The 131371-nt window shown below is 34.7% G+C and overlaps 11 protein-coding genes and 1 non-coding gene across 15 annotated transcripts; 5 read left to right on the top strand and 7 right to left on the bottom strand.

Annotated features, from left to right (window-relative positions):
- Positions 1-10593: 10593 nt before the first annotated feature.
- On the top strand, positions 10594-16785 carry ROT3 (Cytochrome P450 superfamily protein). Of its 2 annotated transcripts, XM_086423105.1 has the most exons (9): positions 10602-11259; positions 11786-12110; positions 12218-12367; positions 12475-12750; positions 14348-14437; positions 14691-14769; positions 14896-15002; positions 16309-16439; positions 16552-16785. In XM_086423105.1, exons 1-9 carry the CDS (start codon positions 11042-11044, stop codon positions 16640-16642), a joined length of 1467 nt encoding a protein of 488 aa, XP_086279231.1. In that variant the 5' UTR covers positions 10602-11041; the 3' UTR covers positions 16643-16785. The 2 variants fall into 2 exon arrangements, with proteins under 2 accessions (XP_086279236.1, XP_086279231.1); XM_086423110.1 differs by lacking the exon at positions 14348-14437 and having other exon boundaries at positions 10594-11259.
- Positions 16786-18516: 1731 nt separating this feature from the next.
- Positions 18517-23161, bottom strand: LOC147408872 (protein translocase subunit). Its single transcript, XM_086423119.1, has 3 exons — positions 22869-23161; positions 22390-22511; positions 18517-18944 (listed from the first exon to the last, which is right to left on the bottom strand). Exons 1-3 carry the CDS (start codon positions 23131-23133, stop codon positions 18783-18785), a joined length of 549 nt encoding a protein of 182 aa, XP_086279245.1. The 5' UTR covers positions 23134-23161; the 3' UTR covers positions 18517-18782.
- Positions 23162-26998: 3837 nt separating this feature from the next.
- On the bottom strand, positions 26999-29225 carry LOC147408871 (thioredoxin H-type-like). The gene is made up of 3 exons (XM_086423092.1): positions 29068-29225; positions 27556-27678; positions 26999-27320 (listed from the first exon to the last, which is right to left on the bottom strand). Exons 1-3 carry the CDS (start codon positions 29152-29154, stop codon positions 27183-27185), a joined length of 348 nt encoding a protein of 115 aa, XP_086279218.1. The 5' UTR covers positions 29155-29225; the 3' UTR covers positions 26999-27182.
- Positions 29226-37512: 8287 nt separating this feature from the next.
- Positions 37513-40246, bottom strand: RTH (RTE1-homolog). Its single transcript, XM_086423082.1, has 2 exons — positions 38179-40246; positions 37513-38097 (listed from the first exon to the last, which is right to left on the bottom strand). Exons 1-2 carry the CDS (start codon positions 38488-38490, stop codon positions 37690-37692), a joined length of 720 nt encoding a protein of 239 aa, XP_086279208.1. The 5' UTR covers positions 38491-40246; the 3' UTR covers positions 37513-37689.
- Positions 40247-43560: 3314 nt separating this feature from the next.
- On the top strand, positions 43561-51643 carry LOC147408869 (chromatin remodeling protein EBS-like). 2 transcript variants are annotated; one of them, XR_015171847.1, is made up of 6 exons: positions 43561-43716; positions 43818-44160; positions 45169-45237; positions 48891-49023; positions 50589-50714; positions 51313-51643. XR_015171847.1 is itself a non-coding variant. In XM_086423067.1 (5 exons), the coding sequence occupies exons 1-5, from the start codon at positions 43647-43649 to the stop codon at positions 51337-51339; spliced, it is 642 nt and encodes a 213-aa protein (XP_086279193.1). In that variant the 5' UTR covers positions 43561-43646; the 3' UTR covers positions 51340-51643. The 2 variants fall into 2 exon arrangements, 1 of the variants encoding a protein (XP_086279193.1); XM_086423067.1 differs by lacking the exon at positions 50589-50714.
- A 6230-nt stretch (positions 51644-57873) lies between these two features.
- TRNAE-CUC (transfer RNA glutamic acid (anticodon CUC)) lies at positions 57874-57946 on the bottom strand. The gene has a single exon. It is a non-coding gene; the product is annotated as a tRNA-Glu (tRNA).
- Positions 57947-60530: 2584 nt separating this feature from the next.
- Positions 60531-67569, top strand: LOC147408867 (putative GTP-binding protein OBGC2). 2 transcript variants are annotated; one of them, XR_015171845.1, is made up of 11 exons: positions 60531-60736; positions 61563-62035; positions 62174-62265; positions 62644-62727; positions 63779-63856; positions 64698-64898; positions 64981-65088; positions 65831-65905; positions 66040-66260; positions 66738-66881; positions 66997-67569. XR_015171845.1 is itself a non-coding variant. In XM_086423024.1 (10 exons), exons 1-10 carry the CDS (start codon positions 60630-60632, stop codon positions 67061-67063), a joined length of 1506 nt encoding a protein of 501 aa, XP_086279150.1. In that variant the 5' UTR covers positions 60534-60629; the 3' UTR covers positions 67064-67569. The 2 variants fall into 2 exon arrangements, 1 of the variants encoding a protein (XP_086279150.1); XM_086423024.1 differs by lacking the exon at positions 66738-66881 and having other exon boundaries at positions 60534-60736.
- A 956-nt stretch (positions 67570-68525) lies between these two features.
- On the bottom strand, positions 68526-75473 carry LOC147408866 (Transducin/WD40 repeat-like superfamily protein). The gene is made up of 12 exons (XM_086423039.1): positions 74970-75473; positions 73946-74055; positions 73498-73567; positions 72585-72729; positions 72309-72446; positions 70663-70802; positions 70169-70216; positions 69902-70012; positions 69632-69813; positions 69407-69528; positions 69120-69196; positions 68526-69037 (listed from the first exon to the last, which is right to left on the bottom strand). Exons 1-12 carry the CDS (start codon positions 75144-75146, stop codon positions 68927-68929), a joined length of 1431 nt encoding a protein of 476 aa, XP_086279165.1. The 5' UTR covers positions 75147-75473; the 3' UTR covers positions 68526-68926.
- A 2431-nt stretch (positions 75474-77904) lies between these two features.
- Positions 77905-83409, top strand: LOC147408865 (purple acid phosphatase 2-like). The gene is made up of 8 exons (XM_086423010.1): positions 77905-78337; positions 80254-80457; positions 81553-81664; positions 81753-81979; positions 82208-82346; positions 82464-82684; positions 82761-82882; positions 82969-83409. Exons 1-8 carry the CDS (start codon positions 78164-78166, stop codon positions 83171-83173), a joined length of 1404 nt encoding a protein of 467 aa, XP_086279136.1. The 5' UTR covers positions 77905-78163; the 3' UTR covers positions 83174-83409.
- Positions 83410-84915: 1506 nt separating this feature from the next.
- LOC147408864 (protein WALLS ARE THIN 1-like) lies at positions 84916-87948 on the bottom strand. Its single transcript, XM_086422997.1, has 6 exons — positions 87643-87948; positions 87487-87549; positions 87265-87381; positions 86210-86642; positions 85464-85615; positions 84916-85361 (listed from the first exon to the last, which is right to left on the bottom strand). Exons 1-6 carry the CDS (start codon positions 87858-87860, stop codon positions 85172-85174), a joined length of 1173 nt encoding a protein of 390 aa, XP_086279123.1. The 5' UTR covers positions 87861-87948; the 3' UTR covers positions 84916-85171.
- Positions 87949-103385: 15437 nt separating this feature from the next.
- LOC147408863 (Transcription initiation factor IIF, beta subunit) lies at positions 103386-111549 on the bottom strand. The gene is made up of 6 exons (XM_086422984.1): positions 111251-111549; positions 106786-106894; positions 105669-105799; positions 105473-105547; positions 104991-105140; positions 103386-103800 (listed from the first exon to the last, which is right to left on the bottom strand). Exons 1-6 carry the CDS (start codon positions 111437-111439, stop codon positions 103684-103686), a joined length of 771 nt encoding a protein of 256 aa, XP_086279110.1. The 5' UTR covers positions 111440-111549; the 3' UTR covers positions 103386-103683.
- Positions 111550-113059: 1510 nt separating this feature from the next.
- On the top strand, positions 113060-126453 carry LOC147408862 (FG-GAP repeat-containing protein). The gene is made up of 13 exons (XM_086422974.1): positions 113060-113405; positions 113689-113847; positions 114946-115197; positions 115311-115430; positions 116091-116171; positions 117053-117148; positions 118783-118878; positions 121968-122021; positions 122111-122314; positions 123199-123324; positions 124539-124604; positions 125291-125590; positions 125706-126453. Exons 1-13 carry the CDS (start codon positions 113343-113345, stop codon positions 126180-126182), a joined length of 2094 nt encoding a protein of 697 aa, XP_086279100.1. The 5' UTR covers positions 113060-113342; the 3' UTR covers positions 126183-126453.
- Positions 126454-131371: the final 4918 nt, after the last annotated feature.

Genomic DNA, 131371 nt, shown 5'->3' with positions numbered 1-131371 from the left:
TTTTTTTTTACTTTTTAAAATTACTTATTAATATTGATGCATGCATGAAATTGTAGCCTGTAAAGGTACGTTAACTAAAAAAAAAAGGTTGGAGAAGATGAATGTGTTATGAAAAACACTTTCCTTACTAAGTTAGTAACGAAATCTCCTAACCCCATCATCTTGTGGTATCCAACAACATGATTTGATGCTACATTGTTGCACATAATAGAATTCTAAGAACTTTAAAAAGAAAAAAAAAATCTTATTTTTCACCATAAATTTTAATTTTAAATTTGGAAGGTCGATGGCAAACTACTTTCAACATCATTAATCAGTCAAAAAAGATCAATTTTTTAGTTATATATTTTTTTTAATCAAATTTTTTCCATGAAATCTAGAGTGTTGTGGTGTTGGAAGGCCAATGTGGTGATTCACATGAACCCAACAACCCTTGGTAAGCTTTGAACTCTTACTAAGTAGTCATGTTAGCCTACATTACCATCTTTGTGTTTTAATTGTATTTATGTTCAAACAGAAACTTAGTTTATGTTTAAAAAAAAAAATTGTTGTGGTAGTCTAGCATAGGATGGTCCTACGTCAACTACCTTAATTGAAATGACAATTATAAAGCATCCCCACAAATCAATAAGGGCAACCCACACCATAACCGAATTGTTTTGTCTTATATATATTAAAAATTTTATAATAAGATGATTTTTGGTAAGGATAATCTCCAAACCATAGAAATTATCCTCACTAAAAATAAGCTCATTCATAAACTTTTGGATATGGTGTGGGTTGCCCTTATTAATTCATGAGGTGCTTCTATAATTACCCTAATTGAAAATAATCATTATTTCATTTTATATTTAAGATTCTTTTAGATGCACTATGTGATGTTTCAATTATTCAATTTCTTTTAGTTGTTCTTAATTATTATAATTGACATTTTATCAATGAGGGTATTTTAGTAAATTTAAAAGACATTGATTCACAGATGAAATTAGTATGAGGTATTTCAAAGTGTGAAGATATTTAAGTCTTTTGACAAGTACTTAGGTGGTGTTTGTTTGCGCTATATTTCAGTGCTTATTGCTGAAAAAAATTAAATTCAGTACTTTTGTCAAAATAGCGCGTTTGTTTACTCATGCTTATTGCTGAAAATAAGTGAAAAAAATTCAGCATTATTTTGATGCTGAAAAAAAGTGCTGAAACGGTAAGCACTTCGCTTTTTTCAACACGGACAAGTATGTCCTTTGTTTTTTTGAACATAGACAAGTATGCCCTTATTCTTAAAAGGATATTACCTCTTATATTCTATGGTAAGTATATAAACACCTCACAAATTAATAAACCCACACCATAACTAAATTATTTTGTCTTATATGGGTTAAAATTTTTGGAATGAGTTGATTTTTGGTGAGGATCATCTCTACAATGAGGAGATCATCTTGACAAAAAATCAGCACATCTTGAAATTTCTAACCCTATCAAAACAAATTCAAGAACCGTAAATTGTCCCTTAAAAAAAAAAAAACTATTTTTAACGAGTTAGAAGTTTCAAAATAGACTGATTTTTGGTGATGATGATCTCTAGACCATATAGACCATCCTCACTAAAAATTTGTTCATTCCAAAATTTGTAACCCATATAAAACAAAACAAAAAATGACTATAATGTGGGTTGTCCTTATTAATTCATAGGGTGCTTTTATAATTACACATCCTTCATTTCCATCGAAAATTATTCATCCAAAATTAAGTTCTTTTAAAGTTGATTTCAAATTTTGGTGGCTTGTATGACATTATTATTTTTAATTTGAAATTTGTGGGTTTTTATAAATAGAAATTATTATTTATAACTTGAATATTATTTGAGTATTATTTATTATTTAAAAATAAATTGTATTTTAATTTTATAAGAAATAATATATTTTATTGTGTTTGATAATAAATAAGCATTTGAAACATGTAAACAATGTATAATATGATTGTAAGGGTAACAAAGACAATTTATCAGTTTCAGCAATGTGTAACAAACATGATTCAGCATTTAAACAAACAACTTTTTCAGCACTTAAATTTAGCGCTTATAAGTTTCAGCGCTTAATGCTATTCAACACTTATTTTTTTCAGTTTAACAAACAGCACCTTATTCACCTAAACATCATCTTTTGTTGATTTCTCATTAATGATAATGGCCAAAAGATCTATGTCATCAATTTGACAATGTAGGGATACTTCTAATATTTATCAAAATGGAGGGGGGTATGTCAAAATCACCCTATTCTTTATAGTTATTTTGTGGAATCTTCATACCGTTATAACGACCGTTATTTATCGTTTGAAATGGTTTAGTTAGATTTACCTCAATGGATTTTGCTAAAATACCTGAGATACCCTGAATTTTTAAATTGATGACATACCATTTAATTGACCGTGATCTTCTATAAGAGGCCACCACTCAACACAAAATGTCTCGCCCTCGTGAAAGTTTTTTATTCAACTGTTTTTTCTTCTTAAAGCACAAAATTTTAAGAATTCTAAAATTAAAAATAAGAAAATATTGAAGTACCATTAAAATTGACATTGTTTCACAATTTGTTGTTGGGGATATGCGTAGAGAACCATAAATAATTTTCATCAAGATAACAATGAGAAGCATCTATGATTTTGTGCACACCAATGCATGAAATAATGTCAATTTCAATGTCACTCCAGCACAACTCAGATAGATATGATGGGATGTCAAATGGTTGTAAAGCACACAATTTTAAGAACGCTAAACGATATATAAATGATTAATGATTTTTTGACTCGATTTTTTTCACTCAGTCTGTACTCAATAAACGTAGTAAGAACACTAAATTATAGATCTTTTTTCCTTGTGTATCTTAAAAAATATGATCTATGATTTTATGCCCTTGCCACTTCAGCCTAGTACAGATCGAATGACAAAAAAAATCGAATCAGAAAATCACAACTCTTTATAAATTTAAAGAAAAAAAACATTCATGAAACTTGAGTTTACAGTGGATGAAATAAATATACTGTGTGGGGCCCAATTAATATAATCCACTGAATTTGGATAAGGCCCTGAACTAGTGTGACAAGCTGGAAAGTGTTAGTTGGATTTTTGACTTTTGACATGGTCGAAAGACCAGATGCCAACATTATCCAAATAACTCATCATCTAAATTATTTTAGTTGACCTGATGTGCGCCTAGTCCCAACGATGATCTTTTATATATTTGTTTTTAAGCTTGTAAAATATATATATATATATATATATATATATATATATATTTATAGTGATAAATCCAAATTATATTTAGAAGGCGAGACAACTGACCTTTTAGAACATCATTATCTCGATCAAATCCTCCAATTACATATAACATCCCACAAATCACACATATCAAATAAGTTAAGATAAATCCTTATAGATAATCAACGAAGAGAATTGAATAAAAGTTACTTCTCACGTAAAAAATTCTAAATTTGAGAGTTTGGTGATCGCCCATTGTCAACAACCTCAATCAAACGAAAAAAGATTTTTTTTTTCTTTTTTTAATATGAGATTTTCCATGAGCGCTAAGAGGTCGTGGTGTTGGATTGCTAACCTGAAAATTCATGTGGACCCAATAACCCTTAGTAATCCACGTGAAATCTGACTAAGTCAGGCTAGTCTGACTAAAAAGAAATTCATTTGATTACGTGGACAAAGAAAAATATTTGGCGCCGACCTTGAAAAAAGTGCAAAGAATATCTATCATATTTTGAATAAATTATCCTTTTTTAAATGTTAAAAATATAATTTGTAACATTAATCTCCCCCTCTCTCTCTCTCTCTCTCAACTTTAGAGTTGAGATAAGATCTTATTGATTCTTATCTTTCCCAAGTAAGAATGTATTCGAATGACTTTCTAACCAAACATTTAAGCCTTTTTAGAGTATCAAAGCATCCATAATGAACAACTTGAGGAGGGAGGGTCTCTTTCTTGTGAAAAGGCAGGAAGTATGCATTGTATCTAAGGAGCATTCATTCCTTTGAGTTGCTTAATTTTGATGCTTAACCCATCATATAGATAACAATATACTATATTATGTGGGGCAACCTAAGGTGTTGGTCACAAATATTTATCCCCTTAGACCCCATAATGAACTTTTTAATTAAAGCCAAGACTCATCTTAGATTGATTTTTTGGATACTAGATTCGAACAATTTTCTTCAAATGACTTGAAACCTCAATGTTTTTCACAATGGATCAAGTTTACAATTGCACCAAAATCAGGAATTGAGGGAGATCGAGACGATAGAGGATCATGAGGTGATTAAAATGGGAATACTATTGTATAATAAGTTGGTTTGTACCCTCATTCTTTTTGGACCATTGACGCCCTTTGATTGGTGATTTAAGATGATTAATTTATATATATATATATTTTTTTTTTTTTTTTTTGCTTATTATGGGCCTTATGAAGCTCCAAGCCCACAATGAAAAATGTTTGAATCTCTGTCCTGCTCTCCACGGAGTTTGGATGGACTTCTCCACTTCACCATGCCTCAAATGAGTTAAAATATTAAAATCCAATTAAGTCGTATAAATTAATTATTTTATATAATTATATTTATATAAAAAGAATCCAAGCCGACTCGATTGAGTGAAATGAACTTGATTACTTCAGCTTTTGATTTATTAGGAGAAAGTTCAATGACCAAGCACATATGTTAGCTTCTCGTAGTTTTCTTTGGAACCCTATTCTGGGGAACTCATCTGCTTACGTAAGGGATTTCAATTTCACTCGTGATAGATGGTTCACATTGACTATCTAGTACAATTGCCTTTGATACCATGATGGCTTGTTGGAATTATCTGAATCTCAGATGAGTTCAGGCTGATACTTGTAGGAATTTTTCAAAATAAAATACCTTTTGTGTATCGTACACATTTTCCACCAATATTTTCCTCTTATATGTTACTATAATAATTCGCCTACCATATATTGTGCTAAAATATGCTATGCCAGAGATATTAGTATAATATCTCTTAGTCAATTTTCATAAGTAATTGGATTATAAAATTATTTATTAGTTAGACAGAATATTTTTAAGCAAATAATAATAATAATAATAATAATTTTTTAATTCAAAAATGCCTTTTTCAAACTTTTGGTCCAATGGCCTTGGGGCCTAAATGCAGAATCAACCATTTTAATGAGCCAACCTTTTCAACCACATTACTTCCAAAATTTTCCGAGACAAAATGTACTTCAAATAGTGGGATTTGGTTAAAGATGAATCAAGACCTGCACATAACAAGCCTCTTGAGACAGGACCCATTGGCAAGAGCTATGTGCAGGTTATTCAAAAGGAAGTTGTTTGGAGTCCGAGATGTTTTAAACACCAATTTAAGTGTTTCACGTAGACACCTATCCTATTTTATACGAACAAGACATCATATTGGATACTGAGTCTAATGAAAAATGTCTTGAACCAATAATGACTAGAAATTTACCAATCAAGCTAACTTTTAATTTGTTGGTCTAGCAAAGAAAGGAGTGAAATATTCATGAGTAAGTTGGCATGTGTTGTTGGGGTTTTAATCCCAAATACTTGAAGAATAATGGGATCCAAAGATCTATAATCAATAATAATAAAATTACATTAGTGGATTATCATCAAGCCAAAATAAATACTACATACCTCTTGATTGTTACAATTGATCCTCAAGCGTGACAAAGAGAATTTTTCAAATTAAATACCTAATTGTGAGAGAGAGAGAGAGTTCCACAAGCCTTGTATATGTTTAGGATCACAAGTCATGTGTATGGGAGGTCTTGTATTTTGTTGGTGCTACGCAGAGTTGTGGAGATGTGGTGGGATACGTCCCCTCCTAGGGGTGCAGGGCATAGCCCTTGGCCCAAATTTCTTAGGTTACGAAAAGGGCAATCGTGTAATATTTTCTTCGGAATTTTCTATTTTTGGGAGAAATACACAACTGAACAACTCTAGGTTTTATAAATAAGAATTTCTAGGACTGTAAATCTTGATAGAAAATAGTGATTATTCTTGTTCTAATCCGTGGATGGAGACACACTACCGAATCATGTAAATCCTTGTGTTTGTGCGATTTTGATAAAATAAAATTAATAATATTAATTATTGTCTATTATGCAACATTGTCCATTAGAATGTCAACAAATGATTCAAAAGAAGGACTTATGGAAGCATGGTTTTGAAAATTGTCTTAGAGCAAGAGTTCGAGTTATCCATTTTTTCTCATTCCAATTCTTTCTTCTTCCTCTGTTTCTTTCTAGTTCATAGATTTGCAACAATCACGTAGTCTCATCTAAGATAACTTAGATGAGTTATTTCTGCTAGAAATCTATTTTGTAACTTGAAAGAATTCAATTAAAGAAATTTTTTTAAGGATTTCAAGGCTTGAATTAAATTCAATTTATTTTAGACAAATATTCTCTCTTACTAGTTAGAACCACAATACACAAAGGTCAATGAACAAATATCTTCAGGATACAAAAAAGTTTACACTCAAATTATTAAATCGGAATATGTACAATTTGACTTAATCTATAACACTCAAAAAAATAAAAATTGACGATGCCAAGTACTTAAGCTTAAAAAAATGGAAAACACATAAATTTTCAAAAGAAAACCGATTTCTGATTAGCTTTTTATAGTCACTTTTGTATATGTTGACCAAGAGTCATGATTTAATATCTCTTAGCTCAATAACCGTTGGATTATGTATGATTTCAGATCTAACGATCCAGATCGCATCCTATTGAAGGTATGTGTCTTGTGCCTTTTAATCAACACCTATTAGTTGAATATGTGTGATCTAATGGTTTTGATTACGTCCGATCGGTTGTCACTTGATCTAACGAATCTGATTGACCCTGATCGGATACATAAATCAACACACCTGATTGAGTAATAACTTGATCAAGTACTATTTTGATTCATGGTATCCAACCGGATACTAACTTGATCATGCACCTGATCCATTACAAGTGATAATGCACCCAATCCATCACACGTGATTGATCTATCACAACCATTGAATGTTTTCGTATCCCGAAAACTTAAAGGCTCCTCGCAACAAAATGCAAAGTGCGCCTCAAAACGCCCAATCGCTTTTTTGCACAACGTGTGTGTGCGTGCATATACGCAGGTGGTGCGAAACACCACCTCAAAACACCATATCAAAACCTTAAAAGTGTGATACAGATACAACTAATTATGTTGACTTATTCTAATAAGGTATACCACTTTCTCACTTGTAAATAATATGAGACTAAATCGTATATACACAAAAATCCTCAAAATCTAATTTAAGAAAAATAAAAAAATAAACCACAAAAACTTGAATTTTATTTTAAAATTATTCAACAATTTTAGACATCATTCATGAAGGAAATGAGATGATTTTCCAATATTTAAAACCATAAGTAAGAGACTATGAGTAGTCAAGGTGTGCTATATGGGAATATAACCTGAGTTTTAAGTGGATGAGTGATGTTTAGGCCCATGGTACAAAGTGGGTGGGTAATTTAATGGGCCCAAAAGAGAGAGTGCATGAGAGTTAAGAGGAGATAAAAGTGATAAGAGGGTATATCTATGAGAACGAAGAAAGGTGAAAGTCGGTGGCTAGAAGAAGGTAAGAAAGACAGCACCATGGATTTTGTTAATCTAAAAAGTAGAAAAAGGAGAAGAGATATGAGATTTCGGCGTTGCTCTGTGTATCACAGCAGTCCATATTCATGTGGCTTCTTTATTTTTAGTAGTATGTTTTTTTTCTTCTAAAATCATATATTTTTTTTGCTCTCTTATTTGTTTAATTGAGATATATTTGATTTTAATAAAACGCCTTGACTCAATACCAAAGGTTAGTAAACATTATTATTAGAAAATAATATGCATTGCATTGAGGTGCAAGGGATACCTATCTAACAATTATTATTTACTGACTCTCACGTTTCCCATTAGTTACCCATCTAACAAATCTCAAGGGATTTGACCATGTGTATCTCCCTTACATCTAATTGATCATTTTTCAAAGGCTCTATGTACAAGTCTAACCAACTTTAGTCCGTAACTCCATATATATTGAGTTCAATTCATGTTCACATCCCATTCATTCTAAAACTTGTGTACCAAGAATTATTATTAATATATATACGGGGAATGGTAATGTCATCGAGACGTCCAACATTTTTTTTCAATAATACCCTTATTTATTTTGTCTTTTAGTAAAAAAATAGTGGTATGTTGGTCTTTTACCTAATAAATGCTTGTTTGCACTGATTATCAACTCATTTATTACAAACAAGATATTTTATTCTAAAGATTAAATGCCTTTTCCATTTATTGTGTGAGAGATAAGTATTAATTATGTAATTGAAAATTTATTATGTAAAAAGACTAATATATATTTATCATTTTTATTAAAAGACAAAACAATGGGGAATATTATTGGAAAAAAAAGTGTTGGGCGATACTAATGTCCAGTTTTGTCTTTTAGTGGTATGTTAGTATTTTACACAATAAATACTTGTTTATGCTACGAGCATTTATGTATTTTGAATTAAAAATCTTTGTTGTATTAAATGCTTTGACAATCAATACCAATATAATAAATAAATTTATTAATGACATAATAAATGTACTTATTGTATAAAAGATTAACATATTTTTGTCTTTTTCAGTAAAAAAATAAAATAATGAGGGGTATAATTGAAAAAAAGAAATGTTGGACAATGCTAACCTCTCCATGAGGACTTAAACGTTAGCATTCCCTTATATATATAGGAGAAGTTCAAATACCATTGTGGTCAAACTGACTGATTATTATAGAAAATCATGGGGTTCAAGGATAGAGATTGAAGATGATGGCAACTAAGTCATTTATGTTAGTTTCGAATTAGAAAATCTAAGTCAAGGGAGGCATGTCATTCCCTTGAAAATACAGAGGGGTTATCACAAATATAGACCAAAACATGGAGGGGCATTTCTAAATCACCTTTAGTTTTGAGATTGGGGTGTTGTAATAAAAAATGTATGTGGAAATAAAAGTTTTATTAAAAAGCCTTTTGTGTATTTAAGTAACACCCCTCTACTAAATTGGGGATATTAGGTTTACTTTCTCGATTGTTTGTCAAGGTTGATTTTTCTTGATTATTTAATAGTGAAAATTTAACTTTTTTTTTTTGTTTTCTAAATTTGAATCTAATAAAGAATCATGATAATCTAATGTTATTTTTTGTACGCTCTTTGACATTACAATTCATAGAATCATAAATCTTTGTTCTTGTGTATCCCGAGCAAAGGATCTACAGTTATATGAAGGGAGTGTACAAAGAACGTCGGATTATCACGACTTTTTAATAAATCATCAAGAAAATACAACGTCGACTTACCATCAAAGGGTAAACCTAATCTTGCATTTTGTAAGGGGTAAACCTAATATCACAAAGAGTAATGATAATTTGACCTCCCCTCACGTGACATACTCAAAATACTCTCCTGATGTGGCATGTGTTAGAACCATAGATCTTTACTTTTCGAGATACACAACTACACATATTTATGGGGATGTGCATATGTATATCCCGAGGCATAAAATTTATGAATGTAGCACATGCCACGTTAGGAGAGTATTTTGAGTATGTCACATGGGGTAGTTAGATTATCATGACTCTATCGCAAATGAGGGTATCTCTAAAGAGTAAAGATAAAATGATTCTCCCACGTGGCATACTCAATTTGACTCCCTTAACTTGACATGCATGAGAGCCCGTAGATCTATACTCATCGGGATACACAATTATACACCCCCATAAAAAGTGTAGTTGTGTGTCTCGAGCAGCAGTATAGATCTATGATTTTAACACATGTCACATTAAGGGGAGTTGATTGAGTATGCTATGTGGCTGAGTCATTTATCACATTTCATCTCTAAAATATCAAAAACTTTTGAGTCGCGATGATATGACTGGCCAGGTGACATATTCAAATGACTCCATGATGTGGATAAGTTCGTAAATCATGAGTCTATATGCCTTGGGATACACAGTTCTCTTCGGATACAATATTTTTAGGGGGGAAGTGCATTTATATATCTCGAGGCGTTCAAATCTATTATACCCGAACTTGTCACGTTATGGAGAGTATGCCACCTGGCGAGTCCTGTTATCACGATTCAAAACTTTATAGTCATGAAATGTTAGGAACGAGCCGCGCCGAAGCCATGAAACGTGCATCTTCCCCTCCCTTGTGTTTTGAAAAATGCTGGAATGACACATGCTGCGATTCTCACAATTCTGACGTGGGATGTGTACATAAACATAAATGTATTTCCTCGCGATACGATTAAAAACCATCGATGGTTATATATGCTTCTCCACGTCAGAATTGTGAGAATCACAGTAAATCCTGTGTCACCCCAGCACGATTCGTTTTTTCCAGTACTTAAGGATGCAAAATCAAAGTGAAATCTAAATGATTTATTAGGACTAGATTTGTCTGACATTTTTCCCTCTAGAGTGAAGACAAAATGAATAAGCGTGGCACTTTCCATGAGCTCAAAACAGCTCTCTCATTAATTAAGGAAATCGACCTGTAGATTTTCCGAATCTATCCCATCCATCTCCTAACCAAGAATATCTCTCCTACCTTGCTCTATCTCTTCCAAGTTTCAACCCAACAAAAAATAGAAGTTTCTTTAGGTGAGATAGATTTAGTAAATCTCTCTCTCTCTCTCTCTGTGTCTGTATAAATATATTCAAAGATAAGTTGCATGAAGTTGGTTCAATGGGTTTTTAAGAAAATTTCCCATCACTTCATGCAGTGAGACTGGAGATTTGGTTTGAGGGCTTTTAGGAAAATCTCTTTCTCATAAGTTGAATGAGACTGGGTTCATGGGTTTTTAAGAGATTTTTGTTTTCCTTTTGGGTTTCTCAATATAGTCTTGCACAAGTAGGATAAAAACTAGCGGTTTGGAGACAAGTTTTGAGTGTAGACTTCTACATAAAAGAAATGAATTGGGTTTTAGGGTTTGGGGTTTTGGTGGTGGGTTTCATTGGGTGGTATTGGTGGGGGAAGAACCAAGAAAAGGAGATGAACAGAAGAGAAATGATAAATGGTGAGATTCCTAAGGGGAGTTTAGGGTGGCCTTTAATAGGTGAGACTCTTGACTTCATTGCTTGTGGTTACACTTCAAGGCCTGTAAGCTTCATGGAGAAGAGAAAATCTCTGTAAGTCTACTTCTTTGAATTGGTATCTACTTATCTTGTTATTCTTCCAAGTTCTAATAAAGAGGGGAAACAATTATGTTCATTTGTTATTTTATTTTTATTTTTATGAAATTTGAGAAATTTTTAAAAAAAAAAAAGAAGAGAAAAATTGACTAAAGAAACCTGTCTAGACTGCACTAAGACAGTAGAGACTGGACCTCTTATTGCTTCCTCAGGCAAAAATCACAGTCTCTCACTGAAATGACCATTCTTCCTTCCCTTTATATCTCTTGTTTCTTTCCATTAAATGAAAAAAAGAAGCAATCAAGATTCAAGATAGAAAAGAAGTCATGTCAAACTCACCCACAAAAAAGATCTCTGATTCCCCTCCCTTCACCTCTTTCCATAAAAACTGCACATAAATGTTCTGTAAGATTCTCAGTTTACTTTAAATAATCAAAAACTGATTTTTGGCTTATAATTCCCATTATTCATCTAAATAGGTCTCTTCTCCTTATCAATTTTCTCTGTTTTTTTTTTTTTTCAGATATGGGAAGGTGTTCAAATCTCACATATTAGGAAGACCCATTATTATTTCTACTGATCAGGATGTAAACAAAGTTGTTTTACAAAACAATGGGAGTATTTTCATCCCATTTTATCCCAAATCCGTCACAGAATTACTTGGAAAATCTTCAATACTTCAAATGAATGGTAATCTTCAAAAGAGAGTGCATGGATTGATTGGAGGATTTCTGAGGTCTCCTCAACTCAAAGCTAGAATTACAAAAGAGATTGTGACCTGTGTGAATCTTTCAATGGATACTTGGAATGATACAAAGATTCTTTACATCCAAGAAGAAACTAGAAATGTGGGCTTATCTTCTTTGTTGTTCTTAATTCTCTTACTTTTCTTTCAAATTTTACAAATTATCAAACTTGGACTGATTGATTGAATTTTGCTCAATGGGTACTTCAGATTACATTTCAAGTGTTGGTTAGAGTGTTGATGAGTATCAGTCCAGGTGAAGAATTGCAGTTTTTAAAGAGAGAATTTGGAGAATTTATTAAAGGCTTGGTTTGCTTACCAATTAAATTACCAGGAACCAGACTTCACAAATCTCTAAAGGTAACTTTTTTAAATCTAAAATACTATATGTATAACCTTATAATCACTTCTTCCTTTCGCTTTGTCCTTAATTTTTAACATCTCTCTCTCTCTCTCTCTCTCTCTAGGCTAAGGAGAGGTTGTTGACGATGGTGAGGAGGATTGTGGAGGATAAGAAGTTGAAGATGGAGAGAACAAGAGATGAAGTGGGCCCTCCTATGGATGCAGTGGATGTTTTATTGTGTGACGCAGGTGAAGCTAATGAGACGCAACGACTACCGTTGGATTTCATCACTGGAAATATCATAGAGATGATGATTCCAGGAGAGGATTCGGTGCCAATGCTGATGACACTTGCTGTCAAATATCTCAGTGATTCTCCTGTTGCTCTAAAACAGTTGATGGTAAGTTTTTTTTAATTAATCAACGGTTAAGATTTTTTTAATTATGTTGTGGGCCCATTTGAGGATGGTGTGTCACGTGACGACTATGTTGTCTGCATGGCGTCCACATCACGACCTGGTATTTTTTTGACTTTGCCATGCCTTTCATTAAAAACACGCACGAGTGGAACGAAGTATGGTGGTGTGGACCGTAGAACGTTCCCACAGCCGTACGATCTTGATTTGAGGACCACCGACCAACAATTAAATCTTGATCCTGATGTGATGTGGGACCACTAGCTTTATGTTAAGACTGTAGGATGGCCCACTTATGGATATAGATGTAGATATAGATTGATTGATCAAAAACGATAAATTAGTGGTGATCCACCCTCGTAGTGCCACGTGGTACTTTAGATGATGAACTCTTTTTAATGGACCCAACACACATGACGTCATTGGGCCCACGTGCGGGTTTAGCGTGAAGGACAAAAAGCTTTTCTGTCTCTGAAATGACGTTTTGAGTTGTTCACATTAAATTAAAGTTATTAAATTAAGGAGCGGATCCTTCGTGATACGCTTCCCTGCATTTCTATGTAGTGGCATCTAACGGTTGAGAGAGAGCCACGTAATACATCACAAAATCTCCTTCGTCATGGACCGTCCATTTTCATAGTCTTCATCAGACTTTAAAAAAAGGTCTTTTTTTCACAAATTGTTTTTTAAGATCTGATCTACACAATGATCCTTTAAAGATCAAGTGTTTGATCTTGTTTTCAAGTTGCCAATCTCTACTACTTAAAAGGCATTACAGGGAAGTACAATGATCCATACGTACTACCCTTTATTTATTTATTTAAAGAAATTAAGGGTAATTAATGAGGGCTGATTTTGTAAAGTAGAAAGTCTTCATTCGGTCAATACTCGTGCAGTTGCATATCCCGAGGAAAATGATTTCCAGTTCCTTGTTCGTACCACGTCGGCCAAGTACTGACCTAGTGAAGACTTTCTAATTAAAAAATCATTATTGGTAATTAATAAACACACCCCCCCTCTCTCTGACATTTATCCTCTACGCCCTCGTCATAGGCACTATCTTCTTGGGCTCACTGACCCCATAAATTTGAGACCCTTGCCTTTGGTGGACCTACACACCAACAATTAACCTGATATAATTGATAAATTTTACCCATGGACCTGCCTTATAATTAGAAAGGCCCAAATCAAATGGCTAGAAAGATATTTGGTGGATAGGGGCCACTAAGGATTAAGTCATTAAAAAGGATGTTATTGTTGGTTGGATTTGCAATTGCTACTGGCGTGCTATGACTTTTCAGCCTTTCTTGTACATAATTTTCTTCGGTCTTTACTTATTGAGGCGAGAACTTTTGTTAAAGCCCTAATAATTCAAATCATAGCGCCATAATGAAATGTACAAGCAAGCAATATTTATTGAATTTGAAGAATCCGAAAACATGATTTAATCAACTTATTTCTCGGAAATTCATGAATATAGGGATCATGATGCAGGGTTGTGGGGGCATGATAACATGTTCGTATATTGGGTGTTGGTTTTGATTGAGTATTTTGGTGGTAATGTCATTTGTTATTATGGTAGGAGGAAAACATGGAATTAAAGAGACAAAAGGCCCATCATTGTGAAGATTATGCTTGGACAGATTACATGTCCTTACCATTTACTCAAAATGTGAGTTCTAAGATTAAATGTTTGAATAATGATGAGTGCACGCGATTTGGTACACGGCTGACATGGCAAGGACACAGAACCGCACATCTTATTCCTGTGTATCCCAATAAAAAGATATATGGTTCTGTGCCCTTGCCATGTCAGCTGCATATACCTAACCGCGTGCATTCATCACGACTCTAAATGTTTTAGATTTTCTGTTTTGTCTCTTACTTGGTTATCTCGTTAATTGATCATTTTTATGTAATTATAGGTGATTAATGAAACTCTTAGGATGGCAAACATCATCAATGGGGTTTGGAGAAAAGCTCTCAAAGATGTTGAAATCAAGGGTACTTATGCAATTCTTGTGATCACGGTCCTTCTTCTTCGTAGTTTTAATGATCACTGTGATGGTTTTTTGATATGGGTTCCTTTTTTTTTTCTTTTTGTGTGTGTGTGTGTGTGTGTGTGTGCAGGTTATTTGATTCCTAAGGGATGGTGTGTCTTGGCATCCTTTAGTTCTGTTCATATGGAGGAAGAGAATTATGAGAACCCTTATCAATTTGATCCATGGCGATGGCAGGTGTGTTTTATTAATGATGAAAGTACTGAGAGCTTATATTGCCACACCAACTTGTTTTATAAAAGAATGTTGGTGTGAGAATTACCTGGTTGAGTGTGCCTAGCACTCTCTCGCCTAAACTAGATTGATCACCACTTAGAACATAAGGATCATTGCATTTTCACTTCAAAATCATGATTTTGTTCCAACTTTTTTACCAAAATTTAGTTTTGATTCATAATTTGGTCTCCACAAAGCAATTATTTTCATTAAGAAATGCTTTTATGCAGATCTGTTTGAGGACACAAATGGTCAAAAGTGTCACACTCAGACACAATCGTTCACACTTTCTTGCACTACGATCATGATTAGGATTGAACCCTTGTTCTCAATGCTTATAAGGGACCCATGGGTCAGGCCGGGCCTGTTAAAAATAGAGAGCTGCTTTTGCCACATAATTCTCCTATGCAAATCACCAAAGAATTAGTAAAAGTTGGTGTGACAAAAGTAACAATCTAAAAATATCAAAAACCAATACCAGACACCGGACCCATCGACATCACTATCCCAATAATGTGAGGTGATGGGGGCAGACCAATATCTTGAACATATTTCCTCGAGATCTGCACAGTTTCCAAGGGAATATCTTTGGATGTTCGAATTTTTCTTTTTCTTTTTCAGTGAAACAGGTTTATATAGTATACACGTGTTTGTACTCGGTAAAACTTTTCCATTTATAGGAATAGATTCGGTCAAAAGTCAAGGTCAAAAGAATTAAAAGCATGAAGAGATGGTGAAAAGCTTCCCAAGGTGGAGTATGAACGTACACGCTACAAGGACAGCTAAAAAGAAAAAAGATCTGTAAACTTTACTCATCAAAATGAAGGTTGTTTTGTATCCCAATGATGTCATGCAAATTGCAGCATTCATGCCCTCCATAACCATTGTGGTTGTGGGTGGGTCGGGTTGGAGAACGACCCGGACCAACCTCAGTCCCACTTGAAACCTAATCAAATTGATTCAAATCCAAGTAGTAGGCCTCATAATTCTTAGAACCATTCTTTTATATATATATGTATATATATTTTAAAAGATTTTCATCTAAAAAAAATTCATGATTTTGATGGTGATCGAAGTTTTAATCTCTTATTTGCTTTATAATCTATAGAAAATTTGTATTGTATGGTTGGAGTTGATTTAGATGATTAGGAAAATTTTGTTGACCCTTGGAAGTTGTATTACCTCAAGGATAATATATACTTAGTCTCTTAATTTGATTTGTATCTCATTATTCTTAATTATATATAATTTGATTTGGAGTGGGCAGAGAAAAGAGGGACATGTTGCGAACAATAATAGCTTTACACCATTTGGTGGTGGGCAAAGGTTGTGCCCAGGTCTTGATCTCTCAAGGCTTGAAGTTTCAATTTTCCTCCATCATCTTGTCACCCGTTACAGGTATTTATTCTGATTCCATCAATTTTTATTGTGGACAGTTTAGATTGATTGTGTTTTTGAAAAAAAAAATAATAATAATAAAATTGATTTTATCGTGTTTGGTGGTGTGCAGATGGGTGGCTGAGGAAGATTTCATCGTTAACTTTCCAACGGTCAAGATGAAACGGAAATTACCCATCATTGTCACACCCATCTATACTTAAATTTTACCAGAGTGTACCTTTGTGCCTTCATATGTGATTATGAGGATCCTCAACTAGATGGGCTCATCAAAGGAAATCTTATTGTTTAAATTCTGAAGATTCAAAGTAATAAAATAAGATGGGTAGATCAGATTGTAGTGTTAGTTCTTGTGTCTTAATCATACTAATTGGGGGGGGGGGGGGGGGTGTGGTGGTCCTTTGCCTTGTCCTTAGATTGAATGCAAGTGGGTGGATCTAACTCTCATCTTTTTTCCATTCAATGTTCACTTAATTTGGTTGTTTATGACGATGGTTCCCCATTCTAACCACAACAACATTTCCAATACTATTAACTTCAAAATCCATGTTGGATGTTTATTCGATGGGTCTTCGCAGGAAATTTGTGACATTCATGCAACCAGCACAACTCGTTGACGAGATCATATTGGTTCTAATCTATGATCTAATTTAGTGCAAGATGTCACTGTTTAGGGTCGGCGGACCATAAAACCTTGTCGCTCTATGCTATTTCATGTGAGATGTTTTCGTTGAACCAAAAAAATGGGGACAAGTGGGTCACTCAATTAATACTACTTAAATTTGAGAAAAATTCAGTTACTACCGTAAATGTAATTGAATGGAGAGAAAGGATTTGCTCATCTGACCCCCTTATTTAGATAAGCTTCTGCTGATGATGACATCAATAAATAAAGCCATGAATTGGGTTTGTTTTCCGTCACAATTTTAATACACCAAATTACACAATAAATCTCTACTTGACCCATCCCCATCCCCATCTCTCTCTCTCTCTCTGCTTGTGATCTAAAAACTGAGCCTTTTCTTCTGAAAATCATGTGTTGTCCCAAACATCTAATACTATCGGCAGTCAGAACAAAATGAGGGAGATGCCTAACTTCGTTTTAACATTTATCTTTTAATTTATTTTTTTGTGTCGAGTCGAACATATCGTCATCATTATCTCAAATATTTGAGGTTTAATGAAGGAATCTTGTCCCCTCATTCAATTTTCTAAATCGATGAAATGTTAATTCAAATGTGTACAATCCACTATTCAATTTTCTCCTGCTCTTTTTGAGCCCCTTCAACTTGCACATTCTTCTCTAACACAGGAGCTAACTGGGACAGGGTAGCATTGTTGTGGAGAGACTCTTTGTTTTCCAAAATAAAACTCTAAAAGATTTTCAGGCTCTGCACATTGAACCGATTAGTCGAAAGGCTTAGACCCACACCTGGACAGTACTCACTCATTATGCAAAAATTTCTGATGAGTTGTGTAGTCAATTGTCCTTCGGCTGCAAATATCTGGGGAATTGGGAAGACTTGTAGAATGGTTTGTGCTGTCTCGACCTGTTCGAGAGTAGATAGTTAAGAAAATCTTGTGTCCTCATTGAGCACCATAGATCCTCTAGGGCACTGCAGATTGTGCCATGTTGTATTCATCAACCATAACACCTATGAGAATGGTTTTGATGCTGTGAGGCAAGGTACATAGCTCATCATCGGTTAGGAAAACCAACCCTCATTCTTTCAATGGTCCATAAGTGTGACTTAATCCCTCGAACTGTTAGGAGGGGATGAGTAAAGGCAGATGGGCTGTGAAATCAACAAGTCAAGGACAAGCTGATCTCCTAAATAACTAGACGGTCTAAAAGGTCTGAAGGAGAACCTCTTTGAGCAAGTATACTGGATGGATCAAGATGCAAGTGGAGGGAACAGAGTGTGCATGAAATAGAAAAAAAAATTGAACCGTCTTACTCGAACAAAGTGAGACAAATGAGGAAGACGGTACATTAAACTAGGCAATCATCTGCCCAAAGGTCATGCATTGTGCAGAAATATGGTACAAAGAACAGTTAAAACATCGCTATTTATTATTGCACGAACCATCACATGCTCATTATGGTAAAAATTTGAAGGTCTCTTCAATTTATATCATTAAAATCATTTTGAGTGGCTTTCTCACTAGGATGATAGACTTGCTAATTTAATCAGAGAAAAGAACCAAAAAGTGCAAAATTGTATCCAACCTTCAGACGAAAGAAAAGTAAATGAGACATTTCAAGGGCAAGAACACAAGATTATGCGCCATTACCTTTCACACAGATAAGGCTTTCTTGTAATCTTTACGTTGTCTGGGCCATCAAGCCATGGATTTCTTCTCTGCCTCGAGTCGTTGTAGCTCTGCCAATCTTTGAGCCCATTCTCTTTCCCTCGCTACTGCAGCCATCTTACGTTCTATTTTTTTTACATTCTTCTTCCTTTTGGCTTCTTGCACCTGAGTTTTCCGTTTCTTTGCTTCTGACTGTTCATATTCAAAACAGATTGGGTCTCATAATAAAAGAATAAAAAAGTAAAGCTATTGTGACAGAGCTTGTGGTAGATAAGAATTCAGCTACACTCAAAAAGAAAACAAAAAAAATATAATCACAATTAACAAGCCAGGCTATAAATGGAAGTCGGAAAATTCAGAATCACAAGCAACATAATCCAATATGTACAAATACAAATATAGGTAACCTAAGGCAATACAAAGAATACATTAACAAATTTGATTGATTAAAAAAGGGGAAAAAAGAAGAGGAGGAGATTGAACCAACAGCGAATAGTAAACATCGTATCCGACCCTTGTCCCAAGTCCCAACTATTGGTGGTCGTGGTCGACACCTAAAGTGGTAAATTAAAGTAAAAAAATTCCAATTTTTGTTAACTTGTAAGCCACCCATGCTTCCTAGGTGGCTGTAGGTATCTAGCTTCTCAGCCTATATTTTAAACATTGTGCTATTGGCATGCCATGGTGGTTTCCATGAGAGATTTTTCCATATTATGCCATGTGGTTAATAATAAGAAATACATTGTTCCTTGGTAAATCTGACAGGCAATAATGTTTATTACCACTGTCATCATTATTGCTTTCAATGTGCTGTTTGGCAGATGCACACATTGATGCCCAATCCATTTCAGAAAAATATCCTTATTGTTTCTTGAACCAACAAAATTGACAAAAACTTATGCATCTTTTGTAGCATTTCGTGTATAATATGAAGAAATGCGGATCTCTAATAAGTAAATATGTACCCAATAAAAAAATGTAAATTTGTCGATTAATTAGGTGTAATGCGCCACTCCAGTGTTTCAAAACTTTGACTGAACTTGGAAGTTTCCTTTATTTCTGGAGAATAGAAAAGAAAACATGTCTTGGAAACTCTTTTCTTTTCTCAAATGCTTGACATTGATCATTGTATAAAGCTTTTGAGAACACAACTGAGTTGATCACTGACTCAGCAAGTTTTTGGAGAAATATTTACTTGCTCAAAATAAGATATTTTACCAAAAAGGAGAAAGGATATTGAGAAGGCCTACCACGTACAAAGAAGAAGAAAAAAAACACAACAAAACGAATCAAAAGACTTGCTTGCTATTCAGGCCACACCCAAGCCCCAAAGCTACGAACTATCATTTTTTTTTTGAAAAGTCAAAGATCTTGATTAATAGCATGGTCAAGGTGACCATGAGACAATAACAAGGGAAAGAGAATAAAAAAAGAAGACAAGACGAAAAGACAAAAAGACACAAAATGACGCAACAAAGCGAAGCTAAACAACAATGTTACACACCCAATCCCACTTGACTAAAAAGTCTTCAAAGAAGACCCCCTTAGACTCATCAAACACTTTACTCCACAAGGAGATATTATCCATGGGCATGTCTTCAGTTAATTTAAGCATCTTCACTTTAGGAGTATTCGATCCAGACATTACTTTTAATTGGGACTCTAATTGGTCTACATTGTACAAGACCAACCATTCAATCGACTCACTTAGTTTATCACTTATTGGGGCTGTTCCTAGTTTATCATCTTTCTTAGTATTTCCACCCATCTCGACACCCTCATCTATGCTAAGTTCAGTATGTAAACATATTTTTTCTTGACTGCCCAACATTCAACTCCATAATACCCTATTACTAATTCATTTAAACTAATCAAAACATTCAGCTAGACCTATTATTTCAGTTCGCAATCTGTTGTAGTGTCAGAATACCGCCATAATACCCATACATGCGCAACACCACTTGCTCATGATACTTGGCAACCATTCATGTGTCAAATATGGAATGGACATTTCATGTAAAATATTTGTAATAGTTGATAATACAAAAGATTATATGTCGAAGTTATGTCATTACATCCCATTAATGAATTTTTTTCCAACAAGTACACAAGATTGTATTCCAATACAAGAGAAAAAAGGTACAGGGTTAGGAAGCTGAAATACCACTATGGTACCCATACACCATGCGACCATGTCAGAGTACAGGTTTAAAACAGCTAGGGAAAAATAAGGAAAAATGGAAAAAAAAAAAAAAGCAAGGGAAAATGAACATAAAAAATAATTAAATAAATTACACATAGAATTTTCAACATATTTTACCAATATTGAATATTTATACATGATAACATGTTTCCACACAAATTATACATTCTATGAAGCTAGGAATTGTAACATGGACACACGAACCCATTATATACTATCATATCTTGTTAAAACTATTTTAAAAAAAAAAGCCTGACTAATGATGGATGGTAGTCACACTTAGTAAGTACCAAAAAAGGGCTAGGAATCAACTTTAAAAAACCAGGTTTTTGTGTTTAAAATGTAAAAACACGATTATTCACGATGAATAAAATGTGTTTTAAACACAACCTTGACAAAAAATAGGACTATGCCAGCCATACATGGGTAACACCACTTACAAATGATACCTAACAATCATTGATGTATTGAAAATCACGGAACAAACATGTCAATTTGGTAGGTAGTACTTTTTGCACTAGTTAGTTCCCCCGTCCCCTCCCCAATCAGTAACTTTTACCACAGTATTTCCAAATAGGATTTCTTTGTACTATTCATGTCTAAGAACAATGTCAAATGCTATTTCACATAAATAAGAGACGCCAAGTGATTTTAATTCTGTGATTTACTTGTTTGCCTGTCTAGTTTTTAATAAAAGATTCTTCTTTTTCGTAAGCAGACTTGTAATCTTCAAAGGGTGAAGTCCAAACGATATCAAGCATAGAATCTCATAAATCCTACCCATGGTATAAAATAGCATCATGCAACAATCTGTCATTGCTTAAAAGTATCAGTTTTCTAAGATATGTATACCAAATTCAGGGGAATTATTCTTTTGATGGATTCAGATATAAAAATCAATACAACATGGGGCTGAATATCAGGGGATGGGGATCGTCGTAGAAAAGCCACTCTAACACTTATAATGCCTCGTTGCGAAAGAGATTCTATGGGTGTTGTAAAACTCTTTGGTTATTTAATGTTTAGGAGAATTATAAAATTCATGATATGGATATCCTACAATATCCTCCATTATTGGCATGTATCTTTACATATCTTTTGAGACATTCAAATACCTTGGGAATGGATACATGGGAGTTCTATATTTCCCTTGAACATTAAATAATCATAGAATGAGTTTCATGGGTTTTGTAAAATTATAAGGGCATTGTTCCCCTACGATGCATCATTTTTTTCGTTTCTCCTTGCCCTTTAAACTTTTCTATTATCATCCTTGTTAACTTAACCTTCTATATTAAACAAGAAAAATTATAAAACAGTATAACCCTGGATACTAGACTTAGAAAACTGAAAAACACCCTAGAATGCAGAGGCACCCAAATAAAGTTTACAAGTAATCGAAAACTAGATAAGTGTTGGAGAAGAAACACGTACCTTTATAAATGCCTTCCTCTGCTTTATCCTCTTCTTCTCATTCCTATTCTTTACACTTCCTTCGTTAGGTCTGCTCGCAGGTATTGGTTCCCCGGGCGTGTACTGAACCCAAGCATATGGGCCTGCATTCTTTCAATAAACCTAGATTAGGGCTAACGCACATTTCCTAGATAAAGATCATCCCAACAAGCATTCGGAAGGGAAGGTTGAGGGGGGCATTAGGGTTTTCTTTCACACACCCCCTCCCCTCTGAAAAAACGAATTTATAATTTTGCTAATAAAACTTATTAAAAAAATATATATAGATTCAGGTGGCAATCAGGACCTTAATTACTTCAAACAGAGAAAAAAAAATGAACCTTTTCAAATTGTAATTTCACCTAATTCTACAAACAATTACATTATCACATTCAGTAACTCATGAGTTCTAAACCAGATACGCAGTTCAAAAGGGAGGAAAATCGAGAAGAAAGCAAAACCTGGGGGTTTTAAGCTAGCCCGCTTTCGTCGAGATTTCAAACCAGGCCTTCTCTTGGGGAATCGAGTGTCAGTTAAGCTGTGAATCTCGCTCGATTGGAAAATCCATGATAGAGAGTGTTGTTGAAATGAACCTAAAACAGACCTGAACTCGGTGGCCGGAGATGCAGGTCTGCCAGAAATCGCTGCCGGGAAACTAACGGTACGGTAAGCTACGGCTGTTCTCGCTAGGGGTCGAATGAGGTTTCTCAAGACTCCGATCCCCATCTCTCTCCCAGAGCTGAAAAGTTGAACCACTGAGGCATGGTTTTAAATCTCGTGCGAAACTGGGATGATTCGCTCGAGTCATCTCGGTCTCGTTAATGAACGAGTGAGATAACTCGCCGACTTTACATCCTAGTTGGGGGGATCAATGCCATATCTTCCTTAAATTTTTATTTTTATTTTTTATAATGATTTTCTGACGTCACATACACCTACGCCTACGGATGTCAATGGGTACCCATTTACCCAGAATCGAACCAGAACAGAAACCGAAAACCTCGATTCCAATTCCCTTTTTATTGGAACCGATTAGAGTCGGGCCTAATATGGAACCGAACCGATAAGAACTGGATTCATTAGGTTCTATCCAATGTGTACCCACGGGTATCCGAAACCGATTTATTTTATCATTTATTTTTACATTATACATGATTCTTGGTGATCCTGTATTTTAAAATTAACATATATGATATAAAATTCTTCAAATTTCATATAAACTAAATATTTGAGTTTAAGAATAATCATTTCTTTTTAAATTTATTACTCGTAAAGGAAATACATTTTAATGTTTGAAAATAAAAGTCATTAAATCATCATTTTAGTGGAACAAATAATTATTAAGTTGATATTTTACAAATAATATGTTATTTTTTAGAAGAATTTTTTACTATAATGATTTTGAAATAATTTTTCTCATTCGATTATTGAGAACCGGAATCGATGGGTACCCATGATTTTTTATGGTTCTGATTCCGATTCCACTCATTTTAAAATCGGAACCGAAATCGATAAAATATAAAGGTTATGGTTCCAAATATCATAGGAATCGAATCGGAACTGACCCATTGACACCCCTACCTACGCCCCCATCATAAAATCGTAAATGATTTGTCTTCAGACAGGTAGAATCATTCTTTTTGTGTATTCCAAGGCAAATGATTTACCATTCTGTTACAGGGGACGTAGGTTAGATAGAAAGATGTCAAATTATCACGACTCATTTTACTTTTAAATTTTTTTATGACACTAAACAAGTAGATGAAATTTCATAATATTAGTGTAAAGTGAGATGACTCATTCAAGACGTGTTGACTCGTTTGAAATAACTCGGTCTCCTTCCCTCCTTTTGTAACTAGGTATTTTAGAAATACCCCTTCATGATTTTGACGATTATTTGAGATACTCCTTATATTTTCAAACTGATAACATACTTAGTATTTTATGAAGGACTAAAAGGGTATAAGTCACTATTCAAAATTATACCCATTGGTTTAAATCTCGTTCCGTATCAATGTAAATGATGCCAAAATATATCCGAAATATTCAAAACATACAAGACATTAAAAAATAATCTTATAGACAAAACTCAAGAGAAGGGGCATAATATCAATTGTAAAATAGAGGGGGTTCCCAAATATTTCTTAAAATGAGGAGGGCTTCCTAAATCTCTACATCGTCTTAGAGTAGACTGTGATCAAGGGCATACGTTAGTTAAAAAAAAAAAACAAAATAAAATAGAGAGAGAAGAGAGGAGAAGAAGAATAAGAAAAAATAGAAGAGGAAGAGTGAGGAAAGGAGAAGAAGAAAATCAACCTTCATAGGCCAAACTCCATCTGATGATCAAGGTAACTCTCTCTCTCTCTCTTCTTTCTAGACGAGTTACAAACAAAAGTAAATACAAAATAATAATTGTTTCGTCTCAGAAAATTAAAAAACCATTACATATAGTATGATACAAATTGAAACGGAACGAAATTTTAAACCATGCCTATAGCAACAATAGATGTCTACACATTTTGGTTTGAGATTAAATACATAAGGCTGTGTGCTATTTAGCAAAGGGCTTGATTACGAGTTGATGTATTTTAAAATTAAACCAAAATATGCCACATAGACATTCTGATTCATTTCTAAATAATGGAATCAGTTTGATAACAGTTACTTAGGTTTATTTTATCAAGTTGCAAGACATAAAATGGTGTCCCATTCCTATAGCACCATACGTCGTCTACATGACCTGTTTTTATCCGATATTAAATATATAGGACTGGGCACCATCTAGCAAATGGCTTCCTTAGAAGGGGGCATAGAATCTCTGCAGCACTTTTTTCCTGCAATACCTTGTACTGATTTTTGTAAGAGTCGTGATAAACGTATGTGCTAACACATACACAGTTTGTATACGGCTGACATGGCAAAGGCATGGAATCATATATCTTTTTGTTCAGGATACACAAAGAAAAAAGATCTATGATTCTGTGCTCTTGCCACGCCAATCGTGTATAGACCGTGTATGTGGCAATGTGTCGTTTTATCATTAGTCTTTTTCTAAAGTCTTGATTTGGTCACTTTGAACATCATTAACATTTTTAAAAATCACAAAGTAACATTTTTAAAAAGGGGAAGAAAAAAAATCACAAAGTAACATTTTTAAAACCAAAATGAAAAGTTTTGAAAACAAAAGTCAATGAACCTTTCAATCTAAACAGTATGGATTAAGTGTTCTGTTAATGTGACAATAGCAAGGAAAAAGAGTTCCCCCATATCCATCCATCTCTGTTGGGTGCTATTATAAATAAATTTATTATCATTCGAATACATGTCCTTAAGTGATGTATTTTCTCACAGTGCCAATCCCATCCCATCCCATCCCGTGGTGTAAAACAATTTGAGTATAAAAAGATATCAGGAAGACGACAGTTTTGTAAAGGAAAATTATAAAGGCACTCCAATTATTTATTAGGGCCACCCTTATACAAAGGGCACCCCTGCATTATTAGATTCACAATTAAGACAATCCAGAAGATGAAAGCAACTCAGTGTTTATCTGAAAAAATTGACATTTTTGAATGTCAACATTAAATAAGGTTTTTTTATTCTATGTTGACATTTTTGATATATGTCGACGTTGATGTTTTTTGTGGGGTGCCCTAATAACGATAAAACTTACATCAAATTTGTCACTTTTCAATTATTCAGATTACCCTCATCAATGCGTGGGGCACCTTTATAATTTCCCTTTTATAAATTCTAAATTTGAGTAATTCTTCATGAATTGAAATTTATGATTGGTTATAAAACTAGCTCAAACACAACAATAATCAAGGATACTTATGCTGCCAATGGAATTTGAAAATTAATCTTCTTCAATCTACATGCTTCTATTATTGGGAGCCCTAGAATTTGAATAAGATTTTGCTTCTTTCAGCTTCCCTAACATAGCCTATAAGAGATTTCATACTTGCAGAGGTCTCTCTACAATATTAAATAAAGAGTATTTTAGAAACACCCTCCTGTAAAATTAGTGATATTAATTTTACCCCCTTGCAAAATGCAAGATTAGGCTTATCTTATTGACCGTTGGTCAAGGTTGTGTTTTCTTGATGATTTAACTGTGAAATTTTGATTTTGATTTTTTTTTTCAAAATGCTCTTTAGATACTTGAATTACTAAATCAAAATTTCACCGTTAAGTGTTAACTCATCAAGAAAAAACAATGTTGACTTATAGTCAAAGCGGTAAACCTAATATCACCAATTTTACAGGTGGGTGTTTCTAAAATACCCTCAAGTAAATGATGATAATTTCTCAGCTGCCTACCTCTTCTCACAGGTTATACAATTCAAGAGCTTTCAGATACCAAGGAAGCATTCAAAGAAGCATGAGATCTCAAACAATTGCACAACCAACAATCAAACAAGTCATAACAAAGCCAACCTAGAATAGCTTTAGAGGATAAAATCAGCCTGATGATTTGATTTTGACCATTAAACTCTTGTCTAGATAATATACTTCTGACCATCCGATAAAAATTCACCCGGTGGTCCAACTTTCAGGCTAGAAAATTGCTACGTCAAGATCGATAAAAACGAGCAAACAATCACATGGCGTGAACCCGTAATCTCATAACATAAGTTTGGAGTGCACAACATTCCAAATTCCAAGACCTAAGAGAGAATTACCACCGAGTAAACAATCCCGATGACAAGTTCTTATTTCATGCTGCTTACATAGAGGCACACATACACAGCATAATAGGCAGGAAAGTAATCTTAAGCAGGAGTCATGTGCTTCTGAACAGTCTGCTGAAGCTCTTCTTTCTTTGCACCCACAACCTTGTCCACTATTTCCCCTTCTTTCAGGAAGAGAAAGGTGGGCATTGCTTCCACCTCCCACTTCGCAGCAACTTCCTGCAAGTAACCCGTTTCCACCAATAATTAATAAGTAGCAAGCCAGACGATATTTAAACTTATTTTTAAAAGAGAAGTTCTATTGCCAAGCCGCCAACTTTTACTAATAGCACCCCAAGTTGTGTACTTATTCTTTCTTGGTATACGTAAAAGTTGGTGTGGCAATTCAAAATCTTGCAACATTAAATCAAGGGGACACGATGGAGGTGGGGGGTGGGATCTAGATTTTGTTCACCTTGAGTTCATCAACGTCCACCTTGAGGAATAAGACATTAGTCAGCTGCCTGGCCAGTTCTCCCACAATTGGGCTAATGAAACGGCAAGGCCCACACCACGAAGCAGTGAAATCAACCACCACCTGCATTTTGAAAGATAAAAAAAACACACACACACACAAATGGGAACCAACATAAGTAAGTTGGCTATAAGGTGATAAAAAGGAACCTACTCATAAACAAAATTCCAAAGAGACCAGCTCCTCTCATTTGTACTTCTCTCGCCGCTGAGAAAAAATAAGTAATTTAAAAATCATATATACTCCAAATGGAACCTAATTAAGAAGTCGAGGCATTTCTAGAAAGACTGCAACAATGACCCAGAACGAACAGAAGTGAATTGCTCATAAACAACTGCAAAACAAATATAAATGAATTCACATTTAACCAAAATAAATACTTCTAATTTGTTTCAGGATAACTGATCCCACATATTTGGGATAGGGCTTTGTCATTTTTTATTAAGAAACGAAGAATATGGTTGACACAGGAAATTGATCACCCTCGATCCTGGTCCCTTTGAAAAGATTGATTTTCCTATCCATTTTTTCTCTTTTAATTTGTTCTGTTTGATTTAAGCCACACCCTACGACAGGATCATATCAATTTGGTATCAAAGCCAATGATTCAATGTTCATTGAGACAAGCTGGAAGAAGATTTATAAAACGAGACAAATGAACCATGATTTTAAATCTCATCCGATATGTTTGCCTTGTCTATCCGTCTCATTGGTGGACAATACCGTGACGTACCAAGATCCCATGTGAAATCATATGGGAAAGGGATGAAATTTTATTTTTATTAATGAAGATGCATTAGTCAACAATGACCCCATTTCCAAAATTTCATGGAATTATAAATTTTGGTTGAATAAAATTAGGCCAAAATTGCAATTTAAAATCTAGGTAAAACTCACATAATAATAGCCAAAAGCACAAAACTAAAATCAGATAAAACCTTTACACAATATCCCAATATAAGCCTAATTAGAAAACACATAACAACAAATAGCAAATCAAATTAAAGCAAACCCACAATTATTCTAATCCTCATAACTATATATCCCAGAAAGAAAAAACCCATCAACAGATCTCAAACAAAGCAAAAACAGAAACCTTTATGACCCTTTTTAGACTTATATCAAAAACAGATACCAAACCCATCATTCTAATAACAGGAAAACCCAATATTAGAAATCCATCAACAGAACTCACATAACCTAAAAATGGCAACTCCATAAATGTTTAAGCACAATACCTAAAACAGCAAATCAGGTCAGGAAGAAAAAAACCCAAACCCATAATCAAAAAAACAAAAATACGGAGGGACCAAAAACAAATCTCCATTATAATCAACCAAAAAAATTCAAAAAGAATAAATTAAAATAGACATGGCAAAAGTGGGATTCAAATTTCAAAATGGGTACTCGTTTATTTTAATTTATTACAAAATAATGAATTAAAATGGGTACCAGTTTTTTTGAATTCTGGCACTTTTGGTACTGTTCATTCCAGGATTCGAGAGTGTGGCAGCTGATTACTTGTCCCACTTCAGCCATTTCTTTCTCCTTGAACGATTAACTAAAACACAGAAGAAGAAAAGTTTGTGTCTACTGCTCTTCTCTGTAGCGCTTTTATAGCCCAATCTAAACTAAATACCCCCTGATTTAACTTTAATAACGGATAATGCCACAAAGGTAAAAGTCATTGGATATTAACAGGTAAACGTGGGGAGGGGGGTGATTCTTGGTCAATTGCTTTACACCTGTAAAATCCGATGGGCAAATAAATTCTAGGTCAATTGCAAAGGCCTCCCTCAAATCTAACACACTCACATATATATATATTGAGAGAGAGAGATGGGTTCGCACGTGAGAATTTTTTTTTAATCTTTAGATGGGTTTACTTTTTAATTATTTTAAGGGGTTTTAATCTCTAAAATATTTATGGGATTTTGAATCTCTAAGATTTGCACAAGAGAAAATTATTGAAATTAATTCCAATTACGTGGAGGTAATTCTCTGACTTCATCTTCTTTGATCTTTTGTTTTCTTTACCTGCCAACAAATGGTTAAGATGGGTTAGTACTATTTAGGGATTCCTCAACAGAGTGATCCCTATGAAACTTGTAATTCTCTTTAACAGGGGCGGAGTCAAGATTTTTTTGTAGTGGGGGCAAATTATGATTAGTTGTATATTGAAGATGAATGATTTTAAGGAGAAATTAAGAGATTTTTAGTTAGAAGTCGAAGAAAATGATATTTAGATCATTTCCAATTAATATACGAGAAGTCCCAATCAAAAGGCAATGTTATCAACAAAAAATTGAAGAGGTGAGGGAGTGGGGACAAATGTCATTAACAAAATCAAACCAAAGTAAGATTGGTTCGGTTTGGTTAAATTTGATTATATGAATAGTCAATATTCTATAATTTTACTTCGAAACAACATATTTTATTTAATAACTAAATAAATAATGAACATAGAATTTTATATAGGGTTAAGATCCCTTGAATAACCATAAGCATATGATTATAATAAATTATCCAAACTAGGGTTTCTCTATATATACCCTCAAGATGATGAGATTCTTTTACCATTATAGGATTTGGAGTTTTTGTGAAGAAATTAAAATTAAAACTAGCAAAAGTGGATTATTCTAAATGAAGAAGAAATTCTCGATGACAAGGCGGAACGAGAAATAAGTGTAAGAATTTATGGTCTACATAGTCGTTATTCGACTTAGCTCTTATCATAAGTTAGTCATAAATACTTATAACCTACTTTACTATTCTTTCTTTAGTCAATGTATGACTAAATTTCTTATAATGAAATACAAAAAATGAAAATCAGAAGCATCGAAATAATTTTCTTTGGATTTTCATCTTCGTTGTGCTTGTCATCGTCACTTCAATCCAAAAAATGATCAACCATTTTGTATCTCTTCGATTACAACCGCTTTCATTCCAACCGTTTTGCATCTTTTCGACTGCATCCATTTGGAGAGCACGTTGTTTCGAATCTATATACTCAAACAACCGTATCTCCTCATCAACAAACAACAATCAAATCTTTTCTCTTACCCAATCTCCTTATCAACAATCAACAAGTTTTCGATCTCTAGAGTTCGAGTGTATTACGATTACTTCATAACACTTCTACTTATTGGAGAAATCACGTAAGATTTAAAATCTCAACGTTTCAATTCTTCGATTTAGTTTTTGTTTGAACCTAATTTCTAGGGTTTGGATTTGGATTTCTGTGATCTCTATGCTTATCTTTCTCATAGTAGTTTTTTTTTTCTTGATTGGATACTAATCTGGATTTCACTCAAATGAGACCTAAATTGCAAAATTTCTCTACAAGTGTAAAAACTTCTTGGAAAATTTTAGGAATTTTCTGTTTTAGATTTTTTTTTTTTTTTTTTTTTTTGATGTGATTAGGTAGAGAAAAATGTTGATATGTTGGTTTGTGGATTCTTGTTCTCCTGATGTTACATAGAGAGTTGAAGTAGAAAAATGTTGAGATGTTGGTTTTTGAATTCTGGTTCTTTTGATGATACATAAAGAGTTAAAATCATAGATTTTGGGATCTCTATGGATTTCATTTGGGGGTTTTTGCTGATTTATTTTGTTTTCCTTTCTGATCTTTCCATGAGAATGAAAAAACAAATTAACTGATAGAAGTTTCTCTTCTTCTTCTTTTTTAATTTTAAATTAAATAAAACATGGGATTTAAAAAAAAAAAACATGCTTTGAAACCTATCAGAACATTTAGTTTTATGGCATGGTCTCTAACATAAGTCTCCTTGTCATCAATAAAAATTGAAGAGATGAGGGAGTGGAGACAAATGGGACATGTAATTAATTGAAAATATAGGGATATCTCAAAATTTTATAAGGGCAAAAATTGGAAGAAGAGGAGGGTGTGGGACCAAATGGAGAGAGAGGTGAGGGAATAGGGACAATTAGGATATGAAATTAATTGAAAATATAGGGGTGTTTCAAAATTTTATGGGGATAAATAAGGAGAGAAACAAGGGAGTGAAGATAAATGAGATATGTAATTAATTAAAAATATAAGGGTGTCTCAAAGTTCTGTGAGGGCAAGAAGTGCCCTCACCAGATCCTTACCAGCTCCGCTCCTCCTTAGAAAAGTTTGTCTGTTTGTAAAAACTGAATGTGTGAGAGAGAGAGACGAGGATTTACACATCGAACGTCCAATGTGTTATTTCTTTTTAGCACATTTTGTATTTTTTTATATAAACAAAGCTTTGTTGAAGGAGGCGTTTGCAATTGACGGAGAATTCTATGTCAACTTACAGACTGAACCGTCCACCCTCATAATATCTAACGGCTTTTGTCTTTCGTTTTCACATATGTCCGTTGAATAAGAGATTAGTCTTAGAAGTCTTTCCTTTCCATTATATTAATGGAATTAATTTTGATACTCCACGTGGCCCACGCCAAACCATGATGTCATCGTAGACCTGACAACACACAAGTGTCATACTCTTTTCTTCCTATAGATTAAAATATTGGGTCCACCTTAATCATCTATTTTTCACAAAATTGAAGAGGGTCAAAGAGGAAATTCGATTTTGTAGGAAATCCTATATATAGGAGGTAGGAACAAGAAAGAATGATTTTTTTATTATTTTATTCCCCTTGACTCGGACTAGAATCTAGTCAATTTTTTCTTCTAGAATTCTAATTTAATTATCGGAGAATTATTGACAGTTACCACTCTAGTGTCATCACGAATGAGCAAAGAGTATATTAGTGAAGCAATATAGTTGAATAACTCGAGGTAAACTCGGATCTACCTTCCAGTAAGTATTGAAGAACATTTATTTTTCTAGTAATTTTGATGTCAAAATTTGGTGAATATTAGAGATAGCCATCTGTTTTCATATTAAAGACATACTGCACTTTGAACAAAGTCTTTTTGAAAATAAAGTTATTATTGACACCCTAATTAAAAATAAAAATAATAGACCATAGGGATTTCCCCCCAAATTATATAAAAATTCCAATTTTGGTACATTGCTCGTTTTTATTCCTAAAATATGTATTTCGAGTGAATTCGTCATTTTTATAGTCAATGAATCTATTGGTACATCTACAAATTTGTAGATACTAAAAGTGACGAACTCATGAGTTCGTAGGTTATAAAAATGACGAAAGCATGTTTTGGGAATTAAAATGAACAGTGTATCAAATTCGGTATTTCGTCATATTTAGCACACGAAATAAAGATTTACCATAAGTAAATGATTAAGAATAATTAAAAGTTGGGATGCCAATAGAAATTCCCTCTCATTTTTCCCTAGATTTTTATACTTTTGTTTAAGATTTTATATGAGCCTAACCATACTCATAAACAAACTACTAAAATTGTTTGTAATGTTGAGATAATAATTTGAGTCAAATCTTTTTAATGTTTGAATGTTGTGTGTAATAAGTAAAAGTTAGGGGTGCCAATAATAGATTAAAAAAAAAAATCAATGAAAATAATCTAAAGGACCTCATCTTCGGCCTTTAACCCAAAAAAAAAGATAATTGAATTTTTCTATAAAACATAGGACATCTTGATAGATATGGGTATGCGATGAATCATCAATGATTTTTTAATTAAATGTTGAAGATGATGGTATTTAAATTAATTTTTTTTTTTATATTATTACAGGAGATGGAGGCTCCCATCACATCAAATTGAAAATTTATAGTGATATAAAAGTAAAATAATGCTGAAGTGACTTCAAGATTGTACCTCATATTCTACTTCATGATATGAAAGTTTACAGAAATCATGAATACTTTTCATTGTGTAATTCCCATATTAGAAATGTGCGATATGAGATACAATCTTGAGGCGACTCCAACAAAATCGAGGTTGGCATCACATCAATTAGTGATATAAAAGTAAAATAATGCTGAAGTGACCTCAAGATTGTACCTCATATCCTACTTCATGATATGAAAGTTTACAGAAATCATGAATACTTTTCATTGTATAATTCCCATATTAGAAATGTGCGATATGAAATACAATCTTGAGGCGACTCCAACAAAATCGAGGTTGGCATCACATCGATTAGTGATATAAAAGTAAAATAATGCTGAAGTGACCTCAAGATTGTATCTCACATTGTATAAATGCTTTTCATTGAGTGAGAAAGCACCTATACTTCTTACAAGCTCCCACTTTAGAAATGTGCGAGATATGAGATACATTCTCGAGGTGACTCCAAACAAGACTTATAAAAATATCCTCCAAAACCTGGAAAATAAGTCAAACAATCAGCCTTGAAAATTTTATAAAATAAAAAAGAACAAAAAATAACCCTAATTTTGAGGACCTGTTGAAGTTGACGTTGTCTTCTTATACATACATCCCTTCTAAAATTAGCTGTGAAGCATTTGGAGTCTTGGAGATTCCCAAAAACAGCTTTTTTGGACCACTGTAAGTGCATGATTTAAAAAATGGGATATTCTTGCGTGCAATAGAAGGTTTCATATAAGTATTTTTGTAAAATTAAAAATATCTTAATAATTTATTAAGAGATTATTTTTAAATTTTCAAAGAGATAGTGTAACTTTATAATAATAAAAAAATAACAAATAAACAATAATATTTTTATAATTTTATACTTATCTGATTCTAATTTGTATCAACAATACTCACCCTTCTCTCATTATCATATTAAGGATATAGTAATCTGTTTTGTTTAAAAAAAAATCATTGGAATCAAACTTGTCAATCTATGGAGTTTTTTTTTTTTTTTAAATAATTAAACTTATTTAGTCTAGTTTTCAATCCATCACCAGTTGAAGATTAAAGGAGATAAGAGGACATGTGGTATAATTAAAAAAGTGAAAGTGTAGGAGAGAAGTAAAGAATCTGTAAGGCTGTCACGTCAAGCTTGCCTAAAGCAACAAAACATTACCCTTGACGAGACCGACCTCCAAGGAAATCTGTCCCCATTACACAATACGACTGGTAATGTCTACCAAGACAATTGGGGTGTCTGGCTGCAAGGGGAGGGAAGCACAAGATAAAGGTAATTTTGAGGTACCCTCTAAGTTTTGGTGAAAATTGGAAATATTTCTTGATTTTACTCTTTCATGAGAGATTAAAAAAATAATAATCGAGATGACCTTGTCTTCAACTTCTTTTTAAAATCCTTTAGGGTATGTTTGATTGTATGGAAAGTAATTTTTTATGGAATAAGAAATCCATGAAAAAATAATAGTGAAAAATAGGTAGGATTGGAAAATCAAATTTCATTGTTTAGTTTTTCTTAGATAAAATCATAAAAAAATTATACGAGAAAAAATAATAAGAAGAAGGAAAAGAGGAGGAGAAAGAAGATGAGAGGAAGGGGGGAGGAAGAAGATGAAGATGAAGAAGGAGGGGTGAGGATGTGGTGGTAGCAGCGGTGGCAGTGGGGGTACATGAAGAAGAAGATGAGAGAATGTGGTGGTGGTGACGGCAGAGGTACATGAGAAAGAAAATGATGAGGAAGATGAGGGGAGAACGTGGTGGTGGTGGTGGTGGCGGCGGCAGAAGTAAGTGAGAAAGAAGATGATGAGGAAGATGAGGGAAGAACATGGTGGTGGTGGCGACGGAGGTGAGGGATGGAAAAGAAAAAGAGAGGGAGAGAGAGAAAGTGGCCGGAGATGGTGATGATGGCGATGGCGAGGTTAATGTGATGGTGGTGGTAGGGAAGAAAAAGATATGAGTGGAGAAAAATAGGGGATGAAAAATATGGGTGGATTTCACTTTCCTACCCATATGGGTGGGAAAGTGAAATCTATGTTTTAGTGGACTTTTTGATTGGGGTAGTAAATGAATTTTCATTTCCACGTGCAATCAAACGCTTTAAAAATGTCATTTTCCACCTTATTTTTCATGTGTAATCAAACATACCCTTAATTTTTCTTGTCAAAAACTGTTGATCTATGTTTTCAATCTAAGATTTTAACAACCTCAAACCATAAAAATAAGATAGGTTATTTGGGGAGGTTAAGATGATTGGCATTAAAGTAATATCAAGGGTTTAGAAAAAAAAAAAAACAAAAAGCGATTGAAGAAAAAGTTTTCACTAGAATGGTTTGGGGTGAGAATCAGTGGTGGCATAGAAGAAAACAAATTTGTTCATGGACGGTGATGCCAATGTAGTGGATCACTCAATTTGTGGGTTCCACCACTTATATCTATATGAAAGACCATGGAATTTGGGTTGAGCTTGTGATGGACTAGACCAAGTGTGAAAAAGATATAAGCCAAGCCCACGTGCACGGTAAACTTCAAAAAGTCACAACTCAGTCGACTCTCCAAAGAAATACTTCTAATTCTCATTTGCATTCATTCAATTTTTGAGTTATTACTTGCATAGTGCCCTTCTCTTTTCAAGTGATCCTTGAGAGTACAAGTTCATTTGTATGCATACACTAGGAGTGCTACCTTGTATACGTGTGGAACATTGTATCCTACGAGACAATTGTTCAAAGGCTATTAGCACATCACATGGGTGAAATTTGTCTTACGGCTACTGTGTTCAAGTCCCGCTCATTTCAATATTAAGATTCTATTTTACGGCATTTATAATTTATTTACTTATTTTATTTTACATTACTTTCTATTTATTTTCTCTAATCTTACATCACAAAAGTAACAAGTTCTACCAGAGATGTTGGAAAATTAACTTAAATAAAAGTTTTTGAATCTAACAATAATAATAAAATAAAACAAAACAAGAGATGTTAAGCTCAAGGAACGAGATCGATTTCTTTAAAATGTTATTCGCTCCCAACTCAAGTAAAACTTAATTCCAACGAGACGTTTCTAAAAGATACAATGGGCCTAATCTCTTGATCACAATCCGTTGTCTTGTAAAAACAAAGAATGACTCTATTGAATAAATACTAGAAAACTAAAGTAGGAAGAAAGAATTAAGAATTCTGTATTCTAGAGAAAAGCTAAAAAATTGTGTTTGATTTGTATCTACGGATCTCTTTTTATAGAAATAAAGTGATTATTCAAATAATCATCATGACTCTTTGTCTCAACAATCATGATTGGATGGCTTGGATCTCTTTAGATCTGAATTAATGGTCATAGGGTGAAAAGACATAACTTTTTCTAAGTTTCTAAAGAGTGATACCTCTTCATGAACCAAGAGAACACCTGTTAGAGTATGGTCAAACGTGTTTAATCCACAATCAAACCCCAATGGCTAACTATCAAGTTGTCCAATGGACATTTTTGTGGTCAAACCCGTTTGACCAACTTCTGAGAGATTAGTTTAGTCCATCCGGTTCACCAAATCAAGTCCAACACACACTTTGACCCTCCAATGGTCAAGATCAAATCTCAATGTTTGATCTAGAAAATAGAAAATATTTCTCAAGCTCCTCGCAACGATGCGTACTTGCAAAGTGCATAGCACAATGCATGTGCCTGTACATGAACAAGGCGAATTACCACTTAGCAACGAAGTGTAATTTCTAAAACACATAACTAAATTAGTTACTTGAGAAATTTCAAATAACCTCAAGAAGAGTATTTTATTTTTTCAATGTGGGACTATTCTATTTTAGGAGATAAAGTCTTAAATTTCACTCTTTCTCTAAAATACAAAATATAGAAATACCTTTCAACTAAAAAAAAAAAAAAAAGCAATTTAACCCAAAAACTTTGAAAACAAATAAACCTATTATTTTTATTGAATGTAATAAATATTTATTTTATTAAAATAATAATAAATATTAACAAGAGATGGGTTGCACGAGATCTTTGATTTCTACCCTTATTTCAATGAACCAAAAAATTATCAGATATGCATTAGTCCAGAATGATTATGTTTAGAAGTAGAAGGTTTAATATTTTTACAACTTTTTAGAGCCTTTAACTTGCAGAAATGGTGCTGTCATTGATCTTCATCTAATACATAAATGGTCCCTCGGACATGTATAATTATGATTTTTTCTTTTCTAGTCTTCACACCCCTCAATCTCAACTTCACAATTCTAGTATACATAAATTAAGTTAAGGTGTTGTTATGCTTTGAAGATAACTACCAAAACAAACTACAACTGGATGAGACTCTTGAAGCAGTACGTACCCAGAAGAAACCAGCCAACAAGCACGAAAGCAAAGGAAGCCAAGCCAATGAGGAAGGTCCAGCCACCCAACATCAGTCCTAGGCTGAGCACTATAACAAATGGTAAGAAGGATCTAGCGACAGCTGCTTTATTCACCCAACGACCCTTCAGGAATATCAATGCAGCCAGATTCACCACATTCCATCGACCAGGTCCACCGTAGCCCAACCTATTGAGATTGTTTGCAACAAAGGAGTGGCAATTGCAAGTTAACAGGTTGTAAGATCTATGTTGGAATTCTTGCGTGCTCTTCCGTATTGCATCATCCCACCTTGCAATCTCTCTTTCAGGTTCCTGACTTTCATTCTCAGCAATGCAAGGAGAAATGCAGCACTGTTACAATGGGATTCAATTTAGAATAGCTATTGAAATAAAGATAATTTGCCGTGTTGTAAAAATCAAATTAAGGATTACCTTCTCTTTGTTAATTTGGATGTAGCGTGCCACTGCGCCAAATGTGAAGTTGTCGACGCAGACAAAATTGGGCCCTGCAAAGTCCAAGATGACTCCATCCTCTTTGCAAATACCAATGTGTCCAATGAAAGGTACCAGCCATGAAAGAACAGGAAGTGGTGTCCATACGATGCAACATGGAAACCGGGCTCTTCTTGGATCAACTTGCATGACATGGGGAACGGTTCTCTCGAGCATCAGTTTGACATCCGTGTCAGCATTTGACTCCATTCGTTTTTTTTTTTCACTTTTTTTTCTTTTGGTAGCATGCATGATTCCCCAAGAGCATTAAAAGCATACCAAAGGAAAGAGACAAAACAGTAAGAATTCATCATTACTAGAGAAGTCCAATATCAATGAAAGACGGCTCCTATATGCTTGTCTTGTGTTTATATTGTTTGCTTTGAATACTGGACCACAAACTAATAATATAAAATTGTGAATCCTTAAAATTGTGATTATATAAATACAAGCCAAAATAGTATGCTTGCAGGGAATTTGCTTTCAGGGGAAAATGAATACCACCATTTCATTGCTCCTATAGAAAATGTCAAAAAGGAAGTTGGTTTTTTTAGCTTTGGGAGGGTGGGGTGGGAAAAAGGTTTGGGAGGGAAAATGAGAAGTCATACTTCTGAAAGTCATATTTTCCAGGAGAAATCATTTCCCACCCATTTTCCATGCACAATCATACAAACCCTAAACCTATCAGAGATGAGCTACACGAATTTTTTTCTCTCAAACACAATTGCCCCTAGAGGAAAACATGTTGCCTCAAGATAAGAATTAAGAACGCTTGAGGTCCAGATTTGGTGAAAAGATGAGGCCTACCCAAATTCACAAATCAATAAATTTCTCAAACCAAAATGGAAAGAGAGACCCATCACAAAAAAAATCACTTAAAACCCCACAAAAATAGGGAGATTAACACATGAGAGTAAATGCCAAGAAGCCTATAACATAGATTATCTGGGTTCACTGTGAAAATCTCAAAAATGCCAACTTCAAAGGTTACCTTGACAAAATCTATTTTAGATGGGGAAAAACCCACAAAGGACACACCGAGTGAGCCAAGAATACAGGATACATTAAGTCAATTCTTACTTATTCTATTGAATCTTCTTCCTTTGGAGATTGACCTTGGTTTGAGCACCAGAGTGTGATCGATGGATTCCCCACAGGCATAAAGATTGAGGAAGCAATGATGGGCAGGATCTCAATGATTTGTGATGCAAAATCTCAAAGTCTATGGAAACCAAAAATTCCACAACAATTATGAATGACTTTACATAAAAGATAATAGTACACAAAAGTTTCTCTTTAAGAACTCCTCCACGCATTTTGTATTTAGAAGTTAGAATCTAGTTGCATGAAGTGGAAACAAGTGCAGGAGCAAGCAAAGGACTCCAGTTCTATTTGAATAATAAGTTTACATTTTCCAACCGTTCAAGATTATGACATGAGTACTAATACTTAATAACCTAACCCATGTAAGCGTGTTGGTTTTCCACACATTTTCTGCATTTTTGTGGGCATAAAAGCTTGCAGAAGTGCAATGAAATTGGTTTACAACTATCCAAAAGAAAAAAAATTAACTTTTTTTTTTTTCATACCATAGCCTCTTCTAACAGTTTTTGGTTTGGTCAATTTGGTAGAATATCGAATTTTTAGTTCGTTGCAAGAACACGTGATCTCATCGAAAGCACTTTATGAAGATAATTAAAAATAAATAAAAATGGAAAGATCAATTAGAAGAGGTGCCCAATCAAGTTTGAATTATATTGAAACACGGAAAGGAAGTACATTTGCCTCAGAATCATAATTGTGTTCTTCATGATGGTCATGGTGACGATGATTAAGTTTCCCACATAAATAAAGATTAAGATTCGTACTGAAAACCCTAGTTCTACAATAGAATCTAGTTTTACAAACCCTAGTTCATCTTCCCCAAAGGCGTTCAGATCATGTAGTTGTTAATATAAAACTAATAATCTATAACACTACAACTCAATACGAAGGGGGCTTACAGACGGATTACCTGCGTGGAGAGGACGACCTGAAGAGCTACGAACTCGAAGTCGTTCTCGTTTAATCAAAATCATAGACGGCCGAAATCTAATGGAGTGATTTTCTTGACTACCCCTTTTACAAACTCCTCTCCCCACGTGGTTGTGCATAGAACCATAGATTTTTCCTCGATATACACAATTCACATCCTCAAAAATATGTGAAATTGCGTATCCCAAGAAAAAATCTACAATTCTATGCACAGCCACGTGGGGAGAATTTGTTAGAGCGGAGTCAAGTTATCATTATGTATAATAAATTTTTGATGCCCCCTCAGACGTAGTCCCATCCCAAAATCGTAGATCATTTGCCTTTGGATACGTAGAATCATATATCTTTCTTTTGTTTCCCAAAGCAAATAATCTATGATTATGTGATGGGCGTCAGATTATCGTGACTCATGTAACATAGGAACGATGTATGTCTACAACATTTTTGTTGGACTTAAAACACATTGGATCGATAAACAAACCGTTTTCTATATAACACGTAGTCTAATATTTTTTTTCTCCAACCACAATGTGCAATGTGGACACTATTTGTTGCTATAGGAACTAGACATCGTTTTGGATCGTGACTTGTAGGTAATTGAAGTAAAGATATGATTTTCTGACTCGAAATTTTTTACTCAGTCAACTTGACAAGGGCACAAAATCATAAATCTTTTTCTTCGAGATACATCAGAAAAAAAGATCTACGATTCTATGCACTTGTCACATCTACCGAGTGAAAAAATTTTAGTTGAAAAATCATTAGTCATTGAAGTATGTAAATTGTCACATTTTTCACTTCGTTCAAATAAGAGTTGTACTTGTATGGAATTCTTTTGTTTCTCAATATGATCTCTATCATCATCTCTATTCCCTTAGTCAATTCTCCCATCTCACCTAGGTCTATAAATTCATTGATCTGATTGGCATCAGATTAAGGTACATCTAGCCATCTAGAACCAATTAGGTTAAATTGGACCCTTGTCATTGTTAGTTACTTACTACTTAGGATATAAATCTGATTCAATAATAATAAGATAAGGTATGGTTCAGATCAAATCCGATTTGACATAAAAAATATAGGCACACCAAATTTTACTTCTAACACATCAACATGTAATTCCTTTTAAAATATAGGCCCTCCAAGGCCCAACCTTCCCTCTAGGAGCGGATTATGCCCCCACAAGAGTTTTTAAAACATAAGTTTTATATGGCTATTGCGATGGATTATGATAACAAAATCTATCACTTTTGGCCCCATCGAAAATTTTAAAATTTTTAATTATCTTATTAGCCCTCACATAGACAAAATCTTGGCTCCACCCTGATCCCCCCCATTTGAAATGGTTGTAACTGTAGGTATTCTCTTGACCATAGTATCGTTGACTAACGAAGAAATAACTACAATTTAAATTGTTCTCGAAATGATCTTCTACGAGTGAGAACTGAGATGACTTATTTTAAGGAAAAAAAAAACATTAAAAATCTATCCATTTTTTCCTTTTGTAAAAATCGCAAGTTGTCATAGACTTTTTTTTTTAAAAAAAAAATCTATAAACCTAGATCTGTCTAAAGTTTCTTCATAATTTGAAATGATTTTTATATCTTATTCATCTCTTAATGATTTATCTCACCTCTTCCCACTTTGTTCTTGTATTTATCTTCTTATTCTCTCTTTATGTGTTAAGGACACCCACACTTATACCTCCAATGAATAATTTCAACTTTATTTTGTGCAATGGATGAAGGTAAAAAATTATAAAACAAGTTAATTATAAGGTTTTTATATATTTCTATGTTCGAAAAATAAGAAAGAACTTATAATTTTTGTATTTTATGTCGACATAACACCATTTTTGATATTTACAGGAGTAATACTACTTTATTTTAGCTTCAAAACTTTCCATATGGAGATTTTTTTTTTCATCGTCTCGAAGAAAAATTAGAACATTTTGGAGATTTATGTCATAGATTTTTTGACCAATTAATTAACCAAAAGTCAATAATATTGACTTTGATAAAGGGACAAAGACCTAAAATTAAATTTGACCATTTTGTAGGTTAAGGGAATACTACTAAATTTCTCAAATAAATTAATTTTTAAACCAATTCGATTTGACTCATTTGAACACTTTTAAAGTCCTTTATTGCAATTTTTGAAATCCATTTTATATATTATTATGTGATAAAATGACAATTTTGCATTTAGGTATTGTAGATGATAAAACTTTCACGGGTTGGATCACACTTACAACAAAATAAAAATAAAATTAGAATCCACAAAAGGACTTCGAATTATACCTACGTTTGTCTCCTAACATACTTGAAGACTTTGGATTGCAGTCTCTAAAATCGACACAAATTGATATAAGTGAGATCAAATGCATGTGTTCAAAAAAATCTATCACTGCAACCTTTAAATATATATCATCTGACATGTGTTAAGACACTAAGAATCCAATCCAAAAAAGATAATGTCACACCGTGTGACTAATCAAGAGGAACTTTCAGTAAGTATAAGGCTTGATAAGTCGATAAGAATATAACATGCATACCAATATGTATAGAAACCATGCATCTAAGACATAACATCACAATCCATGGCAATCGACACACGGGTAAATCACCATTCATGCTCCGACACATGTTAAGGCATGGTGACAAGTCCCACGTGCAACCAAGAAAAGTGTTATAATTAGAAGAATGATCTATTTAACAATGGATCTCCAAACATCTATATATAAAGCCTTCATATGTTATAACATATATGAAATCTTTATTCTCTCCGTTCGAAACTTTGAACAACTTAAAAATATACTTTCATCGTTGGAACTTTTTAATCTAAAAGCATCAATCAGATCATAAAGGAGGAGATCAGATTCGAAATTGTAACTTGGCACACAATTTCTAGTTTTAACTAATGTAGACATAAAAAATTTCACACCACAAAAATTAATATTTTGAAATCAATTTATAGAAAATAGTATAGCCAAATGATATTTCTAAGAGTTTGATTCTTGTAAGCCAAAACAAAAGCTTTTCCTTTTCTCACTTCTCATTCTTACCTAACGTCTCCCAATTCCATCTTCCTACTCGTCAAAAAAATTCTAACTTGTCCTTGACGTTTGAAAATTTAAGATGGTAGGTCAAGGAGCATTTCAGGTCATTTACTCTTGTATTAGAGAAGAAGACATAGGTCAAGGGGCATGTCTTAAGTGAAAACATAGGGGTATCTCTAATATTAACCAAAATATGGAGGGGTTTATGTAAAATAACCCTAATGTTTTTTAATTGTAAAACATCCTCCACTCTTTTTCTTTTTTCTTTCCCTTTCTCTCTCTCGCTCTCTTTTGTCTGATTTTGTTTCCTGGTTCTATGGCAAAGGTTCGGACACCAAGAACTCTAGACTCTTACACCATCAAAGGCACCAACAAAACCATCAAAGGTAAGCTAAAAAAAACCGATCAAAAATCTTAAATTTCAAAACTTCCTAACTTACGCCACCACCCTCATTTCTAAATTCCACCTTATCTTCTTTCTCTACAGTTGGTGATTGCGTTCTGATGAAACCAGCAGAATCATCGAAGCTCCCTTACGTCGCTAAAGTGGAGAAAATCGAATCAGATGGTAGAGGACACGTGAGGGTACGGGTACGTTGGTACTACAGACCAGAGGAATCGATGGGGGGAAGGAGACAGTTTCATGGATTCAAAGAGGTGTTCTTGTCAGATCACTATGACGTACAAAGCGCAGACACAATCGAGGGAAAATGTGTCGTCCACGGCTTTAAAAGCTATATTAAGCTTGATGCCATCGGTAACGATGACTACTTCTGTCGATTCGAGTATAATTCAACTACAGGAGCTTTCAATCCAGATAGAGTTGCTGTGTATGTAGAAATTTATCGATCATATATGCTTATCTACCTGTTTTTTTGTTTCTTAGTTACTTAATTCAGTAGAAATTGAACAAATTTGGAATTGGTTGATCAAAATTATGTCTGAATTGGGCTTTTTTAGTGCTTAGTTTTATATGAATTTGTATAATTTGAGGCTAATTTGGTGAAACATTGGTTTATTTCTGTTTTGATTTGTGTAAGGGTTGGAATTTGATAATTTATTAGGCCAATTAAGTGGACCAATAAATTCTTTAGTTACTTAATTTAGTAGAAATTGGATGAATTTCGAATTGCTTTGATCAGAATTATGTCTGAATTGGGTTTTAGTGCTTAGTTTTATATAAATTGGTATACTTGAGGCTACTTTGGTGAAACATTGGTTTAACTTTATTTTGATTTGTGTAATATGTTGGAAATTGATAATTTATTGGGCAAATTAAGTGGACCAATGAAATTATTTCTCTTTGTTTTGTGTTTGTTAATAATTTGGCAGATTGTGAATTATGTTGTGGGCACCCAATTGATTACCCATTTGAATGGTTTTCTCTGGGCTTGGATGTTAAGATATGGGATATTATTTAGTTACTTTTTTTTTTCTCTTTTAATTCTAAATATTCAACGATTAAGAGAAATTTGAAAAAGAAGGCACTCTTTTGTAAATATGGGCATTTTTCTTTGTTAGTGTATTCTTATATGGACGCATGTCTATATTTCTTGTATGTTTATGAATGAAGCTGAATGCTGTGATGAGTGTAGGATTTGAGTGATGCGTTTTTGCTTTTGGAGAAAGGTTCTATTTTCTTATAATTATTTGGTTTCAGGTTATTTGTTAGTCTTTTTTATTGGGTCTTTTTGTGTTACAGTTTTGGTTTACTGCTTAAATTGTGTAGAAATACCATGTCTTGCTAGATTTTGGGTGATGGGTATTGGTTATTTTGAATGCCTTATTGTATTAACTTTATTTGGGTTTTATGTTTTGTGTTTGATATCATGTGGCAGATACTGCAAATGTGAGATGCCTTACAATCCCGACGACCTAATGATTCAATGTGAGGGGTGCAATGATTGGTACGCTGCAATTCCTTTGAACATCCTTTTTTTTTTCTTGTTTAATGTACCATATGAATCTTAGATGATTTTCTTTCTGGAAATTTTGAAATATATATTTTTGTAGGTAGGAAAATATATTAGATTAGGATAGGAAGAGAACAATGTAAACAGGGGCCCATTTATAGAATACATCAGTGAGGGGCTTGTCCTATTACTTCAAAAGAAGGATAACTATCCACTCATCTTAAAATGAGCATAAAATTAAATCTTCATCTTTTCTGAAATCCTCGTGGATTGTTGACCAATGAAAGTATGAAACATTTGTCTTCTTAACCACCTTCCCTCTTTATCCCTAAATGTGAATTGTTTCTTTCTTTCCATGTGCACATCCAATGGAAAAATGAATTATCCTTCACAAAAGAATTCTTCTTGTGTTGAAATCCTCCAGTCTCCTACTTTAAATGAGTTGAAGAGATCAAATAAGATGCCCCAATTGCTTTTAGTGAACTAGAAAGAGTAGATTTACAGGTTCACAACATGCTTTGCATACAAGTTGTATTGGGCGTGGTTTTTGTTATACTAATTAATATCAATTGTTAGCATCTTATCAAGCATTGCCATTCAAACAAAGAACACCAACTTCGATAAGAGCACAGCATTGTAGGACTGACGGGTACAGCTGTTACGATTCGTACTTGAAATCTGTTTCATACGAGAATAAAGGGGATTTGGGCTTAGATTTAGGGATTAGGAGTTGTACTGAATCAAGGATTTAGTTGCTTCAATTTAGGGATTGAGAGTCATCTTGTAAGCCTATATAAGGCAGTCATAGGATAGGGATTTCTCAAGCAGTTTTTGAATAAACATTATTGTAGAAGGTTTCCCCCTTGAAGAAAGACTTTGCTTAGTAAATTTTGGGTTTTTTCTTCTTGGGCATTCTCATCAACCTTTGAAGGGTTTGGGTTTCCTTAAATAGACTAAGGGCCACGGAGAAGGAGCACATTGTGAATATACCTTCCATTTTCAAACCTGTTTGTCACCTCCTAGATGGCTAAGAAGTCAGCTGGTTGTCCCTCCTCAATCATCTGGAAGTCTTCTGAATCTTAGGTTACAAGAAACCCTGTCCTTCATCATTTTACAGTACCTATTAAGGAGAACCCATTTTTTGGTCCTCCATCCTATAGAGACTTCAGAAAGCTTTATTCAGTAATTCTTTATCATGCTCATAATGTATTTCTTTCACTCAAGCCTGCCTTAAGAAGTACTCGTATACGTCTCCAAGTGGTTATTATGTAACTTGATTGGAATTTATTGGCATTCCAATCAAGATTTCTACTCGCATTTGATCACTCTTTTCTAAAAACATTTGGTTCTTTCCATTCCTCCAAAGCCACTTATTCAACCAAGTTCCATTCAATGGTGTCAAAGACCTTATGAAAGATCTCCGTCCGATTCATACTAAATTCAATTTTCAAATTGGTATTTTTCTATTTGTATCATCCACACCATTCCAAAGGATGTCTTTCCTACTCTATCCACCTGAGTATTGAAGATCATTGGAGTTTTTAGCTAGGATACCTATAGGGAAAGGTATTCTGTTTGAGTTGACATTTGAAATTAAATGGTTTAGTTTGCGGTCCTTTAATAAGTTAAAATTTCATTAATATGCATATAAAGCAATGGTGAGGACTGAGGAATTGGCACCAAGTTACTACACACCCCATATGATTTCATGTACTTATTGAAGTTTCTTATCAGTTTGCATGTCAACCTTTTGTGTTTATGTATATTATAGTATAGATTATGCCATCAATAAGGAAAGAATCACCCGATTGCCTAGTATATCTAGGAAAGAATTATCAAGGTTGATTGGGACTCAACCTTTTGTGTTTATGTATATTATTGTAGAGATTATGCCGTCGAAGCTTGCTTGCCCAATATTCTAAAAGAGATCAATTTTCGTCCTTATTGTTTTGTTTTTGTTTATTTGTTTGCTTGTTTTTTCTTTTTTTGAAGAGGGTGTGGCCAAAAAAAAATGAACAATCACATTCTCTACATCAATTTGGATGAATTGCCTTTAAACAATTTAAAATAATGTTCTTTGTGGTATAATACCTCTATTGGTAGTGCTTCTTACAAGGGATTAGGGGTGTACTTGGGCTGGGATTTAATTTGGTTGACTTGATTGGGTCTATTAAAATCTAACCAAGCACAGCCCACATCTAGCACGACCCACCTGCATTCAGGCCAATTTATGGGTCTGGTCGGGCAGGGTTGGGCTTTGGTAGTTCTCTCATTTATTTGTAACATATAAAGATGGAGCAGAGGGGGGGGGGTGTTGTACTGTTGTTGACTTTGATGGGGAGAGGGGAGAAAGAGAGAAAAAACCTAGAGAGAGAGAGAGGGTGGGCAGGGTAGTGGTCCAGGCTGCCTGATAGGCTTGATTCCTAAACCCAAGCATGTTCCTCTAATTAAATGGGTCCGACTCCAAACCCTGACGGGGCTACTCCATCGACAATCCTATTTTTCAGTGACTTTAACATGGCTCTTGCTTCTAGAATTTTCAACAATTGACAAGGATTGAAACAAATCTCCTTCTACCTATGACTATGTGTCCAGTAAAAAACTAAGTATTAGTTGCCACTTGCATCCCATATTGCTTTCGATATCTTTATCTGTCAAAGTTCTTTTCAGAGATCACATGAGCATGATAAACAATGCTAATGCTCAATTCATTGCATTGATAAACGATAGTAATGTTGGAATTGTTGCTAGAAAAACCAGAGACAAAGTCTTTTATGGAGGTTATCCATATTCTAGCTTTCTCCTATTTCTCCTGAGATGTACTGAATTTGTCTTCATAAAATGAGTGCAGTCAACTGTATTTAAAGAAAAAAAATTATGGGAGGTAATGAATTTTTGTGTGTAAAGAGGACATAACCAAGCACATCTCAGCAATTTTAACAAAATCTGCAAACTTAAGCAAGCATAGTCTGCAAAACCTCGTAGAAATTGGTAGTTATAAAAGAATGGGAAGTGGAATCACATTGCCTAGTAATTGTATGGTTCAAGCCAACTACTTCTTAAAAAAGAGTGCCACTCTTAGTTTCACCAGATGTAACTATTGACAAATAAAATTATGAGTCTTTTTAGCATGAGCTAGTTATGAGGTGTCTAACAAATTATAACCAAATCATCTATTATCCAGAGTGCCACCAAGCAACATGGAGAGTGATGTTTGATTTTTCACAAACAAGTTAAAGGAACCAACCCCTGGTCTGGTTAAATCTATAAGTTGTGACTGAATCTTTCTATTTGTTCTATTGGGCTGTCTGTCTGGTTGCAGACTGAGCTTTCTTTTTGTGGCTTGTAGTGTTCTTCCAAAGGTGCATCTCTGCACATTTGGAGTGGAAAAGTTTAGGATCCCGAAACGCTAATTGTCCAGAAACATAGTTTATAAGTCTATTTAAATAGAGTTATTGCTGCAACCCAGTACTCCCTAAATTATTTTAATAAGTTGGTAGTATAAGATTGAACTAGCCAGTACTCTCATCACTTGTTTTTCTTCATTGCTCACCGTTATATGCTTCTGGTTTGTAGAAAATGTACTTTAAATGATTGATATTTTAAACTATTGAACTCTTCAAACTCTTTTTTGTTTTTTTACCCAGGTTTCATCCTCCTTGTATAGATTTGCCTGTAGAGGAAGCCAAAAAACTAGATCACTTCTACTGTCAAAATTGTTCCTCTCAAGATGAAAAGAAGACTCTCAATCATACTGCTTCCAGAAACTCAGATACAAAGGTATGCCCACTCTTTTGAAAGACAAAGTGATTTGTCACACACATCTCCTTCCAATGTTTACTTGCGTTTGCATTACAAGATGAATCACATATAATCTTTTTCCGAGTGGTTTTATTTGGTCCTTTCATTAAAATTTAAAATATATATATATCTCCTCATCGGTCTATTATCAATCTGTTAATGGAATCGAGTAATTTTTCTCAATTTCGTAACTATATGCCCTAGTGGCAATTTTGTATTGTGCGGTTTATATATTCATGGCAAAATCATTTTAGGGTTTCTATGAGGGATTTTCAGTTTTTGTGAGAGGAAGTGAATTGTGACCTTGGTTTTCATGGAAATAGTGAAAGGATCTCATCATCACCCATGTAGGCAATCTTGCAGAACCACATAAATGTTGATATCATGTTCTCTCTTTATTTCTGATTTGCAATTTTATTTTGGTTGTTATCATTGTTTCTCGTCCAACAAAGTTGAATTAGTACAATTATCCTGTGTTGCTTTTTTCTAATGATAGAAGATTATTCTGTTGGCATTGTTCACTATTTTCATTTTTCAGATTGATGCACCCATTGACTCAGTAAGTGGTTGTTGTTACTCGTTATATTGGTTCATTTGATTGAGTATGTTAGAAAGAACCATGTGATCCGAAGTATAAATCAAACAAGAACACAAGAATCTCACACGACACAAGATATACGTGGTTCGGTCAAAGGATCGACCTGGGCGAAAACAGCGATTTCACTATATTAACCAAAGAAGAACCAAGTTACAATTACTCTTTGCCTCTCGTATATCTCTCACACCCTTTAGGGTTTCATTTCTTACCCTTTATATACTTAGAGTTACAAAGAGGTTAAACGGGTCGGATACAAAACCAAACCAAATGGGCCCAATATTTTTCCCTGGGAACGGGTCATGTGGGTCGTTAACAGATCACCAAAAGATCCGGGTTGAATCCACGACAACTCTCCATATACAAGAATAGAAGACATAACCCAATAGAGTATTTATTGCTTACTAGTATATATGAGTTCTGAGCTCCAAATGTTCATTTTTTTTCCCAAAATGTTTCAAACTACGATTAGGACGCAGACCAATGTTAGCATTACATTTTATATCTTAGAATGGCGGGCTAATGGGGAATACATGTTTACCTGATTTTCAAAGAAGATCCAAGCACTGAAATTCATCACCTTCTTTGCACGACCTTTGTAATTCTTACTGAAATCAATATTTTACAGTTTTGTTGGTCTGATGTTGTTCTTGTGAATTATGAGGTGCTCTTGATCAATGAGATGCCTTCTCGTGTGTCAGTCCAAAATCTCCCATTCAAGTTCTTAAATTTTACTATTTCTTTTTACATGTATTTGTTATGCATGCTATGTTCATAAACCTTGGATTGTCTCCTGCTACATTTAGTCGAAAGACGAAAAAATGTTAATATTTACTTGGCCTTCTGCACTTGGATTGAGATCATGTGGAACTTTGAGGCCGTGACTGCCACTTTTTTGGAAGATAACTCCACTTATTGAATATCTGAAAAACCCTTTACTCTCTTCTAGGTGAGTATGAGATTACTAAAGAGAGCTGAGATGCTCTGATATTACTGACTGCTTCCATTTGGTTGAAAAAATCATCCTTACACATGGACCTTTTCCAGGTTGCCTGCAAGTCACCACTGCCAACAGGTTGCATAAATGACTAATATCATCATATTTTTTGGGCTACATTCACGGCTTGAAAATTAACGTGCATTCGCAGGTTTATGGCCAACCTTGTAGTATTACGAAGGTGCCAGCTTGCTAAATTGTTTTTGGTATGTGAGTGTAGATACCACGACCTGGGTTAAAACCCACCTTCACCTACTAAGTCTTGTCAAATAAAAAAGCCCCTGTAGTATTATTGTGTCCTTATAATACGACCAGAGTTAAAGGGGTAAAAGAGGAAAAATACCAAATTGAAAGGGTAAAAGATGATAGATAGTAAAGTTAAGAGAGGTTATTGAAAAAGGGTAGGGGGTGGGGGCGGATGAGAGCAAAGACAATAAAATTGAAGAGGTACGAGGAAAGCAATAAATTGGGTCACTATAGCTTGGATGAAACTTTTATCCCCCACAAGTGGGACCTAGTGTTTAATTATATAGATCAGTAGAAATACATTGTTCCCCAACTTGACAGTCGTACATACATTGAATGCGTTGCATGTATCATAGTTCATGTTGATTTCTGCAATTTTTATGCATTATTGTGTGCTCGCATTAAATTTGTTTGGGATGGTGATTTTCAGGTGAACACCAAACGACGAAGGAGGTGATCTGATTGTATATGCACATGTATACACACAACATAAAATATACTAGAGTATCTTCCCCTCTCTAGGTTTGGAGCAAAAACGAGTGCCTAGAGGAGTGTCTGAAAAGCTTCGATGTATGTGAACGAGGGAACAGCGGGACTGGTTTAAACACTTTTCTTACTTATTTTGGTTTTGGGGGTATTATGTGAAACAATTCCTTTCCCATGGCCATTTCTTTCTTATGTGTTAAGGAGGTACTTCTTCTTGTTGTGTAGATAGTCTTTCTTTTAAATTTTTCTTGTTTTAAATGTGATCTTGTTGTGTAGAGTGTTTTTTCTTGTGTGTTGGATTTGCACCTACCCCATTTTTTTTTCTTTCTTTCTTTCTGATGAGTGATGCTGTTTCCCCTTGTTAAAAAGTGTCTTAACTGAAACATCACATGTGAAGATAATTTACCCTTTAATTGACATGAGTGTTGGGCCAATCAATGATCTTAAACCGTTCTTTGATGCAAAATCCCTCTCCACTGTCCACACCCCAGACGTTGTGTATGTAAGTCAAATGCCACGTGTGATGTAAGAAAAGAGATTGAAGAGATGAGGAAGAGTGAATGAGTGGTGGGAATGGGATTCAGATCACTAGTCAATGTGTGGGACCATCTGGACTTTAAAGACGATGCAAACGTTTTTGGATTTAACTTTTATGATTCATCATTTAAGTTTACCAAAACATTTGGGCTTAGATCGATCTTTACCTTTTGTACCATCATCTGTGTCAAAGATCGTGTAATTTGAGGTTTCTTGGATGTTTAGTGCCAAACTTCCGTTTAAACTTTTAAGTTCCTTTCTCTCCTTTTCTCAAAATGTTTTGGGTGATTTAGATATACCCTCAACTTTAGGTGATTATTTAGAAATACTCCTTTGACACCAGTCTTGTTTGAGAAGACTAATTTCAGATGATATAAATGCCCCCATCTTCGAATCTTATCCAAAAATCTTATGACCATTGTCTTCAACATTTAGATTAAAAAAAAAAACGCTAGTAGAAGTAAGTGAGACAACAGATCTTTGGATAGAAAAATCAAAAAGAAGTTCAACACCATGGATTTAAGCTGAGGTCCACAATATTTAAAATAATTTATTGTAGAAGTGTACGATAAAGGTATTTATGTCACTTTCTTAGGTTTTTAATAACTTGAGTACTAGAGAATATGTTATCAGCTTGAAAATGCAAGGCATCTTAAATGCGAGCCGTGTTGGAGTAACCTCAAGAACCTCATATCACACATTTGGATGTGAAAGTGTAGAGGTACCATCTTATTAAAAATCATCTATGATTCATACATACTTTCACACGTGAGAATGTGCGATATGAGGTACAATATTAATGTCACTTTAACATTATTCCTTAAATATTCACTAAAGTGTAGATTGGTATGTCTACATCACCCAAATATTTTTTTTTTTTAATTTTAAAAAAATTTATTTAAAAAGATTTGGTCCACTGGAAGATAAGCTTATGTAATGTATAATTTTTTTATTTTTCTAGTTTAAACTTGTTACCCTCTCTAATTTTTTATATTAATTTTATAAGAAAACCTATTATCTATGAAAAAAAATATATTATTATTTTTAAAATATCACGTGCATTGCACGTTCCCTTTCCAATAGACTTCTATCACAGAGGCTACCATTGGATCTCACTCTCTGATAAACTAGATTTGTGGCCACGGTGTTTCAAATTTTATGAAGAGTCCTGATTTTAAGAAACACCTGCCACGTAAGCTCAACGAAGCTAATTCTTTGCCACGTGGAAACTTCCAATCCACCTATATACGCACACCGTAACTCTCTCTCTGATTGCTACGAAATACGAATCTCTATCTTTATCCATAATATCTCTATCTCTCTCTCTTTTAAAACCACTAGATTTGGTGAAAATCTTCTCAGTATTTCACTCCTCACTCCATTATCTCTATCTCTCTCTCTTTTAAAACCACTAGATTTGGTGAAAATCTTCTCAGTATTTCCCTCCTCACTCCATAAACAAGTAAACAACACTCCTCTTCTTCATTTCTTCTTCTTTGCATCTCCTCTCTCTTATCTAAAAAACCCAACTTTTTTTTTTTTTCTTCTAGAAAGTAATCAAAATGGCTTTTATTCCTCAAATCATCCATTCTCCAACCTCCACCTTCAATTACAAACCCTCCTTAAACCCTAACTTCCCAAACCCAAACCTAAACCCTAGACCCACAATCCCACCAACAACATCACAACCACCCAAAACCCTAGATTCATCTCATCACCATCGAAGAAAACCCAATCTCCTCCGTTGCTTCGCTTCCTCTTTCCCCGAAAAACACCACACATCCGGACCACCACCTCAATCTGACGACACCGTTGAACTCCCACTCTTCCCTCTCCCTCTCGTCCTCTTCCCCGGTGCAATCCTTCCCTTACAAATCTTCGAATTCCGATACCGAATCATGATGCACACTCTCCTCCAAACCGATCTCCGTTTCGGCGTCATCTACTCCGACACCGCTACCGGCACCACAGACGTCGGATGCGTTGGCGAGGTCGTTAAGCACGAACGTCTCGTCGATGATCGATTCTTTCTTATTTGTAAAGGCCAGGAGCGATTTCGAGTCACCAATCTTGTTCGAACTAAACCTTACTTGGTTGCTAAAGTGACTTGGTTAGAGGACAGACCGTCAGGCGATGGGGATCAGGATTTGGACGCGTTAACGAATGAGGTGGAGACGTATATGAAGGATGTAATTCGATTGTCGAATCGATTGAATGGGAAACCAGAGAAAGAAGCCCAAGATTTGAGAAGGAATTTGTTTCCAACACCGTTCTCGTTCTTCGTTGGGAGTACGTTCGAAGGGGCACCAAGGGAACAGCAAGCGTTGTTAGAATTGGAGGATACGGCGACGAGATTGAAGAGGGAGAAGGAGACGTTGAGAAATACACTTAATTATTTGACCGCTGCATCCGCTGTTAAAGATGTGTTCCCATCATCTTGATATAAATATCGATGCATATTGGTAAAGTAAGGAATTTATAAGTTTGTACATTTTGAATGTGTAATTTGATTTTGACTTAATCATCTCATATCTGTTTTGCTTGTTTTATAGCCAATGAACTGTGTTTTAATAATGGTGTTTATATCTATTAACTTCCTAACTTTGATATGTACTATTTTAATGCTTTGAAGCAAGTGATTTTTTTAATAGATTCCATATTTAGCATTGTAGGGTCTAATAGGAATACTTGTTTGATCATTTGGAATATTTGATTGGGCATTTCCTATTTTTATTCAGATTTATGAATTGGGTTTGGTTTACTTTTCATCTTGTTTTTGGGTGTCGAAGTGAAATCACAGTAGGCATTGTGATGCTTTGATCCTTGTGTGCTTCTTGTTGGTTAAGGAATGCTAAGTAGATATTATAATCAGCATGGTTTAGTTTACTTTGTTTGTCAAGACATTATTGCTTAATTGAAATACTTGAATCGGAGAACAGAAGAATCAGCTAAGTACTCTCATGATCAAGTGTATAGTTTATGAGAGAATGTCCAAATTCAAGAATTGGTTCATCGTTATCTCAATTTGGTTATTTGAACATCTGTTAGATACTGAGAAGCTTTATTTTGTATCTCAGTATAGCCCATGTGAAACCTCTCTCCAAGTGAATTTTTATCTTTCGAAGTTCAAGAATTTAAACCAAGATTTTGGTATGCTAACTGGCCATCATCGAAGCAGGTATGGTTCTGTACCAATCTCGTGAGTTGTTGCAGTGCTTAATGTGAACTTCACCATGACTCGCCATTGTATTGGGATAAAAAAATTCCTCCTCTGCATGGTTTAAGCGCTTTTGCCCGATAATAATGCTAGAACAAGCAGGCCGTCCTTTAGACAGTTCCATGTGTCCGGGCAGACGGTGTGAAAACAATTCCTAGGTTGGGATGGGCAGTTCTTTACTGGTCCTGCTCAATGTTTCCGACGGCTGGTAAGCTCTAATTGTAGTAGCTGAGTTGGTTGCCAAGCCCATAGTGAATCCCCCCATCTAAGATTGCTCATTCACAATCAACACAAATATTTTCTGTTTTTTTTTTTGCACTTCACAGTAAGTCAATGAGGCATGTGTATAGGGAGAATTTTGTCTTTGGAATTCAATGTGTCGTTCATTCTGTAAAATTGGGGCTCTGTAGCATACTTGAGAGGGTAGACAACAGTGCTAAGCTGATCGATGGGGGTTTGGAGATGTTTTTGTTGACAGTTTTTTCTTTCTTTCTTCCAATAAACAGCTGCTGTTTGTCTGGTGGCGAAATGGAACCCAATTTCTGCTTGGTGGATATGATGTGTAACGTGTAGGGAAAATGTTCTTTATCACATTATCTTGGTAAAGGGCCGTGGAGGAGTGAATCTGAAACTGGGGGAGGGGGAGGGGGAGGGGGAGGGGGAGAGGGGGCTGGGTGAATAGGTTTCTACGCATTTTATTTTATTTTAAATAACCAATCTTAATATCAAGCAACATACAATCAGATCCACAAGAATAAAATGCAGAGTAAGAGTGAGAGAAAGATTTACAGTGATTTAGTGTCCGCAGTTCTTACTCCACTCTTGAAAATCTCAATAACTTGAGCTGATGTCTTTTATTCAAATATTTTTAATAATTGTATACAAAGAAAAGCGGGCACACTGTTATGACATTATGCTTCTAAATAAAAATCTTACTAGAAGAGATATAAAAGAATGATTTTCTCAAGAGTTTTTTTTGAAATATGTCCGTGTTCTACTTAATTGTCGTCTGTCAAAAATCTATTCTTTTTACAGAAGGAAGAGAGGATAAGGTTTATAGAAAAACCCTAATCTTTTAGGATAGAATCTAGAAAAAAATCAAAAACTAAATCAAACGGAGTATCTCTCACAAATAGTTGTTAGAAACGAATCAAGATTCGGTCAAAATAATATGGAAAATTAGCATTCGATCGACTAAACAAATTAGGATTGATCGAGTGAACGCGAAGTGAAGGTATTGGAGTTTTAGATTCGGTCGATCGAGTGAACCAAATGAGGAGATATGGAAGTTTTGGGTTTGGTCAATTGAAAAGATTCAGTTGCCTGAACATTTGTCGGTCAACCGACCAAGGACACTCACACACCCTTTTACCTTTGTTAGATTTTCAGCTTGAGGTGATCAAGATTAGTCATTCATTCTTCTTTCCATAATTTCAACGAATATGCCTTCAATAGTTCTTCAAGCTTTGACTTACAAAAATCCTCTTCAACTTTTTCCAATTACATTAAGAATGGAAGATTACTGGGAAATATTTAAATAACATGGATTCCGACAAATACTTCTACAAAATCAAACTTGAGGTGGTGAGGGAGGAGGCTTTGGTTTCCTTTTTAAACAAAGTTCATGGTAGTTTGGTTTTGTTCTGGCTGTGTCGTGGGGAACTGTTTTAGTCACTCATGACAAGAAGTGAGGTCAAAGAGTTGAGACATGAATGGACTTCTATCAAAATCCATTGGTGCTCAGAACACGCAAAGCAAAAACAATTTTTTTTTAATCATCAAAATATGTTTCTAGGCATCAAAGCATGTTTTAACACCTAAAATATGGATTAGTTTGTTATCTTCTTGTGTGCTTTCTAACATAGTCACCAAGTCTGGATTCAAGAATAAGTCGGCAAAGGGAAAAATTTGAAAAATATATTAAAATTAGGAAACAATTTGAAAAAAAAAAATCAAGTTAGGGTTAGAACCATGTAATTATTCCTGCCAGGTGTTAAATTACAATATATAATCAAATACCATGTTAAATTACAATAACAAATCACCAAACCGTGTGTTAAATTACAAGTAATCATAGGTCTACTATACAATCAAGGTTAATATTGCTCAAATTATAAAAAGATAACAATTAGGAGTTTAAGTTACGATTAATCAATTGATCAAAATCAATGTTTTTTTATTATTATTATCGATAAAAGTCATTTCATTAAGACAATCGAGAAGACCGACGAAAAGAAACAATACAAGAGAATCTAAAGTCAAATATTTTCAATGTTACAAACTTGGTCCCATTCAACCACAAAGTCTTCGAAGGACACACTATTAAACTTCTTAAATACCTTGCATCAAAAGAATATCAACCCCAAAATAGACATTATAATGTTGTCTTCTGAATCACATATTCCTTCAAAGATATGTTTGTTTTGCTCCAATCAAATTCCCCAATATATCGCAAAAGGAGCGATTCTCCACAAAATTCTTTTAGCGTCACAAAATGACTAACCCCATGAACCCCAAGATTCGAACGTATTAATAACTGAAAATGACACACACCCCACCCCAAAAAGCCAAAAAATCAATGTCATCTTCAATTGTATTCTCATTATCTTTTCTTACAAATGAAATCAAGGATATATTTTTTTTTATTTAATCACAAAGTTTGTGATGTTCGTAAAGTTCATAAAAGTTGAGTAAAAAAAGTTGGGATGACAATTTAATTTCTATTTCAAGCTGTTTGAAGCCAAAAGAAATTTCCGTTGCCGGGACTTGAACCCGGGTCTCTCGGGTGAGAGCCGAGTATCCTAACCAACTAGACTACAACGGAAGCGTTGCTTTATATATCATATCATACTAAATAACTAAATCAAGAAATAAAATACTCACTGCAGCAACTTTAAGTGAATCAGATTTGACCACTAATCGATTGTCTTTTCAAATTGATGTAGTTCTGGACGTAAATAAATTTAAAAAAGAAAGAAAGAAAAAGAATGATCATCATTACAATGGCCTTATCTGAGAAATTTGGTAAGGAATTCACACACAATTATAACCATTGCACCACTGTAAATGGAGAAAATGCAATACAGACCATGCGATAACTTTATTTCCGTATCACAAATTGAATAGTCACGAATGTATAACAAGGGGAATTCCATTTTGATATTCTATAATGGAACATGTGAGCATTTTGGACCACCAAAGTTTACTCTTCAAGGTGTTTGCATTCCAATCATGTCTTTCAAAATGGTGATTCATAATATTTTAATGTTTTTTATGCAATACAAAACTAAAATAAAACCAATAGGTTGAAAATCCTACCCAACTGTCTTAAAAAATTTAGAGCCAAAAAAAATGGAGCACCTACACATATCTTCCATTTTTGAGTTTGAAAACTTGAAATTCTAAAATTGAAGAGATTTTAGAAGACTGGATTGGAGACCCATTGGAGAGGATTTTGTTCTCCAAAAAAACAGTTGTGGGAAATGGAAGATGTTTTGAAAGACGCATTGGAGTTGCTCTAACAACACATGTTTGCTCACTGATCGAACAAAAAAATATATTTTCCTATTGAACTTAATTTTACAACATACTAAATAAAATAGATGATCATTAAATATCTTTATATGGTAATATTATTCTTGTAGGATTTTTTCAAAGAAAATCATATGAGACGAAGATTCCTTTTCTGCAAGAGAGAGAGAGAGTTGGTTTCCGAGAAGAGAGAGTTTTCAAAATCACATGATAAGTTTTCCACCTCCATCTTTCTTGTTGGAAGTTGGAACCTTCTCTATGATTTATGTAGAAAAATCAAGGGGGTGTTTGATTCGAATTGTAGAACTTGATTCTTGAGTTTTCTTAAAATCAGATTGTATAAACTATTTTTCAATATCGGAATCTTGTTTGGTTAATACTATTTTTGAATTTTTTTTTTATATTTTTTAATAATGGGATACAAATATGTAAGAAAAAAAGTTTGAATCTTGTAATCGAGACCCTAAACCTTATAATATATATCACCATAGAGACGATGTTGGATGACCTTGTTAGATAGAGAAGGGTTTTGATAAGGTTTTATTAGGAAAAATCATAGGGGTAGAAAGCACAATGAATACATACTGCCCTTTATGTCAGAATTAAAAATAGAAATGAACTAACACGAATGTGTCCTCATTTGATGAGTTAAGAAAATTTAGTGTTGTATTAGAGTTAGGTTATAAACCTCATTATCACTTTCTTACTCATGTAAACATGGTTAAACACAACTACTTAATCAATTTTCAAATCATATATTTTTAAATTATCCACTAAAAATAGCATTTTCAACGATAATACATATTATATGTTTGGGTAGAGGACAAAATTCTAAACTATCCAATTGAAAATAGCATCAAAAAACATGATTCAAAGCTTCAAGTTGTAGGGATGAAATTCTATGACCTTTGGAAAAAATAATTTAAAAAAAAAGTTAATTTTCAAGGTTGAATTTTAGTTTTAAGTTTGGGAGTTAAGTGGAAGTTTGGTAGTCATTCATTTTCAAAATCTTGGATTAGTCTCAAAAGATTTTTTTTAAAAATAATTTTTTCTCCTAAATCTAAATTTTTCGATAAAAATTAGAGTGTTAAGATGTTGAATTGCTAATGTGGTAATCCATTTGAGCAATTAGTAAGGCTTAAATCTTACTATGTCAATAAGAAAGTGTTTTGCCAACCAAAATGCCTTCTTTTTTATATTTATTTTTAGAATAATGATTTTCTAATGCCTCTTGACATAGCATGTTCTAGAACCATAGATATTTTTCTTGAGATGCACCACCCCACATATTTATGGGGATGTGCAATTGTGTATCTTGAGAAAAAAGATCTATGATTCTAATCATGCCATGTCAGAAAGCGTACGTCAAAGGAGACGTCAGAAAATCAAGACTCTTATTTTTATTCTTTTTGATAATAGGACTTGAACCCATGACCAAAAGATTCTTACACAATAATTGAAGACCAAAAATCCTTCTCTTTTTATTTTTTTTTCTTTTGTTATTATTATAAGTAAGGAGACTTGAACCAATCTATAAAAATCCTGCAAGCTGTTAGCACCAAAAACACGACATAACACAGTGAGACGTGTTTATGATTTTTGCTAATTTTCTCTACTGATTTTAAAAAATCGATATAACAATCCAAACCAACATCCCAAAAGATTGTAGAATCGAATCCAAAGGCCCCCCAAGTGTTGTCTATTGAGATGAAAGACGATGGATTAAAAATGAGGTTTATTTAGATCATTTTCATTTGGTCTTCGAGATTAGGTCTAGGTCAAGGGGGGCATATCTTCAGTTTGGAAACTCAGGGGATCTCAAAATATTCACAAAAACGTAGAGGTGCACCAGTTTTGTGGGCCATTTTCACTTTTCAAACTTCGAGGCATCGTTATTCGTTAATGGTTTATTAGATTTAGCTCCAAGTTTCTCACACACTCTCTCATCGTATTATTTTACTACCGAAAAGCTGAGAATGGCTTATCTGGTCAATCCGTCGTCCTCGTCTCTGAACCTGCAACTTCTTACAGATCTCTCCACCGCCTCTCTCTGCACAACTCGTCTTCTTTTCCCTATTAAGAGGTATTAATCTCTCTCTCTCTCTCTCTCTCTCTCTCTGTCTCTGTGTGTGTGTGTGTGTGTGTTTAATTTAGTTTCGAAGGTTCTCCTGTTTCAAGACAAAAGGTGTTCAAAGAGTTCAAAATACTCTTTTAGCAGAAACTAGAAAATCCCAATTCAATTTTAGGTTTAGTTTTTACTCTCTATTGGATTAAGCTGGATTTCTTTGCTAATTTCAAGCACAATGGATAAATAAAACATGTTTCTTTCTTTTTTTCCCTAATTAATTCCATGTGAGTAAATGAGAGGAACTATAAGATATTCACTGACTGTAATCGTCTTTATCATTGTTCCGATACCGATATAGTTTCCGAAAAAAAAAATTATAGTTAAACTTTAACTCCAGTTATTCCTTTTTGAGTGGTTGTTTCTCTTTTATTTTCGAGTAAAATGGGTGATTTTTTCTGTTTATCTCCTTAATTCCCATTAACCCATTAGAGAAACTAGAAGAAATTCTCAAACCCTTTTTTCATTTTGCTCTTTTTTTTTTTTTATGTACTGGAAATGATCTTCCGTGAAAAACCTATCTAAAAACTGAAAAGTTCTTGCTTTATTGAATTATTTTTTTTTCTTTGTTAATTTCATGTAGAATAATAAAAACTGTCATTTTGTCTCTTTTTCAACGCATTTCAATTCCAAAATTTATACCAATTGTCGGTGCTGTACAATTGTTCGCCTATTCTTTCATGTTGTTGTCTTACTTCAATGTTAAATAACTATGTAATTTTATTTTATTTTTGTTGGGTTTTTTTCATATTGGTAATTTGTTGGAAGGAGTTTCTATTTGCAGAGTTAATTGGGAGGGAAACCATTACAAAAACATCGGATACCGTGTTCTCAAGTGTAAACTCGCCAAGGTCAAAGAGTCACCTTCCTCTAGTCCTTACACATTGATAAAAGAACCCCACAAGTATTTCGATCAAGTTGTTATCACCGTTCGTTCAGGTGATGGAGGCCACGGTGCAATTCTTAGTATGCCCAACCAAAAAGTTCCTTCGAAGTCTAAAGGAAAGCATGATCAAGAGAAGAAGGTTAGAAGTTCATACAAAAAGGATTCAAATGGGTCGCTTATCCTGCCCATGGGTGGACATGGGGGCGATGTTGTCATTTATGCAGACGAGGGAACAGATTCATTATTGGAATTCCACAAGAAGAGTCGATACAATGCAAAGCGTGGGGGAAACGTTGATGCTATGGGTGTTTTGACTTCCAAATTGCATGATGGATTTGCTGCGCCGACATTGCGTATTCCTGTACCCGTAGGTCTGTGCGTTATATTATAAATATGGATGATATATTTCACATGAGTTTTCAGACAATCCAAAGAACATGAAAAATAGAATTGATAATGCCACCTCCGTACATTGTCTCTTACTATTGTATTTTGTGAACACGTGACAGGTACAGTTGTAAAGCGTAAGCGAGGGACTTTTCTGGCGGATCTAGCTCGTCCAGGTGCTGAATTTCTGGTTTCAAGGGGTGGTCAAGGAGGGGTATGTCATCTTTATCACTAAGAGGATTGAAGTATAATATATCTATGATTAGCATGACTGATTTCTCAATTTGAGAGTATCTCTGTGTGTGTGGGCACCTAATGTGGGTGTGGGAGTGCATGTGTGTGTGTGTGGGTTTTCTTTTTTCCTTGTTTTAATTGTCTAACTAATAAGAAGCATCTCTTAAAGTGTTGTCATTGCTGGAGGCTCCTGTAGCTAATTAGAAGTAAACTGTGAAACATGGCTTGGTTGTTGAGATTCCATTATTTTGTGTCACCTCAGTTGTATTTGTAGGAGTGCTTGCTATGTGTTTTGTTGCACTTGCGCTTTTGTGACCAAGCATGATTTACTATTCATCTTTTGATTTACTTTTGGCAGATTAGCTTGTTAGAAATGCCTGAGCACCAAAGAAAAAAATTGATGGCTTTAACTGCAAACGTTTTGAGAGATGAAAATGATAAGGTAAAGTCATTGATGCGCTTGAAAGTCAAAATTTTGTTGTTACCATATTGACTCTGATTTCTTGGATCACATTTTATGGAAATTGAACGACCATCCCTAGAAATTTGTTTCATTGCCATATTTCTCTCTCTCTCTCTCTCTCTCTCTCTATATATATATATATATATATATATCCTGCTTGTGTCCATATTCTTAAATTGTTCCTTACTGACCTGTCAGATCTGATTTCTAAGTTTACATTTCTATTGCCTTGGGAATGGAAATGTTGCTTGCAGATATATTGGTCAATGAGAAATATTGCAAATTCTATTAGAATTTAAAAAATATTATGGAACTTATTGCTAGACATTGAAAACATGGACTGGTATTGTAGGAAATGATATGGAAAAAAGCACAAAAACACACTCGTGACACATCAAGTACCTTTGGGGTAATGTAGTGGGGCTATTTTTCCTAGCTTTGGTTTTACTTTTTCTTTTCTCCTTTGTTTTCTTTGTACCTTCGGGGGCCACCTCATCCTCCATTTCTTCTCTTTCTAATAAAATTATACTTGTTAAAAATATACAACAAACCTTCCTCTAGAGGAAGAAAAATAAGATTTATGTCATTCCATAAATGCTAACAACATTGAGTATGTGAGTCAGATTTACATATTTAAATGTTTATAACCATAACTAATTTATAAAAGCATAAAACAATTACCGTATGACCTGGGGTGGTTTTTTCTGGTTTAATCAGCATGCTCGAATGGTTTAAATGATTGAACGGGTTTTAACTAAATTTTCAAGTTGATGTTCACTTGTCACTGCTTTTGGGACCGGTTATATGTGGATCATATCAGAGGCCTTGCTTTAATTTTTAATACAATATATCTAAACAAAATCTTATCAATTTTCTGGGAAGCCACAAAGGAGAAAATCTAATAACTTATTACGAACTTTAGCACAAAAGTGTAGATTTCAGTGAGAAGGCTTGTTCATGGTTACTAATATTTATGCCACTTATGCCTTTAATCATGTAAATGGAAGTAACTGTTCTCCATATATTGCAGGTTTTTGTTCTTGGTCAGCCTGGTGAGGAGGTTAGTTTGGAGTTGATATTGAGAGTAGTTGCTGATGTTGGTCTAGTGGTAAGCTCTGGTTATGCTTTAATTACCTTTTGCAATTTTTGCATTTTGAATTCCAAAACAGTAAGGTACTTTTTTATTTTTTTGGTTTTCTACGACTTTTATAAGACGATAAACCACTACTGTGGCCAATGATATTAACAGAAGTTAAACTGTCAGTAGTTGGAAGTGAAGATGGAATCTGGGCGAGAAGTCCAGGCTTCTTCTGCATCTATGAGGATATTTCTTGCACACGGTCATCAGACTACTTAGATGTTAGGTTGGCCTTTGTTGTAGCACAGAGCCAAAATTCACCCTGCTATAATCATCTGATGACAGATGAATTTGATGGCTATGATACTATTAAGATGCAGATTCTAATTTCGATAGCTAGGATCCTTTAGATGGGTGAAGGTTTTTTTTTTTTTTTTTTTGGGAATTTGTGGGTGTGGGGGTAGGGGGGATAAAGGGGTACGGATGGTCTGGTTTGACAACCATGACCAATCCCACAGTCACGTACACCGCCCCCTCAGAAAGTCCTTTGTGCAACTGGTTGAGTCATCCCTGGAGGGCCCCCAAGGAATTCATTGTTTCGTGGGGTTTCAAACACTTGACCTACCCTTCTTGAGGTGCTTATCAAGGCTCGGCTTGCCACAGGACACTAGGACAACCCCTTGGGGTTAAATCATAAAATAAATCTAAAATCTCCAGAATACCCCTTTATCAACACCCCCCCCCCCCCCCTTCTCTCTCTCTCTCTGAGAAATCAATTAATATTGAGTGGAGTGAATATTGGATCAAGATTAACTACAGTCGGACCATAGTTTTCAAGTTGTGAGCGTTTCAAATCTTCTTCTTCTTCTAGGGACTTCCAAACGCTGGAAAATCAACACTTTTGGCAGCAATCACCCTTGCAAAACCTGATATTGCTGATTATCCTTTTACGACGTTAATGCCGAACCTTGGTCGCCTTGATGGCGACCCTAGCTTGGGGGCAGGGAAGTATTCATCTGAAGCTACATTAGCAGATTTGCCTGGTCTCATTGAAGGTGCTCATCTAGGGAAGGTATTGCACGATGTTTTGTACCTTTCTCTACAATATGGTTCTAAAGTGGTTAGTGGTTAAGCTGTAGTTCCTCTAATTGCAGGGTCTTGGTCGAAATTTCTTGAGGCACCTGAGGAGGACCCAGATGTTAGTTCATGTTGTCGATGCTGCCACTGAGAACCCTGTAAAGGATTATAGAACTGTGAAAGAAGTATAATCTCATCAACCCAGAAGCATATACATCCCCTTACATATTGTTTATTATTTGCTTTATTTTCTGTTTGTTTCTCTTGCATGTATAGAATTTGTTGTGCTAAACTGAAGTTCTTCTTTGGTATAAAAAAAATCAATTTTTTTGAAAGGTTTAAAATGTGTAATATTAAAGATGATAAAAGATGATCAAAGTGACCATTGAAATACAGAGATAAGAGAGTCCATTTTTTGTCTTCTGTTATTTGTATTGTACTGCTCTAGATGGTATTTCCTATTTCATTGCTACTTGACCTGGTGTTATTTATGCCCTTTCATGTGAGGATATATTTTATGATCCTTTTTTTTCCTCTAAAAGATTCTTAATAATGAACAATTTTTTTCCCTTTAAGCAACGATCTTCTAAATGTATGTCTTTCATGCTTTAAAATATGCATCTTATTTGTAGTCCTTCCTATATTCTCATGACATTAGAGCCAGTCAAACATAGGGAAACAAAGAGAAATACAGCCTCTATGAACGTAGGGATGCTGTACAGATCTTTTAATATCTGCTTCCTGCATTTATTATTTTCTTTTAGTTGTGTTACGCCTTCTTGTATACTTTTTCTTTGGTCCAGAATCATTTCTCACTTTCATTACTTTCTTTGGGAAACAATTATTTGATGAAGTTGCACTCCCCATTTCAATTTTTTTCTTCTTTCTGTTTAATAGTAAAAATTAGAAGAACATTCTATTTTGCAGGAATTGCGGATGTACAATCCTGAATACCTTGAACGACCGTATGTTGTGGTGTTAAACAAGATTGACCTTCCACAGGTATGTGGCAGTATTTTTACTTATTTAGCTAATGATTCATTTTATTTAATTGTTTAACTTGTTTTTATGCACTTTATTTTCTATTTCTTTTATTATTTTCTAAATTGTAGGATCAATCCTGGTTTGTTCTTCAGGCAAGCGATAGGTTGCCATATTTGGCCAGAGAAATTTCAACGATTGGCTGCAGTGATGTACCTTCAAAGCCAGAAACTAGTTTTCAGGAAACGGTTCAATCATCACCAGTTGAGAGTGAGCATGAAAACCTGGTTTCTCTTGGGTCTGTTAATAGAGATAGGAAGGAGAAACAAATTGAGGACTATCCACGTCCTCTTGCGGTTGTGGGTGTTAGTGTTCTGTAAGTTCATTATCCTTTAATTGTGATATATGTACTTCCCCTTACCTTTTTGTGATTTCAGTTAGTCTCCATTGTTATTAGATAGGCTCACCTTTTTGTTTTGGGTTTTGACTCATAAATCATGTAATCTTCACTATGTTGTTCATGTTCTTGAATGCATTTTTCTGTAGTCAAGCATTCTTTTTCTTAAAGGTGGTTATAAATTGACCAATGTTCTTCACAAAAAAAAAAGGTGATTGAACCTCTAAAAGTCCAATATGACCATATGTTCATTTCGAAAGCCCTTTTGTAAGTTTTAAAACCCAAATGGGAAATGGGATCAAATTTCAAATATCACTCTATTTGAGAGAAATTGTGAGTTATTATTATTATTATTTCTCTTTGAAGCACAAGGTACTGTTGTAAAATTTTCATGTAAGTCACTATAAATCTTTATGCCACTTCACTTTCTTATTACCTATTTGGTGATGATTTCAGTAGTTAAAATGCTCGCCGTGTCATTTCACTCATGCTGGGGGTAGTATTGTATGAACCAGAAGTTAATTTATATTTGGCCATGTGAAGTATTAGCTTACGTAACTGCCTTTCCTACAGGAGCGTTTCATGTATGATAATTGTACAGTTATGGTCTCTTGATCACTGCTTGACATCGTTATTTTCCACTCAGTTCATACATACATTCCAATTAGTTTTCTTAAACTATGAAACACTAGTAACCATTTTTATGTTCTTGCAGGAAAGGCATCAAAGTCGATGAGATGTTGAAGGAGATAAGAGCAGCCTTAAGGAAGTGCCAAAATTAGAGCAAAGCATTCGAACTAAGAGTGTCATCCACATGAAAGGTTGTGTTTGATGCACGTTGTTTCGTAGTCGTCAGATGCCAAAACATGGAGTAAAGATAGGTTTCTGTGTGATGTGCAAAATGACCAACCGCAGCACTAATTCGAATAGGTACCAACTTGGCCAAGTCACTCCCATGTTTCATTAAGTGTACTGTGTGTCGAGTGGTTCATACATCGACGACCCTAAAGCTGTATGATTCTCCCTGAACCAACATGACTGTGCCGAGATGAACCATCTTGACTAAGATTTTAAACCATGTGCCAGAACCTGTAATAATATCACAGAAGATGGTAGAGCCAGCTGCCGAGACCCCACCTTCATTTGGTCTCTTGGGAAGTTATATGTCCCTAGACCTTGTAAAGTGAGATTTGGGCTTCTCAGATAAACTCTTAATTTTACTTGCATATGTAACTTGAGGGATTATTTTTGGCCTTTTGAGTTCATAGTTTTTGGGAGTTGGTGTTTATGTTAATATATCCATCCATCATGCAAACTAGAAATGTAGAATCTGAACATTTCGAGTTGAACTGGTACTTCAGGATTAGAGTGCGTGTGAGATATAGACTTTGGAATCCTAAGAATTTCATTTCAATTGGAATTTGATTATGAAATTAATATAATATTTTAAAAGATCATATGGAATTTTTATTTTTATTTTTTTTATAATGTTGAAAAAATGGGTCATTTTTGCAAAATCCATTGTAAGTGTGTTTTAGTTGATAAAAGTATTTTTAGTCAGTTATGTTAATACCGTATTCATGGCATCAAAATTTCACAGATTGACCAATCTTGTTTTTATGGTGGATAATTATTATTGATATTTAAGTTATTTTATTTTTATATCCCGATTTTAGTAATAAAAGTAAAGGGGGAATTTGTTTAGTTTAGAGTAGCATGATAGTATTTTATTTGCTAAAAAAATGTCAAATTATACTTAATATTATTGACAAATTGGCAGTTCAATGTTTGACATTGTTCATAAATTACAAAAAAGAAAAAAAAAAAGAGTATTTTGAGGCAATTTTCTTTTTATATATAAAAAAAAACCCAACGAAAGCATATAAACAAGTGAAGTTGGGATAAATAAGTTCAAGTCTGCAGGTACTGGCCTATGAAAACAAATTGCCGATCAGTGCACCACCACATGAATGAAACCTGGATTTCCTTGACTCTGCTCCATGGTTTCAAAACTCGGTTTGACATCTCGTCTTGTCTGAGTTGTCTCAAATGAGTCAACTCGCTTTGGACAAGACAAACCATTTAGGGTTAGGGGTGTCAATGAGCCGGGCTTCTGCTTGGTGTTCGATTCTTTAGGAGAAACCTAACCATACAAATCAAATTCTTATGTGGGCGGCCGGACAGTTGAGACACCAATTTGGTTTATGTTAAATGTGAACACAGATTCTTTCATAAAATCATACGTACTGGGGAACCTCAGAATTTCTTCAGCTCAAGAGAAATCACCATTTGCTTTTCATATCTTCCTCAAGTAATTAGGTCTGATACACAACAACTTACTGGGAATTTAGTGTACGGGGATGAATTATTTGGATTCAAATACAATTTGCCATGTATATATTGCTACCGACTCACAAATGATACAAGCAGCAAGAAAAAAAGTTGGAGAAAACAACATATTCTTGCTTGCAAACTAGTGGATTTAATTTTGGGTTTCCTAATCTCGACACATGTATGAAATGATGAGAAAACCAATATGGATCGTCAAATTGACGCAAAAAATGGTGAAATGGGAGTGGAAAACTGTTCCACATTTTTCTTCCTTGTATCTACTTTAAATCTTTACCTTTCTGTATACAATTGTCTTAACTCGTCTTTGCTCGCTTCCACACGATCACAGTCCCATCATTATCAGATGAAGCCAACAAATTATCCCCATGGTTCCAAGCAATCCCTATAACTGGAGAGCCATGACCCTGCAGCAACAAAGCTTTCAGTTCCATTGAAAGAATGCTTCCAAGATCCTCAAAACATAGTGTGAAAGTGAGTAACATGAACCTGTAGCTTGTTTACACAGGTGTGCTTTGGACGCGTCAAGTCATAGAAGTAGACATTTGAATCCTCGCTTCCAGCAACTTCATGTTCAAACAAACACAATGATGGTAAGCCAAAATAGTCTATTAAACAGAGCCTTAAACACCATGAATGATAAATTAGCAACAAAAAAAAAAAAACCCCTACTTCAGAAAAGCCCCTTGAGATATATAAGAATATTTCATTATAAATAAATTTATTTAGCATGTATAGTGAGAAGCACCGTAACGTTTAGATAATGGGATACTGACCTATGAATTCTCCTTTTTCAAGAGAAAGCAGGGGGCAGAAGGAAGCACGGATATTGTGCAATCGAGGAGCCAATTTGAGGGAGCATCGGAGAGTCAAATAACCTTTTATCTCCAATGCAACACTAGGGGAAACAAAATTCCACTTTTTAGAGCAAAATACTTGATCCATTAAGGTAGATATGAACAGTGTGGATAAAATACAAGTTTCAAGGCAGTAAATAAGACCTGAAGAAAGACAGACTTCCATCTCGAGCACATGCCAGTAACACAGGGCCCCGTGCCAGCAGAGAAAAGGTACGGTACTGCACAGTTGTAATTGGAGATTTGGTCTTACTGCTACTTCGATTGCGATGAGATCGGGATAGTGCTCCCGTGTGGGAGTTCATATGTACAGTGTATATGGATCCCTGCAGCATTTCACCCAATTTTAGACTTTGTCTAGATATAATGTCTTCACCGAATAAATGAGATGCAAAAAGGAATAAATTTGCACACCTGAGCATCCCCGCAAAATAAAAGCTGTCCAGTATGATCATGGTCCATGGCTGTAATCTCGTTCCCAAATATTGCTTTGTTAATGATCCTTCCAGTGCTGAAATTGATTACCTGGATCCAATTTTATCTAGCAATTAATATCAGAAATCAATAAAATTAAATGAGAGAGATAATAATTTAAAGAATCAGCCAAGTTTATTCGACTAAGCTGATTAAATCCATTTTTCCTAAGACAAGGAAAGCGAAAAAAAGGTGAGCAACAATTACAGTGATTTCTCTGTTCCCATTGCCAACTGAAAGGAAGTTGTTATTCACCTGCAACAAGAGAAAAAACACATCACTAAGAAGCTCACTAACATGCAGCTACATTACGATAAGACATACGTCCAGTACGAATATATATACTTATCATGAAATTTGCTAAGTTTCACATTAATAAATTGGTTATAAAACTAATAATTAACTTAAGAAATATACTTTTAGGTAGTTCCCCCAATTTGCAATTTTGTATGCATCTTTCTTTTTTATCTCCACCACCCCAAACATACACATGGATGGTCGACCAATGGCACACATGTAAATAAATGAATAATAATCCACAACATTTTCTTTAAAGTGGAAAATCATTGGAGAAGAAAAAAATACAAGACAAAGTTTGCTTCTGCAGACAAGCCATCAAAAATGAAAAAAATAAAGATGTTTTAGTAACACAGAGAAATGATTTTAAACACTGAAATGAGCCAATGTTAGTGCGATCTTACAGGGTGGAAACGAATGCATAATTGTGAAGAGACTCCGTATATTACTCGAATGCAGTGGCCTTTTGATATCTCCCAAACTCGCACAGTTTTATCCATTGATGACGAAGCAATGTATTGATTGTTGGATGAAAAGTCAAAATCTGTAAATATATTAGCATTTCAGAAACATACAAATAGGCAACCGAAGCACCATATTCCATTGTTACGTACTGCATTTTCCACCATGGAAATCTCACCAACCCTTTAAAAATCAGGATTCACATTGTACACTTATTTATGAGAAAAGGAAATAGGAGTTTGAAAATTTTCTTCTCTTAACTAGATACCATAACCAATTATATCTAGATACTTCGATATACCCTGCATAGCCGAATCAACATAATATAATACTAATTCTACAACTGGATTCCACATGAAGACTTCTACATACTATTTCACATTTCATGGGGTACTTATAGTTAGCTTCTTAACTCCAGTCAATTTCGTTTTTTGATTAGTCCAAAAAAAAAAAAAACAGAAAAAATAGTATTTACTATTAAATCTTATTGTAAAGGGTTTTGTAATATTACAATTTTCATTAGCGTTGTGTAAAAACGGAAAAAAGAAGTCATTTAGCTTGAAAAGATAAAAACTAAAACATGATATCAATATATTGCATGGGATACCAGTATCCATATCTGTGTCGTGGATTTTAGGAATGAAGAGTTGTACCCCAATTTCCCATATCAGTGTCCATATTAGCACCAATATCCACGTATTTTGGATCGTAACTGTTCTAGGAACAGTCATTAACCACCCCAATCAATTGAACCCAACATACTCCATCTGTCCAAAAACAGTCCACCGTTTATTTCAGTCTGGTTCTTTGTTGGTTTATCCTATCTATACAGCCCAAAATCTATCCCTAGAAACATATCCTTAACTTAGTTTTAAAGCCAATCATTCCCATCCAATCCCTACACCCAGTTTCTTTAAGGAAGGTAAACATGTTGGTCAAAGTGACCAGCATCATGTAGTTTAGTGGTGAACATTATGTCAACAAACTATTAGGGGAAACTTAGGTGACCACAAAATTCTAAAATAGCAAATGATTGAGATTATAAAATCAGCTTCAACTTTTTCCCTAAAGGGTATCCCAGAAGAACTTCAGATAGGTGGGTCCCAAGCACCCTGGAAGTGTGACATGAAAATGAAGACAGTGGCTGGAAAAGATAACTTCTACACAGAATAGCTTCTCCCCATCCTAACATCCAAATTCAACAATTTTTCTAGTAAATGGTTATCTTTTCTTACAAGCCAAAGTTGTCAGGAATCTTTTTAAGACATTGCTTATCATCAATTAAAACAGAGACTGATCAAGTTAAGTGACAACAATCATGAGTTAAACTACCACAGATATCACTACAGAAAAACACTATTAAAAGAGCCATATAAGTGTGTAGAGACCCAAGCAACTGGTTCAGAACATTTTGTAAACATAATTTTAATACCTCAAATTAATTAGTTCTGAAACATTTAGATGATAAATGGAAAAAATTATGTTTAGCAAACAAAGAATTACTACTGCAATTACTCTTATCCATACAAAATACTTCAGCATAAGATAAAAGCAAAAAAAATCCCAAACCAATACCACTTGGTCCAACCTGTGACATCTTTCGAATGACCTCTCAATTGCTTGATCACTGATGGTGGCTGTGAGACACTGCACACTGTCAAGGTTCCATCAGATGCACCATATGCAAGTAATTCTGAACTCATGTGCCCAAACTTCAAGACCGTAACTGGAATTCACAACCCATTAGTTTGTTTCCATTCAAAACATAAGTTCATCACTAAGGCGATGGTCTATCCATTAGACATAATAAATTAAAAAGTACATAGAAATTAATGAAACCACTATAAGCCAATATGAAAAGTACCTGAAGCTTTGCAATTGTCAAAGATACAATGCACTCCTACGAAAGAATATGCATGTTCAACCCTGCGAAGTGGGTGGTCAGTATCACTCATACTCGAGCTGAAACTTGTACGGTGACTAAGAGCTTGATTGAAGCCTCGAAGGTCCTGTAATGAAAGGAATACTTCTTGAAACTTGTAACCTATCCAATATAATAACATGGAAGAAGGAAAGCAAAACAGCATTTCACTGCACTTAGGGAACTATTGTCTGAGGTATTATTGATAATAAATGCACTCAACAAATGGCGCAGTTGTACAAGTTTGCTCACATTTGTGGTGGAACACTGTTCAATGGGTCACACTAGGATACCTTTCGACTCCAAATAAAACCATTTCAAGAAACCCTAGCCTATGTGAATTTAGTGAAATATATATGTGGTGCTGCATTCCTCTAACTGAAAACAAAGAAACCTACGCAATGCAACCGTAAGGGAAAATGAACGAAATAGTTTTTGTGATTCTTTGATGAGGAGCTAGGATCCTATTGTGAAACAATAATAACAAAATAAAAACTAGGAAGAAGAGAATGAGGGACAATTCATTCTATCATAAAGAAAAATGTGAGTTCATTCTGTCATACTAACTCATAATGCTTTTTGTACCATAAACACAATTTGGTCAGCACATGATCAAGAGAACCACACTGTGTCAAGAAGTGTCAAAGAATGGTCCATCACATGGTGGACACCTCACTCTTGTGACATTTACAGCCCACACTAATTAGACACAATGATCATCATTAAATTTATAAATGATGTCCATACATCTACATGATCCCCGATCCCAGTAACGATTCCTTACAGCAGCATAAAGCAATAAGTTACAAGATTTCCAGATAAAGAACAATGAAAAATCAAAAAATGCCATACATACCCTGCTCGAACTCCAGCTATCCACCTCAAACAACATGGAGAGTGGGCCTGGAGATGGAACCCATCGCCCACTGATGCATCAACCAGTAAATTAACCTGATGTCAGAATCGTATGGAAACATAAATTTGTAGAGCATTCAAAAAGAAGAAAGTCAAAATGACATAAAATTCATCACATTTAATAAATAACCAACAGGAAATTGAGTGACAGAACTTTGAAAAACTTGGCAGATTGTCAGGATTAAGTCAAAATGACATAAAATTCCAAGGCCACACAAATAATGTTCTTCATCAATTTCATGTCGCGAATTTTGATTCCAAATGTCAGTATGATCCTCACTGCAGTGGATCTAGAATATCTACAGACATAATATACAGATATAGCGGCCCACATTTAGAACAGATGCCTATAGGACATTTTTATGGTCACCAAATTCAATTTCACTAACCTCTGTCCAGGTGTGCTTGGGCCACTTGGTATATGCAAACTTTCCCAATTCCTTGGCCTGCGAATGTAATTACGATACGCTACATAACCCTTTCCATTGCATTTCCAATCCTTCAACATGAAATGAATGTGGTAAGCAATGTCTTCAGAAGAAAATAAAATCAAATAAAAATATTACAATCAACTCCCCCAGATGAATTTACTTTTGGAAAGTATGCGCAGTGGTTTCTATCCGTGAGCATGATAATACACAATACATACAGATTGTATTTTCGATATTTATTCAAAAATAATAATTTGTTTAGCAAACCCAAATCTTGGGGATAAGGTTCTAAGAAAGAATTTTTGAGAATAAAAGAGCAAAGGTTCCACTAGATTACTAGGATACCAAAGTGTGTCTTCAAGTGAAGTAACAGCTCAAACAATCATTGAAGAATAACCACCACAGAGCTAACTCAAAACCTACATTCTATAGTGAAAGTGTTCAAGAAATCCTATATTTTAATCACCGACGGAAGCAATCAACTGAGAACTTGATCTTTCTAGAATTACTTCAACTTACCTAACCAAATCTGTGAGCACCATTTACAATGCAATCTCAATTACTTGTTATCCATATTAATGACTGATCTCCAATTTCAAGGTGATGGATTATGTTTCTCTCTTAGTTTTTTAGCTGGATTAGTTTCAGATAGTGATCCATTATAATTTGTTCAAACAAGTGAAAACTTAAATTTTCTAGAATTACTTCAAGTTGCACCAAATCTATGAGCACCATTTATAATGCAAGATGTCTCAAGAACATGTTATCCATTCTAATAGACAGATCTCCAAATTCAAAGTGATGGATTGTGTTTCTTCTTTCGTTTCCACTTCGGTGCTTATCTTGGATCTTAGTTTCCTACGTAATTTAACTATGTTCTCTCAACATCTTAACTATATAATCAAAGAAAAATTGCTAATTCAAACACAATTTGAATCTATTTCTATCCAGAAAACAGTGAAAGATCTCAGAAAAAGATTACCTTTCTACGATCGATACCAGATGCAGCCTTCTTGTAGAGAAGCAAGCGGCGAATACCGATGTAATTGGGATCTGAATCGGCACTTGAAGGCTGAAGTAAACAGCTTAAAAACTCTGGATCTATGGATTTCTTTTCCTCCTCTAAAGACGAATTCTTCTCGGCCGTATCACCAGCCATTGTTTAAGCTCTCTTGAATTTTCTTCATTAACTAGTATTTTAATCGGTGGATTCCTGTAAATTCTATCTTCATTTCTCCGGATCGAATTGTTTCCGAGATCGTTTGTTCAAGCTTGATTCAGGTTCGTAGAGATTAAAAAAAAAACTCAGACATCTGTGTTTGAGATTGAGAGCGAAATGGTTCCGTACGATCTATTTGTTTTCTCCAAGGGAGGTGATGGGGAAGGGGAAATCGAGAAAGAAGTCAAAGAATTAGCATTTGAAATCAGACCCACTTCATACGTTCGATTGTAGGAAAATTTCTCTTGATTAATACACCCTAAATTAAAATAGGTTTTCCTGTTAAATTTAGGGTCTAAAAACTGGGATCTATTTGGGCCGACCATTATCAGGCCTGCTTACGAACCCAAAAGCAAGTCCGAGTCCAGACTTTCAATGTTTGATGGGTTGATGAACATGGAACCATCAACATCTATGGTGGAAAGCCGTGGAGGCTCTAGTAATGGTTACATTCATCACTAGCAACACCAAACACTTAGGATCAGTGACCGATGTCAACATCGCCGAGTCTGATTATGATATGAGTTTGGGTTTCGTGGAACAAATTCTGATTTCTTTGCAATGTAAGATGATTTTTAAGATCCTAAGGTAAATTCCCAACTTCGATTTTAAAATGTGTTTTTGGCTTCTTATAAAAGGTGCAATTATTTGGTTCAATCATCCTAAATATAGGCTTGATATTTCTGGGCTGCCTGGCCCTATTGAAGAAATAATGTCCATTCAATAGTTGATCATTGCATGAGTAGTAATAGGACTTTTATAGAGAATTACACCAACCCAAAATATAAGGAAGGTTTTAAAAATCTAATTAATTCATTAATGTTTTTGTCAGATAACCCCAAACCCATTGACTCAAAATGAGTCCACTAGAGTCTAATAGAAGCCATTACCAATGACTGAAACTTAAAAAGAGTCGGCATTGACCCCATTTGTTAGTTCATTGTAAATCATTATGTCATTTTATCAATTTTGGATTAAAATCTATCAAGTTTCCATAGCCTAAACCGATATTTGGCTCAATCTAGGCCCATTTGAGTTGAGCGCATCTCTCATCGTGTACTCTTTTTAGATAATAATCAAGAGACATTCATCTTTTTTATCAATAACATGCAATTTGCATCAAGATTCATCTACAAACAAGTTACAACATCATCAAGGGCATTGAATATACATAATGAATCGAATGTTCTTTCTTCAAAAAAAGATGCGATTGCGGGAGAGTATTGAAATAATATTATGTAGTAATATATTAAGATACATTGAAATACAACAAATCATATTAGTGTTGTTGAATGCCCATCGGAGATCAATCTAGATGGGGGTTGCAGTTTTTGTCAAAAGTTATCACTAGGTACGGAGCTAGTGGGGGCAATTGCTCCCATAGAACTTTGAGATAATCCTGTATTTTCAACTAAATACATGTCTCATTTGCCCACATTCCCTCATCTCCCTCCTTATTTTCCCATCCTTATTTGTCTTTTGATTGGGCATTCTCTCATGGATTAATTGGAAAATACTTAAAGAGTCCTTTTTTCAATTTCAATAAAAAAACTTTGAATTTCTCTTCAAAACTATTCATATTCAAGTTTTTCAATTGTACCATTAATTATAGTTTAACCCCACTATAATAAAATCCTGACTACATCCCTCCATGTCATCATTGTTATATTCTTGTGTATTGATTTCTTATGGAAAGAGAGAGAAGAAGTTGGAAAATAATTCATGATTTTTAAATTAAATGTAACAAAAAATATCACTTAAAATTAATGGTTGAGACATGCACAAAACACTGTCCTAAAATGAAATTCACCTTTGTTATGGTACCACAATTTATAGGCGTTCGTTCTCTAAGATGCAACAACTCAAGTTTTCAAGAGGGTATTCTAATTAGAACATAACTTCGAACTCAACAATGTTCTGTGCTCTCACAATAGAGAATAAAAGTATACTTATAGTCGAAAATTTGTTAAGTAAAATACCAGAAACAATTGTTTTAAATTGATTATAAATAAAAGAGGAAGTGATTGTTTAAAACAGTCGCAAACCTCTTAAAATAGTGTTGGTACGGATTTGAATATTGTTGGTATGAAACATATATAAAACCTCTTCGTATTGTATTGGTTTAGAACAATACAAAACGAATTAAAACAACCTTCGCACACACCTATGTGCATTAAGGTTTTCGGACCGATGAATCCAAATCCCAATTGAAACTTTAGATTTTTCTCTTAAACTTCTGTATGCGCGCGCGAGCCACTCACTACTTCTATCAACTTTAAAGTTATTAGAAATATAATTATTTAAGAAGTATAAATCAATTCTTCTCTTAATCGACGTGAGACTAAAATTAGACAAGACAAAATTAATACTAACAACTAAAGCTTAAAGGATAAAACATAAAAAATAAAAAAAATAAAAAATAAAAATAAAAAAATTGGGATTGATTTATCCTATAGTTTAAACTCATTAAATATTAAAGGATTTTCAAATTCAACCTTCTAAATTTCAACAATCATCACACATGATTATTTATATTCAAACTTTTCAATTACCATTAATTGTAGTTTGATCTCACTACAATAAAATCCTGGTCCCGCCCCTGGTTATCCCCCACTTAATTAAAATCAAACTTGAAATCAAAATTGATAAGACTTCTAATAGTAACCAATGCTAACCAAGAATTCAAATCATTTAAAGAGATTTTTTTTTCCTTTTTTTTAACAATTTTGATTCTGATTCTGATTCTGATTCTTATAAAACCGAATCAGAACCGACCATTGACACGGTCTGCGAGGGAGCGGGACTTACGCAAGCAAGCTCATCAGTAACTTATTTGGTATGGTATTTGTTTTTAATAGGACACTAGAAGCAAACTTATTTCTTTTAAGTACATAAATTTGCAGCATTTTTTCTCAAAAGATCGTCTAAGAGAGAGCGAGAAGGGAAGTCAGAGAAAGATGGGTTGGTTGGGTGAGAATGATCAGATATTGCTGGGTTTGGTTTTGATAGTGAGCATTACAGCATTGTGCGATGGAGCCATTACCAGCTCTTATGTTAGAAAGGTTGAAGCATCTGTGGATATACCCCTCAGCCATTTACCTCCCCCTCCTGGCTATAATGCGCCTGAGCAGGTACGCAACTCCGTCCACCTTCAAATAAGATATATTGCCACACCAATTTTTACTAAGAGCATCCCAAGATGTGTACTAAATTCTACTTGATATCACATGAATTGGAGTGCTCTTAGTAAAGTTGGTGTGGCAATAGAATGTCTCCTCATTATTGTTTTAAAATCTAAATGTTTATAATAGCTACTATTTAGTATTTACACAATTACCAACCATTACCCTGTTATATAATGGCATTATTTAAGCTTTTATACTTGGGAATATTTGGGAGGGGGTTATTGAGAAAATGGAGAAGAAATTGAGCACGTGGAAGGCAAAATATCTCTCTAAAGGTGGTAAGGTTACGTTGATCAAAAGCACATTAACGAGTATCCCAATTTACTTTTTATCCTTGTTCTCAATGCCTAAATCAGTAGAAGTTAAGATTGAAAGGCTTATGAAGAATTTTCTGTGGAATGGTAACACTGGTGGTAGAAAGTATCATTTGGTGAATTGGAAGTTAGTTTGCACTCCAAAGAAGAATGGAGGACTGGGGATTAGAGGGTTAAGACTAACGAATAAAGCCTTGTTGAGTAAGTGGCTTTGGAGATTCGGGGAAGAAAGAGACAATTTGTGGAGGAGAGTGATCCAGGCAAAATATGGAGAGAAGGGATTTGGTTGGTATAGTGGTGAGGCTAGAGGAACTTACGGGTGCAGCGTGTGGAGAGGTATCATGAAGGGAGTAGATAAGTTTGATCAGGGGGTTAGATTCAAAATTGGTTTGGGGGACAAGGTTAGATTTTGGGAGGATATTTGGTGCGGGAATTCATCTCTGTCTACCCAATTTCCATCCTTGTACGCTTGCTCTTTGAAAAAAAATAATTCGGTAAGGCAATGTCTGATCCGGGACGGGAACACAGATTCTTGGGATTTGGGTTTTAGGAGGAATTTCAATGATTGGGAATTGACGGAGGTTGCATCTCTTCTAGATCTCCTTAATTTGACCCAAGTCAGAGAGAACGAACTCGACAGAAGGGAATGGTTCAAGGCTAAGGACAAGAAGTTTTCAGTTAAGTCATTTTATCATTGTTTGCTTCCGTTGTGTGAGGTTGAGTTTTTTCCTTATGTTATTTGGTCCACTCTGGTTCCCTCTAAGGTTTCGTTCTTTTTATGGCTTGCCTCGATGGGTAGAATTCTTACCTTGGATAACTTGATTTCTCGGGGGTGGATTACACCAAATTTTTGTTATCTTTGTTCTAAGGATGGGGAGTCTGTCAATCACATCCTTATTCATTGTTCTTTTGCTCGGGCTATTTGGGTGTTCTTTTTATCTCGATTTCAAATGGATTGGGTTCTTCCTTTTTCTTGGTTTACTCTTTTAAAAGGGTGGAGTTTCAATATCTTCTCTTCGAGGAAGGGGTATCTTTGGACTATCCTTCCAGCCGCTATTGCTTGGGGTATCTGGAGAGAGCGCAACAACAGGGTGTTCCATAGCAAGGAGAATTCATCTAACAAAGTGATTTTTGAAATTTTGGGGATACTTTTTCTTTGGTCCAAGATGAGTAAGGACTTTGAGGGGGTGCGCTTTCGAGATTTGGCTTTTAATTGGGACAATATCGGAGATCCTTAGATTCTTGTAGATCGTGCTTGTTCTTCTACAATTCATTATCTGTGCTTTTTATTTGTATTTGTCGGTTTTATTTTTCGTTTTTGTTGCTTTTCTTGTTAGCTTGTTTGGGGGCTTCCTCAGCCACCAATCTTCTTCTTCTTCTCCTTTAATGAAAGTTATATTTATCAAAAAAAAAAAATGGTTTTCAAACTTGAACAAGGACTTGTAATTTAAATTGAAGGTTCAAAGTTCATTTTCCAGAAAATTTAATAATAGGGACTCACACATTTTCTAAATCAAAGCAAAAAAAAAAATTGTGCTACATTTGCAGGTTCACATAGCACAAGGAGATCATGTTGGAAGAAGGATGATTATATCATGGGTGACCCCATCCGAGCCAGGATCGAACTTTGTGACATATTGGAAGGCTAGTGAAGAGGAGAAGAAGCAAAAGGTCCAGGGCCATTTCAAGACTTACAGATACTGTAATTACAAGTCTGGCTACATTCACCATGCTACCATTGGACACTTAGAGGTATATATGTCTCTCAATGTAGGCCACTCTTCAGTAGTTGTGTAAAATTAGATGGAGAGCTATAATTTTAGACTAAAGTTTCTTTAAGAGCAAATCAAATTTATGCTACTAAATCGTCAGCAAAACACAATGGGAGATTAATGGTGTTATGTTTGTGCCTTTATTCACTTGGGTGAGATTTTCAATTGTAACCCTGTATTTCACGGAAATTGGTAATCTTGTCGAATAACGTAAATCTTGTGTTTCTTGTTTGTTTCATCACATACGTTGATTGATCTAGGATTACGCACACAAGCAATGTTATCCTGGCTCTTGGACACTCGTTATGATATGAGACTTCTATACATGTATGAAAAACCAGCATATGATATTATTGAAGTGTGTCAGACGCAGTAAAGTAATGTGTGCTTTTATGAACAACTATGTAAATTATAATGTAAAGTGTATCAATTTATAATACGAAAATTCTTGAATCTTTAACGACCATTTGTATCATATCGAATAATTTATGTTAGGTGTTGGCATACACAGATTAACTTTTCGTGTTTTTCAAGTAGTTTTATTTCAATAATATATGCTTTCATATCTAACAAATCAAATCTTATGCATTTTGTTTTCTTACATTACATTAGGTGCTCAGGTAATTACGCATTATCTCTATAATAATTTTTGGATTGTATTCATTCCACTTTTTTTTTTTTATGATGATCTACATAATTGAATTTTCAAAAGTTAGCATACCGAACACCATACACTTGGTATTTGTAACACATGTTTATGTAAAATTGGAGATACGGGTATCGTTGCATTGATGGTAAATCTTATATGATCCTTGTGGGACTTCTCAAGCAATTACTTTAGTGATGACCTCCATCACCTTAATAAAGAGATAAAGCCACAATGGATCCCCTTGCCTTAATCCCCTCCAACCCAGAAAGTTTACCTATAACTTGCTTGTGATTATGGAAGTTTTGGTACATTTGACTAGTAGGATTTTCCCTCTTCGAAGCCAAATAATTGAAGAGTGTAATCAACTACAAACAGTAGTCCCAGGGCCAATTGTCCTTAATGAATACACATATTTCGTATGTGCAGTATGACACTCAATATTTCTACGAGGTTGGGACTAGCAATACAACCCGTCGTTTCTCCTTCACAACTCCTCCCGAAGTTGGACCAGACACTCCCTACACCTTCGGCATTATAGGTTGGTGATTGGAAATTTATGGTGTATTTCACAACCTATGTATTTATGATGTATTTCTAGGTTTGTGTGTGTGTGTGTGTGGGTGCAGGGGACCTGGGACAGACATACGATTCGAATCGAACGCTTGAGCACTACAACTCCAATCCAAAAGGGCAAGCAGTGCTGTTCGTTGGTGATCTCTCCTATGCTGACCATTACCCGCTCCATGACAACAGAAGGTGGGACTCTTTTGGCCGTTTCATTGAGAAGAATGCTGCGTATCAGCCATGGATTATTGCAGCTGGAAATCATGAAATTGACTTTCTTCCTGAGAATGTAAGTCCACTTTGATTTCCCTTCTATTCATAGATGAGTCAATGGTTGATTGGTAACAGCCATAAAATTATTCCGAATAAAAATTTAGTTAGTACAAGATAATTCACTGTTTGGCCATAACACACTCATTTTTCAATTATTGTGGAATAAGATTCGTATGTAAATTTATAATTTCCTCTTTTTTTTTTTGTTGGTTCGGGTTGGGACGTCAAAATTTGTGTTACGTAGGGTGAAACAGTTCCATTCAAACCATTCATGCATCGGTACCATGTGCCTTACAAGGCATCAAAGAGTACATTTCCACTATGGTACTCTATCAAACGTGCTTCAGCACATATCATTGTCCTCTCATCCTATTCGGCGTTTGGTAAGAAACTTAGATTGATCTGCATTGTTGTATTATCGTTCATTTTTTTATACATACTTAAATTGTAACTAATTACATTTCTTCATGTTAATTTTACTACATAATGTTTCTTTTTAGTAAAATATTCCCCTCAGTATTACTGGCTTCAAGAAGAGTTCACAAGGGTGAATAGATCAGAGACACCATGGTTGATTGTTCTTCTACACTCACCATGGTATAACAGTTATAACTACCATTTTATGGAAGGGGAGAGCATGAGAGTGATGTTCGAACCATGGTTTGTTCAAAACAAAGTCGATATTGTGTTTTCAGGCCATGTTCATGCTTACGAAAGATCGGTAAGCTTTAGTCCCAATAAAACTTCCGACATTTATATTGTTCTCTTCTAATCAATTTTATTGTTACCTATCGAAGGAGCGAATTTCAAATGTAGCATATAAAGTATCGAATGGAAAGTGCACGCCTGTGAAGGACACATCTGCACCAATCTACATAACAATTGGTGATGGAGGAAACATCGAAGGCCTCGCAACTAGGTAAGTATTGATATCTACAAGCCCCTTTTAAATAGAATGAGTATGTCTCGGCTCTTTGAATGGTTTGTCTTTATGATTATGTGTAGCTTTACTGAGCCACAACCAAGTTACTCGGCTTATCGAGAAGCAAGCTTCGGACACGCGATTCTTGATATCAAGAACAGGACACACGCGTACTACTCATGGCACCGCAATCAGGATGGTGAAGCCATTGAAGGGGATTCGACATGGTTATATAACAGGCATTGGTATCCACATGAGGAGAGCAGCTCAACCCCTTCTACGGCCTAAAGGGAGACTGACCATTAGTACCATCTTTGGGACTATAGAGAAGAGAGCTAGTCTCATCTGAGACTATTAGCATTATAAGGAATTTAGTTTTTGAGTTTTATTATAACTGTGGATGTGTAGGAAGTAGATTTGTGGTTATTGAATAAATCCAAACTTCTATCTGAAAATCATTGTAATCTCAAGCTACCATATTGTGTACATGGGCTGGTCGTGTAATCTCAACCAACCAAAGTTATTTCAGTGATTGATGGGTGGTTGGTTGGTCATCCAATCAACCCGTCAAAAATTGTTCAGCCATTTAATCAGGCTAAGTCATGGTTTTAAAACTCATTTTGGCATCTCGTCCATGAACGAGACCGAGTTGTCTTAGATTAATTTTCCGATACGTTTAAGTTGTCTCATTCAACAATGAGAAAAATGAACTGTAGTTTTAAATCTTGTCTGATACATTTGACTTGTCTATCCATGTCGTTCGTAGACGATACTGAAACACATCGAGTAGTCTAGGCCTAGATTTAAGACAATGGGCAAAGTTGATGAGAGGGGGTCACTTCATTTTATAAGATTTGACTGAAGAGTGTTGATCAATAGTGTTGGTAAGGGTCAAATCCATTGATAATGATAGGTGACAAGGGCATATACATGTTGATGCCAAGAAGAAAGATACCAGTAAGTCTTCATGAGTTGGAAGTTAAAGCAGACTCTAAAAGACACTAATCATAAAAATGTTAATTGCAACATTTATGATGGCCTATTACTTAAAGGCCAAAGAGGGTCTAAAATACCAAAAGAAATGGAGAACTTTGCAATGATTTTAGATCTAATTTTATATAAAGATACGTGCTTGGGATCTGTTCATACCACTTTACCTTACTTTTGAAAACAACAACACTAATTAAAGTTTCGCTGCTCCCACACTATTATCTCACTAATCTCAAAAGTAAACAAAATTTATTAGATTAAACAAAGAATAATGTCTTTCCCCCCTAGTTCAAAAGTAATCTAATTGAGATTTACATCATCATTATCTTCAAGATTGTGTGCCAACTCTATATGAGGATTTCAACTTAGCTAAGTTGGTAAGGCTTTGGGTTAAAAACCTGTTGAACCACCACTAACCCTCGTGGTTTTAAAACTCATTTTGACGTCTCGTCTCAGACGAGTTTTCCAATACATTTGAGACAACTCGTTCAACAATGAGAAAAATGAACATGTTAAATCTAGTCCAATACATTGACCTTTCCGTCCATCTCATTGTTGGTTGATACTGAGATGACTTGGGGGATACGACTTGGTCTCGGATGAGTTTTGAAACCATGCTAACCCTTGGCCAGCTATCTAAAAAAAAAAAAAAAAGGGTATCAACCTGGTCTTTGGACACTCAAGTATGAGATGATAGACACAAATCCAACCCGAACTATTGGGTTGGATTACGGATATTTGCAACCCAAGCTGATTTATAATAAGCTTCACAATGTTGAGCCATGATCCAATTCCAAAGCCCGGCCCAATATCTAGTTGGGTCCACCGAAGTTGTACGGTGATGATGATAGGCAATAAAAATGGAGTGCCGAAAGATAACATGCTTCGCACGCTTGGAGATTAAAATAGTGTCAAGGGAAATAAATTATGGGGTCCATCCATCCATTTGAATTCAGATAAGAAAGCTTTGATTTGATTTTCATGTGATCAATCATGATCCTCGCAGTATCTTAACGTGCATCTCTTTTTAATAAAAATCAAACCATAAAAAAAGAAACATATAAACGTGGCCGTTTCTTATCAAAACAACCCTCTCTTTTTTTGGCCTTTTTAGGTGAAAAGCAGATGGGACTTTGACTTTGTGTGGGCCTACATTGTAAGGACAATGATCATTTTTAGTTTTTTTTTTTCATAGCAGATCAAGCAAACAAATTAAAGTAAAAAAAAAAAAAAAAAAAACTTGGCACAAGCACACGTTCGATTTAACTTAAGTAGTTTGCAGTGAGCAGCACTGTATCAAACATTTTCGGTAGAAGAAGGTAGCAGTGGTTGAACGAGGGTAGATTTAGCGTGGCTTGTTGTCCTGATGTTGCTATGCTCCGCGTTGGAGGGAATCACAGCCGCTGCGGCATTAAACTTTCTCTCTTCGCTCTTGCCCCATAGAACCAAGTATAATCCAACTATGATCAACACCGCTCCAATGATCCTGTACATCGCAAGTCAAAACACGTTAAGATAATAAAAATGTGATCATAGAGATTTGGAGAATCTTAAATGTAAGATCTGTTTAAGATGTGGTGGGACTCACCCTCCCAAGTAGAATTCTTCTCCTAAAGCAAAGGAAGATGTGATAGCGACAACTAAAGTTTGAACTGGTTGATATACTGCCACGAACACTGGACCACCCCTGTCGATGCACCAGATCTGTACAGCGAAGGCAATCCCCGAAGCCACGAACCCCTGAAAATAGAAACTCCACGTGTCACATCACTAAAGCACTTAGTGTGTCAGTACTTAATAATTCTTTTTCCGAAAGTAGAATCCTGTACTCCCAGGGAGTTGTATATCTATCAAACTTCAGGTCTCGCTGATCATATATAGAGATCAATAAAAGTGAGCTAAAGATGCTTCCATAAGTAGGAAAAAAAAAAAAAAAAAAAGTAAGACTAGTCTTACTAGCTTAGAATGATCTCAAATCTTAATAAGGGTACGTGGAGCTCACCTTGTGCATCCGATTCTAGAAGGATATAGAGGACAAATTTCTATAAACTCTAGAAGAAAAGAAAAAAGGGGTTAATTTTCGCTACTAAATTTTAAATTAAAAAAAAAAATTTTGAATCGTAGTTTTTCCATGAAATCTAGAGGGCTGTGGTGTTGGATTGCCAATTTGGTAATCCACTTCAGCTCAACGACCCACCCTTCATAAGATTTGAGATCTTACTAAGTTGGTAAGGAAAGTGTTTCTCGAAAAAAGAGTGCCGCAGAGAGATATGTGGAGTTGATAGCAAAGAAACTCCCAGAGTACAGGATGAGATGAAAATCAGGTCTACTCACAGCATAGAAAACACTAAAGAGCTCAGCACCAGAGTGAACAAGCCAAGCTTGAGAATCCCTCTCAAAAATGGCTGCAATGGCTAGAAACTGAAGAACACCAAAGAAACAAGTATATGAAGTGACAGAGAGGCGAGCTGGATATTTCTTGAGAACTGGAGCTTGTAAGACGAGCCAGCCGGACCAAGAGAGACAGTGGCCCACGAGATAGACACAGCCCAAGGTCCAACTCTTCCCCTTAGCGTCTCCAAGCGAGAGAAGAAATGAAGGAATAGTAGTAGTAGATGTTGTTAATGTTAGGTGTTGCAGTGGAGGAGATGGGCTGTAAATGGTGGGCCCCTTGTACAGTGTTATAACTGAAGCTCCAGCCACGCAAGAGAGTGTTCCCAGGACTTTAGCTAAGCCGTCCTTTCTGTTTATCCGGACTTGCTCTATCCTGCCAACCAAACAACAACAACAAACACAATAAAACATTACATTAGCAAGCATAATAAGTTAGGGTTTTTAACATACCTCCCTCATTAATGAGTCTAATTAGATTACATCCTTGTATTATGAAAAAAAATATAAAAAAAATTGATTCGCTTGACAATTGTCTTTGACAGACACACCCAGTTTGTGGTCTTGTCTTGGCTTTTTGATTAATATATATTTATAGAGAGCTTCAATTGCCACATCAATTTTTACTGACAGCACCCAAGATGTGTGTTAATAGAATCTCTCTATTTATATAAGCTAAACCTTATTAATAATAAGAATTATAAACATTTGAATTCTTAAAAAGAATTTCCTTATATTTATATCAGAAAAGAGTCTAGTTTTTAAAAAGCTGTCCCTGTGAAAGAGTCGTTCACATGGCCAAATGAAATTTAAAGCATTTTCATTTGGACCACCAGGGATGGTTTAGTCTTTTGGACTTGGTTCAAAGTCAAGGCTCAAGGGAGCCAAATCTAACTTTTCTGAACTTAAAAGGAGGTAAGTATAAATAATAATAATAACCAATATTATAATTTACAAGCAAGAATTTGAAAGAAAAGAAATTAAAGAGATGGGCTTGCCTTAGTGCAGCAGCCATGAGAAAGGTTAAAGCAGGAACAGAGTTCTGGATAGCAGAAGCAAAAGTGGGTGATGTGTTGTCCAAACCCAACAAATAGAATGCTTGATTTGCAGTTATTCTGTTATATATGAAGAGAAGCACATAAATACTTTAATTAGTTAATCAAACTTTAATTTCCCAAGTGTTTCAGTTAGTATTTTTAGTTTTAGTTCTTGAATTTTACCCAATAAGAGCAAGTAGGAAGAACTGAACAATAAAGGAAAAAGACATGGCTGGCCTCTCCTTCCTACATAAATTAAACAACATTGAATTATTATATATAAAGCTCTCTCATGGAAAGAAAAAAAGAAAGAAAGAGATGAAGAGGAGTGAGTATTACTTCTCTAGGAAAAAAGCAAATGGTGCGAGGAGCAGCAAAGCTATGATGTTCCTATAGACAGGGAAGACAAGTTTGCTTATGCCCATATTAAGGGCAGCTCTTGAAACAACATGAAAGCCAGCGTAACCAAACTGCAAGGCCAACATGGCCAAGTGCAGCTTGGTTCGTTCCGGTACGTTACACATTCTTCTTGCCCAGTTTGAACCGGTATCCGCCATTAAAGCAAACACCAAGATTGAAAGATAGATAGGAGAGAATTAAATTAAAGAGGAGTAAAAGATCGATGAGAAGGAATGCTAAGTGGGAAGAGTTGTGGAAGTAAATATAGTTGAGAGGGAAGAGACTTGATAGTGTGGAGAGTGGCCCACAAGGGTCCCTAAAAAGACGTTATGTCAAGACCATTGCTACCCTTCAATTTTTATTTTTATTTTTTTGGGTTGTCTCCCACATTCTTCTCTTCCCCACCTCCTTTGGCTGACAAATACTGTAGGTACTGTGCTCCCTGAAGTTGGGTTACTTTCCTACTCCCAGTCTCCTTTGCATGCCACGTGGAAACTTAGTTACCCATGAATGTTTTGCCCCTCTTTCCTTAACCCTGATACCCAAATCAAGCTGATGGGGCATCTGATTTGAGCGTTTCCTTATGGACCTGTTGATAAAGCTCATGACAAAAAACTCATTTTCAATAAAATGAGCTTTTCGGTGTGTAGGCTATAGTCACAAAATTCTCTGAATTGTTCAAAAAATTTGTAAATTTCTCCAAATTAGAGGTTAGCCGATTAATTTTGTGAATTGATGAATAAATCGACAATCCTTCAATTAATCATAGAATATGGTACTATTTGTACCCTTGACCCCTAAACTTTTAATTTTTCAACATTCAAACATAAAAAAGAAGATAGGATTTAGAAAGTGGTTGAATGTGATAGGTTTTGAGAAGAAATCCGATAAAATATTTTGTATAATCTTGGAAAATTTTCTAAATTTTTTATGAAAATTTTCCGAATTGAACCCTTGCTGAATAATTGCCAGTCCAAATTTTATTGCTACGATGTAGATAAATCAAAGTGTAGTATAGGCCAAATAGTCACGCGAGTGTGGGTATGTTCTTAAAGCCCATCAAATATGTTCTCGGTATTTAACATTTACAAATTACTAATGGTGATGATTTTTAGTGTTTATTTATACCCATAGTAACCAAGTTTGGATTCGGCAACTATTCAACGGTGTCAGTTCAATAAATTCGAGAAAATTTTGAAGAAAAAAAAAAAGAATTAATAAAGTCATGTTTTGGCCTTTCTTTCTAAAAATTCATTACCTTCAACCTCCCTAAAAATCCTTTTTCTTGTTTTTAAGATCTTAAGGTTGGAAGAAGAAGATACAATCCAAGAGATATTGAAGACAATGGATTTTTTGAGGAAAAAAAAAAAAAGTTCTTATTTCGGTAGTAAAATAAATTTTAATAAGATTTTAAAAAATAAAAGTAGAAAAAGAATGCAAATGTTAGATGACGGTATCACCAATTAATTTATTGATTTAATCAATTGATCTCTCATTCAGTGAAAATTTCAGAATTTAGAGACGAAGAATGATAAATTTGCCTCTCCTCTCTAACAAATTCCCCCAAAACTCTCCTCATGCGTCAGGCATAGAATCATAGATTTCCTCGAGATAAACAATTGCATAAATTTATGAAGATATGCACTTATGTATCCCAAGAAAAAAAAAATATGATCCTATGCACAGCCACATGGGAGAGCTTGTCCGAGGGGGAGTTAGAAAATCATGACTCTTAAGAGAATTTTGTGACTGTGAGTCGATCCAGGTACGCCCGAACAGCGACAAATATGTGGTCCAGATGAAAAGTGAGCCACACGATGTAGAATTGAAATAGGAATCTTACTTCCGGAAGTACAAGATAAGCAAGAAAACCTGACCTAAGTTTCTATTTTGGTTCTATGCGATTAATGATGATAATTGAGGAGGCGCAGAAGAATCGTAATTGATAAAGAGATGACACACTAAGAGTGTGGGTGTACGGTGCACCATGCACCATGCGTCCCATAACCCGACCCTACAGCCCCTTCCACTTCCTATGTCTCTCCACGCGTATTATTATATGTTTTGCATGTGTGATTTTGCATAAAATTATCTTGCACTACCGTACAACCATTACAGGAGACCACTTAATTATCAAGGAATTTTATTCTACAAAAAAGTTAAAAGAACTTAGATCATGTACGCTAGGGAGTTGCGTATCTATCTAGTTCCAGCTTTCCTTTATGGGCACGTGCCACAATCTTTTGGATCTAATGTCACTTTAATGTTTAGCCCATCGTTGGACTTATTTCTAGTTGTGGATCTGAGAATTTCATCATGGGCTTGGAACTTATGGCTCTATTAAAAAAAATGGGTCATGTTAACATGAGCCTTAAGGGCAAATGTTAAAGTGCAATAAATACACTTTGAAAATTAAAATTTGAGGGCATTTTAATATAAATAAATAAAAAAATTAAAGGGCATTTTTATATGAGACTTGGGATGCAAAAAATTATAGTGAACCCATCTTCCAACCAAAAAAATGTAGCGTAAGATTAGATGTAGTGTGACAATATAAGAGCATGTGAGCATCATGTAAGAAAAATTAAATGTAAAGTCTTAAAGAAAATATGTGTTAATATCTTCAAACATGATATGAATAGATTGTTATATAATACGAATGTGAAAAATTATAAACGATAATAAATGAAAGTTAACATATATAATTACATTTAAAAATATTTTATATAATATGTAAAAATTAAGATTAACTTGATTATTAGAATGTAATCATAGGATTTTCAAAAGTAAGAAATTGAAATCACGTTTCTTCAATAAGAGGAGCTAGAGAGTCAAATGTCACCTAGAATTGAGAATGAACAACAAGTGTGATATAAAAAAAAATGTTGATATCCAATCAACTTGATCTTTTATTGTGTTAGTTCATCTAAAAAAATGGGCCAAAGATTTATGGGTTAGCAAGAGCCATTAGATTTGAATCGATAAGATTTTCATGATGAATATCCGATCATACTAAGTTTAGATCAAGTAGATTAGTCTTCTCTATGGATCCCAATGGTTAATAATTTGAATGAACGATAAAGTACAGCACATTTGTGGTTTGGGTTGTCAATAGATCAGATCAATCATAATACTTGACCCAAAAACTTATGATATGGATCAAAGATTTGAGATTTAACAAGGACTTGATCCGATAAGAAAATATTCGATAGTTCATCAGATTAGTTCTAGATAACCATGTCCCAATCTAGTAGGGATGTGATACAATAATTTTTGAGTAAATACAAAAATTATGTTAGATCTTTTACAAAATTATTATTTATTGAATCGAATAAAACTCGATTTGGACCTTATCGGATTGTTAATGGATCACATACAAATCTAAATTTTTTAAATGGATAAGGAGCTGATAAGATCATGACCCAATCCAATAAGTTTTTAGATTATACACAAATCAAATCTAATTCTTATCATATTGACTCCATATGCCCAAGAAATGATAGAGTAAGAGATCTCCTATTCAAGAGTGCTCGATCGATGAGCTAAAATACGCACTCTTAATGATGGCGATCCTCTTGTCTGTCTCAGCAGACAGTTTCCCTCTCTCCGAATCATTTCTTTTGGTTGAGTGGGAATAATAAGAGCCCATTTAACACATTATTATGAACTTGTGATCATCTAATAAGACTATTTCGGATCTACGAGAGAAAATATTCTACATTAGTGGTCCCATTCATTTGACTTTGTAGATTTCAATTGATCTAACCGTGCTTAATTTTGAAAATTTGACACCAATATACCATATCAAATGTCGTATGGGACCCACGCCCGAGGCACGAATCCAACTTTTTATAAATTCTTAGAAACCAAGCATGACTTTTTATTCTTTAACATCTCGAAATGTCTTTGTTTAAAGCTTTTAATCTCCCATTTTCATGAACCTAATGAAGTGTTCCCACTAATAATCCCATTTCCCTAAGTTTCTCTCTCTTGTGATATTCTCTTCTTCCTGCCAATTTTTTGCTTTAAAGAGACATATTGCTGCCTCGATTGAGACCATCATCATTTTTATTTTTCAAAAGGAGGCCTCTTCAGGAACAATTTATTTTTCCCTTTCTTCTATTTTCTAAAGTAGTGTCATCTGACACTCATACTTTAAAAAAGCTGGGGCCTGGGTGGACCGATTTGACCCGGCCGGTTTAGACCAGCATTGGACCCCGTAGTAATACTGTTTCCACCTTGTCGTCCATCTTCTTTTATATCACATTATATACGTGGTGTACAGCTATTGTAGAATGTAGATTCCACGTCGAATTCCACAAGTTTTTGTTCAAATGCACGACTCCACTGAGTTCTGAGTCAACTCAACTTATTAATTTAGAGGGAAAAGGCCACAAAAAAAAACAGCTAAAATGTGATTTATTTTACTTAACTTTCAACTCTTACTTACGACTCAGATGGGTTGGAAGCATGGTTTCAAATCTCGGTTTGACATCTTGTCTCATTGATGGACAAGACCGAATCATCTGGAACGAGATAAAATATTTTAATTTAGTTTATAATTATTTATTCATATATATATAATATATATATATATATATATATTATATATATATATATATATAAATTAAAAAAAAAATTATGAAATGAAGTAAATTAGAAGATATGTAATCATAAAATTATATTTTATTTATATAATAGATATTTAAAAAAGTAATAATTTTAATTAAAATATACAAAATCCTAGTTGAGTTGACCGAATTTTACTAATATCATTTATCTTGTGAGATATGTGATTGCTGAGATGAAATATAAATCCATCATGTTACTGAACGATATCGAGATGACTCGCCCATATTTGACACCATGTTTGGTAACATTGTTATGTGAGTCCTGAGATGCAATATAAATCCGTCCCGATGGTGAATTATATCGAGATGACTCACCCATATTTGAAACCATGTTTGGAAGCATTGTTTTAAAGACAAGAATCGGTTGATTCTTATGTTAAATTTAGCAGTTTGGTTGGGCGGTGGTCGACCACGGTTCAGTTTGGTTGGACCAATTTATCTTTACTTAACGGCATTTTTTAATATAATTATAATAATTTAATTTTTTTCATAAACAGAGAACACCCACAAGTCTACTAATAGAGCTAAATTTTTATTATTAAATTTGACTGGACCACTAGTTCGACTCGCCTTTTAAAACACTAGTTGGAAGATCGATCTCTAGTTAAAACCTTTTGAAGCGGAGGGTGAAAGCAATGCCTACATCCCTAATCTACTATTTAACAAAGGAGTCTATGGTTCATGGTTGTCAATGTGGAACCAATTCAGTAAGAGTTGGATTAGATTGTGATTAGATAAGATAATTTGTTAGATTTGGTCTACATCTGGTCGGTCTTTAACGAATCCTAATATTTTGAGTTTGGACCATGGGAATGCTGCCATTCAATTACTTAGCAAAATGCACAATGACATATATTACTGTTATTTATCAATCAAACACAAAATAAATTTTTTAAGGTATTTATGAAAAACATGGTAGTAGTTGTTACTATTAATCAAGTCTCTTACTTAGATGTTCAAATATATATATATATATATAATATATATATATATATTCAATCGGGGGTTCTTATCGACACATATTGACTTAAAATTGAAATAAAAAATTGTGGGGGATTGGTCCCTATTGAAAAACCCAAATCATCAATTAATCTAAACTTTATTTTTTTATATTTGGAATTGAGGTTTCCAAACGACCAAGCCATATAGAGTGCCAGATTGATTCTCGGTGCATGTGCAATTCTCTTACCTATGCATACCAAGTAATTTATGGGATAAATCCCTTAGGTTGGCTCCTTATTGAAATCCAAACTATCATCAATTAATTTGAACTTTATTTTATTTATGTATTTGGAATTGAGGTATCTAAGCTACTTAGAGTATCAAACTAATTCTTGATGCACATGCAATTCTCTTCCCAACGCATATCAGATAATTTCTAGGATAAATTCTTGAGGGTAGCTCTTAAGTTGAATTGAACTCAAGATTATGGTCTTGGCCATCTCATCAACCCTTGGGGGTTTTGAACCTTAAGTTATTGGATTGATATGAGGATTTCTTAGTTGTTTGTCGTCAATCTAATCATTCTTCTTGCAACACCAATGCAATATTTAAAATAATTCTCATGATGTACTTCAAGTCAATCTTATCCCAAAGTAATCTAAGAGTTCCCTCAATTCTAAAGGCACTCACAAAAGAATGCACACAAGATTGAGACTTGAAAAGAGAGTACAACTGCATTCTTTTGTAAGGGTATGCGAGTATCTTGAAGAATTATAAACTCTCATACCTCATCAAATGGAATTAACTTGGACTATATTAAGGGAATTAGTTCAAGTGATGCACGGGTGTAATTCAAGTGCCGCACGGGTGTACGTATTGTCTAACAAAGGACAAAGTCCGTGACAAGATACAATAACCAATGAATCTGTAGAATGATCTAATCTGTCTCAAATAACAAATGAATCACTAAGATTATATATTTTAGCTAAATCACAAGGGATTAGGGTTGGAGAGAGATGGATGTTTTTTTGTTTGTTTTTTCTCAAATCAAGAGATAAAAACAATAAAAGTAGTTGTGCAACTCCATCACCATATATATTGGATATCAAAATTAGCCAAAGTAATCCTTGAACTTGGGATTACCTTCTTAGCTTTAAGTGGGTTGGCTCATATAAGGTAAAATTCCTAGTGGTAGGAACGCACTAGTAATCATAGAGGGCTTTTGTTTGGCCTTTTTGGCATATAAAGTGATTCCCACCACACATATAACGTATAAGATTCTGAGGATGAGAGATAGATATTTGAGAAAATGGTCACACTTTGCTTTTTAGCTGCTTGGGGTACTGGTTTGATCTGTTTCAATCAATCACTTTTACTTTTTTGACTGAGATGATGAAATCACAGTCGTTTAGATTGACTCACTGACACAGGCAGGCGGTTATTTCTATTATTTTATTTTATTTTATTTTTTATTTTATGAGCTTGGATTCTGTATTACTGGAGTTTGGTTGAAATTTGACTCCTTGTCAACTTTGTATGCCACATTAAATTCACCCTTTTAGGTCGGGTTGTGGATTGGATCAGACTCAAAATCCAATCAGTTACAATTCGACAGCTTCGTGGTATGGATCACGGATTTAGATTCTAATGATTTGTTATGGAACAATTATGTCCCGATCCGATAAGGAACCGGATAAAATGTGAGAAAATATATAAAAATAATGTATTGAGATATTCTACTACCACACCAACTTTTACTAAGAGAACCCTAGTTCTTATTATTATAATTAAGGGGTGTAACTTGGTCTAGTTCAAATCGAGAATCAAACTTCGAGAGTTTTAAATTGGTTTGGTTCAATTTATAATGAACTTCGATTAGATTCCGGGTTAACAAAATAGATAATCAACCAATTTGGTTTGATTCTTGATTCATGTCTTATAAGAATCAAATCAAACTGAGAATCGAATCCTTATATTAATAAAATTATAAATAAATATTATTAATCTATTTAAAAATTAAACCAATTTTTTTATGAATAAATTGATTATTTTTTTATAGATAGATTAATGATATTTTTTTGATTGGATGGGAGTAATGACTTTCTTTAATTGATGAAAAAACTATTGATTTTTTTGTGTGTGGATACATTAATGATTTTTTTATATTGATGGATAGATTAATGACTCATTATATGAGATTTCATATTCATATATGTTTATTTTTATTAAAAATATGTTGATTCAATTAGGTTTTTAAATTATTGGCAATCCATAGGATCAAATCAAACTAAGTTGACCTTAGCTCGGTTCAAGTTGATTTGATTCTATGGTAATTTGGTTCGGTTCCAGTTCTCATTTATTGAAATTGAATTCGGTTCTATTCCGATTTGGCCTCAAACCAAATCAAATTGCACCCCTAATTATAACAAAGAAGTAGCACACGTGTTGGGGTGCTCTTAGTAAAGTTGGTGTAGTAATAAAATCTCTTTATATATTTTGTTAGTCTATATGAAGTTTATTTAGACTCTGTTCACTAACTCGAGGTTGACCTGATCTGGACTCGGTCAATTATTGGATCCTTATACTTAGATCTGATAAAATCTGATCCAACAAGGAGCTTATCTGATGAGTTATGGGTATGATCCGAACCTTATCGGTCGGTCCAGAATCAACTCTGATCCAATCTAGACTCAATCCATCTACAGCCGTACTACTAAAATATTTGAAATGAATCTGATTAGTTATCCCTAGCCGTCGGATGAGTTATTATCACCATGAGCTTTACGGGGAAATGTTTGAACCAAATGGCTTGAACTCAGTGATCAGGCTTTCATGACTTAAGTTATGCCCATAAGGAAAGACCTGTACTTCAAAATTATAAAAGGGCCCATGAACAAGGCGGATCACATGTGCAGAATTTTGCAAGAGAAACAAGATGGCTCACATGATATTTTAAAAATCTTGGCCCCATGTTCGAGTCAATCGAGATTTTGTATATTTTAATAAAAATAATTATTTTTAAAATTTTAAATATTTATTACCTAAATAAATAAACTATAATTTTATAATAAAACATCTTCTAATCTACATTACTTAGTTATCTCATGCAAAACTGAGTTAAATAGTTTATCTCATACGAAATGCTTGTCTGAGACAACTCCAACTCGTCCACGGACTAGACAAAACGAGACGTCAAACCGAAATTTGAAACCATGATATAGTCACGGTAATTTAGATTTAAATTAGTGGAAAATTTAACAGTATCTTTTACATTTTCTAGCCATCTCATTCACACTAAATGGGTCTACAATAGAATAAATGAAAAATATTTGCATTCGGTCATGGCCCACTTCAGAGGTCGGACCCCACAATGAGATCTTCTAATCAGGAAAAAAAAGAAGAGGAAGAAGAAGATGATGGAATCAAACAAAAGATGATAATTCTGCCACATGATTGTGACCATCGATATCTCTATATGGTCCAAATTAACCCTTCTCTCCATTAGGTGAGCTCTCTCTCTCTCTCTTCATTTATTGGGTACCAACATGATGAAGTGTATGAAAGTAGAAATTGGGTTTGAAGTCCTCGTTCATGGGACTGTGGCCAAGTCTCCATTACTATTCCTTTTAAAATGGCACAATGGGAGCTCGTGGGGTCTCTTCATAAAGAAGGGATCTCCCCCTCCTACCCACACTAAATAAAGTTAGATCCATTCTCATTGAGAAGATAGCATTGGAATCTTTGGATAGAAGATTCTCTAAACATCTTTATTTCATGGTGTCAAAGCAGATTAGATTCCTAGTAAGTCATTTTCAAGATCTTCATTGTTCGTGGTCGACACGCTCACTCTTGCACGCGCCACCATCAGTGGATCACACTTCCATATGACCATTCCAAGGCACCATAAATATGTCCCATTCATAAACCACTCTTTGAATAATTTCCTCACTTGTCTTCAATTTCACTTACAAGTTCCAAGTTCAACTAGATAGGACTCATACTAGTCTTATCGCATTAAAAAGCAATCCAATTCAAGGCTCCAAGGCTTCTCTAATAGACCATTTTCTCATATAGGAAGCATCTTTATCTTCAACTATCTTTATTTATTACCACTTTTTAAGAAAATGAAACATGCATATTCGTCATCCTCGATGAATATGTTGCTGATTAGGGGATAAAGGATTTATTTCGAAAAACAAACAAATTTACCAATAAAGAAAAATGAATTATTCGAAGCAACAATGTTTTCAAAGATGATGGAGACATACGTTCGGAGACTCTACCCAAATCAAGGCTCTAATAAACCACCTTGACACTTAAGGATTCTTCACAATTGTTGACATGGTGGTTAGAAGCTAGAATTCTTCTCATAATTTACTAAATAAGGATATCTATTCAATTAAGAGAATTATTTATACTTCGATTATGTAATATTTGTTTTCCATTATGATTATTTCTTTGAGATTATATAAGGACGTAATTGGTTTTAAGAAACCCAAGGCAATTTTATGAAATAAAGTTCTTACTAAGAAGGTCAACTTCCCTATTAAATGTGTCAATCTATGTATTTTGCTTGTTTGATCCTAGAACCCATTAGCTTACACCTTATTATAAGATGCATTGAAAAAGCTTACACTTTACGAGAAACACTCCTTTTTTTTTCTTTTTCTTTTTTTTGCCATCTTTTAAGTAAGGCTGATACCTTATAATGCAAAAAGTTTTTTTTACCCTTATTTTTTTAGGATCTTGTTAACATGTGCCCTTAAAGTGCTATAAATAGACTCTGTAAATTGGATTTTGTACTGAAAATGCCCTTTAAAAAAAGTATCTTTTACCAAAATACCTTCAAATTCTAATTTCCAAAGTGTATTTATTGCACTTTAACGTGTGCCCTGAGGGCACACCCATTTTTTTAGTATAATTTGTGACAGTCCTTGTAATTATAACGTTATCCCTATTATAACATTTAATTTACATGAAGGTTTTCAACTGCATTCATTGCATTTGTTTTTTTTTTTTAAAGATAATCTCTAATAAGTCCTAGTCTATTTCCAACCCTAGATTTTTTTTTTTTTTCATATTTCTGTTTCTCTTTGCATGTAAAATCTATTAGAGACCATGGATGTGGTTCAATGTTACTTTGATTTTTTTTGAGTTTAGATTTTGAATTTTGCTTTTAAAATTTGAAATGTTAAACTATAAATTACCAAATTAGGAACAACCGTATTCAGGAAAAGGAAGTAGTAATTTCAATTGATGATAAACTATGAGAAGATTGGCTGAGATGGTTAAGACATGTTAAACGTAAAACAATTACACTCCCAATTAGAAGAAATTTTAACGATCCTAAAAATGTGAGAAGACCCAAGAGATCATGGATAGAGATAGTAAAAACAAATATAACTGAAGGCGCTTTCAATAACAAAAGATGTGGCTTTGGACATGTTGGAATGGAGACACAAGCTTCATTTAGCCAACCCCAAATCTTGAGGCTTTGTTTCTAGTGATTTGTATGTTTCAAAAATGTATACTTATTAAATTTACACATCAAGACTTTGACTATCGAAATTCCTCGCTTCATTCCTTAGCACTTACAACAATAGTAGATGATATGGATTTAATGTCCAAACACAATGTATATATGCAGAATTTTCCAACCATGACCAAGTTGAAGTCCTTTCAATTTAGCTAATATCGAAGGTACTCGAAGCATGCGTCTTCAGCTTGCAATAACAGTAAACAAAATGTAGTCACTAGTATGGGAGGAATCTGATTTGTTGACGTAACTACCGCACTTAACGCTGGAATGCGCATAATGATGACACATAAGAAATGCGTATCATGTCGCACAATTATTGATACATGTTGATAAATATGGCGATCCCTATCAGGACGACTCAATCATTTAACTTTGGAAATAGGTCTTAGCAAGGTGATCCTTTTCCCTTGGTGATTCATGTTGTCATGAATTCGAAGACTTCTAATAATAATTAATTAAGTTGAAAATTCTTCCTATTTTCGTTATACAGATGGCATGTTCTACTAGACAGTTGTCTGTGTCACCTCAAGAATATTTCAAGTAAAACCTCAGACCATGATTAATTATGACCCAAAGTATTGTCATTCTTACTTTTGATATCTTCTGATATCTTAGGAACACAGTAAGCCAAGAGAGTTATAGATTCGATGTTCAGTATTGGAGTATATGATGCATTTTCTTGACATGCAACTCTAGTGGTTTTTGGCTCTTCCACTATTTTTTCTGTTCTTTCCTATTTTTGTTCATCTCTATATGTTAAACATATTCCTCCGTTGCTTCTAATATTAACATAGTTAGTCATACTTTTAGTCTTATTTTTTGTTTGAGGGACTAAAACTTGGAAAGTAGTGATAAGGAAACTATGGATGTGATCAATATCAATTTGATTTTTGATGAGTTTAGAATTTTTTACTTAGCTACTAAACTTTGGATTGTGAAACTATAAATTGCCAAGAAGCGTCATGTTAATAAATCACACAGATAAGGATGTTGAGATATATGAATGAAGATCAAGAAAGATGATATAGAAACAAACACATTCAAGAAAATGTAGGAGTAGTTTCTATTGGTGACAAGGAGAAAGTCGACTGAGATGGTTTGGGCATGTTCAACAAAAGACGATTATTGTCTTAGTTAGAAGAAATATTCAAGTTGAAGGTCCTAAGAAAGAGAGAAGACAACCCATAAGAACATGGCTGGAAATAATTAAAGCATGTATGAATTCACTTTCAAGAGTAGAAGACTTGGCTCTGGACAAATTGGAATGGAGGAATAAGATTCATTTAGCTGACTTCAAATCTTTGGGATAAGGCTTTTTTATTGTTATTGTTGTTGTTTTCATTTGTATACTAAAATATGGATGCTTGTAAAATTTACTCCTAAGACTTTGGTTAGTAAAATTCATAGCCTCATGCCTTAGCACTTATAACACCACTAGATAATATGGATTTAATGTCCAAACACATTGTATTAAGAGTCTCCCAACTACACCCCAGTAAAAATGCTTGGAGTTTAGCAAGTATCGTACAGCAAGGCATATAATTGTTTATGATGTCCCTATCAAAACGTCTCCATTTAGCTTTGGACATGGGTCTCAGGCAAGGTGATCCTTTTCTCTCGGTATTTCATTGTTATCAAGAATTTGATGTAGTAGTATGGAGGAATCTGGTTTGTCGCATAAGTACCGCACTCAACGCTGAAATGCGTATAATGATGACACGGAAGAAAGGTGTATAACGGCGTATAATTGATGATAAATGCTGATGTTACAATGATCCTTATCATGACAACTCAATTATTTACCTTTGGAAAAAAATCTTGGGCAAGGGAATCCTGTTTTTACCTGATACGTCATTGTTGTCTTGAATTCGAAGATTTCCAATAATACATGTAGCTGAAAATGCTCCTATTTTCATTATACAGACGGTAAGATCTATGACATGGTTGTCTACGTCACCTCAAAATATTCAAAGATCTTAGACTATAATTGAATGTCGTCCTTTTGTATTTTGATCAGTAGAAATTTGTAGTTTTAGATTTGAAGTTCAGTAGTGGATTATATGATGAAATTAACAATGTACCTAATAAACCCATGATAGTTTAGAGAGGTTAATCAGATCTTAATGGTTTGATATTTACTTAAGTTTAAACTCTCTTATCAAGATAATGTCTCCATTAGGAAAAATAATCAAAATGGTCTTTACCAAAACATCAACATAATCCGAAACATTCAATACCTTGGGACCAATGTTTCATTCCAAACTAGGCCAAAATCAAACTGTTCTATTGAAACATTCCAAAACAGGATGAAACCTTGAATCATGATTTTTACCATCTTTCTTGAAAGAAAGCCTGGCAACTTTGGTTTTTCTTGTGTTGATTGGTAGGGTGATTGGCCCACCTGACTTATTGCTAGTACTGGGTAGTACCCACTGTGCTTGGTACATGGCCAGGCTAACACTTGGGGAATTATGTGATTTCAATTCCACTAAGGAAATCTGCCCTTCATGAGATTGAACCCACTACCTCACACTAGGGTTGATGCACACTAACCCGACAGTTTTGGGCACGTCCCCGCACATTTGCACTGACATTTGAACTAGAAATAAAATGTTAATCAACGTTGATCCTCACCGAGATTATCACCTTTTTCTATACTAATCAACTTTAACTTGGAAAATGTAGTTAATCATCTCAAGGACACAAAAATTAGCCACCTGAGAAGAAGAAGAAAAAATACATCCAAAAGGTATTGGATTAATTTGGACACTTGAGAGGACAGTTTAAAGAGAAAATTATCTTGTACTCTATAGTTAAAGGAAAGTGGGGAGGGGGTCTCTAACCAATATAAACCTAACCAACACACTAAAAGCACCTAGTTGATAATGTTGTCGAATGTTAAGCCCTTATCTCTAAGGTTGTAACACACGATGTTTCAGGTTTTATCTTATGATGGCTTTTACTATAGTACCCTTCTTTCTGGGTCCCCAAGTAGTCTTTTTCCTCATGGCAGCTTTCACTATGGTACCCTTCTTGGGCCACTGTAGTTCTTCCCCCAAGTCCCAGCTTCCATTGACATACTAAGTGGCCCATTCTACAATGGCTCTCACTTCTTTTTGGCCCCCTCACTCTTTGAGGTCCTATCACAGCTCCATGCACCATAGCCAACGTCGCAGCAGCCTACCTTGTAGCAGCTTTTACTCTTATATCTCTTTTTCAGGACCCCCAAGTAGTCCTTTCCCCAATGGAAGCTTCATTTGGGTACCCTTCTCGGGGCCTAGGTCACCCTTTCCTCAAAGTTGCCCATTTAAGGTCTTGTAATGTGACATAAATCAATGAATAAAGTGACCTCAAGCTTGTACCCCATATCACATTTTCCTGACATGGAAGTGTGTAGGAACCATAGATGAGCTTAAATGTGATATGGGGTACAAGCTTGGGGTCACTCCAGCACGACTCTAAATCAATTTAAAAATTACTGAGCGTTAGTTGATACCTTTTTTTTTTCTTTTCTTTTTCTAGTTTCATATCACATGTTCAAGCAACTTTTCATGCCTGTTTGTACTATGTCTGATAACATCTTGGTAACCGAAGAATTACGACAAATTTGAGGAGACAGAAAGGGAAAAGCAGCTTTGGAAACTATAACAATTGAAAGGTATAAGACCTACAATAGAGTATAATGGAGATTTCTTATTAAATATTCTCAAAGCTTAGGGAATTTTTTGACAAAGGGGTGAATGCACATCTCATGCATCTTTTATTTGTTGTTGGCATTCAAATGTGAGATGGTAAATGGGTGAATGCACATCTTTACAGAATTAAGTTTTCTCAAATCTGTTGCAATGCTCTTACAAGGATAAGATTCAATAAATTCAGTTCCATTGCACAATATTGATTCAAACAGGCTCAACCTATGTTACCCAATTCATTTCTACTAGTCCGAACCACAAATCGGTATGAAGTCAACTAGTTCGGAATACAGTTCATACTGGGTTTGTAAAATCAAGCGAACCACGAACCCATCGAATTTTGGTCAGGTTCAACGAACCAAAGAATGAAATTCGGCAAACCCACCAACAATTTAGTTTGGCGAACCAAATATTTTTTTAATTTATATACTTGAATTATATATATGCACAAGTGAACCAAGCTATGAAACCAAAGTGAACCCAAAAAACAAATTTTCTCTACCACCCCTACAAACCGGGTTCATTATAGATTAGCGAACCATGAACTCTGAAACCAAATTTGAACTGACAAACCAGGTAACATAGGTCTCAACTAATTTCTCATCTTTTATTTATAGATGATTTTTTTTACTAGTATTTTGTCAGTCCTCTAGGTGTAGCCCAAAACAAGAACCATTTTACAAGCTAAAAGAGGGGAGAAACACAACCATATGGTCAGCTACAATTAACTTACTGTTAATTTCACCAAATATAAAGATGGATTTCGTTTTGGAACAGTAAATTTGAAGATGGTTATTAAGGTGTCCTCCATAGATTACATAACCAACCTAAAGACTGGTATTAATTAGTTCCTCAAAATATGGAAATTTGGAAGAAGAAGAAAAAAAAAGACATGTTTCAGTGTATATAATAAAGATGTTATAGATGTTATATTCAACTATTACAGAGAACAACAAAGTGTGCCGAGATGACATGGTATTTGCAACATATTTATGAACTTTCATTCAATTTGCCTTTGTTATCCCTTCATCCGTGATTAAATAAAACCCCTCCATTAGTTTCGTTATTGAGAAGAAACAGGGGGCGCCGCCCATAAGATAAGCTCCACTTTTAATACAACAGATGACTATGCTGCCCAGCATAATCTGATATATAGTTATTGCAACAGAATGAATTACTAGGAATCAGCATCCTCAGCAGATTTCTTATATTCCGGTTTAAGTTCATAGGTTCCTTGATTTGTTCCCCTCTTGTTGTAGATGCAGAGCTCATTCAGTATTTCTTTCAAGAATTGCTGCAAAGAAAGCATTTGAATTTCAAAGGGTTAACAATTCCTGGCTACATAATATTTACAATAAGATTGTATATAATATGTACTTATGTTTCTTCAAGCCATGGTAAGTTATGCCGATAGTACAAAATGAGAAGGAAAGGAAGAACCACAGTAAATACAAGTGCTAAGCCTACAACCATGGTTTTCAGTTTAGGCGAAAACCGTATTGAGCTTAGTCTCCACAGGGACCGAGTCATGATCCAGATATGAATTGCAATTCAGTGGGTTGGACTTGGTCCACGAGTAGAATAACTCAGTTGTCCCTTGTTGCTTTGAGAGGACTCGACCCCAAAAGTATGTGAGTGGGATCTATTTGTTTCTCTTGTGATGAGTCCATACCATCTATATCAACTAGATCTCAGTCCATGACAAATATGGACCAGGAGCACAAGATATAAGCACATTCAAGGGAATCTAGGAATAACCAAATATAAAATAAAATAAAGTGGACTGAGATGCTTTGCACACCAACAAAGATTAGATAGATACATCACCAGTGAGAAATACCTTAAGTGTGAGGGTTCTGAAAGGGAGAGAGGAATGTTGGAAATGAAGTGGATTGAGTTGTTAAGAAATGATATGAAGGAACTTGCCTTTACATAGTTCTAGATGGAGTTAAGGGTGAAATGGATTGTTTTGTTGACCCAAAATAGTTGGAATAAGGTCTGTATGATGATGAAGCACTTTTGTACAAAATTTTGAGCAGAGAATTCCCAACGTCTAAAAGCTTGTGTTTACGAGTAACTTAGTGCAAGTTGAGGGTTCTGAGATGGAGAGACATGAAGGTCGAAAATCAAGTGGGATATGAAGATACATGACTTGACTAAGATATAGATGTAGAAAAAGTTAAACGGAGAAATCAGATTCTTGTTACTAAATCCAGATAGATGGGATAAGGCATATGTGATGATGATGTATTTTGTAGAAAAATTGGGGAAGAGAAGTCCCTATATATAAAAGGTTTATATTTTATCCATTTTTAACTAAAGAATCTGTGATGCTACCTTTTTTGCATCCATAAACATATATGATAAAAAATCCAATCTATGACTAAGTCCAATGTGATTTATATTATAAAAGAGGCTCTAATGTGAGTTCGAGAATTTGTCACCCTCATAAATATGAAAATGGTAAGAAATCGAAGAACATACTGCAGGCTGATCTGTCTCTTGGACTAGCTGCTTTAATGCCCAGTTAGGTTGCCTCTCGAAAAGCTTAAACATAATATCCTCCAACTCTCCACGGTCCCTCCTTGTTCTTTTCATGTCTGACCCCTTAATTGGTGTTGCTTTCTTCTTATCCTGACAAGTTGCAGCAGAAAAGCTTCGTAGATGAGATGATCAACAGTAAACAACAAAATAAATTTTTTTCAATTGAAATAGAAAGTAAAAATGTTCTTCCATGCATATACTTTCTCATGTTCACATAATAATATTTGAGTGAAATGTTTCCCTAAATAAAATTAACTGGTTTGAACAGAAATGGAGATAGATATGAGAAAATCAAGGATAAGCAATTCTACAGTGTGGAGCGAAAAAGGAGTCCCTTGTAAAAAAAAATGCATTGGATACTTAAAGAAAGACTTATTCAAGACAATATTATGAATAAAGGAAAAGTACCAAACTAAAAATACCTTAGAGTTGGAAGCAATTAAGCCAATCATTCCAGGCATAGGCCTCATATGCACCCCACGGTCATTGTCGATCACCTTTCCAGGAAGGGATGGATTCGAATCAAGAAAAAGATAAACATAGGAAATCAATTTGCAAGCATGATCACAAAAAAATGAATGAAAATTGTTCAAAAAGAAAATATTGTGAGACACCTACCTGTATTTGTCTATTTTTAATCATAGATTTGTTTGTCCTTTCACGACAAAGTTTTCCATACTCCTCAAAATTTTCATTATGAGGCTTCATGTCAAACTTATGCTCCACTTTACCTTCCGTTGCAACCCTTCCTATAAAGGAAAAAAAGAATAAAAGTTTCCTTACAAACTGGTTGATTAGTTTGACAAAAGGTCCTAAAAATTTCACAGAAATCTTCAAAATAAATAAATGTGGGGCAGAGCTCAAAGAAGGATTAGGAAACAGATGGGACACACACCTTGTATATCTAGATGCAGTTTTTGAAATACATATTAATGTTTATGGAATGTTTCCTAAATATAAATTAAAGTTCGTTTAAAAGAAATTGCTTGCATGTATCCAAAACATAAAAGTGTGATTGTCACATATTTATTTATTTATTGGTCACGTGTGAAGGCGGAGTTTTGATCCCAGGTATGCGGTATTAGAACACACAAATTTTACCACCTCATTGAGGTGGCACCTTGTTGCATAGTTCATATCAACTACATTTTGGGAAACATTCATTTGGATGGAATCTGCATGCCTGATGTTAATGGCACCATGGCTTGGAGTCATGATCACAAGGTACATCTCGATCAGTAAAAATCCTAGATGTCTAACTGAGACGGTGTGAGAAACCAAGACAATAGCAAGATATAAGAAGCACCCAATGTATTGTTCTGGTAATCTTAGGGATCAAGATGTCTCGGCTGAAGTAATCGGAGATGAAATGAAAACAAAAAATTGAACTTGGCACCATCCCCAAGTTGATGTCAAAAACATTAGCGTGGCACCTTGACAAAAAAAAAAAAAAAATGATTTGTTTCAACATTACTTCAATGTCAGCCTCTATTTTCATTCTCAGATCTTAAGCCAGCCTTTCAAATGGGTAGTTAGTCCACCAAGGTCAATCAAACAAGTGGTAGCATAAGCATTATAGTGACAATAATACAAAGGTAGACAGCTCCCATGGAAATGTGAGACTTGATGGAATGAACAGGGCTTTAAGAACTAACAAAAATAAAAAGCAATCTAAAATTAAAATTAACTGAAATGAAATTACTATCTCAAAGAAAAGAGAAATCATAATCCTCACCTTGATTCGTCTCAGAAAAAACAGACATTGGAACAATGTCCTTAAACATATTCAAGGAGTAATTCTTTGGCATATTTGCAGATTCAGTACCAGCCAACTCCATTGTGAACTGATTATCATTTAAGAAAAAAGTTAGGAAAATAAAAGAAATAAAAAAAGGTTATTCACAGAGAGAAAGGATATCCATCACAAACAGAACACCAAAAAGAAGAATGAAATAAAGAAATATCATGGGACAACACCCAACAAACAACTCTACCATCTTTATGGACATCCTCATCACCTAACACCCACCATTCCAGGGAAATGTCGCAGCCGCAGAGTAACTAATCAACCCTTCTATCTTTAAGACATATTACACATACTCTCAAAGCCATCCCATTCAATCAATGGGCAATTTTTTGGATTGGGCATGGTCCAAAAAATTATCTTAATAAAAAATCCCTACTTCCTGTTGTTAAACTGACATTAAATTCACATCCCACTGTCCACGAGAAATAAATATTAAGACTTAAGATCATCAGCAGAGATGATTCTCATGACAACGAAATACAGTATGTTGTTTAGGGTTTAGTGTAAGCCAATTGCAACATTGGAGGTACATCAGTGGGACATTCAATAAGATAAGTATGCGCACTAATAAGAGTCAGGAAACCCTAGGTCACTATAATAAAGCAGCCTTGAGGCTACAACATTGTTTCACTCAAATACATGTGAAATTTTCTTTTCAACTATTCCAAACTTACATGCTAGCATACTGTCCAGATATATTTGACGCTAAATAATATAGCTTAAAAAAATAATAATAATAATAATAAGTAGAAGTAAAGAGGAAGAGTAAAGTATGCACATTTACATCCAAATACATGGATATGCAGTAAGTTAAAATTGAGAGGGAGCACAACCTAAATTGTATATTATCAAATATGTCCCCACTCATCAAAGTGAAAAGTAGCTAAAAATCATATTTCTTACTTGAATTGAATAGGAAAACAGTACAATAATGTCTTGAAAGCTGAAAGGTTATAGGATACTTTTAACATTCATGAGTGTGAAACCCGTAAACCTAGCAAACAAAAAGCAGAAAATGTGGGAATCCTAAGTAAGAGTTCCACTGGAACATCTCCCCCCAAAGGGTGAAGGCAGTCCTAGATTAAATTATTTGAAATTAAGGCAATTTCACCACCTCAGCCAACCGTCTGCTTCGTCTAACAAGTTTAATATAATAAATTGAGTTGAGTAGAAAGGGACTTTAACGGTTAAGATGCTTTTTAAAGGTTTTTTTTTTTTTTTTTTGATAAGTATAAAATTTCATTGAACCAAAGGAAAAGGAAAAGGAAATGGGAGGCTGAGATAGGCTTTTAAAGGTCTCTTGTGGACTAGAATTTGTGAAGAGGTGTACAAGTAATCTACACACACACACACACACACACACACACACACACACACACATATATATATTACAGTAAAATGCACATGCGTTGAATGTGAACTATTAAATAATTATTAAAAAAATATTAATCTTTTTAATCTTTTGATTAAAAAAATTGACTTATTTCTAAATGATGATACTTATTCTAGCCTTTAAAGTTACCTGGTGTTAAGTGTATTAGGTTATGTTGTATTGTATTAGGGTGTTTCAAATACCATCTTAATACATTACAGCATAACTAACTCCATGATCTTATCCTAACTAAACTAAGATAATGATTCAGCACTACTTGAAACACCCTAATACAATACAACATAACCTAATACTCTAACACCCAGTTGTATCTTCCTATCTACATTTCTTAAGTCCTCTTTTCTTATTATTTAAAATTATTTGTTTTATAATAGTTGGAAAGAGTCTTTGTTTTGAATCTTAATATGTAAGATGTTAATCTTTATTATTAAAAAATAATAATAAATTAATCCATCAATTCCACGCATTTGTATCGAACTTGTGAGTTTGATACATATGATCTAAAGCTGGGGCGAACCCAGGATTTTCTTGTAGAGGGGCAAACTATATTTAATGGTGAGGTTCTAGAGCTTGAAGATGACTTGTTTTGAGGGAAAAAATCAAATGTTTTTAAATGTAATTATAAGTTTCTCATTAGTCATTAGCACATGAGAGCATATCCAAGTGAAGAGGGCAATGTCTATTTAACAACATAGGGCATCCCATGTTCACCAAAATTCTTGCATGCCCCTTGACCAGAGTCTTCTACTTGAAATTCTGCCCTCTAGATTTCATGGCAAACTAAGTTCTAAAAACAATACAAAATATTATTTTTGGGCTTGATCAATGGTTTTGAAAATGAACCGCTATCGAACTTCCATGGAACTCCCTAATTTAAATTTAAAATTCAACTGTGAAAAATAACTTTTTTTTTTTTTTTTTGAAATTAGTAAATTCGTTTTTCCAAAGTTTGTTGAATTTTGTCCTCTTAAACATTGTGGCATTGGATCATGCTTTTGGATGTCACAAGGTGAGCTCAACTACCCTCGGTAAGATTTGAAATTTTACCAAGTTGGTAAGGCTAGCCCTACTATTTTTTTGAGCTTGATTGATGGTTTTGAAAATAGACAGCTATCGAAATTCCATAGAACTCCCTAATTTAAAATTAAAATTCAATTGTAAAAACCTATTTTTTTTTTAATTCGTTTTTCCAAAGTTCGTAGAACTTTTTCCTCTTCAACGTTATGGCATCAAATCATGTTTATGGATGCCACAAGGCGAGCTCAACGACCTTAGTAAGATTTGAGATTTTATAAAGTTAGTAAGGCTAGCCTTACTCAAGTATTAACAGGTTGTTTCAATAAAGAGACATGTGTGGTGTACGCAACTATTAGCTTTAGACTCAGGATCCTATTACGGTGTCCCATTCCTACAAAATAGGAACAATGTCTACCTGCCGCGTTCTGGTTGGTTTTAAACGCATAAGCTACATGCATGGCTTGTTTAAGAGACCGATGTGATTTAAACACCAAACTAATACTATTAATAGCAATAAATAAATAAAAACTAATACTTGCCACGTAGGCACCATTTTGGATCTTAATTCTTAGCTTTATATAACTCAAGTCTCCCAAAAATAGAATTGAAGACATGTAGTTAAGAGGTGTGAGTTGTTTTTATTAATATTTAAAAATTATTTTTTTAACAAAAACGTAAGAAAAATAATTTGCCTTTTAAGAAGGTCGAGGATATATGAAAGGGATACCTAATTTAATGGTATGACAATTCACATAAGACGTCAATCATGCACCCACCAAAACCTTTCTCTAACCCAGATTGTGATTTGAAATTGGAAGTTAAATTAATACAAAAATAAGAAGACACCAAAAAATAGATTAGAATTAAGGGCAGAGACAAGTAGATAAATAAACAACTTTGCAAACCCAAATGCCCTAGTCATGAGATATTGTGCCAAGATGACAGTCGTCCACTTTTACAAAATCCTATATGTAAGACTACACTTAGAGAATACGAAGGAATACAGATCCAAAGAACCTACTTGGAAGTTTTCAATGCAACCCTTCTTGAAGATCCTTTTTAGATATTTCCCAGTACCTCAGTTAGGGTTTTTATTAATAATCCTAAGAAGGCATATTTCATCATAGCAATGTTAACCTATGCGGTTTCAATTGATAATCAAAGTCTGCAGAAATTACTATTACTCTTGATGCCCAATTCTCACCAAAACAAACTTTTGTTGATCGTGTTGTTCCAATTTTATATTTACTTGCTTATATAAAAAATAATAATATTTACTCAATTCCCAATTTCTAGACGTTCTAAATATCTAATTTTCCCACCCAAAATCACTTGTAACTTCATTCCCAATTCACAGACCTTTTAAAGATCTATTTTTTCCAGTTAAAATCACTTGTTTACTTCGTTCCCAAATCCCAATTCACAGACCTTTTAAAGATCTAATTTCTCCACTTAAAATCACTAATTCGGACTATGACTCGTGATTATTATGGTTTCAACTCAATTTCACCTCAAACGAAAGATCAGAAACAAGAGAACTCCAAGAAGAGTACAATCAGTAAGAGAGAGAGAGAGAGAGAGAGGACCTGAAGAGAAGTGGGATCATCTAAAGATCTAATTTTTCCACTTAAAATCACTAATTTGGACCACGATTCGTTATTATTTTGGTCTCAATTAAGTTACACCTCAAGAGAAAGATCAGGAACAAGAGAACTCCAAGCAAAGTACGATCAGCAAGAAAGAGATTAAGAGGACCTGAAGGAGAGAGGGATCATCAAAAGATCTAATTTTTCCACTTAAAACAACTTGTTTACTTAGTTCCCAATTCACAAACTTTCTCGAGATCTAATCTTTCCACTTAAAATCACTATTTTGGACCACGATTCGTGATTATTATGTTCTCAATTCAATTACACTTCAAAAGAAAGATAAATAAAAACAAGAAAAAGAACAATCAACAAGAGAGAGAGAGAGAGAGAGGACCTGAAGGGAAGAGGGATCATCGGGTCGAAGAGGGTCGACCGAGAGGACGACCTTGGCAACTGTGCTGTTGTCAGAGGCATGAGACTGCCAATACTTGGACACAACAAGCGGGCACTTCATCAGCCACACGGATCGATCGGCCTTCGCTGTATCAAGGTTGCTGTTGCCTCCGTTCTTCTCTTCCTCCATAGCTTTGCAACTAAAACCTCTCTCTCTCTCTCCACTTTTCTAGATACGAGTCCCTTGATGGAGTAACGTTTGGGTCTTCGAGGGTAATAGGTTTGGGTCTTTCAGTCTCAGGTGTAATAAATTTAAAGGCTTATTTAAACGTGCCCCTCCACATTTTTGTCAATATTAGAGAGACACAACTATGTTTTGACATACCCTTTGACCTAGGCCATCTTTGAGAGACTAAAGTAACTGACCAAAATACCCTCATTTTCAATCTCTAGCTGATTTTGCTCCCAAACTAGTCGTGTTCAATTTAGATTTTTTATCCTCTTCTTTGACTTAAGATCCCAACTTCTTCAAATTTCAAAATGTAAGTACAAGATAGGATTTTTTTTTTTTTTTTACAATAGAAGATCAAAAGTATCAAGGGTTTTCTACAAGACATCGAGGTCTATGTATAGAAGATAAGATTAGTGGGTTAGAAATAGTTTATCTTATAATTTTAACATTTTGAAGATTAGTGATCTTTACCTTTGTCCTCAATCTAAAGATTTTATATTCTCGTCTCGATAATAATGTAAGAATTTTGACAGAGAATAATGGAATTTTTTAAGGAAGATCAATGATTTTCTATAATACATTTAAGTTGGATTGATTGAAGATGAGGTTGAATAAATTAAAAAATAATTTAGAGAAAATTACTTGAAGGATCCTAGCAAAGGGATTTTTTTTCTAAATAGTCCCCAAGTTTTGGACGGTTCAAAATAGTTCATTTAGTAAAACAAAATCTTCTTAACAGTCCCTCGTTATTGGCGAGCTCATCACTTTTTATTTATTGTCGAACTCACCACTTTTTATTGTCGAGATCACCAATTTTATTGTTGGATTCGATAATTGAAAAAAAAAATGTCAAACTCGATAATAAAAAGTGGTGAACTCAACTCTGGTAAAACCCACCCATCTTCATTTTTTCGACTAAAATACATGACAAAATCGACTAAATACTTGAGATAACGACTTGTCTAGATGATTTCAAAAAAAAAAATCACCATTAATCGATTTTCATCTAAAAATGAAGTAAGCAAATTAAAAAAACTCCTAATTTTTTATATATGTCCTAAAAAATTCTTGAAATGACATATTTTTCTTTCTTAAATCCTTTCCAATAGAATGAAGCCTTCGAAACTTGATTGAGATGGACACTCAATTATGAGAAATATGGTGAATGGGGTTTAAGGACTGATTATCGAAAATTTGCAATTATAGATTACACATTTTCACCAAAAAATATATATGCACCCTTAGGGTTGATTGATTAACAATACTTCCTTGTTGACTAATAATATCAAACTTCACAAAACCCAACATTTGTGGGGGAAATGTATTGATTTTTGTTTTTGACCATGATTAGTAGTATGTATTTTCTTACTATTTTTTACAAAATAATCTGCATGTAAAAGGTGAAATTCTACAATTATTCAAAGTTTTTTTTTTTTTTTTAATTTTTTATAAATAATTTCATTACAATTCTCGAGAATCAAATCGACGTGTACTTAATGTTCCTCAATGGTTTCGATACAAGCTTATTTTAGATCCGCAATCGTAACAGATAAAAAAGATCCGAAACAGTAAATCGGCGGGTACTCACGGTTTCTTGAAGCTTCGAATTTATACTACTAAGACCAGAATCAGGAAAGTATGACATTCCAATTTTAGGTATTCAGGATCCGACCCGTTGACAAACCGGAAAGACGAGTCGAGGTACAGCTGCGAACACAGCTTCACCATCCCAAGTCCCAAACCCTCTCTCTCTCCTTTCTGACACTTGTTAGGTCCTCTCGTTCAAACTCTCCTCTCTGCTCATCAAGCCCACTCTCCTCCACGATCGATAGATCGATAGAAGAAGAAGAGGAAGAGAGTGATGAGGAAGCGAGACTTGGCAATTCTTCTACTCTCTGCATTCGCAATATTCTTCTCTCTTCAGGTCTGTTGTATTTCAATCCGAATCATTTTTCATCTATTCGAACTTCACCTTTAAATTCTCGAAAAATCCTAACCAATTGTATTAATTCTCGAAGTATAGCTGTAATTCAAGTTGTTCTCTTCGCTAATTCGATCAATTTTAGCATAATTTAAGTTTATTTAATCAAAGTTCTTTGCCAAACCCAACATTTGGGATTAATTGTAGATTCTAATGTTTAATCGAAATTCTTCCTCAAAGAACTGGTTCTGATTTTTTTGTACCGCCACTGGTCTTCTTACACCAGCACGAAGGAGATTTTTCTTTCAAGGAGGCGTGGTTCCATCTTTCGGACGATTATCCAATTAAGTACGAAGCCGAGCGTCTCCCACCACCAATTGTTGCTGATCTAAATGGAGATGGAAGGAGTGAAATTTTTGTGGCAACTCACGATGCCAAGATTCAGGTGATTCGTCCATTTTATTTAAAAAGTCTTTTTTTTTTTAATTATTATTAAAATTAGAGGTTTTGTTAGCTGTGATTACTTGTAAATAATTTTGGCCCTGTTGGGACGTAGTATGTGTTGTCTGTATGAGACCAAGTAATGTGGCCATGAGAGATTTTTTGCTCACAGAAAAATCAGTCCGGGATTTCACAGAATCCCGGATGACCAATCATACAAGCCTAACGAGGGTAGTTTTGTAATTTGGAGATACCTTCAATAGACGCTGATTCGTGTGATTGGTCAATCCTTGATTCTGTGAAATCCCTGATTGACTTCTCTTTGAGCAATTTTTTTTATGTAGGTATGCATGCCCTGTTCAATGAACTGATATGGTCATGTATGCCCTTTTCAGCGAGCTGGTTTGGTCATGTATACCCTTTTGAGTGAGCTGATTTGGTCATGTGATTTAGAACAAACTAGGGACCCCATTTTACAATAAAATATAGCTGCGTTGAATCAACACTCCTCAGGAGGCCCTGATTGAATTAGCAACAATAAGGTAGAATCAACTTGACCTCAGAGGAACACTAGAATAACATCATCATTGGAAGAGGAGCTTAAAAACATCACAAAGCCATTCATAGAAAACCTCTACATGCATATGTGGTTCTATACTTCTCTCCTTACACATGTTTATAGAATTCCCTAATCTTACTTCCCTGGTACTAATCAAACTAAAATAGAAATTCCTTTGCACATTTAAACGGATTTCTTAAAAAAAAATTAAAACCACATTTCTACTTAAAAAAGAATATAATTCTTAATCAAATGGAAATAAATGGTAGCTAATCCAGTGTCACAAATTGATTTTTTGTGTTTTTGAATTAGTTCCATGCACTGGAGGACTATCATAAATGGTACTTCTGCATCATAATGTAACATGGTAGATGGAGCATCCCAGATTATGTTTTCAATAGGGAAGGTTATACATAAAAAGGAAAACAATTGGGGTGGATACCTATCTTTTCTGATTTCATGTGCTTCTCTTCCTTAAATATTAGTTATTGCCTTGGCTATGGTCTTTGACTTTTTATTCAAAATAATGGTGGGTGCTTTCAGGTTTTGGCGCCCCATGTTAGGCGTGTAGATGAAGGTTTCAGTGAAGCACGCTTGCTAGCTGAGGTGACCCTCTTACCTGACAAGGTTCGTGTTTCATCTGGGAGACGCGCTGTGGCCATGGCCACTGGTGTTATTGATCGCGTTTATAAACAAGGAGAAGCAAGGAAGCAGGTCCTGGTAGTTGTCACATCAGGTTGGTGGGTGATGTGTTTTGATCACAACCTCAAAAAGCTATGGGAAACAAATTTGCAGGTGTTTATAGAGTACCATTCACCCTCACATTTATTTTAAATGGGGTTGTAATGCTCAATTCTGTTCTTAAGTTTATTATATCCACTTAACCCCCTTTTTTTTTATAAATTCAGGGGGATTTTCCACACGGTGCTCACCATAGGGAGATATCAATCTCAATAAGCAATTACACCTTGAAACACGGTGATGCGGGATTGATTATCGTTGGAGGGAGGATGGAAATGCAGCCTCATGTATGTTTCCTCTATTTTCTTGGTCTATGATATCTCAGTACACACGGTATAAATTTTGGAGTGTAATTTTTTAGGCGAAATAACTGTATGGTGTTTTAAACCTTATCTTGGTGGTATGGAGAAGTTCATAAATGTCCTATTCGTATGACTTGACATACTCATGTATATAAAAAAAATGCCGCAGATGTCAATTTAGTGTTTCACAAATAGAAGGGTAACATTTTTATGAATGCAATGCAGCTTTTGAGTCTACCAAAGGGAGTAATAAAAAACTTGGTTTTTGTGAAGAGTAACTTGTAAAGAATTTGAGTTGCTCTGGAAGGACATAAGGGTGTGTAGTTGCTTATAAAAAAAAAGTATGCATGTATTTTTTTTTTTTGGCAAAGGGCTACTTGTAAAGAGATTGAGTCTCTCTCAAAGTATTACTGTCGGGTGAATTGCATTCTATTTTCAAACCCCATTATTTGGGACAAGGCATTGATGATGAGATAAGATTCTTCTCTAGTGCTGTTTTAATGATGAAAACAAAAATGATTTTTAAACAGCTTCAAATTTCTTTTCTAGGTGTAGTTCAAAGTTGTATTTTGTCCCCAGTGTGCTTTACTTTTTTTTTTTTTCAATGTGTCTCCAACGTACTTACAAACTTTTGAACTGTTCTAGATCTACATTGACCCTTTTGAAGAAATTGGTGTGTTAGAGAAACATGCCGAGCAGCACAGAAGAAGTGCTACTGAGAAAGAGGTAAACTTCTTCTGTTTATGCTCATTAAGCTTGTGCATATGTTATTGTTCTATGCTATTTCATTTGTACGCGTGCATCTACCATACCCTGGATTTCAGTACTTGCATGTAGGTATGGTAATGGCCGAGAAAAAGAAGAAGAAGAAGAAGAGGAGGGGGGGACGGACCATCCAAATTACAGAAAAGTCTTCATCTTTACATCTCATAATTCATTTACATTGGAAACCCAATAAACCATGAACCTCCTAATTGCCCTATGAACCTTTGGATACATTTAAGTACCTCAGTATCATAGTCTGAAGTCATTAGAAACCCAAAAAATCATGAACCTCCCAATTGTCCTACAAACCTTTGGATGCGTTTAAGTATCTCAGTACCATAGTCTGAAGTTCGAATATCCAGCTTGATTGTGAGACTTACATAAGCTGGTAGTGCAAGAATGACATCTATTCTGACTAGAGATGACACCATCATGACACGTCCTGTTTTTTCCCAATCTACCTATGCAAGAGTGAAATCTATCCATTCTGATTCTGACTAGAGATGACACCATCATAACAAGTCCTTTTTTCCCCTACTGTTTGTACAAGCACATTTTCTAATAGTCATTCTTACCTTGTTTCCTACACTCTTTTTGGCTGAATAAGTATTTTCCTTTCCTTATACAACAGAAGTTAGGTTTTATGCCTCCTTTTCCTTTTATTTATGGCTCCTCAATCGTCATGTCTTCTAATCCTTTAAATGAAATTTTTTTTGTCAGTATAAAAGGTCAATGTTATGCATGTAGGTTGGACATTAATTACTTAATTTCATATATTCAGTTTATTTTTTTTATTGCAATGGGCCCTCCATTGGATTTATTAAATTTTCTACCCTATGTAGGACTCTGAGAGCTCTGGTACCGTTGATTTACGCCATTTTGCATTTTATGCATTTGCCGGTCGCAATGGCGCTCTTCGCTGGAGTAGAAAGAATGAGGTATCTATTTTTATTATCCCTCCCAATTCCCTTTTTTGAGACTTGCTCTCTCTGTGACATTCATGCCGTGCATCTTAAAGAAAGAGGATGTATCAGTTGATCTGTCTTTTATGGGCTCCATGATTTTTATGATTGATCCTTTTTCTTTTTTTTCCTTATATCATTTTATATGATTTTTGTAGAGTTAAACTTTTCAAAATAGTTTGTCTATAATGTTCAAAGCTCTTGTATTTTGTGTTTCAACATCTTATACTTTTGTCTCAAGAGTGTTATTGTGTGAATCATCCAACTCCGCAAAGCCTATCGATATTTGTACTAGGAGTGTGTGCATGCTTCTGAAGCAGAAACTCATAAAGCTCTTGTATTTTATGTTTTCAACTTCTTATATGAAGAGCCTCTCCTTGATTGTGCGTATCTCTGGCAATGTTCTAGATCAACCATAGAAAATGTGTCTACTTTGCACCTTTAAAACACCCCATAAGCCATAAAGAAGAATCTGGCATAGAATTATCCCCTCTAGCATCAATAGCCTCACATGACCAAAGATGAAAAAAAGAAAAAAGAAAAAAGAAAAAAAACATTCGGTATATCTATGGGAAATACTTAAGAAAGAGAAAAGCCCAAAACTGTTCTAACCATCTTGCAATGAATGGTTCACATGCTTCTCATACTTCTTGCACATGATTCCTCTATTTGGAATTGCCATCCTCTGCTTTGCAATTGACATAAACATCTTTAACAATAGTAACAAAGACTAAAAACCATCAAGTCATGATATATAAACATCTACCATTGACTTTTTGGAGCAATCTAGAAACTTTTTTCATTTTTGATAGGTAGCAGTCTGGAAACTGCTGAAGAGATGGTTAAAAAATCTGGACAAAAAAGGTAATGAATAAAGCGATGGTTTTAGGGGGGGGGTGCTCACGATGCATCCATTGGGAACATTTTCATACTTTCCTCTAGAATTGTTAGACTTGAGACAAGCTATCAAATCAACCCTTTATGTTTGGTTTTGACAAGTACACATCAACCCTTGTGCCATCTGGGGGAGATTTCACTTGTACTCTTGTCCTCCATTAAAATGTGAGTCCAATGTGATACTGACATCCACAAATCATCAATGAAAAAAGGTCCTTACAAAGCAGCACACTATCAAATGTTCTCTATCCATCCTTGCTGATCTTTACGATTCATAGTTAATTCCAACCATAGTACTAGAAAAGCGGATCTAGATGCATTAACTCTCCCTCTTCTTTCATACTTCCCTAGAACTTCTAAGCGTTTATCAACTCATTTTGTGCTCCTTGAGTTGAGAAAACCTTTGGGTTTTCTAGAAACCTCATTTCGGCTCAACTCCCTTCTCTCTCCTTTTGTTTCATCCAATTTGATTCCATACCCTGTTCATGGGTCTAACATATCATTTGTAGAGGGAATATATATTTTATGCATGACGAATCAATGATGATTTTTTGTAGTTGATGTCATCTTGATTGGAGAATAGTGTATGGGTATCCTTTGTGTTCATGCTTCACTTTTACTATATTCATCTAGCGAGGAGTTCCTTATGACATTTCTCTAAGGTTATGTAATAATTCTTTATTTATTTTTAACTTCATCATTTTGGCTTTTAGAACACTCAAGCACATTCCTCGGATGCATCACAATTGATTCCACAGCATAACTACAAGCTTGATGTTCATGCTTTAAACAGTCGCCATCCAGGAGAGGTATGCTTCCAGTCTCTTACATCCATTCATATTCTGTTAGTGCAAATTGTTGGAAAATAATTTTATAGATCTATAAAACAAGCGTTATATTTTTGTGCTTATCTACTGCTAATCAGTCTCATACCTCCAATCATATTCTGTAAGAATGGATCTTTGAAAAACTAGATAGATAGATATTATATTCTTGTCATCATGTATGTGTCATCTGGAAAGTGCTTTATTGTTTGTTTTTAAAATCAGTCAGATCAGAATTCGGTGCTTCCAAATTGAAATGATCTCGAATGGATTCAGACCAGTCGTTTGTCCTTTCATTTTTACTATTTTTTGTGCAATTCCTGATCTTCTATCGTCCTTGATATCTAAATCATTATCGTATTTTTCTTGGAAATTCTTTTTTACATGTTTTAATCTACTCTCTAATCAAGCAACTCAAAGAAAGAAGTAACTGTTCATGTCATCCCCACAAATTACCTGGTTTACATGAGTTCTGTTACTAGTTTTGCAAACCGAGACATAGGTGAATTGTTCTTGAATCTCATGATCCCCTCCCTAAAAAGGTGATGTTGATGAAAATCCTAAGAAGGTTGTGATATGAAAGTGCATCAGGCAAGGTGAGATGTGCTAGGCAACTTCCATAGCTCTCACTTTCCCAGCAATAGGCCAACCAATCCCTGAGTTTACAATAGTGAAACCTTTGGGGTTGGGGTACATTCTTCCTTGGACAAGGAAAATTTGTTTTGGTGCGCGCACGACGGGGGTTAAGGTGCTGATTTATGTATAGCCCATGGATGTTCTCTTTGAGATCTTTTTTGAGCCTAGTGAATTTAAATAAATAAATAAAACTGAATACGCACTAAAATGTCATGATAAGATTGGTTTACCCTTTATTGTTTGGTAGTTCAACTGACGGTCGCTCCTGCAACAATCAAAGGTATAAATATAGAAACTTCTCTGCCATTTGGACTGGAGAATTTATGGAGGAAATTAGGTTTTAAATTTCTGGAAACGCACAATTATATAGCCAAAGGGAATAAGCCACGCCTAAAATCATCCGAAGCGTTGCTAATGTGGTTACTAAGCTATTTCTTTGGAAAGCTCCTATTGAGATGGGAAATTCCTTGATAAAGGTGCTAGTACATATATGTGCACGCGGTCCGTTTACACAAATGAGTGATTCTTGGATGCATCAATTAATATGGTAAATCTTTGTCTGGTTTAAACTTCAAAGTGTGGAGGTAGGTCGTTTGGCTTTTTAGTTTTCTTCGGTGGATGCGTTCGTTAGTTCGATTAGGTCATTGCTTCTCTTGTTTCCCTTTTTTAATGGAACATTAAATGGTTTAGTTTTGAATATGTTTTCATTAGCTGTTAGTTGGGGAATTCTGTAATGATTTACCAAGAATGCATTTATGCGGACCTTTATAAAAAGTTTACCATCTTAGAGTAAGAAATCTCAGGAGATTTTGTTTAGCCATTAAAAATTGTCAATTTCAGGAACAATATCTTATCAGTCTGATGCAGGACGGTGAGAGGAGAAAAGAAAATATGGGATTTAGGGAATTTGGTTTAGGATTTGGGCGACAATAGGAAAGGGGTTTCCAAAATCCCAAGACATGTAAAACACAAAGCTTTCCAATTACCACATTTTGAAATTATGATTAGGGGAAGGTTTAGGGTATAGAGTAGATTTGGAAAAGAGATTAATGAAATAAGGGTTAAAAAAAGTGGAGAAGGATTAATGGTAAAATTAAATGGGGTTTGCAGATTTCAAGAATCTAGAATCAAGAAAGAGATTTCAAGAATTAAGAAAGGGGTTTCAAGAATCCAAGACTTCAAGAAATCAATAGTTCAAGATTTCTTGAAAAATCAAGAAAATAAAGTTTATGGGTTGGGTTGTTGAAAGGATTAGAGGGTTCTTGATGGTTTCTTGATCTCTCATAAATAAACAAAAGAAGATGGAAGATAATAAGAGGAGCAAAGAAGAAAATAATATTTACCTTAAAATCACCCCAATGATTTCTATGGCATCAACCATGTTGAATGCACCAACATTCAAAAGAAAACAAAAGCTTCTTGTTTATTCCATTCATTCTCTGTCAATAAACCCTAATACAATCTATAAATAAGGAAAATCAACCAAGAGTCCTAATAAAACTAAAATACCAAATAAAATAACCTAATTTTCGTAATTTTCTCTTTCCTAATTTTTCAACCTTAATAAACTTAAATAAAAGACAATCTAAAGTTACTAAATTGCCCCTAAATATTATATTAAAACCATGGGTCAATAAAATATGAAAATAAACCCCAAAAAACATAAAAATAAAGTCCTAAAACAATTTAAAACTAAAAAAATAACTAATTTGAAATAATCTTGAATGATAAAACGATAATTCTAGACCCAATTAAGTGAAAACTTAAAAAATTACAAATTTTGCGTCGGAACCCTTGACCGTTGACTTAATTTGCGTTCCGCATTACAACCTTTTATATTTTGGTGGTCATATTGCATCTTTCTTCCATTTTGGCTGATTAAAAGCTAAAGCTATTAGAGATTTTTTTTTTCTTTCCTTGGTACTTTTTTTGTTGGAAGTTCCGAGATATTTACATCGTCCATTTTTTTTAAATCTATAAATCTGCCGGCCCTTTTGTCTTTGTGGTTTATATCAAAGAATGACTAATTCAGAACTGTTATTGGCATAGGATTCTACTATATGAGAAGCTTCTGTAACCCAGCTCAATAGTCCTGATATTCAAAGAACTTACTATTGAACGTTTTTTTCTGGATGTATATTGTCCATTTCCTATATGTCCTTTATCAAAAGTACTGGCATTTAAGGTTTCTTATGTGTTTCCAATATTAGATTTAGTCATGTCATTGTTTTTTAGGATTCAGTTCTTCCATATCAATGCAAGTTATTGTTTGTAAGTACAGCCTTCCTTTAAATGAATTAGTTTTCTATAACTCAATTGGTTGGTAACATTGTTGCATTTTATAAGATTATCCTTGGATTGAGAATAATTTTGGTAATGTATTGATCTCGAATTCGTCTTCTCCAAAGATAAGCTCATTCAAAGGTGTTAAATTGCAGTTTGAATGCAGAGAATTCAGAGAGTCAATACTTGGAGTCATGCCACATCACTGGGTAATGATAATTTCTTTCTTTATCCATCCTTGATCCAGTTATAGGTAACATGATGGTATATATTAATGCTGCAATTACTTTGTAATCAGGATAGGAGGGAGGATACCTCTTTTCAGCTTGCACACTTCAGAAGGCACAAAAGGAAATCAATCAAGAGATCACCCGGGAAAACTACAAACTATCCTTTTCATATGCCTGAGGAAAACCATCCTCCAGGGAAGGACTCAACTAATAAAATTCCACGCCTGATCGGGGAAGCTACGAACTATGCTCGTTCAGCAAAACCCAAGAAGGTATAGATTTTTTAGAAGGAAATATTAATTTTTTGTCACCAATTATTTGGGATCGGTGACGTGAATCCACCTTATCTATGACCAATGTTTAGATCTATTCTTCTGTCAAGGCATGCATTTTATTTGGTATCATTTCCAACTACTTCAATGCACCTCATTTTTTTTACCATTTTCCCTTTTAGATCCCTCAACTTGTAGCAAAGCTCTCCTCACTGTGCGTCATTGGTCCCATTGCCATTCCCAAGCCTTTTCGATCAATGTTGTTTTATCTTTGATTGATGCTATTCCTATATTCCCTTAATGTGCTCATCATAATTTTCTCTTTCCTGGTCTTCCCATGCATCCATATTAACACAACTTATCAAATACATTCAAATTCTATCCTTCATCCAAACAGTTGTACCCTATAGTTGCACATGAAAATATGGATGCCCCTAAGACCTGTGATTAGTGGTTGAATCATCCCATGAAATTCTGTAGATATGCTGTTGCCCATTGCACCCAAGAGTTCATATTAGTCCTGGTCCGATCAAATTTGACCATCCTCCTTGGTTGAGATTAGTGGGTTCTAAATTTACTTTCTTGGCTTCTCGTAACCTGGTTATCATGCTTAACATCAAAGATTCTCTTGCATTGTTCGGATTTACCTTTCATCTCCTTTTCTAGGTTATATTATATGATGTCATGGAAAGAATTAAGTGCCTTGATTGAATTAAAAAGTTACCATTCTTTCAATCTATTTGTACTATTCTTTTCTCTCTCTCCCTCCCCACCCCCCCTCCTCCTCCTCCTCTCCCTTCTAGTATAGTGTTCACTCACAATATGGCTACGGGCTAGTTTAGTTTGATGACACCATTGCATAATTTTTTTCCCCTTTTTTGCAGCGGTCGTCTTACATTCCTACCATAACAAACCACACTCAACTTTGGTGGGTTCCTAATGTGATTGTGGCTCATCAGAAGGAAGGGATAGAAGCTCTTCATCTGGCTACTGGCCGCACTATTTGTAAGGTGAAAGTTGAACCTAACCTTGGCGTTCAAATAGCTTAATTATGAAATGTTTCACTGTTTGATGAAATTCTATTGGTAGATTTATGCATTACTTGTTCATGTCATAATGACTTGCTACTCATCTGATGAGCTTTCTTTAGCTGTGAGACACTGAGACTTGAGGAAAGATCTATTACAATTAAGAAAAAGATAGCAGGTGCCAGCTAGCTTTGTTGGTAAAGTCTATGGGTGATGATACCATAGACCTGGGACCGAGTTACTGATCTCATTAAAAACAGGCTTAACACTATAATAAGTTTAAGTTACTCTATTTAATAATGCAGTAGATTGGCGAATACCAGATTCTATTAACTTAGACATGAATTTGAATTTTTGTTCCATGAATTATATTTTCCATCTTTTCAAAGACATTTTCTTGTGTGAAATTTTATAAATGACAGTGCAGGTAGTATGATGTTAGTAATTTCCAGCTTACCCTCCCCACACCGAAACAAAAAAAAGAAAAAGAAAAAAGGAAGAAAAGGTTATATGGATGTTTATCAGCCCAACAGTCATGCAATTTTTTCATTCAAAGAAGAAAGGAGAACAAACAAGAAAAGAATAGAACCAACAAAGGGAAATCAGGGTTAGGGAGGAAAATGTAGGAGTGGAGATTAGGGTGAGTGTTTAGAAAAAATAGGCAATAAAGATTAGTGTTGGATGGCTCTGATACCAAATCAAGTTAAAGAGCTATGAAAAGAAAAGAACAAATCAGAAAACGGAGAAAGAATTACTGAGAGGGGAGGAAGGGGGAGGATGCATGTTAAGTTAAATGTTCTACACACATCCTGCTTTTTTACACACACCTGTACTCTTTTGAAGCTGTAAATTGCAATTTATGCTATTGGTTAGTATAATTTTAAAAATGGCTGAAATACCTCTAAAGCTATAAGCAAATCAAATGCTTAAAATATATACCTAAAAAAACATGTACATGAACACTAATTCTACCACCATTGGTTGGTGCCTTAAAATATTTTGTTGATTCGGGCATTTCTCTGATGCATCACTTAGCTTTTTTGCTTTACACTTACATAAATAACTCATAATGTATACTTACATTTCTTAATTTTGGTTTTTTTCTAGTAAATGGTCTGTGCGAGATTTCTTGTTATATCTATGATACATGTTTGAGGTGTTTGATGTAAATTTCATCATGTTTTATGTGCTTCCAGCTTCATCTTCAAGAAGGTGGCCTCCATGCTGATATTAATGGAGACGGAGTCTTAGATCATGTTCAGGTGCCCAAATCTCTTTACCTGAACATTGCTTGTCTCATCTTTGATGGTTTTATTTCTTGGATAATGTTGTTGGAATTTGGAATATTCATCCAGGTGTACTAGAAGTTCTTTCTCATTATTGTATATAACGTCATTTCCCCCATACAGTAATTGTTATTTCTTTGAATATTTTCATCCTCAGGTCCTATTGCCTTATGTTGACTTGATACTGAACATATTTGAGTTGTGTGATCTCTGTGTCAACTTTTCTAGTTCTCTAACTTCCTTCTGTATTTTCATATAGTATTATTTATTTATTTTTGTAGTCAAAAAGCAAACTTCATTAAAAACCAAAAGAGATTATAAAAAATCCACAAGAATCCAAAATGTGTTCAAGGTGACCAACCACAGAGATAAAGGCTTAGAAAAAGCCAGTCAGCTGCGTAAGCTACAAAAAACATCCTACCCAGCTCACAGGCTTCTATCTAAAAACAAAATCTGCAAGCCTTCGAATTCTTTCAACATTCTGGACCAAAGCAATAGATTTACTTTTATGTCCATTTCTAAAGCATTTACACTGTGGTTTGAGTATTCATATTCTGGGAAGGTGTGCAACTGGATTTAACATTCTAAACAGCACTTAAAAGTTGCATGAAGTGATTGTGATCAATTTAACATAAATTCTCTCCTCTCCTTTCATTTTGTAGGTGGTTGGGGGAAATGGTGCTGAACAGACTGTGGTGAGTGGATCCATGGAAGTGCTGAGACCCTGTTGGGCAGTAGCAACATCTGGTGTACCAGTGCGAGAACAACTCTTCAATGCTTCTATATGCCATCATTCCCCTTTTAACTTATTCCAGACTGGAGACTTTGCCAGAAGTTTTAGTAGAACTGTTGATGCAAGTTCACTAGAGGTAGCGACACCCATTCTGATGGAAACAAACGATGTCCATAAGCATCAAAAAGGAAGCCATGGCGATATTGTCTTTTTAACAAACCGAGGGGAGGTATGCAGTTAGTTTGACCCATTGTTTCCACAATAGTTTTATTGGAATTTGGTGATATTTGAAAATGCAGAAGGCTTAGTAACAGATGAATCTCTCTTTCGCTCTCTGTTTCTAGGTGACTTCATACTCCCCCAGCATGCATGGTCATGATGCTGTGTGGCGGTGGCGGCTCATGACTGGTGCAACATGGTCGAACCTTCCATCTCCATCTGGAATGATGGAAGGTGGGGTGGTGGTACCCACACTGAAGGCGTTTTCCTTGCGTGTACATGACAATCAAGCAATGGTCCTTGCTGCAGGTGATCAAGAAGCAGTTGTGATATCTCCTGGGGGCAGCCAGTTAACTTCGCTTGAGCTTCCTGCACCACCCACACATGCCCTGATCTGTGAAGATTTCTCCAACGATGGTCTCACTGACCTTATTCTAGTGACCTCTAGTGGAGTATATGGGTTTGTACAGACCAGGCAACCGGGTGCCCTCTTCTTTAGCACACTTGTAGGTTGTCTTATAGTCATCATGGGAGTTCTATTTGTCTCCCAACACCTAAATTCTATGAAGGGAAAGCCTAGAGCTTCGACTGATTACAGGTGAAAGATGTGGTGAAGGCATTTACTGTACAACAGACATACAGCACATGGAATGATAAAGGAGATGGTTCCTTCTGGTGAAGAAGGGGGAGCATCAATGGATGAAAAATGTCGGAAGTAAAGGCGTGGATAAACTTGATTGGTGTTACTTGTGTAACTGGTTAGTATTTACTGTGTATTGTTTCTGCGCGCAACTTTTTTTGGTTAATGGGAGGCGAGTGGTTTCAAACTGTTAACTCTTTTGTGCCTTATAAAATCTAGGGAACTTTATCCAAGTGTTCTGTTCACCTTTCACATTGCTTTCATGTTGCCACTCTGTCTCCTACATGCCTACATTAATTACTTCCTGAAGCATTGTTTTAGCATAAGTTTGCCGATGTATCCTGCAGGGCTGCCAGTGGATTAGATTTGGATGCAATTAGGGTCCCTGAGAACTGATCCAGTCATAGGCCACAACCTTGTAAGATTTTAAGGAGTCTGACTAATTTGATCATGATCATCTGTACCCCAAGGCATTGCATCAGTTACGTTACCTAATGTTGGGTTGGATTGATTGGCAACTTTTTGTATAGTAGTCTATACTATTAGGTAAATCTGTTGGAGTGAATGTGAGGGTGAGAGACAATCCTTAATCATACCTGGTACATAAATTGAAGCCCAAAGTTTAGATGGGATTTTTTTAGTAAAATTTGGCAGATCTTTGTTTGACTTGGCTGAATCAAAATCGGAAATGACACACGATCATGACCACATAAATACAAAGGCGAATGGTTTTAAATTATCTTTGGGACTAAATAGCACCTAGATATGCACAAAAACTCCTACCTTTGGCTGTTGTGCTTACATGGTTGGGACAGTCTGTTGTTATTTCTTAAGTCGATGAGCTCAACATTTATGAGGAGTATTTTATTTCAAGACATCACCAATAAAACATTTTTCCTTGATAAATGGAGGCTGATTTCTTTTTTGATTGGCCAGAGAAAGAGTTCAATAATGTCTTTTAAATTTTATTTATATGGAAATGATTCTTAGATAGTGATATTTCTTGTAATGTATGTATGTTTTATTTTAAAGAATAGTATATTGTATCTAAAGTGTCATTTGGGCCAACGTGGCCCAAATGAGGACCTTAGTTCTCTAATGTTCATGTTTTAGATTAGTTATTTTTTAAAAAAAATTGTCTGTTTAAAGGATTCGAAAATAGATGGGAACTTCAAAATTCAAATGCTTTGATCAAGGGTAAAAGATGTCATTTTTTTTTTAGAGTTTAAATTTGAATAATGACTTTCTGACTCCCCCATACTCTCCTGACCTGGCATATGCTAGAACCTTAATAATTTTTTTCCCTGAGATACGCAACTGCATATATTTATGGGGATCTGCAGTTGTGTATCTGAAGAAAACTGTCATTTTTTTTTTATGCCCCTTCTGCCTAATGTGGCATGGGTCAGAATCATAGATTTTCCCTTGGGATACACAATTGCACATCCCCATAAATATGTTTAATTTTGAATCCTGAGAAAAAAAAAAATCTATGATGCTAACCCATGCCACATCAGGGTCGTGTGTCAAGGGAGGTTTCAGAAAATCATTATTATAAAATATATGGTTCTACAACATACGACCTCAGGAGAGTATGGGGGAGGGGGAGTCACGAATTCATGACTTGAAATTTTGTGCTCTAGATTATCCATGTGGATGTACGGTTCATATTAGAGTGGTGATAACCTAACTCCCCCAGTGGCATGCACAAAATATTCTCCTGGGGTATGTGTTAGAACCATGAGTTTTATGCCTCCGGATACACATAAGCATAAAATCCATGGGGATGTACAGATGTGTACAATGAGGCATAAAACCTATGGCTCTATCACATGCCACATTGAGTACGCCATGTGGGGGAGTCCGTGAGTCATGATAACATGACTCGTGAAGTGGCATACTCAATCGACTCCTTGACGAGACAAGTTTGGAATGGTAGATCTGTACACTTCGAAATACACTATTGCACTTTCCCATAAAAAGTGTATCCAGAAGGAATTGTGTATCCCGAGACATACAAATCTATGATTCCCAAACTTGTCCACCTTAGAGAGTCGATTGAGTATGCCATATGGCAAGTCATATTTTCAGGACTAGTAAACTTAAAATTGGGGCTGACAAATTAGTAGATATTTGAAAAAGAATCAGGCTAGTTTGACTAACTTAGTAAGATTTCAAATCTTACTAAGGGCCTTAAGCTTATATTATGAAATCCAAAAACATGATTTGATCCCACAGGGGTCTAGAGGACAAAATTTTAAGAACTTTGAAAAAAAATATCCGAAAAAGAAGAAGTTATTTTTCGCTATGAAATTTAAAATTTTAATTTGAAAATTTGGTAGTCATCGTTTTCTACACCACTGTGGATGAAATTCAAAACAGATTGTTTATAGAAGACTGGATTACCAATGTGATAATCCATCTAGGCCAACAACCCTTAGTAAGATTTAAAATCAATCTTTGTAGGATATTTTAAATTTAAAATTTAAAATATTTGTAATTTGACCTGAAAAAACAGATTTTTTTATGGTACGATACTCTATTTAAACTTCAAATAAATTTATGACACTTGATCTGAAACTGTTTGAACCGGGTTGGACTAGAGAGTAATCGAGTAGCCTTAGCTGGGCCAAATGAACTACATCAATCTAGTCGGTAACGAAACCTGATTCTTGATAGTCCACACTTAACTCTACCCCAAGATTGGGTTGCATTGACCAAAAGAGCTTGGACCATCTTAATTTGAACTGAAGGACGATCTTGGCAACGCGGACTGCCACTTTGGCCCAATGACTCCAAAACCGTATGGTTCATATTTTAGATAAAGTTTAAAATAAATTAATTTTCTTGTAAGTCAAAAGGCTTTTTGAAATGGACTGCCACTGAACTCCTCTCCCTCTTACTCTTTCTCTCTCTCTCTTGGTTGGTTCTGATTGAATGGGATGTGAATGAGGAAAATTAACAAAGGTTATTCCCACACCATCAAAAAATTATCTATTTATACTAGGGGTGCAACTTGGTCTAGTTTAAATCGAGAACCGAACCAATCGATAGCTTTGCAGTGGTTTGAAATAAGTTGCAGTTTAATTCTGGGTTACAAAAATGGAGAACCGATCAATTTGGTTCGGTTCTTGGATCAAACTTATATAGAACCGAATCAAACCGAGAACCGAACTCTTATGCAATATATATATAATTATTATGAATTATTTTAAGAGTTAAGAAATAGATTAATGATCTTTTATGGATAAACTAATGATTTTTGATAGATAGATTAGTGATTATTTGTATGAAATTTTATGTTTATTACATATTTGTTTTTTCATTAAAAAATGTTACTTACAATTTGTAGAATATTGGCAACACATAGAATCGAATCAAACCAAACCAAGTTACACACCTAAGGCTTAGTGTAAAAAAGTTGATCTGGCAATATGAATTTTCATAATTTTATGTTAAAAAATGGGTGCTGGTCATGGGGTGAATTTTGGGGCGTTATCATGTGTGCGCTAGTATTGTTAGTTACCAAAAATGACTATTGAGAGCTTGTTGGGCCTTAATCAGCTCCGTATTGCTATTGAGTGTCACTTCTTCTATCTTAGTTCCATCAGGGCCTACTAAATCGTGGTGGAGTGTAGTCATATTCTGGCCATATCTAAACGATCGACTGATTCTTCTTTCTATCTAGTTACGAACGTCATGTCAAGTGTAGTTAAATGTAGTTTAGTCAATGAGCGCACTACACTGCAGCTTTCATTTTCATTGACATAGAGAGTGGATAACAATGACATATTCATATGTTCCTCTCTCAAATTCTCCATGATCAAAGCCCATCAAACTATAGGGGTCTAATAAGCCATAACAATCAATTGGTCAGGGAATTAATTTTCAAGGAAATATGAATTCCTCAGGAAAATGAACAATCAGACAATTGAATATCTTATTTTCAAGGAAGAATTATTTTCCATAGGAAATTATAGATCCTCAGTGCAAAGCAAAGACCACATTAGTGCACTATAGTAAAAAAAAAATAAGACAGTTGGGACCACCCCATATACAGCTCAGTCACAATGCCAAACGCCTCATATACATTATTGTTGGCATAGATTCCCATGTCAGGAGGGCTCACCCCTACTACTCCTATAGCATTCCACACCCTAGTGAAGATTTTGACTATGATCGCTCACATGAGCACCTACCCTAGCTTGCACAGTGTCTAGAGGAGATGAATTCACATCTAGCTTTTCTTATATAGGGAAGATTCAAGGAAAAACAGTGTAAACATTTGCTCCGCGTTAGCCTCCATTAAAATAATACAACATAATACCGCTCCACACACACACGCGCGCGCGCACACACAAAAAAAAATTCTAGGAAATGTGTAAAGATGGAACATAATACACCTACACTTTAATTACCTTCCTTGTTTGGAAACCATTGTAAACTTTCTATAAGATCAAATAAATACATGGACTCTTTGGGAATGCAAGAACACACCACTAAAAGGCTATCTTCATGAAAAGGGCAGCAGTGAATCAAAGAGTGATTTTTTTTTTGCTTGAGTCATGATAAATTTACGCAGTCTGTACACGGATGACGTGGCAAAGACACAAAACCATAGATCTTCTTCTTCGGGATACACAAAGAAAAAGTTCTACGGCGCTGTGCCCTTCCACATCTAGATATGATTAAAATGTCTTTTCGCTAGAAACATTTGGTGACATTTATGAACATGAGTTCACACACTTGATTCGGTATGGGTTGTGATTTTCTAAAATATTATTTTTATGATAAAAATTAAAGAAGATCAGTGGTTAGTAAATAGTGGGGTGCGACGGGTTTTCAAACTCGGGTAGGGTAATATCACCTTCACAGTTTCTTTGTATATAATCCACAGGAAACTAACATTATCATGACAATCATCAGAACCTTATCCAAAGTATTTGGTGTGCTCTGCTGAACTAAATTTTGCTCCTTAATTCAGTTGTGCCTAAAGTCATTGAATGAAATGAAGGTTAATATTCATGTTACGAGGTGGAAACAATTTTAGGCTGCCTGCCAGATGCAACCCTTCTTATCCAGGCTTGGGACGAAAACATAGTTTACACAAAGAGTCGTGCTGGGGTGACACAGAATTTACTGTGACTCTCA

The sequence above is a fragment of the Akebia trifoliata genome, chromosome 2 (genome assembly GCF_017979445.1).
Source record: "Akebia trifoliata isolate Shusen 1 chromosome 2, ASM1797944v1, whole genome shotgun sequence".
Taxonomy (NCBI): Eukaryota; Viridiplantae; Streptophyta; class Magnoliopsida; order Ranunculales; family Lardizabalaceae; genus Akebia; species Akebia trifoliata.
The sequence above is the reverse complement of the archived record's forward strand: the minus strand, read 5'-3'. Positions and strand labels throughout refer to the sequence as shown.

Bases quoted from the DNA above. Each gene is read 5' to 3' on its own strand.
- ROT3 (XM_086423105.1), top strand. From the start codon at position 11,042: ATGAATTGGGTTTTAGGGTTTGGGGTTTTGGTGGTGGGTTTCATTGGG. The intron at 12,111-12,217 runs GTGGGCTTATCT...TGGGTACTTCAG, and splicing joins TCCAAGAAGAAACTAGAAAT to ATTACATTTCAAGTGTTGGT. The intron at 14,438-14,690 runs GTGAGTTCTAAG...ATGTAATTATAG, and splicing joins CCTTACCATTTACTCAAAAT to GTGATTAATGAAACTCTTAG.
- LOC147408872 (XM_086423119.1), bottom strand. From the start codon at position 23,133: ATGGGGATCGGAGTCTTGAGAAACCTCATTCGACCCCTAGCGAGAACA. The intron at 22,512-22,868 runs GTTTTGCTTTCT...GAAAGAATGCAG, and splicing joins GGCTAGCTTAAAACCCCCAG to GCCCATATGCTTGGGTTCAG. The intron at 18,945-22,389 runs GTACGTGTTTCT...GAATATGAACAG, and splicing joins AGAGGAAGGCATTTATAAAG to TCAGAAGCAAAGAAACGGAA.
- LOC147408871 (XM_086423092.1), bottom strand. From the start codon at position 29,154: ATGGCTGAAGTGGGACAAGTAATCAGCTGCCACACTCTCGAATCCTGG. The intron at 27,679-29,067 runs GTACCCATTTTA...TTCAAAATGCAG, and splicing joins GCCAGAATTCAAAAAAACTG to GTGGTGGTTGATTTCACTGC. The intron at 27,321-27,555 runs GTGAACAAAATC...GGTTACTTGCAG, and splicing joins TGGACGTTGATGAACTCAAG to GAAGTTGCTGCGAAGTGGGA.
- RTH (XM_086423082.1), bottom strand. From the start codon at position 38,490: ATGCATGCTACCAAAAGAAAAAAAAGTGAAAAAAAAAAACGAATGGAG. The intron at 38,098-38,178 runs GTAATCCTTAAT...CCATTGTAACAG, and splicing joins TCCAAATTAACAAAGAGAAG to TGCTGCATTTCTCCTTGCAT.
- LOC147408869 (XM_086423067.1), top strand. From the start codon at position 43,647: ATGGCAAAGGTTCGGACACCAAGAACTCTAGACTCTTACACCATCAAA. The intron at 43,717-43,817 runs GTAAGCTAAAAA...CTTTCTCTACAG, and splicing joins CACCAACAAAACCATCAAAG to TTGGTGATTGCGTTCTGATG. The intron at 45,238-48,890 runs GTACGCTGCAAT...TTTTTTACCCAG, and splicing joins TGTGAGGGGTGCAATGATTG to GTTTCATCCTCCTTGTATAG.
- LOC147408867 (XM_086423024.1), top strand. From the start codon at position 60,630: ATGGCTTATCTGGTCAATCCGTCGTCCTCGTCTCTGAACCTGCAACTT. The intron at 62,728-63,778 runs GTAAAGTCATTG...CATATATTGCAG, and splicing joins TGAGAGATGAAAATGATAAG to GTTTTTGTTCTTGGTCAGCC. The intron at 64,899-64,980 runs GTATTGCACGAT...CTCTAATTGCAG, and splicing joins AAGGTGCTCATCTAGGGAAG to GGTCTTGGTCGAAATTTCTT.
- LOC147408866 (XM_086423039.1), bottom strand. From the start codon at position 75,146: ATGGCTGGTGATACGGCCGAGAAGAATTCGTCTTTAGAGGAGGAAAAG. The intron at 70,217-70,662 runs GTAAGATCGCAC...CTCTTGTTGCAG, and splicing joins TATGCATTCGTTTCCACCCT to GTGAATAACAACTTCCTTTC. The intron at 69,197-69,406 runs GTCAGTATCCCA...TTGAACATGAAG, and splicing joins TGAAAAAGGAGAATTCATAG to TTGCTGGAAGCGAGGATTCA.
- LOC147408865 (XM_086423010.1), top strand. From the start codon at position 78,164: ATGGGTTGGTTGGGTGAGAATGATCAGATATTGCTGGGTTTGGTTTTG. The intron at 78,338-80,253 runs GTACGCAACTCC...CTACATTTGCAG, and splicing joins GCTATAATGCGCCTGAGCAG to GTTCACATAGCACAAGGAGA. The intron at 82,685-82,760 runs GTAAGCTTTAGT...TACCTATCGAAG, and splicing joins TTCATGCTTACGAAAGATCG to GAGCGAATTTCAAATGTAGC.
- LOC147408864 (XM_086422997.1), bottom strand. From the start codon at position 87,860: ATGGCGGATACCGGTTCAAACTGGGCAAGAAGAATGTGTAACGTACCG. The intron at 87,382-87,486 runs GTAAAATTCAAG...CATATATAACAG, and splicing joins TTCCTACTTGCTCTTATTGG to AATAACTGCAAATCAAGCAT. The intron at 85,616-86,209 runs GTGAGTAGACCT...TTCTATTTTCAG, and splicing joins TCTTTAGTGTTTTCTATGCT to GGGTTCGTGGCTTCGGGGAT.
- LOC147408863 (XM_086422984.1), bottom strand. From the start codon at position 111,439: ATGGAGGAAGAGAAGAACGGAGGCAACAGCAACCTTGATACAGCGAAG. The intron at 105,800-106,785 runs GTGAGGATTATG...TTTCCTTTATAG, and splicing joins TTTTTCTGAGACGAATCAAG to GAAGGGTTGCAACGGAAGGT. The intron at 105,548-105,668 runs GTAGGTGTCTCA...CTTCCTGGAAAG, and splicing joins TTAAAAATAGACAAATACAG to GTGATCGACAATGACCGTGG.
- LOC147408862 (XM_086422974.1), top strand. From the start codon at position 113,343: ATGAGGAAGCGAGACTTGGCAATTCTTCTACTCTCTGCATTCGCAATA. The intron at 113,848-114,945 runs GTGATTCGTCCA...GGGTGCTTTCAG, and splicing joins CTCACGATGCCAAGATTCAG to GTTTTGGCGCCCCATGTTAG. The intron at 124,605-125,290 runs GTGCCCAAATCT...TTCATTTTGTAG, and splicing joins GAGTCTTAGATCATGTTCAG to GTGGTTGGGGGAAATGGTGC.